This window comes from Micromys minutus (genome assembly GCF_963924665.1).
Source record: "Micromys minutus genome assembly, chromosome: 29".
Taxonomy (NCBI): Eukaryota; Metazoa; Chordata; class Mammalia; order Rodentia; family Muridae; genus Micromys; species Micromys minutus.
Window position 1 is genome coordinate 6,034,374 of NC_137964.1, and position 125,387 is coordinate 6,159,760.

General features: G+C 46.7%; 3 protein-coding genes and 1 pseudogene across 4 annotated transcripts; all 4 read right to left on the reverse strand.

Annotated features, from left to right (window-relative positions):
• Positions 1–19,703: 19,703 nt before the first annotated feature.
• CDX2 (caudal type homeobox 2) lies at positions 19,704–24,878 on the reverse strand (the record flags this gene model as incomplete). Its single annotated transcript, XM_080941322.1, has 3 exons — positions 19,704–19,955; positions 20,974–21,119; positions 24,341–24,878. The coding sequence occupies 3 exons, from the start codon at positions 24,876–24,878 to the stop codon at positions 19,704–19,706; spliced, it is 936 nt and encodes a 311-aa protein (XP_080797448.1).
• A 7,894-nt stretch (positions 24,879–32,772) lies between these two features.
• On the reverse strand, positions 32,773–41,590 carry URAD (ureidoimidazoline (2-oxo-4-hydroxy-4-carboxy-5-) decarboxylase; the record flags this gene model as incomplete). Its single annotated transcript, XM_080941013.1, has 2 exons — positions 32,773–33,149; positions 41,416–41,590. 2 exons carry the CDS (start codon positions 41,588–41,590, stop codon positions 32,773–32,775), a joined length of 552 nt encoding a protein of 183 aa, XP_080797139.1.
• An 8,050-nt stretch (positions 41,591–49,640) lies between these two features.
• Positions 49,641–114,846, reverse strand: FLT3 (fms related receptor tyrosine kinase 3; the record flags this gene model as incomplete). The annotated part of the gene is made up of 24 exons (XM_080940724.1): positions 114,780–114,846; positions 98,381–98,502; positions 88,995–89,197; positions 87,343–87,458; positions 84,872–85,001; positions 82,954–83,081; positions 82,282–82,421; positions 82,045–82,198; positions 79,444–79,612; positions 72,284–72,387; positions 71,344–71,455; positions 70,713–70,891; positions 69,531–69,637; positions 69,321–69,453; positions 69,134–69,238; positions 65,534–65,644; positions 64,525–64,678; positions 62,691–62,773; positions 59,547–59,683; positions 57,387–57,509; positions 52,345–52,456; positions 51,861–51,960; positions 50,732–50,837; positions 49,641–49,775 (listed from the first exon to the last, which is right to left on the reverse strand). Exons 1-24 carry the CDS (start codon positions 114,820–114,822, stop codon positions 49,641–49,643), a joined length of 3,006 nt encoding a protein of 1,001 aa, XP_080796850.1. The 5' UTR covers positions 114,823–114,846.
• Positions 98,561–101,844, reverse strand: LOC308439234 (V-type proton ATPase 21 kDa proteolipid subunit c''-like; annotated as a pseudogene). Its single transcript has 3 exons — positions 101,663–101,844; positions 99,812–100,614; positions 98,561–98,571 (listed from the first exon to the last, which is right to left on the reverse strand). The product of its transcript is annotated as a V-type proton ATPase 21 kDa proteolipid subunit c''-like (transcript).
• Positions 114,847–125,387: the final 10,541 nt, after the last annotated feature.

A 125,387-nucleotide genomic window follows, 5' to 3' on the forward strand; every position in this document is an offset into this window, starting at 1 on the left:
CCGGGAATAAGCTCCGCTCAGGGCAGAATCTACACGCCCCACGATTCCTGTTGATTTCATCAAGTGAGAGGCGGTTCCAGATACAGATGTGTAGATCAGCTCTGAAGCCATACCTGGCTGCGGATAAAGAGGCCTGGACCTGGAGAACGCACCGGGATTCCTCACCACACATTCTCACCTGGAACGCTCTGCAAATGTCAAGCCGACTCCACTAGAACACCGAGCTAAGGGATTCCTATGGGTTTTCCCCAAATCCTGGGAGTTCCCAGCCTACCCTGAAGGCGGCATAGGGACAAAAACTACAACACACAGGGAACAAAGCCTTTGCTTTTCTTTGGCTACACCTCTTCCTGTGGCTTTGCTCCCAGCTGCTTCGATAGCTCCTATCCACAGATCCTCTACCCGGTCACAGGAGCTCAGTGGGGACGGTGCTTGTAACACACAGTAAGGCAGGAGCTGCCACGGGAAGAAATTTATCCGGATCTTTTCATAAGCCAGAATCCCTACTGTGGTGGCCCCAGTGAGGTTTTTTAAATCCTCTTGCTCTTAACACTCATGATTATCGTGAAGTTAACCGAGGGAAGAGGAATTAATCAGGTCCGTCCCTGTCCCCCCCCGCCCCCCCAACAAGGGCAGCTTCAACTTCCCCAGCTATCTTTAGGTTCCTGAAGTGGTTAGACCATCTCTCCACATCTCCTTCAATTAACCAAGTCCAGGCATTGAAATCTGAATGAAATGTAAGCGCTCAAGTCAGTGAAGCCTTCCTAAGACATTTCCTTAAAGACAGTAATGTTCGTTTACTTTCTGTGTAGGGGAGCTTTGCTTGCATGTAGTCATGTACATGTATGTGTATGCCTGGTGCCTGCAGAGGCCAGAGAGGATGTCAGGGTGTCAGCCACCATGTGAGTGCTGAAAGCCAAAGCCAGGGCCACTGGAGGAGCAGCCTGTGTCCTTAAGCCCTGAGTCATCTCCCCAGCCCTATCCAGTTCTAGATAGACACCCTCCACCAATCTCTGTCTCTGAGTTTTTGTCTCTGTGTATCTGTGTTTGTACAGTGTCTAAGGGTGAGTCCAACTCTGTGTGACTGGAGATACCTGCATAGCCCATATGATGCCTTTACGTTCCTATGTTTACTATGTGGCAAGTAGGTTGCCATAGCAACAGTGGTCAGGTAGTGCTAGACACCAGGGGTGCTTTCCTATATGCCTTTTCCTTTTCCCCTCCTTCCTTCTTATGCATATACTTATTTATATATTTATACACGGGGTCTTACTATGTGATCTCAGCTGGGTTGGAATTCCATATGTAGACTAGTCTGGCCTTGAACTAACACTTTTACCTTCCTTTGCCTACCAAGTAGTGGAATTAAAGGTGTGCACCACCATGCCTGCTCTTCCTTCCTTCCTTCCTTCCTTCCTTCCTTCCTTCCTTCCTGCCCTCCCTTCCGGTTCTTTCTCTGTGCCATAACAAAGAACTGCACTCACACTAGGCAAACTTTCCTCCACTGAACACAGCCCCAGCCCACTCTACAATTTACACACAGTACCTTGCCCTGATAAATATTGTCTCTGTTCTTCATATTCTGAACAATATTGAAGGCAGGAAACAATTCATCTGTGTAATCTATCCCTTTCTGCCAAAGCTTCAGCCCCCTGTCACCAGAGTCATTTTTAAATGTTTTCAAGGAAAACTGAGTTCACAGAAATAACCAATCATGACTTCAACGGCTTCACATACAAGTGCTCTTAAAGACTAGATGACTTCGGGGGTCAGAGGACAGCAGAGTTCATCAAACTGTACTCGAGCCTACCTCCAGCTAATGGGAGACTGAGGTAGGACACCAGGAAGCAGAGCCTGTCTCTGTAAGAACTGGCAGTATCTGGAGCCTTCTGGAAGTGCATCTCTGTGGATAGATTGGAAAGCAGAAAAACACAGCCAGCCACAGTGGAAACCAAAGGTTAAGTTCTACAGTGACTCCAAATAGCTCTTTTTGGGGTAAGAGACCCAGATTTGTTCTTTCGGGCTTCCTCTGGATAGCAGGCGTTAACACCATTTCGAAACTGTGTTTGCTTAAGAGTAGGTGGAAAGAGCACGAGAAAACCTTATTCTTTTCTAACTAAAATTATTCTCGTTTTTCATTAATTTACTTATTCACTTTACATCCGACTGCAGTTCCACTGAGGCCATACAAGGCACGCCCCTCCCCCTGCTAAGGGAAGGGGATCTAAAAGCAGGCAACAGAGTCTGAGTCAGAGACAACCCCCCCCCCCCGTTCCAAATGTTAGAGGACCCACATGAAGACCAAGCTGCACATCTGCTACATGTGTGTGGGGGTTAGGTCTGGACCATGCATGCTCTTTGGTTGATGGTTCAGGGCCCATGGGCCTAGGTTAGTTATGTCTGTAGATCTTCTTGTGGGGTCCTTGACCCCTCAGTCCTTTCCCTGACAATGCAGCTTGGGTTCTGCCTAATGTTTGTCTGTGTATCTCAGTATCTGTTTCCGTCAGCTGCTGGGCAGAGCCTGTCAGAGGATGGTTCCTAGTTCCTGTCTATAGTTCCTGTCTGTGCGCCTAGCAAACTAGTTCCTGTCTGTAGTTCCTGTCTGTGCGCATAGCAAAGTTTCACTAACAGTGTCAGGAGCTGGCTGTCGCCTATGGAGCAGTCTCAAGGTGAGCCAGTCATTGGTCGGCCATCCCCTCGATCTCTGCATGTTTTGTAGGCAGAACAAATTTGGGGTTGAAGGATTTGTAGGTGGGTTGGTGTTCCCCTTCATTCACTGGAAGGAAGGCCTGCCGGGCTACAGGTGGTGGCCACAGAGTTTTTACCTGGCATGCACAATGTCCTGGGTTCCATTTGCAAAAATGCATTCATGTTTTGGTCGATAAATGAGTTATTACAGCTTTGAAAACACATATAACTCCAGCTTTAAGCTGTAGTCTACAATTCAACTTTAAGGAACATATATATATGTATATATATATTCAGTATTTGCCCAGCTTGTACCAGACCCTGGTTCAGTGACCATCACTGCAATAAATAAAGTCTGTTTTATAAGCATGCATCCAAGGCTCTTGTCTGCATTTGTGACACACTAAATTCTTCAAATGTTATATATAGCCATATATACCATATATTTTGCTATATCCTATAAATAAACATTGGGTTTTTCCTGAATAAATCTTTTTTTTTTCTTTTTGAATTCTCTACTACTGATCTATAGGGCTACAGAGTTTGAAAGCATCATAGCTCCCATCTGCCCATGCTCCAAATCATTCAGAAGGGTCACACAACTAATTAAGTGTGGGAAGGCTTTCTAGATTACATGGAACCATTTCTACTTCAGAAAAACAAATACACAAAAGGTATCACCAAAAATTGAAAATGCGAAGACCTTATATTTATTGGATTAATTATAATAAATGCACACGTACTTTATTTGGACTTAACGTTGCAAGAGAAAGTTTTTCAAAGGGAAATGCAACAGATGATGATGTCCCCACCCCCAATCAGAGAGCCCCTCCCCCACCCCAGTCAGAGAGCCCCTTCCCCACCCCAGTCAGAGAGCCCATCCCCCATCCCCAGTCAGAGAGCCCCTCCCCCATCCCCAGTCAGTGAGCTCCTCCCCCATCCCCAGTCAGAGAGCCCCTCCACAGGGACACAAGTAAAAGTGAGGCACAGCCATCCTTCAAGATACCAGACTCAGTACAAGAGAAAGGGAAAAATCTTTGGCCAAAAGCAAAACTGCAAAGGTTTTCCTCAGAACCCTGGACAGGGGTTGGCTTCCTGCGCTGCATCCAGTATTTATGACCCTTCTGAAGCAGGGCAAATAACTTGATCCTTTTGACCCTGTCTATGACCCCTGGAATTCGGATTCCTCTCATCTTCTGTGATTGTTGGGAAATAGCTTACGTGACAAGTGTATTCGATGAGGAGCAGGGCTTTCTGGATACATGAGGGTCCCTCCAAAAGCTGGGCCCTCACCTCTCCTACTAGATCGGCGGCGGAGTTTTGTCCAGAGACCCCGGGAGAGGCCATTAACAATGAAATGCAGCCCTTTTAAGGGCCTTGTGCCCCTTCTCTGATGAACACAGCTGATCTTGTCCAGGGCCCTGGCAGGAGTGTAAAGTCTGGTCATGGCCACACACAGGCCAGGAACAGCCACAAACTACAGAGCACTAAGTCACATCCCACGGCACTGGTACCCGTCAGTCCCTGGCTCTGCCACACAGGACATGCGTGAATTATCTCATCAGAAGTGTTTCAATGGGGCTGGAGAGATGGCTCAGGGGTTAAGAGCACTGACTGCTCTACCAGACGTCCTGAGTTCAAATCCCAGCAACCACATGTTGGCTCACAGCCATCTGTAATGAGATCTGATGCCTTCTTCTGGTGTGTCTGAAGACAGTGACAGTGTGCTCATATACATAAAAACAAATAAATAAATCTTAAAAAAAAAAGAAGTGTTTCAATGAAGTAGAATTCGCATAGAAATTCTTAGGACCCCAAGACTAAGAGACTGTCCCCAAACCCCATTGATAAGTCATTTCCTTAGCTGTTACTGTATCCATCAGAGTTGGGTGTGATTAGTTAGAGACCTCAAATAGCAGTGACTTACACATATGCAATTCATTTCTCTGCTACATGGAAATCTGAAAGTCATACAGAGCTCAGATGTTGCAAGGGCTGCCTTGAGCATCCACCCTACTAGCCCTGCGATGTCCGTCTAGTCTCAGGGCGTGTTCCAACCACTGTACCTACTTCTTAAGCAGCAAGAGGTGATGTACACAGGGGAGGGGGTACAATTACAGTTCCTAAAAGTTTGAAAGATGATGATAAAAACCTTCAAATATGTGAACGTGTGACCTTACAGAGTAAAGGGGTTTTCGAGGTACAATTGGGTTAGGGACCTTAAAGAGACTGTCAGCCAGGGGTGTGAGGCACAGTTCTCCAACCAAAAAGTATGAGAGTCTGCTAACAAGCTGAGCAAGTTAGGGGCTACTCTCTGGAAAGAATGCCCTCAACTTGGTCTAAGCCTTGGGGGGGGGGATGTTTTGTTTTGTGTTGTTTTTTTGTGGGATAAAGGCTCCCTGTGTAATATAGGTTAGCGGTGAGCTTGCAAGCATCCTCCTGTCTCAGGCTAGGGTGAGGGCTGTGGATATGGCTCAGCAATAGAGTCTCAGCCTAGCAAACATGAGACTCTAGGTTCAGTCACCAGTACTGTTCAGGAGAGAGAAATTAAAAACAGAATATTGATGGTAAGGAGTTACCAGTACTGATTCTGGGCCCCTAAATGACTTAGCAGACACAGGCCCTTGCCAACTGTAGCACACACACACACACACACACACACACACACACACACACACACAATAAATGAACAAATAAATACCTACAAACATGTAATTTAAAAGTTTATTTTAAAGAAGCGTGAAGTGGCCCCTGGAGACAACAGCAGTCTCTAGGGCTGGGACCTAAGGTCTTTATTAAAAATTTGTCCTGACAGCTCACAACTATTTGTAATTCAGTTGCAGAGGGTCCCACCCTCATACAGACATACCTGCAGCCAAAACAGCAGTGCACATAAAATAAATGGATAAATGATTTTAAAAATCATCAACCAACCAACAAACAAAAATTGTCCTGAAGGGCTGGAGAGGTGGCTCAGTGGTTAGGAACATGTACCACTCTTCAGGTGGACCTGAGTTCTGTTCCCAGCACCCACCCTGAGTGACCTCTATAACTCTATATAACTAGAACTCTAGTTCCAGGGAATCTGATGCCCTCTTCTGGCCTCCCCAGAGACCTGAATTCAAATGCACACACACACACACACACACACACACACACACACACACACACACACACACAGAGAGAGAGAGAGAGAGAGAGAGAGAGAGAGAGAAGCAAATCATTAAAAAAAATGAAACTTGTTCTGACAATTTGGTGCTTTATGAAAAAGCCACTGATGGAAACAATATTCATTATTGTATAATATCCCCTGTGTAGAGAACCAATGTCCTGGAATTTAATGCCAGAAGGAAGTTTATTCCTTTCATCAAACAGTGAGACACTGTAGCCCACTGTTTGTCTTAGCTATCAGAAAGCACAGAACTTAAATTAGTGTTTAGGCAGGACTCAATTCTGTATCCTTTCTAACGCAGGGCATGAAGGAAGGCTGAAATATTTCAATCAGAAGGGAAAAAATCTATTTAGACTCTGTGTTTACCACCCACCTCCCTTCTGAACCCCCAAAAGTCAATGTCTCTGAGCCTTTGTCGTATTAGTCAGTTGAGGGAGAATACCCCAAAGGGTCACTGTGGGCATTAAATAAATCATGTCTATAGGGGCTCAGCAGTTTAGAGCAATGACTACTCTTGTGGAAGACCCGAGTTCGATTTCCAGCAGCTTCATGGTGGCGCACAGCCATCTGTAACTCCAGTCTCAGAGGATCCAGCTTCCTCTTCTGGCCTCCCCAGGCATTGCACACATGGTGCCCAGGGATGCATGGACCCTAAACACCTATCTACACAAATACCTTTTTAAAAAACTTTAAAGACGTATGGGAGATATGGCTCAGTAAGTGTGTAGGCCAAAGAAAACAAAGAGTGCAGAGGAACTGAGGTTACTGACCTTTTATATGCTGAAAATGTCCAAGTACAGGGTTTTTGTTTTGTTTTGTTTTGTTTTTTTAACTGGGCTGGGAGTGATGGGTCAGACTGCTGTTTTCAGGAGGCAGGACTGAGGATAAATGGTAGTGAGCTTCCTCACTATTTCTTTCTTAAGAATTGTATATTTATTTTATGCATACGAGTGCACTGTCTCTATCTTCAGACACACCAGAAGAGGGCATCGGATCCCATCACAGATGGCTGTGAGCCACCATGTGGTTGCCGGGATTTGAACTCAGGACCTCTGGAAGAGCAGTTGGTGCTCTTAACCACTGAGCCATCCCTCCAGCCCTGGTTTTTGTTGTTGTTGTTTGTCTGTCTGTTTTGTTTTTGTGTTTACCACATTTCTTTATTTATTTGAGGGAGGAGTGTGTGCCACATGTGGAGGTCCGAGGACAACTTGCAGAAACTGTTTTTCTCCTTCTACTAATGCGGGGTCCCAGGGATTGAACTCAGGTTGTCCAGCTTCATTGAAAGTCCCTTCACACACTGCGCCATCTCGCTGACCCCCTGATTTTATTTGTAATTTGAGACACTCAAGGATGGAATGAGGAGCCTCACATTTGCCAGACGGGCGCCTCATCAGTAAGCTGTGTTCCCCCACTGCTCCTGTGTTAGAACAAATATAGTTTAGTACCATCCTCTGTCTTATAGCCTTGTGTGTTGGGCTCATTAAAGGGAGACATTTTCTCCCCAAAAAGTTTAACTCTTTATTTGATAATCTTGTTTCATTTGCTTTTGTTTTTTTTTGGGGGGGGGTTGTTTTGTTTGAGACAGGATTTCACTGTGTAGCCCCTGGATGTCCTAGAATTCACCTCTGTAGGCTAGGCTGACCTTGAACTCACAGAGATCTGCCTGCCTCGGCCTTCCGAGTGCTGGGATTTAAAAAAAAAAAAATTAAAAACACCACTGCCCAGCTTATCTGATAAATGTTTTGACTGAAAAAGAACTAAGTCAAGCTTGGCGGCACATACGGGGAAGCTGAGTCAGGAGAATCATGGATTTGAGGCCAGACTGGGCTGTGTAGTAAGGCTCTCTCTCTGAGAAGGGAGGTAGCACTGGGAAAAGGAGGGCGGAAAAGAGAAAGAGACAGACAGACAGACAGACAGACAGAGACAGAGGCCCTACCCAACATGTGAAGCTGGACAATATTAACTATTTGTGTATAAACTTTGGACATGTTGCAGCTTCAGTCAACTAGGAGTTGGGGGTAAAAATTACTTTCCAACTGTTCTGTCCTTCCAGGGTCCAAGAACCAAGCTCAGGGTGTCAGGCCTAGAGGCAAACATCTTTACCTGGTTGGCTCTTGGTGGAGGGGTTTTTGTTTGTTGTTCGTTTATGTTTATGTTGCTGGTTTGTTGGTTTGTTTGTTTTGAGACATGGTCTCACGACTTAACCCTGGCTCTCCTGAGACTCACTCTGTAGATGATACTAGACTGGAACTCACCAAGATCCACCTGCCTCTGCCTCCCCAGTGCTGGGACTAAAGGTGTGCGCCACCACACTAGCCAGTTTTGATGGTTTATTTGCCTTAAGGCAACATTCACAGGTTCTAAGAATTGAGAAATGGATATTTTTCCTTTGTGTCTGTGTCTGCTTATTTATTTATTTGTTTGTTTGTATGCTTGACAGTGCACATGCGCAGGCCCGAAGATGATGTCAGCCTCCTCCTACTCCTTTAAGGCAGGATCTCTCCCTAAACCCAGGCCTTGAATTTCCCTCCACTAGGCTGGAAATTGACAAGCTCCAGCCACCTTTTCTGCTCCCAGACTGGCAAGAACAGATTACAGGCCTGCCTGGGACAATCACGGTCTTGTTACCTAAATTTAGGGATCTAAAATCCCATCCTCATGACTGGAAAACACTTTTAACTGCTAAGCCATCTCTCCAGCCCAGTAGGAGCCAACTGGACATGTTGACACAAGCCTTTATCTCATAACTCAGAAGGCAGAGGAGGGTGGGTCTCTGTGAGTTTGAGACCAGTAACTCCCTGATACATACTGAGTTTAGACCAGCCAAAGCCAAAGTCAGACCCTGTCTGGAGAGATACCAGGCTGGAGAGATGGCTTAACAGTTGAGAACACTGACTGCTCTTCCAGAGTTCAATTCCCAGCAACCACACAGTGGCCCATGAGCATTTGTAATGGGATCTGATGTGATGCATTCTTCTGTCATGTCAGCCCACATGCAAATAGAGTGCTCATATACATAAATAAATAAATCTTAAAGAAACAGGAAGCATGAAAGGATATAGATGATAGACATGCAGATAGATAGATGATAGATAGATAGATAGATAGATAGATAGATAGATGATAGATAGGTAGGTAGGTAGATGGATGATAGATAGATGTTTACCTATTATACCTTTATATAACTTATAATTGTTAAACCCATCAGCCCAAGTGTTCACTGACTCCTACCTTTAAATGGTTAAGTGTCTCACATAGGAATTAAACACTCCCTAGCCCTCAAGTACAAGTTCTCATCTGTGATACTTCCTGATGTTTCCCAGGATCCTGTATATGGTAAGTCTTTAAAAGAAATGACTGGGGCTGGAGAGATGGCTCAGTGGTTTAGAGTACTGACTGCTCTTCCAGAGGTCCTGAGTTCAATTCCCAGCAAACCCAAGGTGGCTCACAACCGTCTGTAATGGGATCTGATGCCCTCTTCTGTTGTGTCTGAAGACAGCTACGGTGTGCTCACATACATTAAATAAATCTAAAAAACAAAAGAAGTTACTGAATTGAAGAGAAAGTAAAAATCTGGTGTTGATATATAAACATTGGGAATGGGAGCTGAAGAGATGATTTGTAAGCTTGAATTTTTCGAAATCTAATTTAGTAAAGGTTTTAAAATGCTTCAACCTCCCTTATAGCCCTACTGACCAAAGATAGGGGAGGAAGATGGCTAATAGGACAAGGGAACGTGGACCTATATAGAAGTAGGTCTTTAGGGTGGTTCCCATCTTTGTTATCAGCCGTCCAGTCCACTTGAATCAGCAGTGGTTTGATCCAGAAGAAACTACGAGGCTCCGCCGATTGGCATGAACTAGGTGAAGCCTTAAGAAGCAGCTGGCATATTCCCAGAAGTTCTTTAGTGTGTTTCTCTCTAGGAAGTCCTGACAAGTGAAAACCAGCGAAGAAAGCAAGGTGAGCTGGTGCCAGAGCATCATCCACTGTCTGCTGGGTTATGGTCTTTCCAAGCATCGGGCATCCTCTCCAGCAAAACATCACATGTTTTTACACCAGGCAGCTTCCAGAAAAACATCATGTGTCTGTTCTCAGCCAAACATCCTCTCTTAACACAGCTTCCAAAAAAGCATCACATGAGAAAACTAAGTCTCCAAAGAATCCAGAAATCCCCACTTCACTGATTCATAAGTTAAGAGCACCTGCTGCTCTTCTAGAGGACCAGAGTCCAGTTCCCAGCACCCACAAGGGCAGCTCACAACCACCTTTAACTCTGGCTCTAGAGGATTCCAAGACCTCTTCTGGTCTCCACGGGCACCCACATGCATTCACCCAGACACATACATATAAATAAAAAAATTTTTAAAAGATCACAATACATATTTTTAAATGGAGTAGACCTCCCAAAATTCTGCTGGGAGGCTGGAGAAGTGGCTCAGCAGTTAAGAGGACTTGTTCCTTCAGAGGACCTGGATTTGGTTCCCAGCACCCACGTGGTAGATCATGACCAAATATAACTTCAGTTCTGAAGGCTTCAATGTCATTTTTGTGACCTCTGTGAACACCAGGCACCACACATATGATGTATATACACACATGCAGATAAAACGCTCGTGTATGTGTGTGTGTGTGTGTGTATGTGTGTGTAAACATAAAATGAATCTTAAAAATATCTGTTGGGCATATGCAAAATGACTTAGGAAATAACCATAGCATTCCATAACATGATTTTTAAAAATAGGTTACAGAGTAAAATTTAATTTTGTTTCCATTTTTATGATTTTTAACACTAGAAAAGGAAGCTTAATTCATGTATAAGTACACACGTACAGTTGTTTTTTACTTAAAATTGATTGATTCACTGAATGATTTAGTGTTGGGTATTTTGTTTGGTTTTGGTTTTGGATTGTGACTTTTCCCATATCTACGTTTGTGCACCATATGAATGACTGAGTCATGATCCTGTGTGGGTGCTAGGAACTGAACCCAGGTCCTCTACAAGAGCAGTCAGTGCTCTTAACAGCGGAGACACCTCTCCAGCTCCCACACATATAAATCTTGGTTGGAATTGCTTAAACCAGAGCATCAATAACCCAACCGGCTAGAACGCACACAATAATAAAAGAATTACTCGCATTTTTTCCTATGTTTCAGCCTTGCACCATTTAAATGTGTTGGTGTTGGCAGGAAATGTCCAAGGGAGCTGTTAATATGCATTAATAGAACCTCAACCCCATCCAGGTTTTGATAGGGGTGTTCTTTGTACGGTATCTCCCCCCTCCCCTTTAAAGTCTTTTCCTAATGTTGAAACTCAGAGAATTTGCCTCTTGGTTTCTGCAGGCTTACTTGCTGGCCCTTTCCTCTCCCCCACTGAGCCTGCCTCTGCTTATTTCTAAGATTGTGTTCCCCAGCCCTGTAAGGGGTCGGGGTGAGGCTAGGAAGAAAGGGGGTGCTGTTGGGGGGGGGCAGCTACTGTGTGCACACCTTTGCCACTTTGGGCTCTGCTGGAAACCAGGAAAGGATGTGGTTTCGGAAGAACGTGGCCCAACTGCTCTTCTTCCTTTAGACTCCTGGTTTTCAGAATGTCCCCTCATGTCCAAGTCCTAGCTCCATTGCTAAAGACCTGACAGAGGAGAGAGGCTTACAGAGAGGAAGCCGGGAGGAGGGAGTTGTTAGGTGTTGGAGAAGCCTGTGTCTCCTCCACTGTAAACATTAACTCCTATTAAAACCTGGCCTTTCTCTTCCCTGGATTTCACAAAGCAGGAAGTCAAAAGCAAGGTGCCCGGAAGGAAACTGCCCAAAGAGAGGACCTTGAGTAAATTATTTAGCTGTGACACAGACTGAGTCATCCATCCTTCTCCATACCCCAAAGTGGGCCCGGGGTGACACCAGTCCTCAGATCCACTAATTTAAGCCAAGAGGAGAAACCTGATTGCCAGAAGTCAGGAAAATGTCTGGAGTTGAAGGGTACGGAGGTGGGGCTGTTGTTACCTCAACTCAGATTGGCTAAATTCCTGGGCACAAAGAAATAGCTGCAAACCACAGCGGGGGGGGGGGGGGGGGAACTTGGTGACAACGAAAGGCAAACCAGAGGCTTCCCTCAGGCTGAGATGTGATTGGACCCAGCCCTGGTACACACAGCCTTCCCACCTCGCCTTCAGTTGCTAAGAGGAATTGGGGGAATGCAACCCGGAAAGGCAGAAATATGCAAGTCCGTTCACGCCTTGTGCCCAGAGACATTCCCTAGGACTGCCCCCAGCCCGGTGTCCTTGGCCACCAAGCCAAGAGGCAGCGGCAAGGGTCCAGAGTGTTGCTGTCCAGCCTTGAGTGTCACCCACTCGTGCGGTGCCCAGACTATACCCTACCTTGCGCCCCTGTAGCAGAGGTCCCTGAGCTCAGAACTGAGCAGCCAGCTCCCCCTACCGGATCCTTGCGTGCGTGCGGTGGCAAAAAGAGTCCCACGCTGGAGACAGCTTTGCAGCAGCTGCCCAAATCAGCTGGGCAGCCTGGGGCCCTCGGAAGGTCCGGTCCGAGGTCACTCCAGCTGCTCCCGGCCCCAGGCACGTCAGCGCGGTGGCCAGTTGCCCGCTGCTCTGAATTTAGAAGCTTGTGCTGTTTAAAATTGGGGGAATCCTGCGGAGCAGTGGCAGCTCAGGCCTTTAATTCCCAGCACTCAAGAGGCAGAAGCGAGAGGATTTCTGTGATTTCCCCAGAGGAAAAAAAGGAATCTGGGACTGCAGAGGACTGAATGCTAGTACCCACAGGCTCACAATAATCTCCAGTTACAGGGGATCTGATGTTCTCTTCAAACCATATTAACTCATGCGAGCAAAAGCATGTACGTATTTATTCTAAAATTAGCATATTTTATAAATAATATAAACAGCTGAAGGTGGTAGCACTCGTATTTAGTTAATCGCAGCATTTGGGAAGCAGAGACAGGCAGATCAGCCTAGACTACTTTTTAATGCTAGGGCTACAGTGAGATCCTGTGAGATAAATATAAACATTAAAAGTCAGGGCATGTTTAGTTAGACAGTTAATAAAATTAGGAAGGGCACCCATCCGACCCAAGTTCCTTCAAAGGAGTGCTCTGAATCTCACAACGGTGCGTGCGTCTATGTGCTGGCATTAGCCAAGGCCATGCAAGGGCTTTGAGGTCCTGTGACCGCTCCTGGGGCACACCAAGGGATTCCCGGGGCTAGAGCGCCGCCTTCTGGCCCCCCTCCAGAGGAAGGCAACTCACCTGTGTGTTTTGGGAGGCGGGCTGCTCCAGTGACCTTGGGAAAGGCACAGGAGCCTGGGCTGTGCTTGCAGGAAGTTTGTGTGACTCCTTCCTGCTGCCTGGAGGAGAGGCGCCTTCGCGCCTTAGCGTTTCGAATTAAAAACAGAGACAGTGTGGCTGGCGAGATGACTGAGCCGGTAGAGGTACTTGCCACTAAGTCTGATGACCTGTGTTTCCGGTAGTGGCTTGGTTGCACACAGGTGTTTTGATGTGCAACCAGTGCTTCCGCATGTATATTTCGGCCAATTAGGAATTCTGTAGGAAAAAAAAATCAGGCTCTTCGGAACTGTTTTCTCCAGGGTAGAGTGAAGAAGGAATATCCCGAGAGTGGTGGGTGAAAGCTGTTGTCCAAACATGCCTGTAACGCCCACTTAGGAGGGGCAGGCAGAAGGGTTAGGAGTTCAAGGCCAGCCTCAGCTACCTACTGAGTTTCAGGCTACTTCTCGTCTGTCTGATGTGACTTTGTTTAGTTATTTAATTCGTTTGAGGGATTTTATTTTGCTTTGTTTCCTTGAGACAGAGTCTCAACGGTGTGACCCTGGAGATATAAGTCAAACTGGTGGCCTTCACATTTACAGAAATCCACCTATCTGTCTCCCCGGTGTTGGGACTCAAGCCATGTGACTGATGTCACTTTTAACAACTCCCCAGTCTGTGGTGAAGGTAATTAATCTTTATTTGGATGTTTCCACTGACCAATAAATTAAGATCATCTAGATGCCACACAACAGACCACTGTATATGGCAGTGTATGTTATACGATACTGAGTGTTATACGACAGTGATCAACTCTTATTTTCTTTCCGGTGTTGGCTTTCCTGAAATTGGAGAGGATTTTTTCCAAGTGGCATTTCTGATTATTTATTTTGGTTTCATGCGAGTTGATGTCTTGCCCTCACGTGTGACCATGCGAGGGCATCAGATCTCGTGGAACTGGAGTTGCAGATAATCGGGAGCTGCCATGTGGGTCCTGGGAATTGAACCAACGTCCCTTGGAAGAGCAGCCAGTGCTCTTAACCACTGAGCCATCTCTCCAGTGCTCAAGTAGTGTTTTTATGAAAGCATATACTGTCCCTGCTGCAGGTAGAGGTACTAAGACAGCAGATGGGCTAGCCTCTCAAGGTTTGTAACAACACACGAGAAAAGAGAAAAGAGGCTAAAACATATGTACAAGAACTGCCTAGGCTTCTACTGCCAACAAAATATTGGACACATCAGCCCGACGAATAAGCCAAACATTATTGTGTCTGTAAGTAAGTGCACGTGCTCGGGGAGATGACTGAGTAGCTACTTCATCTCGGGGAAGGTTTCAAACATCAGCTGTTCTAGAGCTTGCAGGAAATAAAATAAACTGGCCATTTCGCTCCAGGGCTTGGTAACTCCGTTGATAGTATCAATAATATCTGCTGTTGCTAGTCACAAATTCCGATTTGGAGATGCTTAGTTGTTAAGGCAAATGTTCATGTTTGTAGAGACAAAGAAGATAAAAAGGTCATCCGTACGCCAGCTCCCACCCTTTCTGCTAAGATTCCTCCCAAAAGAATGTCTGATATATGCTGGTCTAAGTCTGCCCTTTTTTTTTCCATTTCTCTTCTTCCTCTCTTTCTCTCTTTCCTTGGAAGACAGGGTCTCAGCCAGAGTGTAGAGGCGCACACCCTTAATCCCAGCTCCCAGAAGGCAGCCTGGTCTATGTAGTGAGTTCCAGGACAGCAAGAGCTACACAGTAAGAACCAGTGGAAACAAAGCAACAAAAGTAAAGACAAGTTCTCACTGTGCAGCCCTGGCTGTCCTCAAACTCACTCTGTAGACCAGGCTGACTTCAAATTCACAGAGATCTGCCTGCCTCTGCCTCCTGCATGCCAGGATTAAAAGATGTGAACCACCAAAGTGGGCTTAATTTATTTTTCTTAAGAATTTCAGAACCGGGGGCCTGGAGAGATGGCTTAGCAGTTAAGAGCACTGACTATTTTCCCAAAGGATATGAGTTCAATTCTCAGCACCCACATGGTAGCTCACAGTATATATCCTCACACAGACATACATGGAGGTAAAATACCAATCTACATAAAGTAAACAGTTTCTAAAAAAAAAAAATTAGAATTAGGGTGTGGTGGCACATGCCTTTAATTCCAACACTCCAGAGGCAGGTGGATCTCTGTGGGTTTGAGGCCAGCCTGGTCTACACAGCAAGTTCCAGGACAGGCAAAGCTACCTAGTGAAACCCTATCTCAAAGTAATAGTAATGATAAAATTTTAGGCTGTTTTCTACATCTAACTTCATAACCTTCTTAGAAATCTAAAGTAAGAAGTAGCTTTATTCTCTGGTTTGTAGCTAAGGCAAACAAACAAACACACAAGCATTGAGACACAGTGATTTCTGGCCCTGGGGTCACTCAGCTGTTCCTCCAGCTGCCATTGAGAACATCTGCCTGGTATCCTACAGTCACAACTGGTCTTAAAGACACAGGAGGAATGAACTTAGTTCAGCCACAACCACAGCTGGTCCTTGGGATGACTCCTGGAACTCTATGGGATTTAATAAGGGTTATTTTGATGTTGATAATTTCTAAAGGAAAAGGATCAGTTACACACACGTGCATGTGCAAACACACACACACACACACACACACCTTTTGAGCTAAATAGCAAAACAGAACAATGAAAAGTACTGAGCAATTGTGAGGAGCCTTCAGAGGCACGCCTTCAATTACTCTTTACTCTCCTGGAAACCAGATGTGTTTGGACACTTCTAGGAGGAACCGGGAAGCAATCGGATTTTGCTTGTCTTCATATCTGGAATTCAGGACAGGGCTCTGCCACCCTAGAGGGTATACAGAACTTGTGGGTGGAGAGACACTGGGCAGACTGGAGGCTATTTTGTCAAAGCAAGCTGAGCTCAAGGATTTAGAAGAAGAAGAAAGTCCAGGAAGGGGTGATTATATCAGGATTTGAGAAATTATCCCATCCAAAGGGTCTCTGCAAGGGCCCTGGAGCACTTTGCAGAAGATGCTTCGTGATAAAAAGCACCTTGGTTCCTACGAAGGCTTAATTGCAGTGTGTGCTGTAAAGATCCCTGCACCTACAACCTCATCTGCCTCCCACTATACAGATAGGAGAGATGTGACCTCCCCAAGCTTGACTGGTCCTGAAAGAGCAGCCTGATGGTGCAAATTACAGCCTCCAAAACTTGTCTCTGACCTTTAGCAGCCTCATGTTGCCTTCTTTTCTCCCTTGGTGCTTGTGAATCTCAACAGCAAGGAAATGACTGGCTATATGCCTTAATAGCTATTTAAAATCCATTTTCTCGACTCATGTAAGCATCTGAGTTTTCGTTCACCTTTCAAACTTTATTAGAACGCCACACAGTGTTCACGGGGAAGAAAATAGCTGGGCACAGCCTGTGCCTTTCCATATTATGTCCCACACTGATGTTTTATTCCCATATTTCTTCATGTGTGTTCTGCCAGCATGTATGTCCCTGTGCACCACATGTGGGGAGGCCAGAAAAAGGTGGCAGATCCCCTAGAACTAGTGGAGGGAGTTATAGAAGTGGGTGTGAGTTGCCTTGTGGCTGCTGGGAATTGAACCCTTATCCTCTAGAAGAGCAGCCAATGTTCTTAACCACGGAGCCATCTCTCCAGGCTACTGTGAATTTTAAAAGATACACGGTACAAAGGGGCTCTTTTAGAATGGTGACGTCTCTATTTCAGATTTGTTTTCTTAAAGCCAACAGATCCGAGAATCTCCCAAAGGTGGCTTAGTCTGAACTGGGCATTTGGACTGTTGAGCTCTAGGGACTGAACCTTTTCACACGCTAAGCTGTTAGTGACTTGTGTCCTGTCCCTATCCCTTCAATGCGTTTTCTACAAGCCCAGAATCATTCCGGGAGATCTCGGGTGCCTCGGTGTGACAGTAGCTGAGGTGAGGAGAGGCGTTGGCTGGAATTTTCAGGCTGGGTATGATCTGGAACCCTTTCCAAGTGTCTCCACGCAGAGCGCCAAGCACAGGCCAAGCCCCAGCTCTTCCTAGAGCACTCGCGCCTCCTAGTGGCCTAAACCCCGAGCTGGAGCATTCTGGAGCCTCTCGGTTATTGGCTCTAAAACAGCCCCAAGCTCCAGGCACAAGTCTCTCTAAACTGAGACTGGGCTTACAGTTGGCGCCACATCCCACGTTTCCTCCAGCTGGCTTTAGCGATGACACAGTGTCTCTGGGTCTGAGGCGTCATTGGCGTCACTGGCCCGGGAGGGCTTTTTTTTTTTCTTCTTCTTTCCTCCTTGGCCTGAGAGGCTCAGGCTACAGAAGGCGGTAGAGGGGGAGGGTCTGCTACCGCGAACTCGGTCGCGTTTCAGAGCGCACCCCCCCCATCATCTCTGCGCCAAGAGGGGGACGAACACCCGGGAAGGGTGGAGGGGGGGGAACTTGTAATCGCGTGCAGCGGGACAATGCCGACTTTTGAACCTCTAACCACTAAGCAAACAACCCTTGTGCTCTTGCTCCACTGTCCAAACAGAGTTTATTGACAGGCGTTTCACAGCAACGCATAGCAACCGCGCCGCCGGCGAGGAGCTGGCGAGTGGGCGCGGCCAGCAGCACGCAGGGCTGCGATCCTCGCTGGGGCGGGAAGCACCTGGGGGCAACGAAGATCACCTGGCCCTGAACCTGGGGAGCCCCCGCCCCGCAGATGCCCACGCAGCTTTCCCCGAGTGGCCAACACCCTTCCTTTCCTTACTGAAGACCTTTCCCAATCTTAACAGCAAATTCGCCACCTGGAAGCGTTGGAGAAATTGGGGAGGTGCTGCCGGGTGGTGGGGAGGTGGATGAGTCTCCCTGCCCTGCCTGCCTCCTCCTTCCGTGTGAGTCCTGTACCTTAGGGCACGGCTTAGTCCTGAATGGTGGGGTAAAGTTTTCCTTTCTGGCCTTGCCCGAGGACCCAGACACTCAGGAGACGCAGCAGATCTGCCAGATAAGCAACCACCTCTTGGATCTTATTCTGATCTTGAATTCTTGTGTGAGTGTGTGTGTGTGGTGGGGGTGGGAAGATAATATCATTCCGGGTAGTTAGAAAGGAGTCTAGGCAGAGAGGGCACATGGAAGTGCCCAAGGATTTAGAAAACTATATGTGTCATGAAAATGTTGTCTGGAAAGAACAGAAAAAATAATATTAGTCAATGCTGCGCTCAACTCCATTGGCTAATACCCGAGCTCAAGGGCGGCTGCGTCGGGGGTCGCTAATGGAGAGAGTTGCCTTATGATTATTGCATTGAGAAGGGGGCTAAAGCCCTCACCCCACCCCCACGAATGATTCTGCAGCAGCTGGGAAGCAGCTAGCCATCGTGACGAGCTTTTTGCCCCAAGGGCACCCCAGGAAACCAAGCATTCCAAAGCCCAATGCTGTACTGAGGCATGGGGGGTGGGGAAAGGCTCTGGACTGGCTCCTTCAACCTTCTCTACCTCTTCCTTACCACCATCACCCCTACACTTCTAACCTGCAACCAGAGAAGATATTTTATTTCCTAGGGGGAAAAAAAATTCAGTCAAAATTCAAAGGGAGATAAAATTCAGGATCTGAAATCTGTAATGCTCGTTTATCTTTGTCTTTTTACAAAATGAAAGTCAACTGTGTTCAGATATCTCCCTCCCCACTTCCCTTCACCATACAACGTCTCTACCCATGGATCCAGAAGGCTTTTTAAAAGGTTTGCTTGACTTGTTACACAGATCAGTGACTCCAACAGCAGCAGCAATTCCAGTCTTCTTCAGCCAAAGACAGGGAAGGGACAGGAAGTCTAGGTTGGCTCTGGCATTTACAACACAGACATACATTCAGCCTACAGCAGCTCTGGTGACAGGCTTTCTAAACAAGCCCTTGTCGCAGGGGCCTGGAGTTGGCTAACCCACCCCCTTCTCACCACGGTTCCTGAACCCACCACCCCTTCCTGGTCTGAGGACCAGGAAGAAAGCACAGACCACCTGGGGGAGGTTCTGCAGACTCCGGGTCAATCCAGCTTTCTGTCTTAGCTGCCTCTGGCTCCTGGAGTTTCAACAGTCACTGCCCCTGAGGCAGGATGGCCAGCTGGTTCTCAGAAAGCAGTCAGCAGGAAACAGCCATATTGGCTCAAGTATTGCTTACCTCCCCCCAACTCCAGCTTCTCTCTCTCTCTCTCTCTCTCTCTCTCTCTCTCTCCTCAGCTCCAAAACAGAAATACAATCTATATCGGAGGCAAAGAGCTAGGGCAAAAGAAGCCGAAGACTTGGTGCCGGTAGCCAGTCCTGGCAAGGAGCATGAACGAAGAAGCCCCAGGGATCACTTCGTCATTGTTGGCGGGAAGAGTCAGAAGTTAAAAAGAAAAGAAAACAAACAAACAAACAATCGAAACCACGTCTTCCCCTGAGGTCCACAATTCCATCCATCTCTTCTGTCCTCACTCTCCATCTGTAGGTGTTGTTTGTGGGTAGGAGGAGAGGGGAAATCCTGAGGATTCTCACAGCATCCATCCGTGCTCCTCACGGCTCAGCCTAGGATTGCTGAGCCGTTGCCGCTTCAGACCACCGGAAGGGTCACTGGGTGACAGTGGAATTTAAAACCCCTCCAGCTGGCCCCAGAACCCCAGGGACAGAACCAGGCACCGAGCCTTGCAAAGAGGTCACAGGACTCAAGGGCTCTGGCACGCTCCGCAGTGCACCCGGCTGAGGCTGGGAAGGCTGCGGCTGCGGAGGTGGTGCGGGCTGCTGTTGCTGCTGCTGTTGCTGCAACTTCTTCTTGTTGATTTTCCTTTCCTTGGCTCTGCGGTTCTGAAACCAGATTTTAACCTAGAAATGACAAAATAGAAGGTAGAAGAAGATATGAACCGTGAAGACGTTACCCAGACTGTCCTGCCTCCACCGAGCTTCAACTCAACGCGGAAGTGTTCCCAAACCCAGTCCAGCCTCCTCTTACTTGCCTGCTATCAGAAAGAAAGGAAGGAAGAAAGAAAGGAAAGAAGGAAAAGAAAGAAAAGAAAAAAAAAAAAAAGAAAAAAGTCTTTATTAAAAACAGAACCTCAAAACTAAGGAATGGACCCGTGCCGGAAGTTACTCTCTACACAAATGGCTGGCCAGCTCAGGGTGCCTCATGGGTCACCCATTGGCCCTCATAGCTCATCGGTGTGGCTTCTTCACCTTGGCATAAGACGGCGAAATTTCATCCAAAACTTCCTGGCTATAAAATTGTCCTTTTTTTTTTTCATTTTTATTTATTTTTTCTTTTCCCTAGACTACAGAAAGCGTTCACGTGCTAACCAGGGCCTCTTATATTTCTAAGAAGAGTTAGAGGGTATCTACAAAAGCCAGAGGCACTGGATGCCCCCTGCAACTAGAGTTCTACACCACTGTACCTCTGAGCCACCTGATGTTGGTGCTGGAAACAGAACTCTGAACCTCTGCAAGCGTATTATGTCCTCTTAAGCACTGAGCCGGCTCTCCAGCCTCTGCTTCCCTCGTTTGTACGAGTAGACTGGACCTTGTTTCTCTTTTATGACAGTGCTTCGTGTTGTGGTGTTCCCAAGCCATAAATAATTGTTTTTATTGCTACTTCATAACTATAATTCTGCTACTGGTGAGCTAAGGGGTCGAGACCCACATGTTGAGAACCGCCAGTCTCAGCTCTTCATCCTTCCCGCATCGTCTTGGCTTTTCCCTTGCAACTCTCCGATCCATCGAAATAAAAGGCACAGAGCAGGAAAAGCAACTGAGAACGCAAGGATTCTCAAAAGGCAAAGACTCCCTTGACCAGGCTTCCTAATCCTACCCCAGGCCACAACAGCCCAACCCTGGAAAGGTGATTTCCTACCTGCCTCTCGGAGAGCCCAAGTGTGGCAGCCAGCTCAGCTTTCCTCCTGATGGTGATGTATCGACTATAGTGAAACTCCTTCTCCAGCTCCAGCCGCTGATGGTCTGTGTACACCACCCGGTATTTGTCTTTCGTCCTGGTTTTCACTGTGGAGGAAGGAGAAGTTTGGGCTAAGAACTGCAATCCATCAGTCATAGGTAATGACAAACCTCCCTAACCCAGGAATCATTTCTCATCATCCACTGATAGGGGTGGGGGTGTCTACTACCCAGGCTGACAAAATCCACCCACAGAATGGGGGGGGGGTTGGAGGGATGGTGTCAGCCTGGTGGCACAACTAAACTGAAACAGAAACCTCTCACATGGCCCCCTCCTTTCCATAAACCAAATATAGTATATTTAGGATCAGAAGAAAGGGGGGTGGGAAAACTGGCCAGGGTCCCCAAGAATATCAATATTCACATTTTCAGACTTACTAGAAATGGCAGTCCACTTTAAAAATACCTGGGATGTGTGCCAGGGTAAACTGGTAGTTACCTTTTGATTCCATACAGTGGAAAAGATGGATTTAGGGGCTAGCAGATCCTGAACAGTCATCAGCATTACCCCACCCCCCCCCACACACACAATAAGTCCAGCCCTGGAATTCTGAGCCGGGTTCCACATTGTCAGGAGGAAAACCCTCCTACCAAGAACACGCCACACCTGCCCAACCAGGTTTGACCCAGAGCACATTTTCTTTTTTAATTCCCCATTTATCCCTCAGCGGCAACTATCCTGACCAAGTGACCTGTGATCATTGGATTGAGTCAACATATTAAATCTTGGATTGATTGTTTTACTGAAGGACCTTGACAAATAGCTCGGGACTGCTGGATCAGGCTGGGGTCTGGCTATTCAACCCGGTTAACCGGGGTTGCTTCTGGACAGAATGCTGGCCAGGAACTGTTCCACGTCCCAGGTTGAAGAGATCTCACAGCAGACCAGTTCTGGTGGTGCCCAGTGCCTAGTTGAACAAGAAGATCTAAGGGGTGGGAGTTACCCAGAGGTGTTTAAGGCCCCACAGGCTGACTTTGTTCAGGTAAAAACCTTTGCAAACCACAACAAAAGCGCCCTGGGAAGATACAGGAGGGATCAGAGAGAGCTCCCCCGGCCGCTGAAAGGGGAACACAGCCGCAAACAATGCAAGACAAAGCGATCTTATCAAAGAAGAGCCCTTTCGATGCCTTAATAACAACCGCATTCTGTTTGAATTTCCATTACTGCGCAAATGGCGGCCTCAGCTTTCATCCCCTTCCCCGCCAGGGGCATTAACATAAACACAGCCTCGCAGGCGCATTTGAATGGGCGCTGCGTCCCCGACCCCGCGCCTGCTTTTGGAAGTAAAGGGATCCAACCAATTTCCGAGCGGGTTCACAGGAGCTACTGAGTGCACCCCACTCGCAAGTGCCCTACTCCACGGAAGACGACGACGGAACCAAATTCCGGATGTGCCGACCGAATAGCAAAGAGCTTGTAGTCCTACAGGAGACCATCAGACCTGGGAGGTGAGGCGCTGAACAGTTCCCCACAGCGGTCCTCGCCTTAGGATGGATGCTGCCCCCGAGAACACCACGCGCTGGCTGAGGAACGCAAAGATGGTGCTCCCGTGAGCACTGCGGTCCGCTCCCCAAGGGCCCTGCAGGCGCCCCGCACCCCCTGGGAACCAAAGAGGGGGGCTGGAAGAGGGGAGGGATGAGAAGGAGTTGTCAGAATTCATTATTGACTGCGAAAGTCACCACCCTCTTTCCGGGCCCTAAAAGAGACAATGGCCGGGCTGAAAAGGTGTACATCAAAGCCGGCCGGGCGGCGTACACGCCTCTGCCCCTTGACAGATGACGCTTTGCAGAGGAGTCGGGCTCCGGCACTGCGGGCCACAGCTTCCCTACATTAACATCACAAGGGCGCCCGGCGCCGACAGCGGCCTTGCCACCTCGGCGCGGGACTTCACAGCGACCTCTCATCTGCTGACCCCGCGGCCTGGGCTCCTGAGGTTCTCCTCCCCCTCCCAGGACCCTAGTCTCGGACCACCCACCCCCGAAACGCAAAGTTCTTTCGCTGGTCTAAGACCTCTACCGGCGATCCTCTTCTCGCTATCCTTGAGGCAGGCTTGAAAAAGGAGGGTTTATGGGGAAGCTCGGGTTTAGTTGTAAATCCTCTTGGAAATGACAATGCCAAAGCCCACTGGAGGCTGCTAATCTGTAAGCTTCACTCCGGGAGCATTGCCCACCAAGACGCTAACGGGGTGTGCGCAGTGACGCAGAAGTGTCCAGAGACAGGCCCCCAAGTGCCGCTCTGATTTATACGGCTGTAATTGGCTATAAACCTCCTCAAAGTGGCCATAACCCGGGCATGTGGCCCGGCTGTACCAACAAGAAGCAAACCCAGAGAAGCGGAAGCTCAAAGAGCTGAAGAGAAGACTTCGCGGAACAAAAAGGGGACTCTAAATACCACTCCCTGACACACTTTGCTCACTTCCTTTCCACCCCGATACACATCCGGACATCAGAAAGGGCAAACAGAGCTCAGGAGGCCCACAGACCAGCAAATCTAGGGTCTTTAGTGAAAAAGACCTTACAGACAACATTCAGACACATGAGATCCGAGAAGGGAAGGTCCAGGAAAAATGGCCCCACGTCTTAAGAAGCTGAGTCCGCTCAGAGTTTACTCTCCCGGTCTTTGCTCTCTGTGATGCCAAGAGAGGACTTCCATGGGAGATTCTGCTTGGCAGAAGGGAAGGGTCAGGGACCCTGGAGTTCCCCCCTTCCCCTGAGGCTTCTGGGGGCTCTGCCTTCTCTCCTGGGGTGCACCGCACGTTTCTGCTCTCAGCAGCACCGACCCCTTTAGTTGTCCCTAATGGCCAAACTGATCCTTGGCACAGCCTCCGCACCCCGTGGTTATTTCGCCTTTCGGGGGTAACTCAGATCGAGCAAGAAGAGTGGGTAGCTAAGTTGTTGACTAGGCTCAGCGAAGGGAATCCAACAGCCCCCCCCCCCCCCCCCGCCAGGAATTGTGTAAGGAATGCCGTGGCAAGAACTCAAGGACGGACAGGATTCGGCTCGCGACGGGGCGAGGGGCGACAGTGCTTACGACACTACCGGGAGCTCGGAAGGGGTCCCGAGTTTGCCAACGGGGTACTGTTAAAAAGAAGAAGGAATCATTCCTCTGCCCTAAACAAACCTGGGATGCGAGGCACAAATATACACTCCTGGGATGAGTCCCCCAGAGGTCCACCCCGGTAGTTCTCCCCGAGCCCCTTCTGTCCTGGCTAGGTGCTGGCCAAGTCCCGACGCGCGCGGGACCTGGGGCGCGCCCCAGCACCGCTTACCTTGGCTTCCTAGGGACGGCTGTGCTGGCTTCCGCATCCACTCGCACAGGTTTCGCCGCTGGCCGCTGGGGGACAGCTGTTCGGCGGCGGCGGTGGCGGCGGGCCCCGGAGGGCCGGGGTTGAGCGTCTGAAGCAAGCCGGAGGCGCAGGACGGCGCGGCGGCCGGATGGTGCGGGTGATGATGCGGGTGATGATGTGCGTGGTATTCGGCGGGGCTACTGTAGCCCATAGCGGCGGCCGGGGAGCCACCATTGAGGCCGTGGGCTACCGCGTTGGCTGCGGCAGCGCCCCCGGGTGCGTAGCCATTCCAGTCCTCCCGGAGAGGGGCGCCGTACGCGGTGGGCCAGGATGGTCCTGGGGACTGAGCGCTGTCCAAGTTCGCTGCCGCAGCAGCCGCGGCCGCCACGTGGTAACCACCGTAGTCCGGGTACTGCGGGGGACTGACAAAGTTCTGCGGCGCCAGGTTGAGGCCGCCGGAGTGGCGCACGGAGCTAGGGTACATGCTCACGTCCTTGTCCAGAAGGTAGCTCACGTACATGGTGGCGAGGGACCCAGAGCAGACCTCACCATGCTGCCTGGGGACAAACGTTGAAGGCTGCCAGGGGCGCGGGGCGCAGGGGGCTAGGGATAAAGGTAGCTGCAGCTCAGCACACCGAGCTCCGCTGGCTCCTTGCAGAGCTTCTGCCTCCTGGGCAGTCCCTCCCTCTGCCCTGCCTCCTCCCTCTCTTCCTTCTTTCCTCCCACCTCCTTGCCGGTAGGCTGTAGAGGCGGGGATGACCCGCCACAGGTTGGCTCTCAGAGTCCCAGGCCAGCAGCCTTTCGTGATTAACGAGTGTTTACAAGACTCTATTAGTAATGACACAGACACCAATGGCAGGAGACGTCGAGGCGCAGCGCGCTACGCACACAGCCCCCCAGAAACACGATTTGCATTTTAAGGGGGGGGCTCATGAGAGGGCAGCGACCAGATCACAGCTGAATATCCAATCCTTTATTGTCAAGAGCTTCCTCCTTCCAAACTGGGTGCACTTTAACCTCCAATCACAGGTTCAGAGAATGAAATCAGGGGACTTGCAGAAGCCTTGGGGAGCCCAGAGAGGCAGTCTTGGTGGGAATCTGGGTTTGGAGACGGGCTGGGAGGTGGTCTAGAGGAAGAGAGAGAGAGAGAGAGAGAGAGAGAGAGAGAGAGAGAGAGAGAGAGAGAGAGAGAGAGAGAGAGAGAGAGAGAGAGAGAGAGAGAGAGAGAAGCGTTGCTTTGAGGACCCTTTTGACCAAGCCAGGAGGTGACTTGTGGACTACGGTGAAGGAAGGTTCTTCCCGCTCTGATGAGAGCCAGGATGAGATTGACTGCCCGGGTCTGCTGTCCCCCAACAACCTCAGCTATACGGTTATCTCCTTGAGGAAACCATTCGACCTCCACGAAGATAGATGGTTCTACTCCAGGTTGCGGCCCCCCCCCCCCCGGAATTTATCTACAGTTAGGATTTGAGTTCAGTGAAAGCAATTCATTAAAAAAAAAAAAAAAAAAAAAAAAAACTATTACATTAAACAACCGAAAACCTCTTCAAAGCCAAACAGACCCACGATATGTTTTACTACAGCTTACCTTGGAAGGCAGTCATTGGTAGAGGACTCGGAAGGGACCCCGGTATATTTCTCTCCTTGAGCAAAGTGCTAACCACACGAAGTATTCCGTTTGAAATTTCCACCAATTACACTTGTGTTTTTACTGAGCTCATTTAAGAGTTTATTTTTTTAAAAAAATCAAGGGAAGTATTTGTGCTGACTGCTATCCAGTAATTCCCGTCTTATTTCATTCCCATGGCTTAAAACACTTTCTCCTGAGGCTGGGGAGATGGTTCTGCCCTTCAGAGCACTAGCTGCTCTCACACGTTCAATTCTCAGGACCCATTTGGTGGCTTATAACTGTTCAAAACTCCAGCCCAAGGGGGTCTGACACCCTCTTCCTGTACTTCAACACTCACCGCACATGAGTGGTACAAAGGTGTACCCATAATACATCCTAAAAGAAATAAATTCGTTTAAAATAGCGCTCTGTCCTTTACAAAGTAGAGGCTCTCTCTACAGATACTTGCTGTTTATCCCATTCAGGCTATTAATTACTGCTGGGGGGGGAGGAACTCTGCTGAGCAAATGCTGAAATGGAGAATACCCCCCAGGAGATCCTCTGGGGGTGGGAGAAGGCCTAACCTTGGCCCTTTTCTCCTTATTTAAGGCTTTGGTCTGTCGGGCACTAGGCTGTGTGGTGGTGTTGGAGCTGCCATCTCAGACGTGAGGTCCAGCCTGAGCAATTCTGTGTTACTGTCACTGTTGGTGTTAGGAACCCAAGGATACTGCCAGCACTTCTTCCCGGAGCCCTGCAGTTGTGTGTCCTTCCTGGGGGCACTTTTCACGGATTTCTTACAGCCGTGAGAACCTGACCATGTGTGTCCTGTAAGGAGGGTTAAAACTAGGGATGACTCAATATTCCAGAGCTGTCTCCCCTCAAGGCCAGGGACCCTTGTGGCTCCTCTTTAAAGCCCTCCTGAGTACCTTGCAGGAATAGCAAGAGTGTCATCTTACTTTCAAGAAATAAGCCTGGAAAAAAAAACTTTACAGAAGGAAAGAGCAGGAAGGGTGTCCCCAGTAACCCTTCAGGGGGGGGGGGTGGCCTGAATGTGGGAGGCTGAACGGTAGGCACTGCAGACTTTTGATCTTAGGAGCATCTCCCTCCCCTTCCTGAGACTCAATACCTCCTTCCACCTTTCACATCCCTTCCCAGGCTTAAGCTCTGGAGCCCAGGAGCAGGTCCAGACCCAGCCTGTGTCTTCAGGACACCGGCATTCTGGCATTTCTTTGAAACAGTCACTTTATTAGGGACAGCCATTCCCTCAGCCCTGTGGTAGCCACTTCCTGAGTTTTTATGGCCCGGGCTGCCAGCCGCTGGCTAATTGTCCCTGTTTTCCAGCTGTGCCTCTGTACTCTGCCACAGAGAAAGGACTCCAGCCTGGGCACCCAACTGCTTGGGAGACAGACAGGGCTACTGTGTCTCCCCCAGGTCAAACCAGGTCCTCCGAGCTAACCAAACAACAGGGGAGTTCTAATTAATTGGAATGCTTGAACCCGGGATAGAAAATGGTACTACTAGGGACTGGTTTTCCTCCTTGCAAAACCTGGGCACTCCATCAGTAGCCTGGCATGGTTACAGTGGCAGAGAACCTGGCTGTTTGGAGAAAAGAAAGGAGCTGAGGAGTGGGGTCCTCTGACATGCTCTGCAAGCTCCTCCCCCCCCACCTCCATGGATGGGTTCCCCTCTCAGGCCAGAAAGGGCCCAGCTGGCTCCCCTAAAGGGGCAGGGTTGTAAGAACAATCCTGAGTTCTGTAGAAGGTGGCAAGTGAGAAATAAGTTCCGGTGTCTTTCTGTTGGGACAGTTCTAGCAGGTTGGTGGGCCTTGCATATCTTCTGGAAATCCCCTCTGGGCTGAAGCACGTTCTCTAGACAAAGTGCTGGTCCACACCTCTAACATAGAACAAGAAGCACCAGTTTCCTCTTCAGGCTCCCTCACTCTCAACCTGAAGTGCTTGGCAGTGGTCTTGTGTTGTTGTTGTCTGAAAGAGACTATGAGAGACTGAGGCCACTCTGGATGTCCCAAACTCCACTGTAGGTGGCTGATTTCCACACACTATTCCTGTCACCCACTCTCCGTGTTGAGAAAGCTTGGGCTGCCAGGGCAAAAGAGTAGGAAAGAAAACTGATCCAGTAAATAAAGAGCCACAGGAGGACTGTAGAGACAGCCAAGCTGGTTATCAAAGGCATGGTGGCTCTGTGTGGCTGACAGTGCAGGGGCCATTCTTTGAAGAGGGTGTCTTTTCAGGATCCAGGCTGGTGACTTGGGCAGGCGGAGATGGGTTAGGGACACAGGACACACTGGACAGAACAGGACTGAGGCTACTGGAAGGGGCAGGATTCTCCACAAGGCAGATGTGACACTCCTTAAACCCACAGATCATAGACAGGGCTCCCTCCCTTCCTGCTCAAAGGTCCTGCTGTCCCTTACAGCTACTGTAGCCAAACCTTGCCTCCGCCCCACACTTTTGGTTCCTGCAACTGGGGAGTGGGTTGCCCACCTACCACAGAGTAGGCTGCTTCTGTCCACTTTCTGAGTCCCAATGGAGACAAGATTGATCTCAGTAAGGCAACCCGTTCATAAAACCAAAACCACCAGGAAGAGCTAGAGAAGGTTTCTGGTGAGTTCTCTTAGCTCGATCGGGCAGAGAGAGCATGGTGGGGCACTCACTGTTCAAACTCTACTTAATTGGAAGCTTGGGAATCTGTCATCCACTCTACTCAACTGGCAATCCATTCACACAAAGAAAGACTCAATAATGCACGAATTGACCCCAGCACCGGGCCCTGCTGCAACCCTCAGCTAACATCTCTGGGAAGGAAGTCAATAGCATTGCTCTTTCTGTGGGGTTTCCCCAGGGTCTGCCACCTGTCCAGCTCATCAGGGCTACAATGGAGACCCAAGTGTCCACCCAGAGGAGTAAGGAGGGCCTGCAGCTGCTCACAGCTGCCAGCAGAAGCAGATGTGGTCTCATCTGGCAAAGTAACCTTGCTTTTCTCTTAAGCACACCGAGTTCCTGGTCCTTTCTAGCCAAGGAAAGCTTCCTGAATTTGTGCAAGGCATTTGTGGGCTGAGAAGCTATTACTCTGATGTTTAGATGCCAGAGTTTAGGGACACAGCACTGTATCGTGTCTCTCCTAGACGGACCACCAAGCTTCCAGATTCAATGCAGGGGATATAGCCTGTTCTTCTCTCCTGTCCAGAACATATTCTCACAGCCAGGAGATTTAAGAGGGGGAAAAAAAAGGCTGTTGAGAAAGGGAGACATGTTTGGCTTTGGAAATCTGGTTTTGCCCATTGGGTACAATAAAAATAATAAGAGATATTATTATTTATTTTCTCCTTTTTAATATAGAAAATGAATATATATCATTCATTTTCTCCTTTGTTCTAATAGTGTGTGGACGCTAGAAGTATCAGAGTGTCATATGGTTGTCTGGTTCCTGTGTGGCAGATGAGAACAGAAAAAGCCTAGAAGTTTTAATAGGGAAGGATTTCAAGGGGGAGTCTCACTGGCCGGGAAGCCCTGTGGGGGGAGCTAGTATCTCAGGCTCACTGCAGCTAACATTATCTGTGCCCCGGCCTTCTGCTAGCAGGAGCTCCACTCGGTCTCAGGCCTGGAATGACCTTTGTTTATCATATGAAAATCTCTTCCAAGGAAAGCCTACAGGGTAAATTGTATGTGGCCAGTGCGGGAAGGAGCGCAGACAAACCAATCTCTCTGGATCCGCAGCCATTGGCCTTCACCTGAAGCGCGTGGTGGGACTGGGGTGGGGGGCGGGGCTCCGAGTCTGCATAAAGTGCTGTTTTACAGATACCAGGGAGAACAGGAGATCCTCCCAAGGCCTCCCATCTAAGGCTGTGAGCTGTGGCCGGAGGAGGCATCCAGTGTTAGACGAGCCATTCTATGTCTGATCTTCGCGACATACAGCAATCTGGGCAGACGTTAATTATTACTGTGTCTGTTGGTGCCACCCCGGAAACATAGCCCCAGTACAAAACCAGCTATCACCATTCAGGGTCTCAGAACTCCCACCCTATACACACCATGATGACAGATCAATCAGCCTGTCCAGTTGCTGACCACATTCCATACTGCTTTCTCTCTGAAGCACCTGTTATTTACTAGATACATTTTAAAAAGAAACTCCATTCTAGATTTTTCTCCAACTGACTGTAAAGATCTTCATTTACTGTTTTTTTTTTTTTTTTTTTTTTTTTTTTTTTTTTTTTTTTAAATAGTAAACACCTTCTGGGGGTGTGGGGAAGGAAAGAAAACCTCAATTTAAAAAGTTGGAACTGACATTCTGTGACTCAACTTGGAAAGGTGTCAGTTTAAAACGAGATGCACTGAATGTGTGTCTCCCCCACTCTTTTCTTCTTTAAATACAAACGTCCTTAAATACCGAGGCGCAGAATAAGTTTTTAAAAGCCCCATTCACAGTCTCCGGTTACAAAGGTGCGGGACACAAGCTCAGAGACGGAAGCAGATTTCTGAGCTGAGCCTTGTGCTTCGGCCCTTTTACAGGAGCGTCCCTCTGCGGGGCTCGGATGTTTTAGTAAGGGATAGTGACAATGGGGGAGACCCCCCCAATCCCTCCAGTGTGTGTGTGTGTGTGTGTGTGTGTGTGTGTGTGTGTGTGTGTGTAAGCTTACCCGGGTAAGCTGTCTGGGCTTCCGATTGTAGTCAAAACACCCTATCCTCGAATGAGGCTGTCTGGTTCTTTTTCATTTTCAATCTTTTTTTTTTTTTTTTTTTTCCTTTCTTAACAAATTCCTAAGTAGAATATTTATTTTTCCCACCGAATGCAAAACAACTATCCTTGTGCCCTCCTGGTGTTTTCTGGGCTAATGCGAACGAACACTTTGCAGTGTCTGCGTTGCAGCTCATCTTCCGCATGCTGCGCACCAGAGGGGAAAAAACACGGACTAGCGCGGGTTTGTCATCGCTGGAGATACGGAGGAAGGAAACTGCCCGCTATCCCTCTGCAGCACCGGTCACCTGCAGGTGCGGGGGAAACCGCCTCTGCCACTTGGCTCCTTAGAAAAGGCCCTAAATTGCCAAACCCCTTCCTTCCGGGGTCTCGGATGGAATCCTGCGTCAAGCATCCTGCGCTGGGCTTTGGTCCTATCAGCGCTCCAGCGTCTTTGGAAGAATCCACGAATAGCTTGCTCTTGTCCACCCCCCCATCAAAAGTCGCCAGCAAATGTTAACCGGTGCCCTTTCCAGAAGGGATAAACTCTCAACTGTTGGAATGCAATTGTGTCGCTGGTTTAGACCCGGTTGTTCCAGAGAGGCACAGGTTCCATCTAGAATTCTAAAAATATTCCAGGAACTCTTGTCTCCCTGGATTCTCTGCATCTTTGGCTTAGCGAATTTGCATAAAGAGGGTGGATTCCGATTTTTAGAGACCTTTTATCTAAGGGTTGGGTTTATCCCAAGGCTAGACAGAATGCCTTGAATTATAGTGGGTGGCTTTGAGTGTCTGGCCTGTTCCCGTTCCCACACCCTGTATGTGTGTGGGGGGGTGTGTGTGATAGGGAGAGAGGAAGAGTGCATGAGAGAGAGCCAAAGAGCCAAGCACTGAAGGCCTGCTGACCTCCATAGGCACCTTGTATGCCCCCCCCCCCACACACATACCCTGGGCTCAGGCCTAGGGTGCTAAGGGCTGGTAGCTTTCAAGGTGTCCCCACTTTCTCTTGCTCTCACTGCTCAGGGACACAGGTGAGGTGACAGAAGAGGTGACAGGCAACTCTACTTGGATTCTGGGTGTTCCAGGAAGAGATTATTTCCGTGGCCCTTCAGCCCCAGAGCCCTATGAGCCCTATGAGCTCTTCACGGCAAAGACAGAGAGAGGGCGCTTTGCTTTCTTTTGCCGTTCATTATGGAAACCAACTCTGCTTCTATCTCACCTGTTGGGGAAGCCACGCATGGCTTGTTTCTTCTTTGCCCAGAGAAGCCCTTAACAATGTGTTCTTGGGACTCATTAACTCTCTCCCTCTCCTTCTGCCTCCCCCCCATCTCTCTTGAGGGGGGGGAAGAAGGGGGAATGCGGTCATGGTCCCCCCTGCTGGTGATGTTTCTTCTACATCACAGCAGGTTGACTACAGACACCGGAGTGCCAGGTCCACAAGCTCCCAAGTCTTGTTCTATTGCAAAGATTTTTTATAGGCAGCATCTCTGCCCCCATATTATCAGAACTATGGGATGGGATGTGGTCTCCTTTGCTCTAAAACACCCAGGGCTGTTCAATGAATATCTCTATTTTAACATTGCGTGGTTTGTCAGGGCACTCTGGGCCACCAGCAAGGGCTTGGTGGGACAAGGGAAACACACACACACACACACACACACACACACACACACACCTTTTATAGGAGTCTGAGAAAGTCGCTTCTGCTCGCATGTAAATAACAGGTGAATCTAATGAAGCGAGAGATGAAACACCACCATGGAACAAAAGCCCCCACTCCCGCCTTTCAGCACCGTTTGCAGCCACTGCCAGACCCCCTACTACTAAGCAGAAAAGAGTAGGCTGGTGGGAGCTTTGGAATCTTCCAAGGCACGGAGTGGAGAATTGAAGCAACGAGCTGGATAAATGGGGGGGGGGGGGGGCAAAGCAGCGCTAAACGCTCCCGATTCTGACATAGTTTGCGGACGCGTGCTCACGTGAATGGAGGCACAAAGGATGCGTTACTCGTGCGATTGCTTCAATTCCCCACTTCCTTTGTGTGGGTGTGTGGATTGCCTTTCCAGGCCCGAGCCAGCCGGAGGGCAGGGTGTCCCCGTCCTGAAGCTTCCTGCTAGCAGTCCGACCCCCAGCCTCCCGGGGGTTCCACCCTGGCGGAATGGGCGCCCAGCAAATCTGCCAGGCGCAGGTGGCTGATCTTCTTCACTTCGTCCAGGGCGGTGCGCAGCTCGGACTCCGGCTGGCAGTGTAGCCTGCGGGCTAGCTCCCGGAGCACCGTGGCACGGTCGCTCAGACGCGCTGCCAACACGAACGGGAAGCCGAAGCGCTCACGGTACTGCGCGTTGAGCCGCTGCAGTCGCAGTCGGTCGTCGGTGCCCAGGCTGGTGAGGCCCGCTTGGCTCTGCTCACGCTGTGACTCCGCGGTGAGCCTGCCCTGCTGCAGATCGCGGCCCGCTAGGTCCGGGTGACAACGCAGGATGCCCTCCTGACCTGCGGAGAAGCACAGACACACTTCAGAGGGTTCCCCACTGCAGATCCGAACGCCAAGTCGGGTTCCCAGGTAGTGGTGCCCCTATCCACTAACGGGAGGTGAGCCCCCCCCCGGTCTCAGGCAGGGTGTCAGGTTGGTCTTGCAGGGGGAACGTGAAGAGGAGAGAGAGCAGTCGGGAGGCTGGGAATTTACGACCTGCTCCACCGAGAGCTGGGGAGTGATAAGAGTTCCCAGCTACTCCTATCTTTTCAAAGTCTTTGCTCTCAGGGGGGCTTTGATGTTGAAAGGGGACCGGATGCAAGGGCCCGAAGACTTCCTCCAAAAGTCCTAGAATGGGCTTCGTTCTGCCTCAAAGGAGAGAAGGCAGGGGCGGAGTGGGTCCAGGGGGCTTGACAAATAAATGCCCAGATTTTGTGACTCTGAGTTCTGGGTCTCTGGTATGAAACAGCCAAGGAGCCTCCTGGATCATAGAAACTCTTTTCACTCGAATTCTGCCCTTGCGGCTAGCCCTTTTGTTATTGTTTGGTTTGGGTAATTACATATACTCACTTCTAGGATTGTGTTGTTGTTACCCTTTCTCCAACTGACTTCAGAACCCAATAGAGCCCAAGTGGACAAAAGCTTTTGTCCTTCTAAGGCCTCAAACTTGAAAGTCTAGCTACGGCATGGCGCCCGCCCGGGGTTATAGTCCTATACCAGGAGACTCGGGTGTCCTGGCAGCCGTGTCTTCTTAAGCAGCCTAAAGAACAAAATGGAATTGTGGAGCTCGACAAGATCTCAAATGTGGTGGCACAACACCTAATTTACTACAGAGACCTAAAGAGAAGTATTTCCCCCACACCCTGGCACTAAATGCAGCAGTCAGTTCCTATTAGGAAGTGCAGAAAAAAACAAAACAAAACAAAACAAAAAAAACCCGGAACCACAAGGTGTAACTTGCCTGCCCGCCTTCTCCACTAAGCAGGTGTCTGTCTATCTTTGGCAGTGGGAATAGGTGAGGTTTTGTTGGGAATGGGAAATAATGAAAAAATCCTTTAGTAAATGTATCTCAATACCCACAAAAAGGAAAATCCCTTTTAAGTATGATGCAACCTTCTCATCTTCCTCAAATTCGTAGCCCCTTCCGCCCCCCCATAACAAAATGGGAAAAAAAAAAAAACAAAAAAAAAACAAAAAAAAAACCATGTGCTGAACTTCAAGCCCCATAGAAGAAACTCCAGCTCCAGGGGAACCAATTTCTTATGATAATTTCTTTTGACTTCCTTGGGCACCGCGGGCACACAATCACACTCACATAAATAAACAAAAAGTAAAATACATTTTAAAAATGAATATTCAACAAAGGCTCGGGAAACACATATTAGATCATCGGCCCAAGGTCACACTGTACACCTGTACCCCTTCTCTTTAAACCCACAGCTCTCTTTAATGACTTGCCTGCCCCTGCAATGTAAGGGAGAGTCGGGTCACCAACCCCAGTCTTTCAACGCCATTGTTTTTGACTCCCCTTTCGTGGATACCCGAATTCTAGGCCACCCAGAATCAAGAGTAGTTCCCTCTTCCCCCCGCTGAAGTCACGAGTGGTTCGAAAAATGTGAGTGTTAAATTCTCCACCCTGGAGGCCATGGGCTGGCGGTGCCACGCCACTCTGGACAGGTTTGTCCCCACATCTACCCAATCTCAGCATGGACAGACAACTGTGGCTGCTGCAGGGGAGTCTGGCATCTCTGCAGCTGCTGAAAGACTGCACAGCCCCCAATCTATCCTCTCTTATTCCGAGTTTCAAAGAGCCCCTCCCTCAGGGGCATCCAATTGCTCTACTGGGCTGCGTCCATCCTTCAGCCCAAGCTGTCCAGGAAGTAGTTATGGGTGGGATTCTAGGGAACGGGGAGGTCTTTTCCCTCGCTGTTGCTCACCAGCCTCCCAGAGCATGGGTGGAGCTAGGAGCTGGAGCTCGGCTTCCTAGCAGCCACCCCCCAAACCTTCTTGCCCTTATACCTCACTTCTCACTCTTCCTAGGGTTTATCTTCCCTCTTGAAAGCATCACCTGGGTTAATGTTTGCCCAGCAGTGAGATGTGTTTTCTACATTGCAGAGAGGACAAGAGCGGGGAGAAAAGAGGCCTAGAAAAGGGCAGAGCAAAGGGCAGAGGAAAAAAAACTGCTAAATTAGCAGAATTGAAAATTCTACACACGTGTGTGTGTGTGTGTGTGTGTGTGTGTGTGTGTGTGTATGTGCCTGCATCTTTCAGTTGAACTCTGGGATGGTAGCCTACCCAGAAGAAACAACGCTGGTTTGCTCAGCCAAAGACCCCTCCTTCACCACTCCAAATCACTGCTCCTTGGGTACTGCCAGGGATGGCACCCATCTGCCTATAGGCCGGAAGCAAGGACCTCTCCTAGTTCCCACCAACACGCTATCTCCTTCAAGGTACACCAGCTGCACCCTTTAATCCAAGTGAGAGTCTGGGCACCGTGGAGAATCGGCCTGCATTCCTAAGTCTTCCTACTTGGGTGGCCCAGAGCTTCACTGTCTCCTGCCCCTCATCCACCTCTGAACATCTCCTGGAAATTCTGGTCTTTCCAGCTATGTCACTGGATGTCGAGACTAGAGAGAGAGTAGATACAGGTCGGTATCAATTACTGAGAACACAGGACACGGGCACGTGCACACAGAAGACTTCCACGCCTTACAAATCTATAGGGAGAAGGGTGGGATAGAGAACAGTGACCCCTGAGCAAGAGGTAACTGTCCACAACCCTGTGAGATGCTCCCAGTCTGGCGCAATGTGTGGTCTGTGTCTTCTAGTAAAGACCGGTGTCCTTTACCAGTGTCCTTTTAAAAAATCGACACCGTTATTTTAAAAGGAGCGCTTTTAAAATATTTATTTTATTTAAATTTTTGTGTGTTTGTACAAGGAGTGTGTGCATGTAAGTGTGTGCGCGTGTATGCCCGGCACCCATGATTGACTGGTTGTGAACCCTGGGTGTAGTTGCGGAGAGCTGACGTAACTTTACTTTTCGTACCCTCTGAGCGTTTTTCTTAGTTACAGTGTTCTTTTGGTGACTGGGTCTCATCTAGCCAACTCCCACTCTTCCCCCAAAGTGCTGGAATTGTGTGTAAGCACCTCCACACTGGGTTTCCACTTGTGGTCTCTCTGTTTTAAACTCTGTGTGTGTGTGTGTGTGTGTGTGTGTGTGTGTGGAGGGTGCATGGTAGGCAAGATCCCCTGAACTGAATTTCCAGGTCATTTAGAGCTACAGGGTGGGTGCTGGGAATTGAACTGGGATCTCCTGCAAGAGCAGTAGGTGGCCTTAACCACTGAGCCATCTCTCTAGCTCCTGGTTTTGGTGTTTTGAGTTCACTCGCATTGTTTTCTTCTTAGACTTCTCTTCTGCAACCTCATATATGAATTAATACATACTCATGCACACGCACACTCGCACACACACACAGCCTTTTTAATCCCCCAGCTGATGGGGACTCACTGTAGAATTAAAGCTGTTTCCCCTGCATTTTCCTTGTTTCTCTGCCCTTCTCACTTCCATGTGGCTCAACTCCTCAGTTCTCCTCAATCCCTCATCTCTGACTCCTCCCACAAACCTCTGCCCTCACCATAATCAATTAATGGAGGCCATCTAGTCTGAGTGCCCGTTCTCTTCCTGCCACCGTTACAGAGCGTATCATTTGGCCCTGGATCTCCCTTGCCTGTTTTTGTCTGGCTCAGTCCAGATATAGAGCGGAAGGGGCAGGACTCACATCTCCCCTTTATTTATGTAGTAAGTGTTTTCTTTGGTTTCCTTAAGTCTTTCTTCAGAGACAGGGTCTTATTGGAGTCCAGGTTGATTTCAAACTCCATTATTTGGCTGAGGGTTGGCCTTCTTACCTCTGCCTCCCGAGTGCTTGGAGAACAGGCAGGCACCATTGTCTCTGGATTATGCTATGTGCTGGGAATCAAATCCAGGGTTTCATCCATCCTAGACAAGCAATCTACCAACCAGCTGAATAATATCTCCTACCCTACTGTCCAGTTTATCTTTAAATCTCCCCCCCTTCCCCCCCCCGTGTGTGTGGGGGGTAGTTTTATAGCATTCCTTGCTTTGAGCTCCCTCAGACAATACCCACCTAAACCTTGCTAACTTTAGCTCTCAACTCTACAGCAAGGACCCAGTAGCCTTTCTCTAACCCCCCTACCTACACCACACTCCAAACAACCTTTTCTTTCACGTTTAACTACTGCAGTAGCATCTTGACCCGGTGCCTGATGCAGCCTGTACACAACTTTCTTCCAAAAGTCCACACAATGGTATTGGTATGGCAAAGGTAGACACACACACACACACACACACACACACACACACACACACACACACCTACGGGGGTGTATTTACTAGAGACAAAGACAGAGAGACAGAGGGTTAAAAGAGAGACATAAGCAGAGACAGAGAGACACAGTTGAAGAGATACCGGCAGAGACAGGAAACCAGAAAGAAAGACAGAGAAATTGAAAGGGTGGTGAAGAGGGAGAGGGGAGGGGGGAAGAGGGAGGAGAAAGAGAGGGAGACGTTTTATTGCTGTTGGTTTGGAGGTGGAACCCAGCGTCTTGTACTGTTGGCCTTAGGAGTGTACTTAGTGTTTTATTTCCCCAACCCAGTCTTTGACTTTGGACACAAATCAGTACTGAGTTTCAGCCTCTCTTCCTTTCTCAGTCCTGTTCCCTGGCCTCTGCTTGGGACAGTGAGAATAACCAGCTGGAATTTGAGGCGGAGCTTGGGCCCAATATTAACCCTGCACTGCCATCTACTGGCCACTGTGCATCATAGCTTAACCTAAAAGAAAGGTCAGCTCCCGTTTTACTCCAAAATTTCAGTTTTCCGTTCTGTGAAAGGAAGGCAGTTTTTGTTTCGGTTTTGCAAGACAAGGTTTTCCTGTGTAGCCCAGGCTGTCCTAGAACTCACTCTGTAGACCAGGGTGGCCTCAAGTCACAGAGATCCTCCTGCCTCTGTTTTCCAAGTGCTGTGCTTAAAAGTGTGAGGCATTGCTGTCTGGCTAAAAGTTTTTGTTTGTTCTTTTGTTTGTTTAGATAATCCAAACAAATCCTTTCCCAGGAAGAGTGCCAAGTCACATTCATACCACACACACATGCACACATGCACACCTGTGCTGGTTCCTTTTTTGTCGATTTGACGCAAACCAAAGTCATCTGTGAAAATAAAAACCTTAGTTGAAGAACTGCTTCTATTAGATTAACCTGTGGGCATGTCTTTGGGTCACTTTTTCTTTCTTTTTTCTTTCCTTCTTTGCTTCTTTCTTTCTTCCTTTTCTTTTCTTTTTTTCTCTTTCCTTTCCTTTTTTATTTAGTTTTGTTTTGGAACTCACTCGATAAACTATACTGGCCTTGAACTCAGAGAGATCCGCCTATGTGTGCACCTTACACCTTACTCCCACACATGTGCACACATTCATACATCACACACAACACATGTGCATGCACACACATGCACATCTTTCTAGATTTTGTTTTAGGTTATCTGGAGAAGTCTAGTTTGGTTGCTTTCTTCAGTGGTTAGAGCATTTGCCGTTCTTGCAGAGGACCTGGGTTCGGCTCCCAACACCTACTTCCAGTGGTTCACATCTGCCCATAACTCCAGTCCCAGGGAAATCTGACGCCCTCTTCTGGCTCTTCGGGCATCTGCACGAATGAGGTGCACAGACACAGTCATGTTGAATTTGTTTGTTTGTTTCAGGACAGGGTTTCCCCGTGGAAAGAGCTGTCCTGGAACTCAGTCTGTAAAACAGGTTGGTCTCAAACTCAGAGATCTGCCTGCCTCTGCCTCCCAAGTGTGCACCACCACTGCCCATTAAGGATTCATCATTTTTGGGCTGGAGAGATGGCTCAGGGGTTAAGAGCATGAATTGCTCTTCCGGAGGTCCTGAGTTCAATTCCCAGCAACCACATGGTGGCTCACAACCACTGGGGATATCATGCCCTCTTCTGGTGTGTCTGAAGACAGCGACAGTGTACTCACGTACATAAAATAAATTTAAAATCTTAAAAAAAAAGAGGATTCATTATTTTTAAAATGACCCTTCAAACACACTGAGGTTTCCTCTTCCTCCTCCTCCTCTTCCTCTCTCTGTTATAAACACTGTAAAAGATTGAATACTGGTCAGTGGTAGAATGCCCAGCATAAACAAGACCCTGGGTTGATTAGTTGATTTGCAGACACAGACACAGACACACACACACACACACACACACACACACACACCATATAACCAAACCTCATTAAAGTCTTCTTCCCCTTCGTTGTCAGATGTAGGCATGGGTTCTGGTGGTTTGAAAGAGAACGTTCCCTATATACTTATGCATTGAATACTAGCTCCCTAGCTGCTGGCACTATTGGAGAAGGTTTAGACCAATGGTTCTCAGCCTTCCTAATGCTGCGGCTCTCTAATCGTGGTGACCCCCGGTCACAGCACTATCTTATTGCTGCTTCCTAACTGTAACTTCCTATCATCATGTCACTATGTAATATTCAGGATATCTGACAGGTGACCCCCATGTCATGATCCTCAGGTTGAGAAGTCACCAGTTCAGGAGCCATGGCCCTGGTGGAGGAAGTATGTCACTGGGGGTGGGCGGGCTTTGAGGGTTTAAAGCCTCAGCTTATTTCCAGTGTCCCCTCTGCTTTGTGCTTGTGACTCAGGATGTAAACTCTTAGCTTGCTACCTCCAGAGCCTTGCCTTCTGCTTCCCCCAGGATGGATATTTATCTCCCTGCAGCCATCTGTCCAAATGAACTCATCACCATCGGATGCCTCCATCATGATTTTACCCCAGCAATAGAAAGCAAAAGGACACAGCCTCTCATGGGCCTTTTTCTTTGCTTTTTCCAGCTCACTCGTGGGCCTCCTTGAGTGGGGCCGGGGTGTTTTGTGAGTCACAGGCGAGGGAGACTCTCCATCATCCACCTAGCTTCGGCTCTGCGCTCTGGGGAAAGTCTGGGGAAAGTCTGGGCAGTGAGCGGCTGACACTGTGCCTGACACTTCCATCACTTTGCTGTTGGTTTGCTTCGTTATTTGTTGAGACTGTCTCACTGTAGACTAAGTTGGCTTGAAACAACTCATAATGATCTTTCTACTTTAGCCTCCCAAGTACAGGCTAGGCCACTATGCTGGGCTTCAGTTTCACACACACACACACACACACACACACACACACACACACACAATTTCATATGATCGAGTATTTTGGTTGCATGTATGTCTGTGTACCACACATGTCCTTGGTGTTTACCCGGGTCAGAACAAGACAGCAGAGCTGGAGTTAGACGCCTTTGTGAGCGTCTATGTGGGGGCTTAAACTTGACCTCCAGTCCTCTGGAAGGCAGCCAGTGCTCCTAACTGCTGACCCATCTCTTCCGTCCTCCGTTTGATTTTATAACCTTGTCCCTGTTCTTCCTAGGTAAGTTCTCATAGGAGGCCACAGTGACCATGGCTGTGAGTGCCTGCTGTCATGAGACCACAGGGTCGCCACCCTGCTTGAAGTCTATGAACAGTCTCAAGGACAGGTGACCCCTGCCCCTGTCTTTGTTCCCCAAGGGCATGTCAGGCTTATTCTCAGTATCCAGAGCAACCTATGAGCGGGGACTGTGTACCTTCAAACCTTCGGCCTCAGTGCCCCCCAGTAGAAACTTCTACCTGCCCTTCTCCCCACCCCATGGCCCAATGTGCTTGCCCGTTCTCCCCAGGAAACATCGCTTTGCTTCAAAGGTTCTTCTTTGTGCAAAGAGTCTTGGGATCTGAATGAATGCACTTTCCCAATCTGGTTCAAACCGCACCCCCCCCATTTTTTTGTAAATCGATCAGGGCTCTCTATTTCTCTCTGGGGAGTCTGGGATGTCCTCACTGTCTCCCGGTTCATCCAAAGCATTGCCCAAGAGGACCAAGGCCTTTGCCCTGTCCTCATTCTTAACCTCCAGCAGCCTTGGCTGTCCCGGAACTTGCTCTAAATCAGGCTAGTCTCGAGTTCAGAGACTGGCCTCCCCCTCTACCTCCACTGCCCTTGGCCATGTTATCTTGTTCCCCTGTGTTCTCGTGTCTACCTTCCAGAGCCCAGCAGTTGAAAGGACGTCTACTGAGCCTTTCAAAAAAAAAAAAAAAAAAAATCCAGTCAATAGCCGAGTGAGGAAGCTAACGTAATCTAAAATATTTTTATGTACGGCATTGGAAGTGACTTCATGCGTATGCTCCTGAAGCCTTACCTGATCTTGGGAGGGTATCGACAAAAGCGAAAAACTGATTTTCTAAGTCTTCCAAGCCAGAGAACGGTCGCTGGGACCAGACAGCAGCTGCAATCAGAGGACACTTCTCAACGACGTTCCCAAACACATCCACAAACTCACTGAAATCCATGGAGTTGACCTTCTCCATGTCCATGGCTGATACTGGACTGGAGGCCTCTTTGAGCGAGTGACGCTAACTCCCCCTCACGGGTTGTGTTTGCTGAACACGCAGCTTGCCTTGTGCAATGGCAGCTGACTCTGGTTTAAATACCTCTGGGAGGAGCTTATTCAGAAGGTTCCTGCCATGAGGAAACACAGGTTTAAGTGTTTTGTTGGTCGTAGGGGGTAATACACGTGCTGGAGACAGAACCCAGGGCCTCACGCATGCTAAGGGAACACCCTACCACTGAGCTACACCCCACCTCAGCTTAAGGTTATTATTAAAGGAGCAGAAACTTCTGCAGAAAAAAAAATGTTTCAAGGCATTGCCATAATAAAAACCAGCAGTAGCCATATTTAATGAGACAGTCACTTGGTGTCATTAACATCTTGTCTTCTGTATGTGAGTGGGTTTTTTTTTTTTTTTTCCTGCATGAAATCTGTGTACCACGTACAGACCTGGGGCTGGCAGAGGCTAGAAGGGGGTTTGGGATCAGCTGAAGCCGGAGTTACAGGTGGTTGTGAGTTGCCCTGTGTATGATGGGGATAGAACCAGGGCTGTTCCTGAGGAAGTCTTTCTGATAATTCAGGCAGGTCACGGGGCCACCTATTTGGAAGTTGATGTCTCATCTGTCATTGCTGTTGCTATAGAGCGTAGGTACCTCGTTTTAATGTTTCCTTGAACCCCAAATATTTAACACAACATATACTTAACTAGTGTATGTGAAACAGGGAAAGGTGCCTCTGGTGGAATGTGCTATCTCCTTTCATTAAAAAAATCTTTTTAAATTAGGTGTATTGTGTACGTGTACACACCTGAGTGTGAGTGCCCAAGAAGAGGGGGTCGAATCTGCCTCTAGGTTCCCACCTTGGGTTCTTGGCTTGGATTCTTTCAACAACAGCCTATAAACTGTAAGCTGAAATAAACCTTTCATCGGAAAGAAAAAAAAAAGTCTAGAAAAAATTAGAAAGACCACGGCAAGAGGGTGTGGGGAGGAGAGGGGGCTCTGATCTCAGGAGGACTCAGTGTGGGACTAGGAGCAAGCACGAAAACGCTCGTTGCCGTGAGTGCAGAAACGATTGCACCCTGGGTAAATTACCTCTAAAGAGGGTTTGTTTTCTTTTTGCCCAGTGTTTGCCTTTCCAGGTACCAAGGGGCAGTAACAGGTCAAACCTGGTGTTTGACACTGTTCAGAAATGGTGGTGCTCGGGCGCCACCTGCTGGTGAAATCGCTATACAGCACCGCTAGAAGCGGTCGCCTTACTTAGCCCCCAGGCCACACCCTCCTCCTAAAGGATATTAAAGTTTCCCCCATCCGTTTTGGCATGTCAGCCGGTGATGTCTAGACAACCATGTTGTTGAGATTAGATGGGTGAGGCTTCTCTGTTCCTGTCTAGAAGGCACTATCTAGCAGCAGGCATTCTGGTCCTCTCCCCATTAATGTATTTATTATTTTTTAATAATTTATTCTTCTGTGTGCACTGGTGTTTTGCCTACATGTATGTCTGCTACAGACAGTTTTAATTATTCATTTTATATCCCCATCACAGCCCCTCCCCCCTCCCAGTCCCCCCTCACACGGCCTCCTCCTCCGTCCCCACCTGCCATCCAGCTCTTATAGTCTCTCTACAGTGTCACTCCTGATATTTCCTGGGCCATGAGTATAGGGATTGCATTGTAGACCTACCAGTTGGGGCTGGGCACCCTAGAGTCATCTAGTCTCTGCATTTTGACCATGTGTAAAGGCAATTGGGCTGCTGAGAAAGAATCAGCATTCAGTGGGAAGCCCAGTGATAGGCTATCCAATCCCAAGTGGTCAGCCCTAAACACATGTTCCTAGGACCAACAGTAAATGGGCCAAATAGGGTGAGTGAGTGAGTGTGTGTGTGTGTGTGTGTGTGTAAAACAATAATTATAGGGGGCTGGAGAGATGGCTCAGGGGTTAAGAGCACTGACTGCTCTTCCAGAGGTCCTGAGTTCAATTCCCAGCAACCACATCTGTGGCTCACAACCAACTGTAATGGGATCTGATGCCCTCTTCTGGTGTGTCTGAAGACAGTGACAGTGTACTCATATACATAAAGTAAATAAACAAATCTTTTAAAAGAAAGAGAGAGAAAAAAGAAAGGGAAAGAAAAAGAGATGTTCCCCTAGGGACAGAGCTTGGCCCACACTAAAGTGAACAGGTGTGTGTTTGGTGAGCCTAACTGTAATTTAATTTTTTCAATTCTTATTTTGAATGATGGTTCCTAAATCCTTTAACCTCCCTCATAGCCCACCAGACACCAGAGGTAGTGAGAAAGAAAGGAGATGGGGAAAGTGGACCTGCTTAGAAAGGTTCTTTAGAGCAACTCCCATCTGTGTTGTCTGGAAATGTCCTGTGAGTTCAGTTCACAGGTCAGCAGCTCAATTCACTCAAAACCCCTTCATGGACACACCAGCAATCCAGTTCGGAAGGGCCAGGATGGCAAACACTAATCAGTAATGGTGGTACTGCCAGGCAGAGACAGCAGGAAGGACCTGGAGGGACTCCAGAAGAAGTGCCTGTCTCAGCAAAGTGAAGATCAGCGAAGATGAGAGACCAACACATGTTGCACAGCAAGTTCTGTGAGCAAATTTATGTCAGACTTCATCACTGCCCGTCCTCCAAGCATCGTGTCCTGCACAGGTCTTCCTTCGGCATTGGTCTGGCCTCAGCACATGCATCTGTCTCAGCTGACATCACTCTACCAATCAGCCCTCATCTTCAGAAGCGGCAAGAAGCCACAACACACCAGCACAAGTTTTTTGTGCGTTTCTCTCTCTATAGTCCTGACAAACAGAGCTCAGCTACACAATGCATGCGTGAAAATATTCCAATCACAGGAAATTTAGTGTAGTTCCTGTCACTCTAGCTAAGGGGTCCACTACCTGCTTTACCCTGTGCTGACATTGCCCGTTTTGCTGATGTCCTATAGAAACAGCCTTTCACCACCATGATCTCTCATCATCAAACTAAGGACATTTGGAAATGCTTCTGGGCTGTGATGGGTAGAAGTTCGGAGCGTCTTCTTCATACAACGTGAAGGTGCTGAAGTGGAGACTGAGAGCTCTTTGGAAAGCCAGTGGTGCCGGAAGGTGTTTGGCTAAGGCAGACTCAAAAGGAACGTTTAGCTGAAGCAGACACAGGAGAGAGGATGTCCTGCTAAAGCAAGCACGTGGAAAGACACGTGATAAAGGAGTCTGTGCTAACGTCACGCATGCATTGTGTAGCTGAGCTCTGTTTGTCAGGACTATAGAGAGAGAAACGCACTTCATTCTAACTTCCGTTTCATAGGAAGCCAGGCATGGAGTTTTCCGTGTGTGATGTATTATGCTGGTGTTTAGTGAGTTCAGGTTCTGGGTTTTAGTATCTCAAATTAGGGCTGATTGCTGCATAACATGAATACATCTTTGAAGAACAAATCAATATTATGCTTTTTAAAAGAAGGATTTATGTTTGTTTATGTATGTGTGTATGTGCCTAAGTGTGCATACACCATATGCATGCAGTGCCTATGGAGGCCAGTAGAGGGCAGCAGATCCCTTAGAACTGGAGTTGTGAGGTCCCAGTTGTGGGTGCTGGGAATTAAACTCAGGTCCTCTGCAAGAGCAGTATGGATTATTAACTGTCTTTCTAGCCCTAGTGTTATGCTATTTAAAAGAAGCACTTGGTAGTGTACAAAGGCTATAAGACCATTCTTACAAAACTCACAAGAGAATATCTATTTTTATGGAAATGAAGTCCTTTGGTGACTTCAACGCTGCAGACAAGGAAGTGACTCCAGGTGTAAGCAGAGTGTTTGGCTCCATCCACAGAGATGTCACAGACACAGTGTGCATCTGTCCTGGGCAGAATCACTTTGAAAGAAGGAAGACTGAAGGGTGCACACATCATCCTTCTGCCTTGCTATATCAACACACATCTCAGACAAATAGCTCAAGAGCTTTGCAAATGCCTGTAGCTCTTTTGTCTCCTTTAATTCCACTGAGACAGTGAAGACACAGAAAGCAAGAAAGACCATCGCCAGACTAACAGCGAGAGAAGGACCATCAGCAAACCGCTTGGCTGTGCCTGGAGGCTAAGAGCCAGCCTCAGGTTCCACACTAGGTTCAGAGACAGAGACAGTGTGAAGAAGCAGCACAGGCCCTCAGGAGGCTGAGGCAGGAGGATTGTGAGTTCAAGGCCAGCCTGGGGTATATAACAAAGCTTTGTGGTGGTGGTGGTGGTGGCGCACACCTTTAATGTCAGCATTCAGAAGACAGAGGCAGGGGGATCTCTGTGAATTCAAGGCAAGACTGGTTTACAGAGTGAGCTCCAGGACAGCCAGGGGTGCACAGAAAAACCCTGTCTTGAAAACAAAACAAACAAAAACCTTTTGTCTCAGAATAAAATAAAATCTTTCTCCTCTCTCTCTCTCTCTCTCTCTCTCTCTCTCTCTCTCTGTGTGTGTGTGTGTGTGTGTGTGTGTGTGTGTGTGAGGGGGGTATTTTCATACCCATGTTTTCAGCAGCAATATTAACAGTAAACAAGAGGCTGAAGCGATCCAAGGTCTGTCGATAGATCAATGGTCAAATAGAGCTTGCTGTCTGCACACAGTAGATTGTGTAACCCTAGAGAGGAAGGGAATTCTGGGTCTTGAGGACATTGTGCTGAGTAAGATAAGCCAAATACGAACCAATAAACTCCGAAGGATTCTAACTGTCTCAGGTTCCAGAGGTTGTCAGATTCACACCATCATAAAGAAGGATGGTGGCTTCGAGGGCTTGTGGGTTTGAGGAACTCAATGTGTCTAATAATCCGGAGTTACGGAGGCGCTGAGAAGCATTCTGGAGTCCTCGGGTTTGAACTCCCAACAACACAGAAACACTTACTGCTAACGAGCTTGGGTTTCTCATTTTAATTTTTTTTAAATGAACAATCATATTTAGGTTTATTCACTGATAAAATTTTAATTTTACTTACATTATTTTGTGTGGCTTAGTGTTTCACCTGTGTGTATGTCTGTGTATCATGTGTGCGCCTGGTGCCTGTGGAGGTCAGAAGAGAGCAGTAGGTCCCCTGGAGGTACAGGTGGCTCTGAGCCACCATGCGGGCTCTGGGAACTGAACACAGGTCCTCTGCATGAGCTACAAGTGCTCACAATCACAGAACCATCTCTTCAAAGCTCTGTTTTTAAAAAGGGTAAGATGGTAGATATTGTGACCTGTGCTCTTTTTTCCCCCACAAAGAAAGGTAAGTGAACAGGACCATTGAACAGTGTCAGAGAACAAGAAGCTCTCTCAGAGCGACAGAGGGCTTGGAGCCTTGCAACTCCGACCATCTCAAATCCTCAGAGAAAATCCGAGCAGCCGTTAGTTCTGACTTCTGAGGTGACCGGGAAGAAGCTACAGATTTCTACATCATAACAAGGATTTCCCAGATATGTGGGTTTGGGGAAACTTCCACATACTGTCAAGGACTAAAAACCACATTTGACAACAGGGCTAGTGTGGCTGATTCCATTCATGTTAAAGCAAAGAAGCATGTAGTGGTTTGAATGAGAAATGCTCCTCTTGGGCTGGAGAGATGGCTTTTTTTAAAAAATAAATAATTTTTTAAAAAAAGAAATGTTCCTCTTATGCTCACGTGTTTGTACACTTGGTCCCCAGTTGATGGCGTTCTTTGGGTGGGTGTTTTGGAATCTTTTTGAGGTGCAGCCATGCTGGAGGAAGCACCTCTTGCTCTGGGGTGGGTCTTTGTGTTTTGTTTGTTTGTGACAGGGTCTCACTATGTATTCTGGGCTAGCCTGAAACTCACAATGTAGTCCAGGCTAGACTCAAATTCATAGGGAGCTGCCTGCCTCTGCCTCCAAGTACTCGGATTAAAGGTGTTCACTCCCACACCGGGTGAGCTTTCGAGAGTTCATAGCCTAACCCCACTTCCATTTCTCTCTCTGTTTTGTGCTTCTGGTTGAGCACACGACCTACTGGCTTCCTGCTTTAACTGCCATTCCTGTGTTGTGGTAGACTGTGTGCGTGTGTGTTAGGAATACATTAAGAGAAGGCATGAAAAATACACCCTGTGTTCAGCCGGAGAAGTATTCCAATGCTTGTTACATGACTAAAGGAGTGTACCACTTATCTAAGCAAAAACATTAGCTGAATGTTTATCAGCAAGTATAGCTTATGCTTTTACATGAGTAGGCTACAAAGTAACCAAATGTCTGTCTACACCTATTAATTCCTTGGAATTGAATGTTTGGATTCACCTAAATCACATCTGCCTTCCAACTGCTCAAGCTCCAGCTTAAAAGAGAGGACGTGGGCTGGAGAGACGACTCAGCGGTTAAGAGCACTGGCTGCTCTTCCAGAGGTTCTGAGTTCAAATCCCAGCAACCACATGGTGGCTCACAACCATCTGTAATGGGATTTGAGGCCTTCTTCTGGTGTGTCTGAAGACAGTTACAGTGTACTCACATACATTGGGGGGGGGGGGAGAGATAGGATGTTATCACAGAAGCTGATTCTAGCATCAGATAGGAAGGCTGTCTGTGCAGAGACAACCTAATGAGATAGACAAGAAGCTCTCACAGGTTGCCATGGAAGCAGCTATTCTTGGTGGGCATGGAGACAGAAGAGGGGGCTGGAAAACACCAGGACCATCCAGGCCCATCCAGGCGGTTTTGGCTGGAGAAAAAGCATTATGCAGCTAGTGTGGAGTGGTGAGGCAGAGGGTAGAAGCTGGATCACAGAGAGACCTGGTGCTCAGAAGGCACAGCGCCACACTCAGAAAGTCGGGACTTGCAGCAGCTAAGAGACACATCAGAGCAGTGGTCCTCAACCTGTGGGCTGTGACCCTCACAGTGATTACATATCCGAGGTTTACGTTCCAATTCAGAACAGTAGCAAAATCACAATTAGGAAGTAGCAATGAAGTAATTTTATGGTTGGGGTCACCACAACACGAGGAACTGTATTAAAGGGTCTCCGCATGAGGAAGACTGAAACCCACTGTGTTAGATGAAAAAGAGGCTAGAGAACCAGGCGAAGCTGGTTATGGGAGCACAGCCTGGAATCCCAGAACTCTGGAGGTAGGGGCAGGAGGACCAGAAGTTCAAGGTCATCCTCAGCGACATAGCCAATCTGAGGCCAGCCTGGGACACGTGAGATCCTGTTTTGGGACAAAACAAAGAAATAAAGGACAGAAGTTAGTTGTATCCAGCACGCAAAGGGACAAAGTAAGGCCAGTTTACAAGCCTATGGGCTGGAGGCTGCTCAGTTTCAAAAGATCAACAGGAAATGCGTGAGGAAGGAAGTTACAGGGAGCAGGGCAAATGTGGCAGCCGCTGGCCTTGGCCTGGTGGACTCAGGAGAGTCAGGATGCTTTAACACTCTGGTGAAAGAGCTGGCCTTCTGCCAGCTGTGATGTCGCTTGCTTTTAACCCCAGGACTCGAGGCAGAGGCAGGAGGATGTCAGGTTTGAGGCCAGCCTGAGCAAAACCAAACAACACCAAGCGTCCCCAAGAATGCACCTGCTCAAGAGAAAAACAGGACATCTCACATATGGATGAGACATGAGCTTGTAAGTAAAGCACCAAGAACCAACATTTCCATAGTAGAAAGTTTATTTCCATTCATAAAATATATCACTAAACAGATGAAAAAGTTATGTATTATTTTAAAACATAGATTTTTTTAAAAAAAATCATATTTAGCTTCTCCTTAGCAAAAGAAAAGGGGTTTGTTTTGTTTTATGTATTTACAAGAATATACTATATTTCAGATGCATGGCTCTCCCCCCACCCCCAAGCCAGCCGGGAAAGGTCTCCCAGTGTGGGCAGGCTCACCAATAAATCTCATTATTGGTTCTTCTGCCTGTGTGAGGAACGGTTTGATTTTATAGAAGCCACTTCGGAGTAAGGGCAGACAGCATCTACAGAAAAGTCCAGCGAAGTGACAGCCAGTAGGGTGCTTCCTCTGAGGTGAGGCTAATCTTGGCTCTGCGACCTACAGCCTGTCTAGGGTGGTGGGGTCCAAGGCCTTACTAACTTCTTTCTCTGTGGATCTTCACCTGGGCCTCTGGGGATGGTGGCTCCGAGCCTGCCTCTCTGCTGATAGGCCGCCTGTTTTGGTAGATGGATAGATGTTCTGGAACACCGGCCCCCATGTTCTGATACATCTGGAAGAGAGAAGAGGCAGCAAGACTCATCTGTGTGCCTAGAAAGCACAGTACGTAAATAAGCCTTCTTTTCACACAGACAGGAATGTAGGGGCTAGAGAGATGGCTCAGTGGTTAGGAACGCTTGCTGTTCTTGCAGAGGACCTAAGAGCTCATGGGAAGTGGCTCACAATTGCTTGTAACTCCAGCTTCAGAGGATTCAGCACCCTCTTCTGTTTTCTAAGGGTCCTCATGCACACTCACACACATCACTGAAAAAAATAAAATAATGTTAAAAATATGAAACTGTGGATTTGGGTAGTTTCCATGGCTTGTTTTAAAGATTTTATTTACTTCATGTGTATGTGTTAGTCAGTATGTGAATACAGTGCCCACAAAGGCCAGAAGAGGGCACTGGAGCTCCTGGAATTAGAGTTATAGGGGATCGTGAACCACCATGTTCACTGTGAAATGAGCCCTGGTCCTCTGCAAGAGTAGCCAGTGCTCTAACCACTGAGCCATCTCTCCAGCCCTTTCTGTGTGTTTTGGTTTCTCTGAAGTAACAGCCACTCGTTTTAATGAAAAGTAGGAAAAGGGCAGATGGCAGATGGCTTGTCTTTTACAGAACTATAATCCAACAAGATGTCCACATTAAAGTGGACAGTAGCAAACGCTATGCGAGATGTTAGTGATGGAGACAGGAACTGAACCCAGGCTTTGAGAGTTCAAGGCTCCACCCTTCTTTGGAGCAGCCCTCTCCTATGCTGGGAGTGCTAAGGAGGAGGAGCTAGTGAGGTATTACCGAGATCATTTGGATGGAATCACAGGAAAGCGCCCACTCCCAAACCCACACTAGGACCACACAACTGTGGAAGGGTGAGAAAGACAATCTGCCACAACCGGATCTGAGGACACTGGTGCCGGGGCGAACACTCACCCATCTCCTTGGGGACAGTTATCATCAAGCCTCTACTTACGGCTTCTTCAGCCTCTGCCAGCTGACATCCTAAAAACGAGGTCAGATTTGGGAAGGATGGCCGCTTCCTTGAGTCAAAAGCCCAGCAGGATTGCATTACAAAGTATCTGTGAGAGCAAACATGGAGAGGTGTGAACATGGAGAGGTGTGAATGAACCCGTCTGGCTGGGCGCCACCCACACAGTTCACACTCAGGGCAGCATCTGCTGTGTGGGACGGGTCGGTGCACTGTGCACTGGCTTTGTGGGAAGCGCAGATTCGAATTTGTACCAAATCAGAGAATGAGATGTGAGGTGAAGTCAAACCCCCAGGAACTGGGAGCGGTCCTGGAGCGCTGCCTCAGAGGGCAGCAACTCGCTACCTGAAGCAAAAGATAACTCCCCCCCCCCCTCTGCTTGCTTCTTTCTTTCTTTCTATGCTTGCTTCTTTGTTTCTTTCTTTCTCTAGTCTTGTTAATTAGCACAAACTAGCCTACAGCTTTATCCTTCCTCTCTGGAGTACTGGGATTATAGGCAAGTGCCCCCTTGCCCTTCCTGTCTACCCCCTCCTTAAAAAAATGTATTGATTGGTTGAGTGACTGATTGTTTTTTTTTCAAAATAGGGTCTCACTACACAGCTTTGGCTATCCTCAAATTTACTCTTGTAGACCAGGCTGGCCTCAAACCACAGAGATCTGTCTGCCTCTCTGCTTCCCAAGTGCTGGAATTAAGGCAGGTGCCACTGTCCCAAGATTTCTCTGCCTTTAAAAAGTGACCAAGGGCTGGAGAGGTGGCTCAGTGGTTAAGAGCACTGACTGCTCTTCCAGAGGTCCTGAGTTCAAATCCCATCAACCACGTGGTGGCTCACAACCATCTGTAATGGGGTCCGATGCCCTCTTCTGGTGTGTCTGAAGGTAGTGACAGTGTAGTCACATTCATTAAATAAATACATACATACATAAGCAAGAGCTCAGGAATCCCAGGACAGTCAGGGATACACAGAGAAACCTTGGTTCAAAAAAAAAAAGAAAACAAAACAAAAAGAACAAACAAACAAAAACAGCCAGCAAGGTTTTATTCTTGTCATGCATTTGGAAGACTTACAGCACACGGTCTACGTTTGATATCCAACCCCAGTCTGGTTATACTCACATCTCTTCGGTGGCATAGAACGGCTGCTCCATTTTAAATCCACTCTGAATCAGTTTATAGAAGTTCGCGTCCACGGGAATCCCGGGGTAAGGGTTCACACCTGAGGAACACACTCACTCAGTGGGGCCTCGAAAGCATCGTTCTTCCTGTTTGTTTGCTTAATACACACTCTGTCTGAAAACAAGCAAAGAGAACTCCCAGACCCACCCTGTTCTGAGGGCTGCAAGTGGATCCAGAGGTCCCCAGGCCTCCTAATCAATTCCAGAGGGTGGGAAAGGCAGATCGCAGATGTCAGCAGGTAACAGGCAACAGAAGGCAAGACCAGAAGCCTCGGGAACACATAGATCAGAAGCCGCCACCATGTGGAGGGCGTGGTGTTTCACCTGCCCTCTGGCTTGCAAGGTAAAGGGGTGAAGAAGGGGTGCAGAAGGCGTGGGAGACACAAAGCCGGAGCCCAGGGAGGCCTGCAGAGTGCTGCACCTACCCAGTGAAAATATCTCCCAGAGAAGGATGCCGTAGGACCAGACATCGCTCTTGATTGTATAGATCCCTTCAAATAAGCTCTCGGGTGCCATCCACTTCACCGGCAGGCGCACCTGTGTAAGATGCAAGAGAGGCCGGTGAAGTTCCCACATGCAGACTTGTAGATTTTTTTTTTTTTTTTGATTTTTGATTTTTAATTTTATGTGCACAGATACATTGTCTGCGTGTATGTAAGTGCACCACATGGATGCAGCGCCAGAGGAAGCCAGAAGAGGGCGTCAGAGCACTTGGAACTGACATTCTAGAGAGATGTGAGTCACTACTTGGGTGCTGAGAACTGAACCTGGGGCCTCAGCAAGAGTGGTCAGGGCTCTAACCATTGAGCCATCTTTCCAGCCCTTCTTTGATGTTAGATGATAAAATTTAAAACCTGAGGCCACTTTAAAAAAAAAAAAACTGGGCTAGAGAGATGGCTCAGCAGTTAGGAGCACTGACTGCTTTCCCTGAGGTCCTGAGTTCAAATCCCAGCAACCACATGGTGGCTCCCAACCATCTGTAATGGGATCCGATGCCCTCTTCTGGTGTGTCTGAAGACAGTGGCAGTGTACTCACATACATAAAATAAATACATTTTTTAAAAAGATGTATTTGGTGTTTTGCCTTCCTATATGTCTGTAAAGGCACTGTATCTCCTGGAACTAGAGTTACAAACAGGTGTGACCAGACATGTAGGTGCCAGGAATTGAACCTGGATCAGCTGGAAGAGCCATCTCTCCAGCCTTTGTGAGTTTTTGTTTTGTTTTCCATTAGATGATAAAATTTATTTGATTTAATTAATTAATTAATTAATTTGTTTATTTTTAAAGATTTATTTATTATGCTTATATGAGCACACTGCAGCTGTTTTCACAGACACCAGAAGAGGGCATCAGATCCCATTACAGATGGTTGTGAGCCACCATGTGGTTGCTGGGAATTGAACTCAGGACCTCTGGAAGAGTGGTCAGTGCTTTTAACTGCTGAGCCATCTCTCCAGCCTAATTTTTGTTTTTCGAAAGAGGGTTTCTCCATGTAGCCCTGGCTGTTCTGGAACTGGCTCTGTAGACCAGGCTGGCCTCAAACTCACAGAGATCCACCTGCCTCTGTCTCCCGAGTGCTGGGATTAAAGGCGTGACACCACTTCCCAGCATTAGATGAGAAAATTTAAAACTTAAGAACACTCTTAATGCTTAATACAAAAAAGTTGAAGCTTTTCAGAAACATGTTTCCTTCCTTCCTATCTATCTATCTATCTATCTATCTATCTATCTATCTATCTATATCATCTATCTATCTATCTATCTATCATCTATCTATCATCTATCTATCTATCATCTATCTATCTATCATCTATTTATCTATCATCTATCTATCTATCATCTATCATCCATCCATTATCTAACAACTATTATTTATATTTAACATCTATCTAAATATCTATCATCTATTTACCCCTCTATCTACCTACCTATATCTATCATATATCTATCTATCTATCATCTATTTATCTATCATCTATCTATCTATCTATCATCTATTTATCTATCATCTATCTATCTATCTATCATCCATCCATTATCTAACAACTATTATTTATATTTAACATGTATCTAAATATCTATCATCTATTTACCCCTCTATCTACCTACCTATATCTATCATCTATCTATCTATCTATCATCTATTTATCTATCTATCATCTATCTATCTATCTGTCTGTCTGTCTGTCTATCTATCTATCTATCATCTATCATCTATTTATCTATCATCTATCTATCTATCTATCATCCATCCATTATCTAACAACTATTATTTATATTTAACATCTATCTAAATATCTATCATCTATTTACCCCTCTATCTACCTACCTATATCTATCATCTAACTATATATCATCTATCTATCTATCTATCTATCATCTATCTATCTATCTGTCTGTCTGTCTGTCTATCTATCTATCTATCATCTATCAATCATCTATCTATCTATCATCCATCCATTATCTATCAACTATTATTTATATTTAACATCTATCTAAATATCTATCATCTATTTACCTCTCTATCTACCTACCTATATCTATCATTCATCTATCTATCATCTATCTATCTATCTATCTATCTATCTATCTATCTATCTATCTATCTATCTATTTGTCTGTCTGTTTGTCTGTCTATCTATCTTTCTTTCTTTCCTTTTATCTGTCTGTCTCTTTATCATCTATCTATTTTTCTATTTTGAGACAGGGTCTCACCATGTAGCCCTGGCTACCTAAGGAACACAGTAGGGCCTCGAACACACAAACCCTCCTGAGTATTGGGTTTAAGGGCCTGGGCCACCACTCCTGGCAAAATGCACTTTTTTAAAGCCTGCATTCCTCGGATGCAGGCTTGTGCTTGGAATTGGCAGGTGCAATGGCCGTTCGTGTCATGAGGGAAGAGCTCTGTATTTGCTGGGAGGTCAAGTTCAAGGCGATGCACAGAATCGTTCACCAGAGCTTTTCTCAGGACTGAGGAGACGCATCATCCTCAAGGATGTGGCAAGGGACTGAAGTTACCATGTCTAGAAATAACCGTAGGCTGCCCTCTGGGGCTTGAACGACTTCCAGTGGCCTGAAAGGGGGTTTGCCTCACTTTGCACAGCCTTTGATTTGCATCCGGACACAATGGTTAGTTAGTTCCCGGAGCACGTGGTTTTGTTCTGATTTGGTTCCTAATGGAACCGTATCTGCCAGGCTCAAGCAGAGCCCCAGAAGGAAATCCTCTTTTAAATCCTATGCAAATGGAGTCACTGAATGAATCCAGTCTCGGTCACCTAACAGAAGGTTCTGAATGGAATTCACCTTCCCACAGGAGAGCCCGCTGGTGGGGCAAAGACTGCTTAATCACAAGTCAGCATATTGTAAGTGCAGCGACCCTCACTGGGAACCGGTTTTAAGTCACCTAAGATGAAAATGTGAGTTCTCCCACTTTGGGGTAAAGAGCTTTGTTATTGATTTTATGGTTTGTTTCCAGGAACCTAGGAAATAAGTTCAGAACCCTATAGGAAGTCAGGAAGACGGAACAGTAAGGGACACAGGTGCAGGCTCTGCATGCTTACATCCCTGCACTGAGCACCCATGGGCGAGTTAGCACCCATGGGCGAGTTAGCAACCATGGGCGAGTTAGCACCCATGGGCGAGTTAGCAACCATGGGCGAGTTAGCACCCATGGGCGAGTTAGCAACCATGGGCGAGTTAGCAACCATGGGCGAGTTAGCACCCATGGGCGAAGTTATCAACCATGGGCGAGTTAGCAACCATGGGTAAGTTAGCACCCATGGGCGAGTTAGCAACCATGGGTGAGTTAGCACCCATGGGCGAGTTAGCAACCATGGGTAAGTTAGCACCCATGGGCGAGTTAGCAACCATGGGCGAGTTAGCAACCATGGGTAAGTTAGCAACCATGGCTGAGTTAGCAACCACGGGCGAGTTAGCAACCATGGCTGAGTTAGCAACCATGGCTGAGTTAGCAACCATGGCTGAGTTAGCAACTATGGGTAAGTTAGCAACCATGGGCGAGTTGCTTCTTTACTTTGCCTCAATTTCCTCTTTGCAGAGTGGGTATTTTCAGAACGAAGTGAGTACGTAAACGCCCGAGAGCGCAGAGCTGAGAGGAGGAAGTGGAGCAGCCCGGGCTACTGTTATTTCACAAACAGGGATGACGATACTGAGACTCCCCTTCCCCTCCCCCAGACTCAGTACACACAGCAGAGCGACTTGCACCAAGGTGTCCTAATTCCTTCTTTTTCTTCCTCATTCTGAGACTTGGCCCAAAGCCTCCAGAAGGTCAGGCAAGAGCTCTACGTTTGAGCTCTTTACCTCCTTACTCTTCTTTTCCTTCTTTCTTTCTTTAAAACCTTTTTATGCCTAGAGAGACACAGTGGTGCACACCCACGTGCACGGGAGGCAGAGGCAGACAGATCTCTGAGTTCGAGGCCAGCCTGGTCTACAGGGTGAGTTCTAGGATAGCCAAGGCTACACAAAGAAACCTATCTTAAAAAAACCAAAGGAAGAAAAATTTTGTTTTTATTCGTGTGCATGTGTGTGGGCATTGGGGGAAGGTGCAGGCCACAGCACACAGGCGAAGGTCAGAGGTCAACCTGTAGAAGTCTGGTTTTTTTCCACTATGTGGTTTGGGGGCAACTCAAGTCCTCAGGCTTGGCAGCAAGTGCTTTTTACCTGCTGAGAAATCTCATTGTCTGTCTGTCTATCAATCTGTCTATCTATTTATCATTTTCTGTCTGCCTATCTATCTACCTTTCTTCCCTTTTTAAACATTTATTTAAATTATGTGTAGGTGTGTGCACATGAACACACATGTCTAAAGAAGAGCAGGGGCATTGGATTCCCTGTAGCTGGAGTTAGAGTTGCTTGTGAGCATCCTGCCGTGGGTGCTGGGAATCAAACTTGGGTCCACTGGAAAAGCAGTCTGTGCTCTTAACCACTGACTCCTTTAACAAGCAAATTTCAGTCATGTTTTATTTAGGTCTTCCTGCGTTCTTCCAATAGTAACAGAATGATAAATGCTAATAGGTTAACTACAGGGCCTTTACATTTTATAGTTAATATCTGTGTGCTGCCTGTTCAGAAAAAAAAAAAAAAAGAAGCCTGTGTACATGTTAGTGTCCCCCATGATTGGAAACATAACTCAACAGCCACTTTATAGCTAAGGAAACTGAGACAGGTTCAAGTAGGGGCTTTTTTTTTTTTTTTTTTTTTTTTTTTTTTAAAGTGAAGATCACATGTCAACCCCTAATGGATCTGTTCTGAGTGTCCAGCCTCCAGAGATGTGTGGCTATTTTGCTTAGCTCTTAGTGAGCACAGGATAAATCTTTTTAGCCTAAATAAGGAAAGCACTGGGAGGTTCCCCCCCACCCCCGCCCTTGGTGTCACCATAAATCAGAAACGCATTACAGCGAGTGCAGATGTTTCCTGTGCTCCTGACCAAAAGCAAACGGCTTACATTGCCCCTGACGACATAGCTGGAGTCGCTCAGGATGTCTCGGGCCAGTCCAAAGTCACAGATCTTCACCACCTTCCCGTGGGTGACCAGCACGTTCCTGGCTGCCAGGTCTCTGTGAACACACTGGAAGAGAGAAAGTGGAATGACATTGGCTGTGATTTATGCCTTCAGAGACTAGACTGGCTGGCTTTGTGTCCATTTGACACAAGCCAGCATTATCACACAGAAAGGAGCCTCCCTTGAGGAAATGCTTTCATGAGATCCAGCTGAAAGGCATTTTCTCAGCTAGTGATCAACGGGGGGGGGGGGGGGGGGGCAGCCCATTGTGGGTGGTGCCATCCCTGGGCTGGTAGACCTGGTTCTATAAGAAAGCAGGCTGAGCAAGCCAGGGGAAGCAAGCCAGTAAGCAACATCCCTCCATGGCCTCTGCATCAGCTCCTGCTTCCTGACCTGCTTTGGTTCCAGTCCTGACTTTGGTGATGAACAGCAATGTGGAAGTGTAAGCTGAATAAACCCTTTCCTCCCCAACTTGCTTCTCACTCATGCTGTTTGTGCAGGAATAGAAACCCTGACTAAGACAGAGATTCACAAGAGTGACAGAGGACAGAGGGTGACCCATGACTGTCACACATCCCGAGAACTCTGGCTGATCCCTAAGTTACCCCAGCTGCGGTCATCTGAGGCATCTCTGGAGCCATGAGCAGAGGAAGTGCCAAAGGGGCCTTCTCTGAGAACCTTCTAGTGCTGGCTTCCTGTGCGTGAATGTGAAGGCAGAGTCTCTTCTGGATAAAGAACTGGTCTTACGAAGAAAATTCATCATATCTGACAGGCCTGGTGGTATAGACCCATAATCTCAGCACTGGGGAGGCTGAGGCAGGAAGATTTCCAAATCTGAGGCCAACCTGGACTACACAGAGAGGTCTTGTCTCTAAGTAGATAAATAGATTAATATCGAAGAAGGTATTCAGAAGAAATGAGTTTGGGGGACCAACGAGATGACAGATCAGTGAAGAAAAAGCATTTTCCACATAACCCTGATGTCCTGAGTTCGATTCCTGAATCCCACAGTGGAAGAACTAACTCCCAAAATTTGTCCTTGACTTGTGTACACACACTATGGTCCATGTGCCCCATACTCACACACATATACATCACACACACACACACACATGTCACACACAGGATGCAGGGGGCAGACAGAGAGACAGAAGATGAAAATGAGTTTCAAGGAATCTGAGAGAGAAGAGCCCAGAGTCTTTGAAGGGAATAAACTCTGTACGAAGTTGCTTGAGATAAAATAAAAAATACATTATACATATGTATATATATATATATATATATATATATATATATATATATATATAATATATATAAATTTTATTCTATCAGTTCCGTTCCCTAGGAGACCCCTCTGAAATACAGACATCTGTTCCTGTAGAGAAGCTTAGTAAGATACAACAGTCCTTCTTTGTGGTTCAATAGTTTGTGTAGGGGCACACACAGATAAAGATGTGGCGTCTTTTTCCCCTGCTAATTCGTTTGCTGCCACATGACTTCAGCAGGCAGACATATATCTCTGAGGCTTTGGTGAGTTATAAGGTGGAATGATGGGGAAAAGCAGATGGAGAGGCAGCAGCGACTAATGCATCACAGGGGGTCATGGTTTGGGGCAGGTCCTGCAGCCTTGCTAGCCACTGTGCAGCTTGCTGCTGCAGCGTTTGTGAATACGAGGCTAGCCACTGTGACGAGACAGGTTCCACAGGCTAGCATAGGCTGCATGAGCCCAGGCTGGCCAGCCGGGGAGGCCAGAGCTGGTGAACTTTGGGCCACCATTCATGCCCCTGACTGCAGGGAACAGCCCGAATCCCTGTGTTGGCAGGGATGACTGTGTCTTTAAATATGGCTTTTCGGGGACTTCCCTAGACATTCCATGGGACATTGGCTGTCACCAGCGGCTCTGGGTCTTCATGCTGCAGGACTTCATTGTAAGTATGAAAAGCACTGGGGGCGGGTGGCAGGGGGAAGACATCAGGGGAGGCGTGTTAAAATGACCAAGGTACAAACGCAGACATGTGTTTTGTTCAAAGCTGCCTGTATGCGTTCTTTTCTATGGTTCTGTTTTTACACTTTCTGTCAGTTTTCTCGTTAAAAGGTGCTTACCGACTTGAACTCCAGGAACTCCATGCCTTTGGCCACTTGATATGCAAAACAAAGGAGGTCTTCAAACGTCAGCACGTTCAAGTCTTCTTCTTCTTCTTCTTCTTCCAGCCTCTTCTGGTTTTCATATTTAATCTCATCTGTAAAAATACATTCACTCTTCACTCTCCCCGAACACCAGACAGTGTCCCATCAGCTAAGGTAACATCAGTGTGGAGATATTTGTAAGAGTCACTTGATCTGATCTCCTGCTCTAGGCGCAACAGACCAAATCGAATGGTTTCACCCAGAAAAAGGGTCCGGCCTTTTAAAAAGGAGAGCAGGCCAGGTTCCTGAGCATGGAGTTGCCTCTGTTTTAATCCTTACAGAGGAACTTATCCCGAGGAACCGATATTACTATCAGCTCCCCTTCTCATTTTCTGACTCTGGTCCCAGGAAAATGATCAGAATGGTCAGCCTGTGCTTGTGAGCAACATGTGGCCCTGGATGGCCTGGGATGTACTGTGTAGACTTGGCTGACCTCGAACTCACAGACTACCACCCGGCCGCCTGTGTGCTTGGGTTAAAGTTATGCACCACCGTTCCTGTTCTGCTCTTTGCCTCCTTTTTTTTTTTCTCTCTCTCTCTTTCTATAAACCAGCCTCCTCTTAGTCTACTTGAACACTCATTTTGTTTGCTGGAATGAAACACTGTTCAACTCCCAAGGGGCTGAAGAGATGGCTTTTAGAGCCCTGGATGAAATTGCAGAGAAGCTAGGCTTGGTTCCCAGCGCCGTGTAATGACTTATAACTGTCTGTAACATTTTCTCCAGGGAATGTGACTCTCTTCTGGCCTCCAAAGATACCAGGCACACATGGTACACATGCATGCATGCATGTATACATACATACATACATACATACATACAGGCGAATGAACTCTTAACCACTAGTATCAGGAGTAGGGTGTTTGTGAAGTGTCCAGGTTATAAGAATGGGACCAGAGAGTCGATAAAACAAGAAGAGGACACTGGACAAGATGGCTCATCAGGGAAAGGCACTTCTACAGAGGCTAATGACCGGAGCACAATCCCTGGCACCCACATGTTGAAGGGAGAGACTGGAGACCCATAGGTTGCTCCCCTGCAAGGCACACACTAAATGCAATAATTAAAAAAAAAATCTTTTTAAAGAGAAGAAAGCTTGTACTCTCGCCTCTGTGTGAGGACTGGAGATACAGCGAGATCACCATGTGCATGTAAAGACCAAGTGTCACCTGTACCTTGAGCTTGACGTAGTAGCCTCTAGAACTGTGAGAAATAATGTAGTCTTTAATAATCTGTTAAAGACAATGATTATTAATTATGAATCCTCCTTGGGACTGGAGAAATGACTCAAGAGTACTGGCTGCTCTTCCAGAGGTCCTGGATTTATTTCCCAGAACTCACATCTGTGGCTCACAAGCCCAGTCCCAGGACATCTAGCGCCCTCTTCTGGGTCTCCAAGGGCACTGCACTCAGGTGGTACACAGACATACAAGGTAGGCAAAACACCCAGACACTATTCCTCTTCCCGGCATACTTGGTAAGCCTGTCAGGTTGGAAACAAAGACTAACTGACTGTCTACCACATTTTATGAACTGTATTTTATATTCCACATCTGTCTGTTTATCCCGTCCGACAGTCCCATGAGGAAAGTAGCATTGGACCAATTTTATAATTGAGAAGTGAGGACTCCGGATGTCTAAATAACTGTTCTCAAAGGGAAAGAGCCAGAGCTCAACCGATTTCTGGTTCTAGAACTCACCATATTACCAGACACAAGCTGGCTCCATTAGCTTACAACTTTATAAAAACTATCGTGAACAAACTTGTTAGTTGACCATGGACAAGTAGTTTACTAATAGTAGTTTCCAAGAAAGTGCGCACTGACAAAGCCTGTCTTTGAGCTAAGCAAAGACACGCTGCTCTGCCACGCCAACATGGCTCGGTGAGAAAAGCTGCCATCAGGCCTGACAACATGACATCTAGCCCCAGTACCAACTCTCACTAGTTGTCCTCTGACCTCCATGGGATGCCAGGACATGAGTATGCCCACGCACAATATACACACACAGACAAACACACGACATACCTATAGATATAACATACAAATATATACACATACAAACACACACATATACACATATATATGCCACACATATTACACACACATATACAAACACACACATATACACATACCACACATATACATAAACATATCACATACATACATAAGCATACAAACACACCCATATACATATATACACATATAAACACATTGTATTGGCTGGTTTTGTGTCAACTAGACACAAGCTGGAGTTATCACAGAGAAAGGAGCCTCCCTTGAGGAAATGCCTCCATGAGATCCAGCTGTAAGGCATTTTCTCAACTAGTGATGGGGGGGAGGGCCCAGCCCCTTGTGGGTGGTGCCATCCCTGGCCCAGCCCATTGTGTGTGGTGCCGTCCCTGGGCTGATAGACCTGGATTCTATAAGAAAGCAGGCTGAACAAGCCAGGGGAAGCAAGCCAGTAAGTAACATCCCTCCATGGCCTCTGCATCAGCTCCTGCTTCCTGACCTGCTTGAGTTCCAGTCCTGACTTCCTTTAGTGATTAACAGCAGTGTGGAAGTGTAAGCTGAATAAACCCTTTCCTCCCCAACTTGCTTCTTGGTTTTGTACAGGAATAGAAATCCTGACTAAGACACACATACATACAGATGCACACACCATACACACACATATGTACACATATAAATACACACACATACACACATACACTATAGACAAACACATATACACATAAACACAAACCACACACTGAAACATACACATACATATACATATCACACACACACACACATGCACACCCCACACACACATACAAACATACATTCACAGCACACATACATATACACACAGTATACACACACATACACACAGCACAATAAACATATATACATACAAACACACACATACTATACACATATACATACTACACACCATGCACGTGTGTGTTTGCACACATACACACACACACACACACACACACACACACTTGTAATTTTAAAAAAGCTGGTACGGGGCCCTTGGATGCATTCCAAAGTGTACCAACGAGAGTAAAATATTACCTTCAGAATGCATTGAATTCCCGTTGAACCCGGAGATCTGATCCAAGGGCGGGTGTATCTGAACTTCTTGTGAACCCGGCATACTATTAAAAGGAAATTTGTTTCTTCATTATTTACATTGTTCTTCTGAGCAGACATTTGATTAGAAAAAGCACAATTCAGCAGAGGAACAGATTTCAGTTACAAATGGGCTTTTAAAAGGAAAGCCCACTGCCGGCTTGTCAAAGGTACCTTGTCAACAGCACCCTGTGCGCATTAAAAACGCCTGTGTGTTGGGTTTGCAGAGCCAACCTGGACAAGAGGGTGCATTCAGTCACTGTCACACTGTGAGCTGGGCACACAAAATGAACTGGGGCAGTAAATGATTTGTATGTCCTGAACTTTATAAAGAAAGGGGCAGAGTTACAGGGCACCCTGCTGCTCCCAAACACAAGCATTTCCCCTTCAGAGTTCATACAACACAGAGCTTGTCAATCAAGCGTTTTGCTATCCTTCTTAAGAAATGTGTTTGATCTGTACGTTTCTGCTGTGCTGGGGATGTCCCCAGGGCCGTGTGCATTCATGTGCACTCCAGCCCAGCACCGTCATTCCAAGCCGGCTTCGTGAACCACGTTTCCCTCCTCTGAGGGATAAGCAAATGGTTGTGACAGATTCTGTCTGTCTGTCTTTCTTTCTTTCTTTCTTTCTTTCTTTCTTTCTCTTCCTTCCTTCCTTCCTTCCTTTCTTTCAGTTTGGTTTGTTTTTTTTTTTTTTCAGAGACAAGGTTTCTCTGTGTATCCCTGGCTGTTCTGGAACTTACAGAGATCCCCCTGCCTCTGCCTCCCGAGTGCTCGGATCAAAGGCAGTCATCACCATTACCCTGACAGATTGCCTTTCCCAGTACATCAGAGAGGTGTCTGCTCGAGTACAAACTGGTTTCGACTCAGTATTTCCCACCCCAGGAGTTTATCCCAGTTTATATAACTCCCTTCCCCTTTGGAAAATGGCTTAGTGCTTCTTTCAGTGTATTTAACACCCCGGTGACCAAAAATGAACCAAAGGAGCTAACCACTGGCCATGCACTTCTGTGTTAGGATTGTTCCTCTGGCAGGCCCCTGCTGCTCAGTGGGGGAGGATGTGTTGAATATGCACTAAGCCCCCCAGTACTACAAGTTCACACAATAATAAACAATAAATGAAATATAGTAATAAGTAGAATACAAATAAATCGGGCATAGTAATGCATGAACAGTAATAATCAATGATAAAATAGTATAATGTTAATAAGCTGTTTTGTGAAGTTACTTAAAACTTAAGGATTGCTTATTTCTGGACTTTTCTTTTTGGTATTTTTGAACCATGTTTTCTGGTGGGTAATTGAAACATCATTAAGTAAAAGAAGAAATAATGGGACAGAAGTCCATGGCACAAATAGCTGCCTTAGGTCTCAGGCCATACACAGCATCTCCAGACGCTGATGGGGCAGGGTTGGGGGTGGGCTGTGTAGGCGGGACTGGGGGGGTGGGCTGTGTGGGCGGGGCTGGGGTGGGCTGTGTGGGCGGGACTAGGGTGGGCTGTGTGGGCGGGGCTAGGGTGGGCTGTGTGGGCGGGGCTGGAGTGGGCTGTGTGGGCGGGGCTGGGGGGTGGGATGTGTAGGCAGGGCTGGGGGTGAGCTGTGTGGGCAGGGCTAGGGTGGGCTGTGTGGGCGGGAGTGGGGATGTGTGGGCGGGGCTGGGGTGGGCTGTGTGGGCGGGGCTAGGGGTGGGCTGTGTGGGCAGGGCTGGGGGTGGGCTGTGTAGTAGTCATTCTGTATGTCCCGGGGTGTAAAGCCATAAAGCGCTGATGTGGCTCTTACCTGGAGTTTGAATGTGACTGGAAGGTGGGGTAAAAACTGAAATTATGTTCCTTAAAAATCTCTGTCCATGTCCTGTGAAACTTTTCTCTTTTACTTCTTAGATAGTTGAGGAGGTCGCCATAGCAACAATACTCAAAAATCAAGTACACTGGTCCTGAAACGGTTTACAATTGTAGTTACAGGTTTAGAAAACTTCAGGTCACTCTCAGAATCACATGTAGCGCAACAGGGCCTGAGCCTTTTCTGCTCTTTTTGCCTTGGAAGGTACTGTTTAATGAGCTGGTACCTTAGACTTTACATTCAATCTCAGCGTTGTTTGCAAGCTCTGTCTTCTGGGCTTTCTTTTGAGTTCCGAATGTATGACCTCACCATCACCAACGTGGGTGCGTGTGTGCTGAGTTCTGAAACTGATTTCACTACTGCATTGAGGGCAGCTTCACTGTCTAGGGAGAAGCTCAGACTCCACAACATGAATCAGGGCGGTGGTTTTCTCTCAGGCAGTTTGGACTCCGTGACAGAGTAGGGGAAAAGCAGGATATATGCTCGACAGAGGGGCAATGTCTAATTCCACTCAACTGGTGTAGAGAGAATAGCTTATGTCCATTCGGACATGGCACCTGTCACTAATAAATCTGATGGCCTATGGCTTACGTAGGAAATAGGAGGTAGGACATCTGGGAGGTAGAAAGGATTCTGGGATAGAACCAGGCTCAGGAGATTCACCCGGGAGATGTAACAAGACAAGACAGGCTCATAGCACCTGAGCACAGGCAGCCAGTCACGTGGAGAATGCAGATTAGAATAAATGGGTTATTAGATCTGGCCAGAGGAGAGCTTAGCTCTAAAGCCGAGGTATTTCTAAATACATTTTGAGTCTGAATCTTATTCCTGGGAACATGGGGCTAGAAGGAAGAAGCAGACCTAACTTGAGGAAAGAGTGCAGGATACGAAGGCCTTGCTGCCTCCGGCTGTAGTAGTTTGGAGCAGGGATTCTGTCTGCAGATGTTACCTGACAGCGTGCATGCCCCCAGCAGATTCACGATGTTGTCATGGTGCCCCAGGTGGGTCATCATCTTGAGCTCCGACATGAGCGTCTCTCTTTCGCAGCTGCCGGCTTTCTCTGTTAGTGGAGGAGCAGAAAGAGTGTTGACCTCCAGTAACGGTACTGTTTTAGAAATCAGGATTCTCAACTTACACACATTCAAAGCTTAAGAGAAAACCTGACACAAAAATAATACGTGAATTTAGACAATAATGCCCTGTGTTTTAAGACAAAGTTTTAAAACGTGAGTTTTAAATGTTAACTATATGAATATATCCTTTTCTTCCTTCCTTTAGACAGGGTCTCACTATATAGCCCTGGCTGGCCTGGAACTCACCCCGTAGATCAATTAGGCTGGCCTTGAATTCACTGAGACCTGCCTACTTCTACCTCCAAAGGGCTGGGATCAAAGTATGCACTGCCGTGTCCAGCAAGAATATACATTTCTCTTGACTTTCCCTGACCAAGAAAAATAAAACTCCTTCCACCCCAGTTCTCAAAGCAGGCAGACAACTCGATAAACAGGACATGATTTTTCCTAGTAGAAAAATCAGATTATTCAACTGAAAGGAAGGCCAGAAGAAGGAGCTTTGGCAAGCATAGTTGCCGCCAACATGAAGTTGCTCTTTGGGTCTAGAAGCTTCCATGTGTCAGTATGTCCAGTGTGGGAAGTTAGGGAAGACAGAGCATATAGTCGGTAACAATGTAATCTCTCCCTGGAACGTAACAGTGTAGGAAACTGTATCCACAACCTTACTAGAATGCTAGCACAAGGGTTGTCACGCCCAGTGCTCCTGTCACCAAGACAAGCGAAGCTGCCTGGGGCACCCCTGCCTCTGCGGGGTTTTGGGGACAAGGGTAGCATCTTTCTTTGGAATCTCTCTCTATCCCAGGCACTCCAGGTTCTATGCAAATACTGTGGTGTTATAGAAGGGACCCGATCGTCTGGGATTCTGGTGTCTGCAAAGGGGACTTCTCACAGAAACCAAGGGATGACCACACAAGATGAGGGAGATACGTGGGGTGACACTAGGGGACATCATCGGACAGCCTGAAAAAGCAGGGAGAGGGGTCCACGGGACCCTGGAGCATGCTGAGCCTCTCCCTCAGTGAGACTGGACACAGAAGGCCACCACAGGCAGCGGAATACATAGTATTAAGAAACAACATACAGAAGGTTTAGGACTCATGCAGAAGGTTAGATCCGAAGTGCGTCACTAAACAAACACAGCTGTGCCAGAGTCTAGAATTCTGGGAGAAGTCGACATAGTGTTTGTATGACTTCCTGAAGAAGACTTGACTATCTTTTTAATGTTAGGATTAGACTCGGGGCCTCAAGCACACTATGTGCTGTAGCACTTAGAAAATCCACGGTTCCCAGGGGCTCGATCTTGTCCACGGTGTGAGAGGAGTCCCTGAGGAAATGCTCTCTAAACTGACATCCGAGAGGCCAGTGGCTTCCTACAGTGAAAGGGGAAGGATTCACCTGTGCGAAGCCTGTGGGTGGGGAAGCACAAACACCCTGGGGAACCGAAAGAAGGTGCGTTGAGAATGAGGTGGATTGCTCAAGGTTGTGGGAACTATTTTCAGAGCAGTATAAAGCCATTGCCAAGGCAGTGCCAAGCAAGATGGTGGTGTGATCTGTTGTTCTGCATCGAGGACATGCCCCTTCTTCAGCACATAGTCCCCAGCAGAAGAGGTGGGGTGCTCTTTGAAAGCTACCATTAGTGTCCAGAAGAGACGGAACTAGACTGCCATGGCGGCCATGGAGAGAAGAGGATGGGCCCAGCAGACACTCTGCAGGAAACCTGTTGGGAACGGCTGGGAGAGAACCAGCAACAAGACCTGCTTCCTTGTTTCTATGGTTGTGTGCAATGTGTAGCCGCACTGGAACACCACAGTAATCACCAGGTTGGAGTAGAGATGGGGCCAGGGTTGGGGGACTTCAGCCAGGATGTATGGCGCTGAGATACAAGTATTTGGGCCAAAGCTTAGGGAAACGGTTACAAGGTGCTGAGAATGAAGCTGGCGGCCCTTGGTGAGTGTGTGGAGACACAAGGAACTCCACACAGGAAGTTGGTGGCACTATTACCATCATCATGTCATCTAACCAGCTTAGGAGCCTGCAGCAGATGGATGAACAATGGAACCGTGGCCCACAGGAAGCAGTTTATTCAGCTGCGAAAAAATGGGATGTGCTATGTGCAGGAAGATGGATGGAACCAGACACTGTGATGTGAAGTTAAAAAGCCAAACTCAGGAAGACTGACCGTGTATCATCTCTCATGTGTAGGATGTAGGTGAAAAGAAAAAGGCGCAGAAGTAGAAGGGGAGCTATTTGGGAAGAGGAAATGGACCGATAGGAAGAGAATTGTTGAGAGAGGGCAATGGGGGTGGGAGGTGCTAGTGAGCTGAACCAAAATCTGGTTTAGATATATGTATGAGAGTATCGCAACGACACTCCTTATTCTATGGAACTAAGATGCACCAGTTAAGAAAAACAGTGTAAAAAAGAAAAAAAAACCTTTGTATTTGTTGCCTGGATTTAACAAGTGATAATGTTCTGACATTGCTTCAGGATTTTTGTACCTTGCAGATATCAAGGGTGGGAGTCAATTTCTTTTCACATCCTGAATTAGACCTATAGAAAATGTACGTATTCTACATCCTTGTGGAGACAGAGGAATGGGGAGGTGATATGGGATGGGGAACAGTCAGAAGGTGGACCAGGAGGGGAATAAAATCTGGAGTGTAAAAAATAAAAAGATTAAATAAAATAAAAAAAATGTATGTATCCTAAAGCAATCCTCCAACAATACACGCTTCCATTTTGTCCTGTAACTTGAGATGTACAGAAGCATCATTCACCTGGCTAGTAGGCTCAGACTGTGAGATTTCTGTCCATGGTGTCCTGTGTACCATTTCTCCTATTGGTCTCCATATTGCAATGCTTCAGTGACTGTGTTGTGTGTGTGTGCAGCAAAGAGCTTCTTTTACTCTTACAGAGAGCACCTCAGCAAGAGAATGGGCTGGGCAGTCAGTCACGAGGGGATGACACATCCCAGCATTCTTGAAGTAAAGGCTAGGGAGTTGTGAGTTCAAGACCTGCCTGAGCCATATAGCAAGACGGAGCGTTACAGGATGACGGGCTGGGGGTGTATCTCTGAGGCGGAGGACTTGCCTAGCATGCACAAAGCCTTGGATTCAATCCTTAGCACTGGGTTAAGAATCCGCTGAGGGTGGGTGCCAGATGGGAGAGGATGGGGCAGAGTGGGAAGTGAGAAGTCCCTGGTCTGTTTTCCACCCAGAATCTGTGTCAAACTGGAACACAGAAGCCGAAAGCAAGTGAACAACGAGAAAGAGGAAGAGGCGGGCTTTGCCTTCATGGCTTGCACTCCTTACTCAAGGCTGTCCCTGCCTGCTTTCTCAGTAACCTTCATGCTTAGCAGGCAGAACTGTCAGAATAATGGGAGAGGACAGAAGGGGAGGGCGCTCGGGGGGGGGGGGGGGGGCGGGGCAGCTTTCCTTCTCGAGCAACTTTGCTGAGACAACCCCACCTTTTGGTACCTTTTAGCATCTTCACTGCCACCTGAATTGAGACTCCCGTTTTACTAATTCCATAGGCCGTGGCGTTCATCACTCTCCCAAAAGCGCCGGACCCCAGGACCTTCCCTGCAAAGATGGAGTAAGCGGGTACTAAAAAGCTTGCAAGGGAGAGGAAATGCCACGGAACCTCTGAACAGTCGATCCTTACCAAACTCTAAATTTTCTCTTGGAAACTCCCACTTGAGGTCATATTCATAGTCCCTGAAGTCAACATAGAAGTACTCGTTATCCTGGGGGCCCGTCACCTGGACCATCTGCAGCTGGCTTTCATACCTAAATTGCTAAAGAGATGAACAGGGAGTCAGCAGCAGTCCGCCATGAGGAGTCGGGACAGGGACGAGCCTTCGCTGGCTTTTACCTTTTTGTATTTGTGACAGATCAGCGCGATGAGAACAACGATGAAGGGGACACAAAGCCCGATGGCTGTATAGAAGGAGATCTTGTCTTGGATGGACAGAAAGGAGCCTGCAAGAGAAGCAGTCACTAGGCAGCGAGACAAGACAAGAAGCAGTCACAGGCAGCCCCTCTCTAGTTAGAATCTCTCACATTCTGTTCAATTAACCACCATTTTCAGGCCTTATGGGCATTCTTTGTGTTCCGGGTGCCCCACAGAAAGTTGATTTCTGTTTCTGTAAACAATGAATTCCCTTTCCAGAAAATCAGGAATGATTCTGAACCCATTTTTAAAATGGGCCCATGATGTCACATGATTAATACCTATATAAGCCTTCTACAGAGCCCAAGTCAGATAAAAAGAAGTCTATGTATTTTTACTAAGATTCGTCACACACGTGTAGAGAAGTTATATGTATGACTGTTTGCCTGCATGTATGTCTGTGTACCATGTGCATGCCCTGAGCCCTCAGAGGCCAGAAATAGGCGTCAGATTCCCAGGAGCTGAAGCTACAGATGGTTGTGAGCTGCCATGTGGGTGCTGGGAATCAAACCCAGGTCCTCTGCAAGAGCAGCCAGTGCTCTAACCACTGAGACATTTCTCTTTGGCTTATGTGCTTGCTTTGTTTTGCATTTTTCTGAGATACAGTGTCACCACGGAACCCAGGCTCAACTTGAACGTAGGATCCTCTTGCTTTTGTCCCTGGAAGGTGAGGTGGGCTGTGCCTCTACTCTTGGAATTAACATTATCTGGTGACCCTAAACTATTAGTGTCACTTTAGAAAGACTCTAAACACAACCCTAAAATCTAGACTGCCTGCTAAAAGTAAATAAGGGAATTGTCGACATGGGAAACGGCAGAAATTCCAGATCGTTAAGTGTGAGGCTGCACCTTTGGTAGCTGTCCCTCACACCATGAATTTCCAGGACTCCACAGCACTGTGACTTGTGAGTCATAAAATCTAAGGATAACTGGGTCCTGAAACGTAAAACTGGACAGAGTCTGCCTGGGGATTCTTGCCTGACTCAAAAAGATCTTAGGTGAGCTCATGAAAATTCCCCAGCAAAGGCCAGCCATGGAGCCCAACTTCACGTGGGGGAATTTCTGGGGACAGAGTGTTTATCACAACAGCAAATGGCTGCACACCTGGTGAGTTTAAAAAGATGGTTTCGCAAGACGTGCCCATAGAATTATATGCACAGCATTTGACCAGAAATACTTTCCCGGCCTCACTCCTATTTAGAGTACTGCTCGACACCCACTGTCCCAGCCCTTTTCTCTCGGCCATTTTGTTCCAAACGCCTTCTGGGATTTCCTCGGTGCAGCTGGAAAAAGAAAATGGTGGAAAAGGATGTTAGATGGGCGAGGTCATGATAGGACAGGAAGTTAGATGGGTGGGGTCGTGGTGGGACAGGAAGTCAGGGTTTCTACAGATGTTCCCAGAGAAAACAAGCTGTGGCCGTAAGGTAAGCATTCTCAATGTCATTCTTAAGCTGTATCCATGACAACAGGTGATAGAATCGTATTTTCGGTCTCACTTTTCTTCCTTTCTCTTTCTCCTTTCCCTTGCCTCTCTTGCCCTCCCTCCCTCTGTTCCTCCCTCCTTCCTTCTTATTTTCCTTCTCGTGTTTTGGAATAGGGCCTCGCTTTGTACCCTATGCTAGCCTCAAACTCTAAAATCCTCCTGCCTCAGCCTCCTGAGTGCTGGGATTACGGGCGTGCGCCACCATGTCCAGCTTGGCTCTTCCATTTCAAGGGACGTCAAGGTTCTCATTACTTGGGAGACTTGTCCGAACACTTCCTCCAGGTCCAAGAGGGTAACGGGTAGCCGACAGAGGAACAGGACGCCTGGTTGTCTGAGGCTTTTGTTAGCACTTGGGAAGGTTTCTCTGTAGAAAGTAGCATGAAGTAAGCTCATGGAAGATGGACCCTCCTTTAAAAGATTTATTTATTTATTATATATAAGTCCACTGTAGCTGTCTTCAGACACACCAGAAGAGGGCACCAGATCTCATTACAGATGGTTGTGAGCCACCATGTGGTTGCTGGGAATTGAACTCAGGACCTCTGGAAGAGCAGTCGGTGCTCTTAACCACTGAGCCATCTCTTCAGCCTGTTGGACCCTTCCAGGATCAGTTCAGAGCTGGCTTCAGCTTAGGCTGCCTCTTTACCTCAGGTGCTGTGTGCCCCTGGAACAGCCCCTTATTTAGGATGCCTCAAATGTTTGTTTGGTCCCTTCCTCCTCTGTCACAAAACGTTCTTGATCCATGGTGGAGGCAGTCACCTCCTAGAAGGAGCTGAGGTGTAGACCCTCCATCTCCCTGCACACCTCAACGTAACACTTAGCTTTAAATTCCCAGCATCTACAGGGCAGCTCACAACTGTCTGTGACACTAATATCTGACACACTCACACATACATATACTCAGGCAAACCACCAGTGCACATAAAAAAAAAAAAAAACAATCTGCAAAAAAAATCTAATGAAATATATTGTCTTTTTCTTACTTTTGCCTAGACCAAAACAAAAATCATTAAAAGAAATAAATAGCAGGTGACTGTATGGCCTCTCCTTAGTGTTCCCTTCATAGTGCCAGTAAAGCCATGGCACATCAGAGAGGGAACATGTCTGATAGCATCCCTTCAAAGCTGTGTTTGGCTCTTCTTCATTAAAAACGAATGGAGGAATAAAATAGACAAAATGAGATTCAACTTACTTCTTACATTCAGCGTGAACATTCTGGTGAACTGGGCATCATCATTTTCTGCGTGGAATATGTATTCTCCTGGCTTGTTATTATGATCGCAAAACTTAGATATGCTGTTTGAGAAAGAATTAAAGAGGAACTCAGCCTGGTGCTTCCAGGAGAGGCTACAGTGAAGAGCAGTACATACAAAGTACAAATTATGGCTCAGCAGGTAAGAGCACTGACTGCTCTTCCAGAGGTCCCAAGTTCAATTCCCAGCAACCACCTGGTGGCTCACGACTATCTGTGATGGGATCTGATACCCTCTTCCGGTATGTCTAAAGACAGTAACAGTGTAATGTACTCACATATATAAAATAAATAAATATTTTTAAAGTGTAAATTAATGGGCTTGATTACAGCATTTTCATACATTGTCATTACGTTTGTTGTAATTTGCTTCCCTCCCCTGTTGCCTTTTGTCACCATAACAGAGAGTTGAGATAAGTCAACTTGGAGAGAACAATGTGATTGGGGCACAGAGCTTGGTTATCCCTATTGCTCTGGGGCTCATGTGGGGGTACAACATGGCCAAGAGTGCAAGTTGTAGCCCGGAAGCGGAAGACAGGAAGTGGGGCATCCCAGAATCCCCTTCAAGAGCCTGCACCAGTCATCTGTCCGCTGACTTCCCACAAGGCCTTGCCAGTCAGAGGCTCTCTCTCATTCCCGGCACCGTGCAGCGGGAGCAAGGGGTCAGTGCGTGAGGGTCTAGCTATTCCCCTCGTCTTCAAAAAGACTGTAGCCCACGAGGGCGGTAAAACCCCACAAAAGGAGCAGTTAAAGTTCTAAATCCAAGGCGTTTGGCCGCCGAAAAGAGGCGGGGTCAGCATAGAAAATTCTGTGGATTTCTCAGAGGCAGGGCTGGAATCCCATTTGCTAGGGGTACAAAAAGGAGAGACCCAAGGAGAGGCTACCACAGTCCTGAGGGCGGGAAGTCACAGGGCAAGCAAGAGATCCTCTTGTCTTTTGCCTTCCAGGTGCTGGGATTAAAGGCGCGTGCCAGTATGTCCAGTTTCTGTTTTAAAACAGAGTCACCGGCACTCCAGACTGGCCTTGAATGTGCTAGAAGATGGCCTTGAACACCTGCTTCTACCTTCTGAGTGCTACCACATCTGGTTCTCCGATAGCAGTGTGAACCAGGGCACTGGGAGTGAGGCAACCGTTCTGCCACCTGAGCTACATCCCTACTCCCCATTTTTCTATCCTGTGAACAAGGAAGAAATGTGGGGAAGGCAGTGATGGAAAGTCTGGGAGAACCCCAAAGGCCAGGCAGGGAGCTGGAGAACCAAGCTGCAGGAACACCCGGACTTTAGAAAGCAAGAAGGCCATGAGCCTCCAAAGCAGAAAGTGGGATTTTCTGTGGACAGTGGCCAAAGGCCTTGAAAAGGAAGGGATGAGAGAGTTAAAAACAAAACAAGCAACCCAGCCCGCAGCTGAGGGCTCTGGCACATGTCTACACCTCTAATCTCAGTGCAGAAATGGGAGGGTTAAAGAGTTGAGGTCAAGGGCTGGAGAGAAGGCTCAGTGGTGAAGAGCACTGACTGCTCTTCCAGAGGATCCAGGTTCAGCTCCCAGCAACCGCATGGTGGCTCACAACTGCCTGTAACTCCCCCAGGGCATCCAGTGCCCTCTTCTGGTCTCCATGGACACCATATGTACACACACTATACATAACACATACATTCAGACAAACACTAATACATAGAAAATTAAAATACATAAATTCTTAAAAGAGAGAGTCCAAGGCCAGTGTGGATCACATAAGGAGCCTAACCTGTGTCAAACAGACTGAGAGAAGGAAGAGACTAAGAGGGACTGAGAGGGACTAAGGGACTGACACAGTTGGCCAGGGACCATGCTCAAAGTTCCACTCAATTTGGGGGAGAAACTAATGACCATGCAATGGTGTTTGCACTGTGTAGAACTAAGCACAGGTTTCGAGTTTTCTTTTCTGTGTGGCCTCCACAGGGTGTGGCTCGTCATAGACAGAGCCCCTGAGGTATCTTCTCTTCAACAATATCCAGGTTAGGATATCGATCACATAACTCGGTGGCACACAGAACCAAGTGTCCAGACAGCTTTACCGATTTCTGTTGCCTTTTTGTGGCCTTGACAAGCCTCAGACCTGCAATCATTTTGCTCTCAGCCTCCAGTGTTCTGGGGTGACAGGCCTGTGCCACCGCATCTGGCTTTCCCCCATGCTTATGACCCCAGCAGCGAGGACTGCCAAGTACCAGGAAGCTCAGAGCCTCCTTTCTTCCAAGTTTCTTCCTAACCCTCCTTTTCCCACTCCACCCCCCCTTTCCCACTTGGCATCAGGAAATTTGAGTTGCTAGTGACATGTCTTAGAGACCAAGACAATGCAGTGTCCTTACAGTTAGGAAGAGGTCCACCCTACCATCATGTTACTTTCTCCTTTCTTGTATTCAGCTCCCAGAGGGAGGACTTGAGAAAAGCCAACCTTGGCTCAAGGGCTCTGGAGTCAGCTTATGATTCATAAAGACTGTTATATCTAGGGCCAGGCAGGTGCGTTTCTGTGAGTTTGAGGCCAGTCTGGTCTCCAGTTCCAGGCCAGCCAGTGCTATCCAGTGAGACCCTGTTTCGACTTTTAAAATCTTTAACACTACATAGCCATTAAAATGGTAACTAAGATATAACAATATAACCATCACATCAAATACACTTATTACCTATATTTAAGACAGGGTCTCACTGTGTAGCCCAGGAAAGGAAGAGCCAGGGCCACTGTTACAGTCAGCCTGAATAAAAGGAGGCAAGCCTTAGTTGGGTCTCTTAGTATTGCTCTAGAGACAAACGTCTTCCCCTTCCCCTTTGTATGTGCTCAGACTCACGGATCCCCTACCCCAAGCCCCATTCAGTAAAAAGGAAAATGTCAGCTCTGCCACAGGTCCTGTCCAAAAGCTTCTGTGTAGTCAGTCACTCTTGTCCTGAGCAGGTCTCTAGTGGGTCATCCAGACTGTGCACAAATGAGAGACCCCCTGCTTCACTTTGGAAACACTCAGTGAGAGCCAGTGAGAAGTGAGACTCGTAGAGGACAGGATGAAATATCTCCGGGGAAAGTCATGCTAAGCTCATACTTTCTCTACCATGACACTAACGTAGATTCGGTATTTATGGGTAAATCTAAGATAATTCGCCCCCAAGGAAGGGGCGGATTTCCTTCAGTCTCCTTTTCAGAAGTAAAAGGACACCCGGCAGCTGGAAACCAGACACAGACATGGGAAGGCAAGCCCCAGTGAGCCTCGGGGTGTGATTTGAGGAAGTAAATTGCAGAAATGAAGCTTCCAAGGTGGGGAAGCCAAGAGACTTCTGGCATACACCATGACCACATCGGGGCTTCTGCAGGGGTGCAGCTACTACACAGATAAACAAAACAAAACCCCAACCACCTTCCGGCCGCTCAGGTCAGCTCTAAAATTGATGCTCTCCGTCCTTTACCATCCCAACTCACATCAACAGAACCGCCGCATCTACTAGGGAGCTCAGCGTGCCAGCTCCTTTGGCCTATTAGCAAATTTGAAACTTCACCATCAATGTTGAATCGAGTTAGTGTTACCTCCCACCTCAACCCAGAGCCTACAGCAGAGAGATTGACAGAATGTGGGGAAACACTGTTCAGCACTGACTGTATGGCCTCAGGCTTCCTTGTTGCCAATGTCCATGTTTTTTTATCCTCAGGGAGCCTTCAGAGAATCTCACACCAAGCCCTGGGTGCCATGCGTGATGCACGGAAGACAACACGGGCTCAGCTTTCTCCGAGAACTCATGTCCAGGAGTGTTAATGAGTCCGTTTCCTGGTTCACACACTCACGAAATGAGGCCTGGGGCGGAGCTACAGAGATCACCGCTCCGCCATCTTTATGGAGGTTATAAACTGAGAGCTGAGATGTCCCATGGGAAGCTGCTCCCAGGTGACTGGAGATGAAAGGGACACAGGACAGCTGCCATGCACAGCTGCTGGGGTTCAGGCTTATAGATTGGAGCCCCAGGATGAAATATGGTTACCCAGACTAGTGAGGTGGCAGACACAGCTCCTCCATGATACCCCAAGAGGTTCTGCTGTGTGTCACCAGGTCACACAGTGACAGTATGCATCCTATTGGCGAGAAGGAAAATGGCAGTTTCTTACCCACTCACATGGCCTTTTGCTGTGTAGCCCAGGCTGGATTGGAACTCACTGTGTAGCCTAGGCTGGCCTGGAACTCAACAGAGACCAACCACCTCTGCCCCTAGGCTTCGAGGATTAAGTGTGTTACTGCACCACTACCTAAAGGCACATTTGTTAATTTAACTTCTCCTTTGCCTGAGTCAGGTTCACAATCGCCCTGGAATGCAACAGTAGTTTTTAAGGCTGTGTTATACCTCACAGTGTCACAGAGGGACCAGCAACCAGCTCTCCTGAACATAGACTTTGTGGTCATCAGTTGGCTCCTATCTGCTCCTTCTGGAACTCAAGTTCTGGATAAGAGCTCGTGAGAACCAGGTATGGTAGTACACACCTTGAGGCCCAGCACTCGGGAGGCAGAGGCAGGAAGAACTCAGTGAGTTCAAGGCCAGCCTGGTCTACATAGTAAGTTCCAGCACAGTCAGGGCTACAGAAAGAAACCCTGTCTTAATCCACCCCTTCCTCCCCCTCCCATATCCAAATAGGGAGCTGAGGAAGTGGTTCAGTATATAAAGCTTGCTACTTAATATGAGGATCTGAGTTCAAATCCCCACCATGTGAGATGCAGATCTGGCTTGATGACCAGCCAGCCTAGCCAAAGTGGTAAGATCCAAGTTCAGTGAGAGAATTTGTTAGAGAGATGAGTCAGAAGTTAAGAGCGCTTGTTTTTGCAGGTGACCTAGGTTTGGTTCCTAGTACCCACATGTTGGCTTATAACCATCCATAACTACATTTCCAAGTGATCTGGCACCCCACCAGACGTGTGCACAGAAACACATGCAAGCCAAACACTCATAAGCATTACCTGAGATATGCTTCAAACATAGCGGAGAACAACAGAGAATGCTGATCCGGCCTCTGCACATGTGTGCACACACACAGATACACCCCACCACAAACTCTCACCCCCAGGAAAATTTAGAGGTGGAGAGAGAATTCAGGGGTTTAAAGCGAGCACTGCTCTTCCAGAAGACCTGGGTTCAATTCCTAACACCCACATGAGGTGGCTCACAACTGCCTATAACTCCAGTTCCACTGGATCTATCCAACACACACACACACACACACACACACACACACACACACACACACACACACTATTCTCTCTCAAACAAAGACTAATTACAAATCCCTTATAGGAATTAAAAATATATATATCATGAAAGAAACCAGAAGCAGTATGGAGGGCAGAAAGAGCTCAGCTCTCACTTGTCACAGTGGTCAGAGCGATGACAAGTTCATTATGAGCCACAAACTGCAGCCCCATTCTCCTTTTAAGTCCCCCGCAGATATATACGGAAAGAAGGGGAAATCTAAGCGCACTTGCTGGTTTCTGTAACTCAGTGCACCTCAAACAATCATTTAAACATAGCCTCAGTGTGAAAATTATTATTGAGATATTTTACACTCCTGTTTTGTTTGTTTGTTTGTTTGTTTTGGTTATTTGTTGTTTTCAAGACAGGGTTTCTCTGTGTAGCCCTGGCTGTCCTGGAACTTGCTCTGTAGAGCAGCCTGGCCTTGAACTTGGAGACCTGCTTACCTCTGCTAATCCCATTGGGATCAAAATCGTATGCCACCATGGCTAGGCTTACTTCTTTTTTAAATGCAAAGCCTTCATAACCCTGTGTGTATTTTACATCTCAGTTTGAACTGGTCCGGTGTAAACTCCTCTCTAGTCTAATGCAGATAAGATAAACCAGCAACAACGGTTTGCTTTCAATGCATTGCTGCCAATGCAGGGCATCTATCTATCTAATGCATTGCTGCCTAGCACAGTGGTGGCAGCCACTTAGGAGGCCAAGGTAGATCTCTTGAACTGAAGGATTCAAGTCCATCCCAGGCAATACATCGAGCCCCGACCTTGGGAAAAAATCAGGGCAATTTGTCTCAATTTGGACGCAGTCCGTCTAGCTATGAGGCATGAATTGAAGACAAGGGTCCAGGTGACTCTCACACTTATGGATTGCATGCTGAGAAATGACTGTTCTAGACCACAGGCTTGCTCAGCAGAGGACAGTGGTGCCTTGGCTCTCACAGTCTCCCTGAGTAGGAAAGTCTACCTGGGCTGTGAGACACAGGGGGACTTGTGCTGCAGATGTGGTGCAGCCAATAAGAACAAACCCACACTGCACTTGCAGAGGACCTGAGTCCGGTTCCCAGTACCCACGTCAGACAGCTCACAACCACTTAACTCCAACTCCAGGGGGATCCCATGCCTGGCCTCCATGAACTGCCGTCACATACACACACACACACTGTCACACACAGACACATGACTAAAATCCATAAAGGAGGGAAAGAGAAAAGGCAGAAACTGGGGAAAGCTGGCTGTTTCTTTTCAAAGACAGAATGAGAATTTCTCCTCCAGAACACTCTTGAATATAGTCGAACAATTCCCCAGGAGAAGGAGATTACCTTTGACCACTTATGGTTGGGCTATTTCTGCATTTGTGTTTGAGACCATAAATCAGTACAGCTATGGGAGCTGTTTTCAGTTGCCAAGGAGGCTCCACTCCCCCTTCACTTACAACCACATTTAGCCGCCCGCCCGGTACTGTCAGAATGCAGCACTCAGACAGGAAACCACAGTCTCTTGACAGAAAACTGCCAGGATTCTGTTTTCATGCAGCGGGCTTCACCCCTGCCCTCCCCCGGAAGAGAATGTGAGGGGCTCTCCTCACAGGTGCCGTTTGCTCCCAGTCTTCAGTTTTCTGACTCAACAATAAATCAACTCACAGACTCAGGGCCGAGTCTACAGCTCAGCGACTGAGTGCTTGCGTGGCCAGGCAAGGCCCTGGGTTTGGTGCTGGGAACCGGGCGAGGATGGGGAGGGTGTGTGCATTGCGTGTATGTGTATGTACAGGCTCACAAGGAGAGAATTCACACCCATCGGTCAGGGCTGTCCTTCTCCAGGGCAGTAGGGAGGAGGGCTGTGCTGTCTCACCTGTACCCATCCTCCAGGCCTCTTTGTTCACAAGGAAACGATGCTTCAGAGAAGCTCCACGTGCATCGGATTCGTGGGTACGCTTTAAACCTGATGGAGAAGCAGAACTTTTCGTACGGGTCAATTTCATATTCTTCTTGTGAGCTGGTGGCATTTATGAACCCTTTTTCTGTGAAAAGAAAACTTACAAATTAGATATTGATATTTGTATAAGATATACATACATACATATACATATGTACATACATACATACATACATACATATGTGTGTGTGTGTGTGTGTGTGTGTGTATATATGTTTTCCAGTGTGGCCTCAGCTAACTTGAAACCTGCTTTGTAGACCAGGCTGACCACATAGAGATCTGCAGTACAAGATCTTTTTTTAAAAAATTGGTCAGTTTAATGGAAAAAAAAAAAAAAAACCCATAGACAAAGGTCAGCTATGGTTTGGGCTAGTCCAAAAAGAAACAGAGGAGAAACTCAGACAGAACCCATCATCTTTTTGTAGTCAGGATTTTCATCTGGGATGGGATGTTAGAGCTGGAAAGATGGCTCAGAAACTAAGAGGACATCTCCTCTTGCTGAGGACCCAGGGACAGGCCCCGTATTAAATAATCACCAGGAACAAATGAAAGAGCCACATGGTAAATGATGTGGGCAGGGCCTCCTCTATATGGTTCTGCTTCCTCAGCTTGCTCATGTCACTAAAGCCTGTAGTCTATGTGACATCACCCTCACAGGCATCCCAGTTCCTAGTCACCCAGCATGAGAACAGTTCTCAGTGTCAGGACTCACGAAGTACATTCTCAGAATAAGGATTCATTAGGCAGGATGTACAAGAGGACTTCCCTGTCCATAGGAAGTTACAATCTACGAAGGACAAAGTCAGATACACAGATTGGTTCCCTTGCAATGTGGTCTAAGAAAAGACAGTGGCATCCGAGTGTATGTGGCTGAACAGGAGAGCTGTTGGGGAACCTCATTATGAAGGTACGGCTCACTTAGACTGGATGGCTTTCTGAGCTCAGCACAAAACGGGGGACTCCCTTTCTTAGTGGGGGCTTCCCTATCTGTCTGGAGAGTGTCCCTGAACACAGGTGGCTGGCCTTGTCTGAACAGTCACCTTGTACAGAGCTCTGTGCAAAGCTGTATGACTCAACACACACACACACACACACACACACACACACATATATACACATACACACACATACACACACATACACACACACACATACACACACACACACACATACACACACACACACACACACACACCCCTCTGGCTTTCTGCCTACATAATTAAGTACTGCATTATAACCAATCAGCCCTTCCCACCCAAATGATGTTATGACCAGTTAACCTTTTAACTCATAGCCCTAAAAAATATCCTTATATACCCTACCCCTGAAACAAAAAAGTAGACTTGTTTCACTGCAGTAGTCTCCAGAGGTCATTCTCCCTGTACTCGGGGCCAACTGGACCCTGCTCTCTGCCTCTGCTCTCTTTGTCCTCTCAGGCTGGTGGCCAAGGGCCTCTGAGGAGGAGGGTTGGGGCAGGACACGGAAAGCAAGGCAGAGAGGAGCTTATCCTGACCATACTATTCTTTTTTTTTCTTTAAGATTTATTTATATATAAGTACCCTGCATGGGATCCCATTACAGATGGTTATGAGCCACCATGTGGCTGCTGGGATTTGAACTCAGAACCTCTGGAAGAGCAGCCAGTGCTATTAACCGCTGAGCCATCTCTCCAGCCCCCTGACCATGTTATTCTAATTCTGCTTCTTTTACAATTTTTAGCTGGACAGATAGCTCAGCAGTTAAAGCACTGGCTGCTCTTCCAGAGGACTTTGGTTAATTCCCAGCAGCCTATGGCAGCTCACAGTCACTTCTAACCCCCATCCCAAAGGATCGGACACTCCTTTCTGGCCTCTGCAGGTACTACATACACGCACTTGGGCACAACCATAGGCACAGGCAGAACACCCATGCACATAAAAATAAAAATAAGGGTCTGGTGGTAAGAGCCCTGACTGCTCTTCCAGAGGTCCTGAGTTCAATTCCCAGCAACCACTTGGTGGCTCACAACCCTCTTCTGGTGTGTCTGAAGATAGCAACAATGTACTCACATATATTAAATAAACTCATCTTTAGAAAAAATAAAAGTTGAGTTTTAAAAACTACACTCATGTATTGTGTTTTGGGTGGGATGGTTGGTAAGGGCCCACGTAGAGGTCAGAGGACCACCCATAGCAGTCAGTCCTTTCCTACCAGGGGTCCCAGGGTTGGGACTTGGGCCACCAGGTTTGGCAGCTATTGTCTTTTCTGACTGAGCTATCTCGCCAGCCTTCCCGCTCATTTTCTTGATGGGAAATTATACTGAAACCCGATCAAGATTGCCTAGTCCATATTTCACATTAAAAGCAACTAAAGACACAAGTAGAACCAACCTTGGTGGCCCATGCCTTTAATCCCAGCACGGGGGAGGCAGACGCAGGTAGATTTCTATGAGTTCAAGGCTAACCAATCTACACACTGAGTTCCCCAACAGCATTAAACAAACAAACAAAGCCCAGATTTTTATGAGCGGCCTGTTACCTAGGATGGTCACCGACGCTGACTGGCTGGGGTGCTTTGAGGAAGAACAGGTGTAATATCCAGTGTTGTTCATTCCCACAGACGACACAAAAGCCAAGAGAACCCGGATCATGGTTCTGTTGGTGGAGTAGGTACTCATCTCAAAGTAGCTGCCCTGGGTGTTAATGAAACAAGAGTGTGTTTTCCAGGCTTCCGGCCTGCCTGGTAGCTCCCTGGAGACACAAAAGGCGCCATTACCTCCTCCAGGGCTTTGTTTTCCAGCTCCCATCTGAGCCCGAAATCAAAGTTCACATGGATGGCCTTGCACCTTATCCACAAGGGTTCCCCCACTTTCAGGAATAACTGGGGCAGTGTGCTCTGAGGAGCCTGATTTAGATCTAGAAGATAAAAATATCCCAGATAAGACCGAAAAGAGCATAGCATGTTTATAACTTTTGCCTCAGCTCCGAAGTGTCATGAACATTTTGAGAAGCAAATGTTGTCACCATCCCCAACAATAGACACCCAAGAGTAGACCTCCAACCTCCACATGCATACTGTAGCATGTGTGTGTGTGTGTGTGTGTGTGTGTGTGTGTGTGTGTGTGTGTGTGTGTGTGAAAGTGGTTTGAAAGATCTGGAGTGGAACTCTGTGGCAGAGCAGATGCTCTGAATCCCTGGGTTTGAGCCTAGCACCTAAGTCATCAAATCAAAAAGTCCTATGAAAGACGGAATAAAGGCATGGGCCACCAAGTTTGGCCATGCCTGTGTGTCTAATTGCTTTTCAGTTAGAATGTGGAGTATGTAATCTAGATTCTGATTTTGGTATGACTTTCCATCAACTTTATGAAGTGGAATAATTACCCACGCAGATGCTATCAGTCCCGTAGGAACCGTCACTAAGGACACATAGCTGGCAGGCCCACGTTACCTATGGTGAACAGCTTGGTGCATTCACGGCCCAGGGCATTTCTCGCACAACATCTGATGTCTGTTTCGAATAACTCGGAAAGTGCCTTTTCCTCCTTTTTGACAACAGCAGGGCCTTCTTCTTTACAGCTGCAATTATAAGGTAGGTTTCCTTCAGGAAATGCTTCAAAATGACAGCTAACAGTCCGGCTCATTGCAGACTCTTTATGAGGCATATGAGAGGCCCTGTGTCCAAGGTCACCTGCCCTGGGGTGGGAATACCCAGCATGTTCAGGGGATAAAGTGACAAAGCACATTTTAAAGGATAGAAGAAAAGAGCAGAAGAAAAAGTAAACTCAACTGTCCCCAGCCTGGGATGTGCAGGGCACTCTGTATCTAACTAGAACAATGTTACATTATTACTTTATTATTTGATAGTTTTATTATCCTTGGTGACTTTTTTTCCATAGACAGGCTATCTCCATGTAAGTCAGGTTGGCTTTGACCTCACTATGTAGCCCAGGCTATTTCAGACTTGCAGCAATCCTCCTGCCTCAGCTTCCCCAGTGCTTAGTGACTACTCCTCCTTCTTGTTCTTGTTCTCCTTCTTTGCCTTCTTCTTCCTCTCCTTCCTCTCCTCCTCCTCCTTTTCTCTTTCTTCTTCTGGTTCTCATTTAAAGACAGGCCAAAAAGAAAATATGGAAGGCCTCAGAAACGGAGACCAGAAGCACAGCCGGTCTTTGACGCAGCTTGACATGACCGGCGTGTTTTCTTCTGAGTATAGAGGAGGTCGGGAGAGCGCAGCAGCAGAATGAGCTCCCAAAGCAAACTGGAGAGGAAAGCGGACATGTGACTCACGAAGATCACCAGACCACAGCAGTGTGCACAGAGTGACACTCTTCTGCCTTGCCTGGGTAGAAAACACCCCACATGGCTTTCCCAGGAGTCGAGTGCACTTTCCTTTTAAATCCAAAGTCGCCGACTTCCTATTCACCTCCAGGACAACTGCTGTTACACTCCTGTTCCCCTCCAACCTACTCAGTGGATATGCACTTCATATACACGTACAGATGCACGGGCACACACACACACACACACACACACACACACAGGGCATGGCACACACGGTCGAGGTCACTGGTCTTTTCTCATGAAATTCAAGGCCACATTAACAATATTAAGGAGACAGATTTGGTTTGGACGTTCCCTCTCTCTTGCTTTATCCCTCTTGGTTCTCGGCAAATATGTAGTGTAGTTGATTTGCCAGTTCAGACAGCTGGGCTGCTCAGCCCCTGGGAACTCAACTGCAGCTCAGGCAGAGGCAGAAGGTGCCTTGAACTCTGTGTCCAGCCCGGCTGGCTCTGTGGCCTCACATCTCAGTTTGGTCTCTCATCCAGACCACCCCATTCTTCTTCTGTTAAAAACCTGTCTCTTTTTGTTTGCGTTTCTTCCATCCTCACTCTTGCGATGAAGTAACAGAGAGCTTAACTCACTTGTCTGAGGCCACACAGCTCGGTACACAGACAAGGGTTTAAAGGGAAGGGCTTAGGCCGGGATTCCAGCTCCTTAACAATTCTATAAGTGGCTCTCGAGAGGAAACAGAACAATCACAATGAAACATTTAGTCATAAGAAACTTATTATAAGGATTTTATGGTGTCCCCCCCCCCCCACCGCCAGGCTCTGGAATCCAATAGCCACACAGTTCAGTCATTTTGGCGAACAATGGCTGTGAGAGTCCTTCAGTTACCCCAAGGGCTCTCAATGGCCCTCTTGCCAAAACCCACCCATTTTCCACCATGAAATCCAATCAGTGATTTTGTTAAAACGAAGGGGAAAACAAAGATCAGATTTCACACACAGTATAAAGTCAACGGCAGTAGAAAACAGCCAGCATTCTGACAGGAACGGTGGTCACGGTCACTGTGAGGCATGTCTTACCTGTCCCTTTGGGAGCTGCAGACCACCCACTCCACAGTGGGCTCTGGAACACTCTCGGAGATACAGAGCAGCGCATCCTGGTTTTCTATCTTTCTAAAGTACGGTCTTCTTAGCACGTACAGCCGTGGATCTAAGGCACCACAAACCGTGACATTTTAACGCCTCACAGGGTCTCCACAGCCCCTCAAAAATCCCACAGCATTTCTAAACAGCCAATCTACCTCACCACAGCAGTCTGGCTCCTCCCCAGCCTCAGGTGATGTCAGGTTTTTGTTTTGTTTGGAGACAGAGTCTCTGGAATTGGCTCTGTAGACCAGGCTGCTGTCAAACTCACAGAGATTGCCTGCCTCTGCCTCCCAAGCACTGGGATTAAAGGCGTGCATAAGCATGCAGGGTAAGATGTTGGTTTTATATAGGATCTCTCATCAGTTTCTTAGGGTTCACGAGTCCATAGACAAATTAGTAAGGTGATGTCACAAGATGGGGTATAAAAGGAGAGGAAAGGCGTAAGAACACAGAGGTCAGCTCCTATGCACAGTTTAAAATTTACTTTGTTTTCATAATTTTATCTACAACTAGGTGCAAATTAATACAACAGAGAAAGGCAGAAATAGTTGGATGGAGTTAAAACTGGAGCAGAATTTAGAAGTTGAATTTAGCCTGCCATTCACACACACACACACACACACACACACACACATTAAATACACATACAAAAATGACTATTTTATTCAACTACTGAGAAGATAGTTTGCTTTAGCTTTGCTCCTTGTTTATTTATAGATGCTCTTTATATATTATTACTATTAATCTGTAGTTCATAGTACAGATAGTCTTATAGACTGCAAGTTTCTTTTCGAATTCTGTGGTAGTTTTCATCTTTTATCCCAGTGAATTTGTAAACTTGGTTCTGATTCTACACTTTATTAAGGACATCAAAGTTTGTCCAACCTGCCAACACCCTTAAATGCCATGTTTCCAGAATGGTTCTGAATGGGGACAAGACATTTGCAGGCCACAATAGCATGTTGAGGTTTTTCAAAGATTGGACACCACAATTTCAAGTACTTTTTTTCCTCCCCTTTTAAATGGGGCACTGAAGTCAGGTGTCGTGGTGTATGCTTGCAATCTCCAAATGTAGGTAGTCAAATGTAGGTAGTGAGGAGTTTTTTTTAAAGATTTATTCATTTACTATATATAAGTACACTGTAGCTGTCTTCAGACACACCAGAAGAGGGCATCAGATCTCATTACAGATGGTTGTGAGCCACCATGTGGTTGCTGGGATTTGAACTCAGGACCTCTGGAAGAGCAGTCAGTGTTCTTAACCACTGAGCCATCTCTCCAGTCCCCGAGACCTTATGTTAAAGAAAGAAAACCCTTGCTGTTTGCTTCCATGTGTCAACCCTTTCAGCATCTTCAGAACTGAGAGCCTATGCTAGGGGCACCTGTGTGACCCATACAGCTGCCAGCTATGAACCGATATACACTCACCCTGACAGCCTGCGTCTGAGCAAACCAGCATTGTCCTCGGCACTGGCCACTGGCTGTACGTGGTTATCTAATTTCAGATTTTAATTCATTCGAGTGAGATAAAAATTTTTAAAAAAATTGTTCCTCACCCACACTAGCCAAAGCTCGAGGGTTGAACAGTGTCAAGTGTCAAGGTCTACGCTGACTGGTTTAGGATATGGAGACCAGTGTCACTAATTTGGAAAGTCCTTGTTAGGTCCCACTGAGGATGAAAGTCTGTGAGGCATGCAGCTTTTTCTTTCTTTTCTTTTCTCTTCTTTTCTTTTCTTTTCTCTTCTCTTCTTTTCTTTTCTTTTCTTTTCTTTTCTTTTCTTTTCTTTCTTTCTTTCTTTCTTTCTTTCTTTTTTTAGATAAATTAATTGCATTTCATTTTTTCTGTGTACGTGTGTGTTGTGTGCATCTGTCTCCGTATCATGTACACCCTAAAGGTCAGGAAGGTGTTGTACCCTAAGACTGAAGTTACCTACGGTTGTGAGCGACCATGAGCACGCTAGGAACCCAACCCAGGTCCTCTGCGAGAGCTGAGCCTTCGCCCCAGCTCTGAGGGATGGATTTTCATCCCCCTCCTGTCATGGATAAAGGCGCTGAGTCTCAGAAAGACTCAGCCCTCAGAAGCCGATAGAATTAGAACCGGAAATAGAACCCAGGGCATTTCGTCAGCATGGTGCAATGTGCTTGACTTGGGAGGATGAGGCAGGAGGATTGTGAGTTCAAGGCTTGAATACTGAGTTTAAGGTTAGCCTGGGAAAAATTTGAAAACACAGGATTTTTTTTTTTTTTTTAAATTCCCGAGTCAAAATACTCTTTCCAGTTCTAGGTCTGTGTTAAAAAGTTCCCGAGTACCTGACTCTGGTGAGCCCAGAAATGAGTGAGAGTACACTGGGGCCTGAGGCACTGCCCGGGGATGCAGGAAGTGCCCAGGAATGAGCCACACTTACCTCTCACATTCACTGTGAACAGTACTGTGTAGTTGGTGGCTTCACTCTGAATATAAAGTAGGTATTCTCCTGCCTGGGTCTCTGTAGCGTTCAAGATGGCCGTGGATAGGATTCCTCTGCGGAATGAGAAAGAGGACCGGAAACTCTGGGGAACACTCAGGAGCAACAGCATCAGCTTCACCCTGAGTCAGACAGCTGCTCTGTGCAGAGCCCGCTCTGGCCCAACATTCAGTCTGAGCAGTGACTTGTGCCCAACACCCACCCTCAAAGTGAGAACTGGCTCAGTAGGGTAAGAGGGTTACAGCAGTGGGAAAAGCTACAATTTTAGGTTGCTTACAGGTTATGGTATACTATTAGTTATTATAAATATTTTGTATAAATATATCTTATATCCAATAACAAAATACTTATTTTCTCAGGGCAAATCAAGGTTTCAGACTACATATGTAATGTATATATGTATATAAGCTTTTAAAGTTAAATTATTTTAAATATTTATAATATTTATTTTCGTGTACTCCTTTATTCTTATTGTGTGCATGAGTGTTTTGTCCGCACATAGTCATGTGTACCAGTCTCATGCCATGCCCATGAAGGGCCATCAGGTCCCCTGGGACTGAAGTCATAGATGGTTGTTACTGGTTGTGTGGGTGCTAGGAACCCAACCTGAATCCTTTGGAAGAGCAGCCCAGGTGTTTAACCACTGAGCCATCTCCCCAACATCCTGTGTTGGGATTCTGTAAACCCCACCCCTCAATTACGGGGCAGTAGCCAGGTATGCTCCGCCCCAGTGACATGGCACTATAAAAGGGGCTGCTTGCCCCCTCCTCTCTCTCTTGCTCTTGCTCTCTTGCAGCCTTGCTCTCCCACCCCTACCCCTCCTCTTCCCCTTCCCTTCCCCCCTCTCCCTCCAAGTGCTCATGGCTGGCCTCTACTCCCCTGCCCCCTCTGCCTCTACCACCCTCTTAACTCTCCCATGACCTGAATAAACTCTATTCTGTACTATACCGTTGTGTGGCTGGTCCCTCAGGGGGAAGGGATTCCCAACATGGGCCCCCCAGAGGCATCTCCCTTGCCTCCAGGCCTCGCTGCACCTCCATGAGCCATATGCCCCCCACTCTCTTCATCCTTCCCCTAACATTGGTGCCGAAACCCGGGACGTTATCTTCTAACAACATTGGTGCCCCGTGACTTTTCCTTTCACCCTGGGTTTTATTTTTCAGAGCAGCATTGGATTTGCCCCTCCCACCACGCATCCTCGACATCATCACTATCTTGTGCACGGCTAGTTTGTGGTACCAGAAAAATGAGATGTGGGTTCATCACCATCAGCTGACATCCACAGATACCATCATTGTCCCTTTTCGGGCAGCACCCCCCCCCATGACTGACAGATACAGAGTGTCACGTGTCCATATCCTAATCCTACGTGAGTTATTTCACCAGAGATAGTTAAAAGCACATGAGGATGGATTCTCAGTCAGGCCTGTAAATCATCTCAGCATCCGTTAGACAGAAACAGGAAGAATCGTGAATTGTGGGAAAAACAAAAGCAAAAACAAAAACAAACCCCAAACAACTAGCAAACAAACAAGGGCAGGGGTCCAAAGGAACAGAAACCAGAAACCGGCTTGGTCTGTGCCCACCCTCACCTGTTTTGTAAATCAAAGTGTGGCTGGCAGCCCAGCGAGCTGTGCTTAAAAACCCAGAGGCAGGAAGCGTTCCCTGGGATGGTGAGCTGTACTTGCAGTGTGGCGGACGCAGACTCGGCCACTTCCACAGGGGCGGCTTCATAAACCACCCCTTCACTCCGATGCCTCGGGGTACACCGGAGGTCTTCTGGGGATTCTGGCACCTGGGATGTAGAGAAAACGACGTGAATTTGGTTTTCTTAGCACTGAACCTGTTTGCATATTTGTTGACATTCTGCATATGTGGCACTTTGAATGAAGGTGGCCCTCAAAGGCTCAGAGAGAGTGGCACTATTAGGAGGTAGGGCCTTGTTGGAGTAAGTGTGCCCTGGTTGTATGTCACCAGGGGTGGGCTTTGAGGTTTCAGAAGCCCAAGCCAGGTCCATTGTTACTCTGTCTTTCTGCTGCCTACAGATCTGGATGTAGTAGTCTCAGCACCATGTCTGCCTGTGTGTTGCCATCTTTCCCACCAGGCTGTAGGAGGACTGAACCTCTGAAACTGTAAGCCAACCCATTTAAATGTTTTCCTTTATAAGAGTTGCAGTGGTCATGGTGTCTCTTCACAACAATAAAACCCTAACTTGGACAGCTGTTCGACTGTGCTGGTACCTACTAAGAAGATATCACGGTGCTAGAGAGATGGCTCAGTGGTTAAGACCACTGGATGCTTTCCCAGGAGAGCCTGCTTCAACTCCCAACAACTGTAGCTAACAACTGTCTGTACCTCTGGTTTCAAAGTATCTGATGCCCTCTTCTGGCCTCTGCGGGAATTGCATACATATGGTACACATAAATATAGGCAAAACACATATATAAAATAAAATTTAAAAAATACTTTTAAAAGTTGAGGACACAGTAGAGAAAAGGGGGAAACAACTGAATAGCCAGTTCACATAAGCAAAAGATGTATGGAGGTGGCCCTGTCTGGTTTCAGACCACATGAGTCGGCTTCCTTGTCTTTGAGACCCCAGAATGAAGCACTTCTTTGAACCCTGGGAATGCCCACCACAGGAGTACACTTGATTTCAATATCATCACAATGGATGTTGTTTATATAACCACGAGGAAAAGACAAAAAGAACAAAGGGTCGTGACTAGGCAGTGACTGGTCTGAAGGCTCCTTAATTTGAAACCCTGTCTTGTTGAGAAGATGAGACCATGCAAAGAGAAAAGCTATGGGTTCTGAGCACTGTAGCTCAGTGGGCAGGGTGGTAGAGTTCTGTGTGGCTGAGCAAGGCCCCCTGGTTCCAAACCCAGTGCTGGAACAAAGGACGCATGAACAGAAAACCCAAAGGGCTGGGCACACACAGAATCAAAGAGTCGGTGGGTAAGCTCAGCAACACAACACACATTGATCCCTGAAGAAATGCAAAACACAGAAGGGTTGAACAGGCCCAGAACAGGGAAGGGCAGTCCAAGTGAAAGTGATTAAGCAGAAACAAAAGAGAAGGCTAGAGAGTAGAAGTCCCTCTGGTGTGGCTAAGAGTCCATGCCCAGGGAGGACTGTAAGCATTCGATAGGAAGGCAGTGGGTGTAGAAAAGCCTGCTTCCCGTGCCTTCTCTGCTAAATACAGTGACCCATCAGTCCAAGGGGCTTATGTTGCAGGATTTTGATCACACTGTGAACCTTGAGATTGTGCTGTTTACTGGAAAATGTGGTTCCTAGTTGTGGTGTGGCACAACCTTAACACACACCTGTAATCCTTCTGGCTGGAATACAGACACACCCTTAGCACACAGTTTTAGTCCCAAACAATGAAGTTAAAGTTAGTTTGTAGAAGGAAGCACCCATGGTTGAAAGTGATGTCTAATTGAGAGGCAGACAGAGATGAGTCAGAGAAAGAGTTGAGAGACTAGGATATGCCCAGCTCATGTGAAGAGAGAGGGAAGGAGAGCAGCTTAAGAGAAAGCAGGGCAGAGAGAGAAGAGAGAGGGCAGTTTTACCAGGACAGTTGTATGGAAACAGATTGCAAAGAGAACAAGCTAGACACACGGAAAGACAGAAGGAGCCAGAGAATGAAATGGAGCCAGATTAGAACAGATTGCCAAAGTTAGTATGACGCCAACCAGGGCAGAAAGAAGCTAGTTTGAGTCAGTCTTCTAGAAGAGGAGTTTTAAACCAGAACAGCTGAGTTGAACCAGCCAGCCAGAGTTCAGAAAGAGATCGAAAGGGTGAGCTTATTCAGTAGTAAGTCTCAGAGACTGAAAACGTTCTAAAGCCTAGTTAAGATTGTAGGAAGGCTAGACGCTTTCAGGACTAGGTTTAGGTTAGCAGATAGAGGCAGTGAGCCTCTGAGACAAGAATGGTATCAGGTGAATGAAAGTTACTCTTATAGGCATATGTCTCCAGGAGGCTAGGATCATACACTGAACTCAGCTCCTTTTGGAAACCAAAAGATTCCTGCCACCCCACTATATTATGGCTAAGGACAATGTCTCTGAGGTGAACTTGATGAGTGGGGACCTAGGACACGAGGCATGATGAAGGACAATTTACCACCAACACTTGGGATCATGAGTAAGTCTTTCATGGCCAACAGTTTCCTGCAAGGCAGTTGTACTGGCTGGTTTTGTGTCAACTTGACACAAGCTGGAGTTAGCACAGAGAAAGGACCTCAGTTGAGGAAATGCCTCCATGAGATCCAGCTGTAAGGCATTTTCTCAACTAGTGATCAAGGGGGGAGGGCCCAGCCCATTGTGGGTGGTGCCATCTCTGGGCTGGTAGTCCTGGGTTTTATAAGAAAGCAGGCTGAGCAAGCCAGGGGGAGCAAGCCAGTAAGTGACATCCCTCCATGGCCTCTGCATCAGCTCCTGCTTCCTGACCTGCTCGGGTTCCAGTCCTGACTTCCTTTGGTGATAAACATCAATGTGGAAGTGTAAGCTGAATAAACCCTTTCCTCCCCAACTTGCTTCTTGGTCATGATGTTTTGTGCAGGAATAGAAACCCTGACTAAGACAAATGTGTAACCCTGGCTAGCCTAGGGCTCTATGTCAGTGATTTTCAACCTTCCTGTTGCTGCGACCCTTTAATACAGTTCTTCATATTGTGGAGAAATCCCTCCCCATGACCACCACCATAAAATTACTTCATTGTTACTTTATCACTAAAGTTTTGCTACTGTTATGAATCGTAAATACCTGATATGCAGGATATCTGAAATGGGACCCCAAAGGGGTCACGACTCACATGTTGAGAACTGGTGTTCTATGTAGACTGTGCTGGCTGCAACACTAAGAAAGAGACCTGCCAGCCTCTGCCTTTGCTGGGATTAAAGTCAGGCACCACCATACCCAGCTTCCATTGGCTTTGAGACAAGGCCTCTCTGTGTAACCGAGGCTGCGTGCATACCACAGCCAAGTTATAGGATCTTTGTTGAGGTTTGGTCAGTTGCTATGTATTGTAATGAGTGAAATCTTAGGTTTACCAGCCTTTGTTGTGCAAACCTCACTCCTTAATTTGAAATTGTTGAGGTTTGGTCAGTTGCTATGTATTGTAATGCTACACACTGGCCCTGGTTGCTTCGGGAACTAGGAGATCCCCAGTTAGATCAAGTGACACTATGTAACCTTGGTCCAAGTCATCCCTGATTGGCCAATAAAAGTGCCTACAGTCTATAGCTGGGCAGAAGAGAGGTAGGTGGAGTTTCAGATGCTAGGCTTGGGGTCTGAGGCAGGAGATCAGGAAGGGAGGAGAAGCTGGAGAGGGAAGACACCATGGGGTAGGTGAATCAAGAAAACGTGGCCATGAGGGCCGGCTGATTGGAGTTAAGAGCGGCCCAGGCAGAACAGGGTAAATTGTAACTTGAGGTTGTGGATGGGGAAATAGATTCTAATGGCATAGAGGGTACATGTCTGCCCAGTTCTAGTGCTTTAAAGGCTTGTCGTAATATAAAGTTGTGTCTTTTATCTGGGAAATGAATAATCAAAGGCGGGGAAGAGATCCCACCATGATTAAATATTTTCTACATCAGATCTTTTTCTTTTTTCTCTTTCTGTAAAGCTGGGGATCGAAGGTGGCCTCGTCCATGTTACCTGGGAGGCATTTTGTCATCAAACCTTTCCTCATGTAAGGACACATTCTGGACACTACAAAACAGCCCAACATACCTGTAGTCATCAAAAGAGCCAGAACGTCATAAAAAATTAAAACGATCCAATTTTAATCGGAAAAGAAAGGAAAAGAGACTAGAAAGACAGACAGCTCAGTGTTAAGAGCACCAGCAGCTCTTACCAAGGACCCAGGTTTGATTTCCAGCACATACCTGGTGGCTCACAACCATCTGTGACTCCAGTTCCCAGGGATCCAACACCCTCTTTTAAGGTCCACGAATACCAGGAAGACACATGGTGCACAGACAAACACATAGGCAAACATTAATATGCACAAAATAAATCTTAAAAAAAAATCTAATGGTCCACCTTTTTTCAAAAACAGAGAGAGTTACTCTTAAACGTGCCTGAAGATGTTGAATCCCACACAAGTTAAAACACTTCTCATCGCCGAGACTGAGACTGGCAAACTCGGAGAAGTCCGACAACACATTCTGTTTGTGTACAAGAAACGTGCTAACTACGAGAGAGGCAGGACTCAGCAGTCCAGATGCAAAAGAGTTATTTCCCTAGTATCTATTCCTAAAATAAAATACAAGAATGTGTGTGTGTGCCTATGTGAGTTTATGTACATCAAACAAGTACAGGAACCTGCAGAGCCCAAAAGGCATTCCCAAGAGGCCACCAGCTCCCCTGAAGTGAAGTTGCATGTGGCTGTGAGCCACCATGTGGTTGCTGGGAATGGAACCCAGGTCCTCTGCAAAAGCAACCAGTGTTCTAACCACTGAGCCATCTCTCCCTCTCCAAGTGTATTTTTTTTTCAGTGTTGGGATTGGACCCAGGCCTCACATATGCTAGGCTGCTGTTCTACCACTGAGCTAAACTCACAGCCCTAAATAGATCTTGTTTTTTATTTTTATCCAAAATAAAATTTAAAAGCAAAACAACCCGCTAGCAGCCAGCCGTAGCAACCTCTAATCCAAGACTTGGGAGGATTGTCTGAGTCTGAGGCCAGCCTGAGCTCCTTAGCTTCAGGCCAACTCGGGCTATAAATTAAAACCTCATGTCAAAAAAGTGAAGGGTGAGCACGTGGGGAAGGAGCTAAGCAAGGGAGATGCCATGGGAAGGCACCAAAGTAGAATAGAAGCCAAAGTGGCCCTACTGTGTGGGAAGCAAATCATATAACTGTAGGGAAAAGGGCAGAAAACACCAGCTGTATGTCACTGGTAACTATGTACAACAAACATTGGCTACTACCCAGCAAAGGACAAAATCACTGCACACAGATCCTACGCACATCTCCACTAGTGCCCACTCGGTACTGGCCAGTCCTTTGGAGACTCAGTAATAAACCAAGATGGAATAAACAGATAAATAGGCGTGTCACAGGTACGAGCAGGTCTTCCACTTTCAGAGAGAAGAATAAGAGCAGGAAAGGGAAGGCTAGAATGAGCCCCCACGGCTAATCAGCATCGACTTAGGGGGAGACGAAGACACATGATGGAAAGTCATGAGGTGGTGGTGAGTGTCACCCTGAGTAGGCTCAAGATCTACTCAAACAATGTCATGGGTCTGTGAGAAACGAAACAGATAATAAATAGATACAGTGGGGGAGAAGACATAGCTCTTCTTCATAATTATAATTCCTGTGAATAAATATAGGAGACAGCCATCTACAGGAGAGTGCTTGGTCATCCGAAACACCACTGGCCTATAGATTTCCACAACAATGTCTCAAGAACTAACAGTCCCTTCCATCCTCAAGTCATGGCCTTTGTCACAGTGGAGCAGACTCACTCCCACGAGAGGCTGAGGGTGACAGCTCATCTTTTCTGCTGTCCACACTTGCAGGGCTATTTGTTAGTAGGTTTTAAGAACTACTGGGTCTTCATGTGATTTTCAATATTGCCTAAGTATATTATATCAGAATACATGATTCATTAGAAGGGGCCAAGACTAATAGTCATTCGTTTGCTTTAAAGATTGACTTTAGCCAAGAGCGGTAGCGCACATCTTTAATCCCAGCACTGGGGAGGCAGAGGCAGGTGAATCTCTGTAAATTCAAGGCCAGTCTGGTCTACAGAGTGAGTTTCAGGACAGTCAGGGCTACACAGAGAAACCCTGCCTCAAAACAACAGAATGGAATAGTCTTTATAAGAAAGTACATAGGGTTCATGAGATGGCTCAGTGGTAAAGACACTTGCCACTGAACTTTGGGACCTGAGTTCAATCCCAGGGACCCATGAGGTGGAAGGTGAGAAGTGTGGACTTCTAATCTCTACATGTGCAAGATGGCACTTGAATGAACTACACACAAATGCACATAACCCCCCCCCCCCATACACACACACAAAATCAGTGTTTGAGCTGGGTGTGGTGGGGTACGCCTTTAATCCTAATAGCACTCAGGAGACAGAGGCAAATGAATCTCTTTGAGTTCAAGGTCAGCCTGGTCTACAGAGCGAGTTCTACAACTGCCAGGGCCACACAGACAAACCCTGTCTCAAAACAACAACAACAACAAAATGACAATAAATCAATATCTGGGGCTGGGGAGATGGATGGCGCAGAAGTTTAAGTAGCTAAGTTTAAGTTGCCAAGCTTGACGGGCTGCATTTGATCCCTAGTATCCAAAGCTTGGAAATTACAAACCCACTTCAAGAGTTGTCTTCTGATCTGTGGAAATCACCCTGGGTTATCTGTATACCTACCCACCCACACACATACACAATGAATAAATATATGTGATAAAAACCACATACATGTGCATATCTATTTTCTTACACTGGAGAGACACTAAATGTTGAAACTACAGTACCACACAACACTCTTCCATTCACACTGAAATGCTGCTCTGCTGTGATCTGCAAACTTCAGACTCAACCTGTCCTGGGGCAACCAGAAAATGAATACATAGCAAACAGGCAGACGTGCGTGAGGAAGAGCTGGGGTCGGGTGGGACATGCGGCCTGGTGGAGACGCACCAGCTGTTGTTTATTATATACAGGGTGTTTATTATATACAGCTCAACAAGGAGGCAGGTTAGCTGATTTGGGTAGGGTCAGCAGAGGGGAAGGGTTTCAGCTGCGGTCACCCAAGAGGAAGAAGCTATGGAGGCACTTTCTGTGGACTCTGTGGACCTTGCCCTTCCCCAGAGGCTGACCTGGGGAAGGGATTACCATTCCCGAGAGTCCCTGACATGGCAGTGCTCCTGTCAACCACACACGTAGGACTTCATCTGTTTTCCATACTATTATATGCTGTAATGCCTTAATTATTGATAAGCCAGATCATTACATGGTCATTACCTATTTTAAACAAATTAAAACCAATAATGTTTCTGGCAGGAGAGTGTGGTGGCACACATCTTTAATTATAGCACTTGGGAGGCAGAGGCAGGCAGATCTCTGAGTTTGAGGCCAGTCTGGTCTGCAAAGTTCTGGGACAGCCATGGTGACACAGAGAAACCTTGTGTCAAAAAAAAAAAGTTTCTTCTATGAAAAAATGTTTTAAATTGAGATATTATGTATGTATGCATATACATATCACACACACATATACATATATATACGTGTATATATAAAATATTGCTATTGCAACCCACCTCATATTGCTTTTAAAACTCAATATTATTTCTAATCTCTGATAGTTAGGGGTGAGCAAACCATAACATTATCTATTTTTCTATCTCTGCGAAAGAAAACAGCTAATGAATCCTAAACTGGAAGTGTCTGTAGAGTTGGCTGATATATTCTAATTTGCTGTATAGAGATGTCTAATGTTTTCTGTTCTGCATCACGTAAACTTCCTTCACTTGAGTACATTCACTAAACATATATTTGAAGAAGCAGACAGGTGGGAATAGCCATGCTAGATGACCAGTATCAAAGAGAGGTGGGTGGAAAGGCTGCTCAGGGGCTGTTCTTCCAGAGGACCCGGGTTCAGTCCCCAGCACCTTCGTGGCAGCTCATAGCCTTCTGGAATTCAAGTTACAGGGGATTAATATCCTCTTCTGGCCAGTATGGGCACCATGTGTATACAGAGATACATGCAGTCAAAAAATACCCATACATATAAAGTATATGATGATGATGATGATGACAAGTATATTTTTAGACAAAGCAGTAGAGGGAAGAGAAATGGCTCAGTGGTCAGAGCACTGGCTGCTCTTTCAGAGGACCCAGGTTCAGTTCCCAGCACCCACATGATGGCTCACAACCATCTGTAAGTCCAGGGGATGTGATACCCTCTTCTGACCTTCGTGGGCACGGGGATGCACAAGATACACGTACATACATTCAGACAAAACACTCGTATCAAATAAAAATAAACAAATCTTTAGGAAAGGAAGGTGTTGAGGTTTTGTCTTTTACTATTTATTGTAATGCTAAGCGCGGGCCTACAAGATTTGGAGTCTGAAAATAGCCTGAGGGTCCCTGCCCTCAGTTAATTCTGATTGGTAAATAAAGAGGCCAGCAGCCAATAGCTGGGGAGAAGAGACATCGGTGGAGGGGGCTTGGGAAAGAGGATAAGACAGAAGAAGCCATCATGGGATAGAGAAGACCGTGCAGGAGGGAGAATGAGAACCACCATTGGAGAGAGAGCAAGAAGAACTGCCATTCACTAGGGGCCAAGAGAACATGTCCCTGAGGGCTGCCTGGCTGTGGCTTAGAGCATCCCAGACACAACATAGTAAGTAGTAACTTGGGTTAGGGATAGGAGGTGAATTCTAACAGCACAGAGGGTAGGCAGCTGCCCAGCTATTTTATAGTCATCTGGGAACATAAATGGCTTAAGACGGGAAGGAACCCTGAGCTGTGACATTTTAAAAAAATATTTATTACAACGGGAAAGGGAAATATTGGCAGTGTAATGGCTCAGGGGGCAAAGAAAGAGGACCAGCACTCACGAGTGGTCCTCTAACCATCACACCGGCATGCCTATGCAACCCACACATAAACACACACACAAGTAAACGTAAAGGGGTGTGAGGGGGAAGGGAAAGGAAAGAGAAGGACTCACCACTTCCTCACACTGGGTATGGGTGCCCTTTCAAAGAGACCATGACACAGATCTTCCCCTGTGCACACGCGTATACAAACACACTAACCCTCAGTGCTGGAGTTCGGTCCATGACCCCTTACCCTCCAGGATACAGCTGATGTCATGGCAGCAAGGTAGCTGAGCGTGTAGTGTGTAGTACACGCAGAGGATGGAAGTGCCCACTTAGCCATGGCAGATCCCATTAACCTATGAGGCCAAGGCAGAACAGAAGCTTTGCGTTCATATTACTTTACCATGACGTACGGCGATGACTTTCCCACTGCTGAGCCATTGTTCTTGTGACTGATTAAAACACACTTGATCACAGGCAGATCTTGGTTTGTAATGGTCTCAAGAATCATGACTGACAAAACAACTGTAAAACAAAACAAACAAAACAATGACGTTGGTACAGGCATGCCGTAGTAAGAAAATCAGCCCATGCCTTACCGCAGAACAAGGAAACAGAATGCCACCAGGGGAAAATGGTGGACAAGAGCACAGGAAGTCAAGTCTCATGAAAGCTGGTCTAGCTCTGACTAGAGCAGGGCATCCCATGCTATCTATTGAGATGGTGATGTTCTACTTCTGTGCGTCCAACATGGTGGCCACTGGCCACATGTGGCTGGCTGTTAAGCTTTTGAAGTGAGGCTGAGGATACTAAGAAACTTATGTGCTAACTCTGGGGTCCTGTAATAGAGGGTACTCTCTTTCTTTCTTTGTTGCTCTCTGTCTCTGTAATAAATAAACAAATAAATTTGTTTATTTATTTATTTATATGAGGACACTGTCACTGTCTTCAGACACACACCAGGAGAGGGCGTTGCATCCCATGACAGATGGTTGTGAGCCACCATGTGGTTGCTAGAAACTGAACTCAGGACCTCTGGAAGAACAGTCAGTGCTCTTAACTGCTGAGCTGACGCATGTCTTTAATCCCAGCACTCCAGGAGGCAGAGACAAGCGGATTTCTGTGAATTTGAACCCAGTCTGGTCTATATAGCATGATGTAGGCCAGCCAAAGTTATATAGTGAGACCCTGTCTCAAAAAAAAACAAACCACCATGATGTTTATGGTCTAATTTACTTAAATTGAATACATTAGAATATTTAACTTTGGAAATGGGTATAATGTATTTAGTTAAAGCTATACCTATACAAACACCCCGACACACACACTCAAATTGATTGTGAGCTTTTCTTTTCTCCTCCAAAGTTTCCTGTTTCAAACAGGTGCTACCCTTTGGTAGCTGAGCCACATATGGGGTTCCAGCTGTGTCACATCCTCAACAACATTTGCTACAGTAAAACCATCGGTTTTTCTATTATTTAAAATTGTATTGTTATTTCGTGTGTGCTGGCACATGCATGTGTGTGTGGGTCACAAGTCAGGTAGCTGAGTTTTTGTGATACACTTTTACCTGCTGGGTCATCTTCTGCCTACAAGACTTTCCCGCTTCCTAGGGCACACTGCGTGTTTTTTGTCTATTTGAGCTGGAGTGACGGGGTAAGTGACATACTATAGCTTTAATCGCCCAGTTAAATGTCTTTGATCTTTGTTTTCCCGTTGGTCTTGCTGAGGCTCATTGGTTTTCCTTGTCTTTCATCCACACTGGCTTGTCGTCATTACTTTGCTTCTCTTGTTCATTGGTTTTTTTTTTTTTTTGGGGGGGGGGTGCAAATACCAAGTTTATGGAAGATGGGCTGGATGGGGGCTGCGGGGCCACAGGTGCACAGCTGTACACGGTCACCATTGGCAGACCACTCCCCACACTGGGGTTCGGTCTGGACCGCAATGCCTCCAAAGTCAACAGGCAGCGAGAGGTGAGCGCGGGAGGGCCCTGAACACCAAGCCCCAGAAAGGCTAAGGGACACAGCTCCAGGAAAAACCAGCAATAAATAACAGTAGGGCACAGCCCCACCCACACAGGTCATCTGGTCACCCATCTTCACTCTGGAGGTCTGAAGGGTTGCAACGATGACCGCAAAGAGGCCAGTGGCACTGCCAAAAATCTCCACGATGAGAAGTTTTACAAAGAGGTAGGTTGGAGTTCTGCGCATCGGCTACGGCAGCCCCACTGCCCACGATGCCCACGCAGACTCTGCAAAACAGATTGGACAGACCGACCATGAGGCCAGCTCCAAACATGGAGTAGCCTGCACGGTAGTTTCGATGGCCAATGGCCTTGGGGTCAGTAGCACTGAAAGGCTCAGCCATGTTGCTGATGGCAATTGCCATGATGGCGCCATAGATGGCCACCGCTTTCACCCCACCCCCAATGATGGAAGAGCTGGTAATATAGATTCCCTGGGCTGCTCCAACCACAGACAGACAGATTGCTAGGCCAATGCCCAGATTCGGCCATATGAAGGGGGAAGTTTCCATCAGGAGCCGTACCCATCAAAGCGAAAGCCCAGTTCAAAGATGATATAGCAGATTCCCACGATGATCATACAGGCCCAGGAGGCCACAGAGATCCCGAGGCAACTCCAGCCCCATCATGGCTGCAGTGGGGGTAGGGGGCAGATCGGTGGGACCTTAGCCTAACCACGTCCACCGTCCGCCCCACAGCCAGTCTGTCCACCCGCCCTGTTCATTGGGTTTTAACTCTGGTCATGATTATTTTCTTTATTTTGCTTATATGGAGCTGAATTTGCTATTTTCCTTTTGTTTTTTCTTTGTTTTTTGTTTTGTTTGTTTATTTGTTTTCTTTATGTGTGTGCTTTTGTTTGTTTTGTTTGCTTGAGACAGGGTTTCTCTGTGCAGTCCTGGCTGTCCTGAAACTCACTCTGTAGACCAGGCTGGACTTGAACTCGGAGATCTGCCTGCCTCTGCCTCTCCAGTGCTGGGATTAAAGGCCTGGGCCGCTATGGCAAACTTCCTTTTGTTTCTTTTGTTTGACTGTGAAGCCATTGACTTGAGATCTTTATTCTTTTAGAGTGGCTCACACCTATAATCCTGGCATAGAAGATGCTGAGCAGGCAGATAATTTCCATGAATTTAAGACTACACAGCAAGCCTCTGTCTCAAAACAATCTGTAGCTAAAAGCTGTAATTAACAATTAAAAAGTAAATGTCTAATAAAAATCTAATGTTCAAAATGTGGGGCTTGAGGCATGACTCAGTAAAAGAGGGCTTGCCTTGGATGTGTAAGGTGTTTGGTTCAATCCCTAACACCAAAACAAAACAAAAAACAAACCAACCAAACAAACAAACAAAAAAAATCAGAAAGCAGCTTGGGCTAGAATGATGGCTCAGTGGTAATTTCTGCTTCAGAGGCACCTCACGTGGTACCATATTCACCTCATTTTCCTTGTCATTCAGTTCAAACTACATTTGATTTCCTGGTTTCTTCTTGACCCATGGAGTCTTCGTAACAGTGCTTTGATTTTTTTCAGATACGTTTTTCTGCTAGCAACTCCTAATTCAGTACCATTTCTGCCAAATGATTCATCTTTTACATCTGGAATCTTTCAAAGTGCGTTCCATAGCTCAGAGCAGACACTGTCTTCATAGGCATATAAGCTGTGTATGCCTGCGGGGACGTGGGGTAGGGGAGGGGCTGTCAACTGCTGTTGGTCGACGGAGTTGATCAAGACTTCTCTTTCCCTCACTGATGGCTTTCCTCATGGTGCCAATTACTGACAGAGTGCTGAACCCTGTGAAGATGACGGTCGATTTGCCGGAGTTTCCTTGCACCTCAGCCAGAGTTCTCATGCACACGTCTGAGCTTTTCCTAGACATACGGTGGTTAGGGTTCTTCCATTCTTTTAACAAAACAAGCCTTACATTACAAGTGACTCTGCCCTGAAATACACTCTGATGCTGTTAAAGCCCCAGTACATGTTTAGATTAGTGTTAACAGGAAACTTTCCCTACATTTAGTTAGGTCATTAAGTAAGTAAGCAATTTTTTGAGATGGAGCCTTACTGTGTAGCTCTAATAGGCCTGAACTCACTATGTAAACCAGGTTGGCCTTGAACTCACAGAGATTCTCCGGCCTTTCCTTCCCAGCCCTAACATTAAAGATGTGTGCCACCATGCCTGGCCGTTCATTCTTTTCTGTTTAGTCTATTACAATCTCGTATGCAGAAGACTTTGCTTATGTGGCACGAAGTTTAAACTTGTCTTTTGAAATGAAATCTGACTAACTTTGTCTTTTTAAATACTGACCTTTGTTTTTATGTTTTAATTAAAACCTTATTATAAAGAACTTGAAAATAAAATCATCACATGGCAGAATTACTCTTTCTGTTGTGATATTGGTGGTGAGTTTGTGAGATTATTGGTGTAATTAAGTCTATCATCCTGTCCTTTGATTTCTATGTATTCTGTGTGCTCTTAATTCCTTGTCTTTTTCTGCCTCCTTTGGGAATAGCTGGTTGTGTGTGTGTGTGTGTGTGTGTGTGTGTGTGTGTGTGTGTGTGTGTGTGTAGGTGCATACAGAGGCCAGAGATTGACACTGTGTATATTACTCTTATAGTTACTGTTCCAGTGCTGTGAACAGACACCATGACCAAGGCAACTCTTATAAAGAACATTTATTTGGGGCTGGCTTACAGGTTCAGAGCTTTAGTATCATCATAGAAACATGGCAGCATGCAGGCAGACATATTGCTGGAGAAGGAGCTGAAGGTTCTACAACTTGATCTGAGGCAGAAAGAGAACTGACATAGTAGACATAGCTTGAGCATAGGAGACCTCAAAGCCCACCTCCATATGACACACTTCTTCCAACAAGGTCATACCTCCTAGTAGTACCCATAAGTCTATGGGGGCTATTCCTGTTCAAACCACCACATACTCCATCACTTTCTATCTAATTTTCTGAGACAGGCTCTCTCACTGAACCTGGGTTTCTGTTTCAGCAAGACTGGCCATCAAGCCACTGGAATTAACTTGTCACTATGTCCCCAGCACCAGGGTTATAGAGGCATGGTCGTTACGTGGATTCATCAGATCCAAATTCTCAGAATGGAGGTGTTTTCCAATCACTCCTCCTGTAGGACAACATTTTTATTGGAGGGATGCAATAAGCCGAGATGGGGAGCCCACAATAAAACAAAATGCAGATGCCTCCAAAGTCCAGCTTGCTGAACCAGTGAGTTTTATTGGAGTTACAGAAATATGGGTGAGGGGTTACTTAAAGGAGCAGAAATGACTCAAAGACAGATGCATCACCAAGGCCCTTCCCCATGGGTGGTAGCTCACCAAACTGGGAACCTGGAACCCACTGCACAGCCTACAGATAGCTCAACAGGTTGGTGAGTGTCCTTTCCAAGTGACTCCATTGATGTAAACCTTTGTCAGGCAGCTCTGCTACCTTTTGTATCTTCCAAGCAGCTACCTGGCCATGACCATGTCAAGAGTCATCTTGGCAGCTTTTATGGCTTACTCTGGTAGGGACCTAGTGAATGAATTTGGTCACTTTGAGGGGCTTCTTGAAGCTGTTTTGAAGTTCTTTTATCTCCCTTCTTCAAAAGCTTCCCTGTAGGATGAAGTGTTTCAATTTCAGGGGAAACTATTACACAACACAACTCTGACAAATCATTTGTATCCATAATATACAAATAACTCTTCAAACCCAACAATAAGAAAGTAACAAAGCAAGGAAATGAGTAAGTGTGTGGCAATTGCTTCACATCATCAGCCACTTAGGGAAACACAAATCAAAACCACAACCTGTTGCTACATCTTTATTCCAATTGGGAGGGGCGAGAGGGGATGGGGGAAGCTAGAAGGATCCAGACTGAGAAGGGAAACAGAGACAAAAACAGAAAACTTGACTACAGCCCATGCAGACAATAGAGTTGAGCAACTGCAATTCTCATGTGCCCTTGGGGCAGATGAAGATGGCACAGCTCAGTTAAGACAACAGTTAAGCAGTTATGCAGCCTAAAATTCATTGATACAATACCATGCTTACATATTTACCTAGAGAAATTAACACTGTGCTCATGTGAACCGCCTGTACTTGAACTTTTCCGAAACCACTCATAATCGACAGAAACCAGGAGAAAAACCAAAGTCTAAAAGACAGCTTAATAGGTAAATAAACTATGACATATGACATTAGAATACTACTCAGCAACAGAAAGGAAAAATAGTGATATGTAACAGCATGAGGTAACCTCAAAGAATTTATTATAGTCCAGACATGGTGGTACGCAGCTTTAACCCTAGCTCAGAAGGCGAGGGTCGGTGGATCTCATGAGTTCTAGGACAGCCCTACCTAAACAATATAATTCTAGGTCCGCAAACGAAGTCAAAAGACCACATATTATACACTTCCACACACAAATTTTGAAAAGAGGGAAATAATAGCAAGAGAAAAGCAATTATTGACTGCCAGGGGTTGGGTGTAGAAAACCGGGGTTTACAATGATCACAGGGGAATTGGTGCTGGGAGTGAATAGTGATGTTTGTGTTCTGTTTTGTTTCTAATGAACTCTGGGAAGCAGACATTTTAAAAGGTAAAATTCCTATAGCAGCATGACTCATCACATCTGCACGTTAAAGGCTGATGAATAACTTGAAGTCATCAGTGGGAAGCTTCTTACCCAAGAATCCATTCCAAAGCCATAGTGAAAATTCCCAGATCATTGTTGTAAATCCATGTGGGAACATTGGAATTAAAAATGGTGAAGAGGATTGCAAAATTATATGCTTTGAAAGGAAAAAAAAAAAATGGCCCTGCGGAGGGTACTTTCAGGGGATGACATCAGTCTAAAATCAAAGTCTAGGCTAAAGCAGTTCTCTCTTGAGAAGCCCACACTTCCTCCTCATGTTCACACCCTCCATCCCACTGAACTCATGCTAAAGCCTCTATTAAAATCTTTTCTTGCGCTGTAGAGATAGCTCAGCAATTGAGAGCACTGACTGCTCCTCCAGAGGTCCTGAGTTCAAATCCCAGCAACCACATGGTGGCTCACAACCATCTGTAATGAGATCTGATGTCCTCTTCTGGTGTGTCTGAAGACAGCTACGGTGTACTCATATAAATAAAATAAATAAATCTTTTAAAAAAGAAAAAAATATTTTTTAATAAACCACAACATTGCTTCACGCCAGAACTAAGTAAATTCAAGTGTGGTAGTGCATGCCTGTAAAACAGGCCTATAGAGGCAGAGGCAGGAGAGTTGCCTCAACTCTCAGGCAAGTGTAGTCTATATAAATTCAAAACCAGTGAGTTACAGAGTGAGGCTGGCTCATCTCCTTTTCTTTCTTTCTTTTTAAATAATACTAAGAAAAGGTTTAGAATTGTTATATGTATATGAGCTTGCCTGAATATGCTACATGATGCTGGTCATGAGCTGCCATGAGGGAGTTGGGAACAGAACTGAGTCCCCCCTCATTTCCCATCCAACCTTTAGCCACGCCCTAGCATTTCACCGTCTTGATTATCCTCAAATCTCCCCTCAGTTTGGCCCTGGTGACTGTTTCTGATGTGGTCCACTGCCAACATCCCTTTAGCGGGTCCCTGTATGACAGCTCAGCTCGCCCACTCTCCATCCTCCACACTGACACCACACATCCTCCACTCAAACCCCTCGGCAGGGTCCTTACCGGTTTTGGACTCGCAGGTCCCTTGAAGAATCATGAAAGTAATGAATACTTTCTCTTAAAAGTAAATAAATCAAACAATGCACTTGGGGGACAGAGAGGGGGAGAGAGAGGGAAAACGATTTAACAGATTTCCTGAAACCAGTCAGAGGTTCCTGGTCTCCATGATAAAGGCCAAGCTCCAGGCTAGCAAGATGGTCTGTCGGTGATTCTCACCAAGCATGAGAACCCAAGTTTGGATCTCTGGGACCTACCTGGTAGAAGAAAGTGACCAACATCTTCAAGTTGTGCTCTGACCTCTAAACACATGCTTTGGTGCTCCTGGGCACGTGGGTACGTGGGTGCCTGTATCTCTGTCTGTCTGTCTGTCTCTCATACACACACACAAACACACACACACACACACACACACACACACACACACACACTAAATAAGTATAAAGATTAATTTTCTGAGTTAGAACATTATGAAGAATAGCCACTGTAATCCTAGAGACCTCAGTTACCATGCCCCAGCAACCAAGACAGGAATTATGGTTTTCCTCAGGTATGTTATCCTGAATCTTGTTCCTTTCTGGGACTCCTTCCTACTTGCTGGGACTGTCCTCACCCTCTCCTTTCCCCATCACACATCCTCCCAGCATTGTTGGAATGGTCTCTCCTCTCAGAAGCTCGGCCTCACTTTCTGTGGGTATTAGAGGCTTCAATTCTGTAGATGCTTCTAAAGTTGTATCACAATTCCAGCTCTGTGTCTGAGCTGGCACCTCAGCTGCCAGCAACCTCAGCATTAGCCAGTGAATCCTTTGAGGGGGGCAGTGCTGTGAGGCAATTTGGAGGTGCTGGTACCTGGGAGGTGCTAGGGACAGGAGCGGACTCGAATGCATCCTAGGCAAGGGATGTAATACGGAGGCACAGTACAGCCCTGGGGAGCACTTAACATGGGGTTCTAGAAGTACACCTCACTCAAAAGCACTTAGAAGAAGTGAGGGAGGGGTGGGGGGAGAAGGGAAGGACTAAGGGAGGGAGGCCATACACACAGGATTGACTCCAAACCCTAAGGGTATTGTCTGCAAAGCACACACCTGAAAGTGCTGCAGACTCATCACTCGAAGGGGCTGTCTCCTGTTCCAAACGAGGAACTTCAGTGCAAAGCCATTCCCACCACCAGGTTTCCTATTTGCATTCTGAGTCCTGAGATGTCTACGTGCATTTCCACCAAGAACAGAATAGCATTGGGAAACCTGACTCTGATCACAGAGGATTTTGTTTTACAGACAAGGCTTCTCTGTATAGCCCTGGCTGTCCTGGAACTGACTCCGTGGATTTGGTTGGTCTTGAACTCATGGAGATCCGCCTGCCCCTGCCACTTCCTGAATGCTGGGACTAAAGGCATGCACTACCACTCACTGCCTAGTGATCACAGAAGATTTTTAAGATGGAATTTGGTGGGTACCTTAGAATTAAAAACTCAGTATTTAAGAGAAAAAATTTTCAATATACTGCTATATATGCAAATATATAGTTTTAATATATACAAATATAGTATAGACAATAACTCTCTGAAGGATTCTTGGCTCCCAATCAACATAATAACAGTAGTGAAAACACACACTTACATGCACATGCATACGTACATGCACTCTTTCGCATGCACACACACACACACACACACACACACACACACACATTTTACTGTTTAAACAACCCCCCAGAAATACCAATAGTTCCTCTTTTAGAATATTATGCAATTCCTCTAGCCGCAAAAGAACATTGTGTGTGTGTTTTACATTATTTTTATATTTCCTTCACATGTGCTGGTATCTAAAGTACAAAGTGCTATGAGTCAACTCAACAACGTTCGTGACTTCTACAACAGCTTTCGTCGTTATTTGCGTACGGCTGAGGAGACAGCCACTGGAGAAACCAACCAAACCACCCAGGCACAGGGTTCACAAGAGACCCTATCTCTCAGAGGAAGAAAAACTTTTGACCTTGTATCCATGGCTAAAGCTTCCTTAGAAGCCACAGTGAGGAGAAACATCTAAAGATAGACAAAGTTAGACAGGTATGGTAACCCCAACACTTGGAAGGCTGAGGTAGAAGGAACTCAGTCAGGCCAGCCTTGTTGGTGAGACTCTTTGTCTTAGAAAAAAACAAAAAACAAAACAAAAAAAAAAAAAAAAAAAAAAAAAAAACAACCGACTACCACCACCAGCAAGAGTAACTCAGACCCTCAATACTCTTCTCGGGTTAACCCCTTGAGTCCTGAGCTCAGCTGAGTGAATTTCAGAGCAGCAGGTCCAAGCTATGCAGTATGATAAACCACATTAGTATTCCCATTATCTGCAAGACACCTTTGTAAACCCTGAGGACTGGGTGTGGCAGCACACATTTCTATAATTCCAGGACTGAGGAGGCAGAGGAAGGAGTTGGGGCCAGCTTGGAATACCACCTGGAAAAAAAAAAAAAAAACTTCCTCAAAAAGTACCAAAGAACCCAGGCGGTGGTGCGTGCCTGTGATCCCAGTGTTTAGGGGGCAAAGACAAGACAGTTCTCTGTGAGTTTCAGACCAGCCTAGTCAACGATGCAAGTTCTGGGATAACCAGGGATACATAGAGAAGCCCTGTCTTGAAGAAAAGAAAAAGAAGGGGGTGGGGAGACAATAAACTCAATATTTTATTTTGTATGCTAATTGATTTTTTAATTTATAAATAAAAGTTTGCTATGATTTTGTCAAATAAAAATCTCACCCAGAGCTAGGAGTGGTAGCACATGCCTTCATTCCCAGCACTCAGACGCAGAAAGAGGCAGGCGGATGACTGTGAGTTTGAGGCCAGCCTGATATTACAGAGTGAGCTCCGGGTCAGCCAGAACTGCATAGTGAGACCCTGACTCAAAACCAAACAAAACAATACATGCCAGGTAATACTTAAAAACTATTTTGAATCAGTCAGAAAGCAACCTATCTTCTTCCTTCCTTTCTTCCTTCCTTCCTTCCTTTCTTCCTTCCTTCCTTCCTTCCTTCCTTGTCTCTATCTTTTGATGGCAATCTCTGACATCGAATGTGTGTTTCATTGTCAGGGGCTCCTACCACACTGATTTCTAAGTATCATCAGTGAGTGAGGACAGGAGTGGCCCAGTCATTCTCGGTGGAGCACAAACACTCCCTGGTGATAAAATGTAGTCAACACATTTTCTCAAAGAACCATTTAATAAACTGCTCTTGCTAGGTACCATGGCCTGAGCTATAGAAGCTCAGGACCAGCCATAGTGGAAAGACCAAATCCAAACAGCCTCCCTGCCAGGCTTTAGAATGTACCTTTACAGTCTTAGCACTTAAGAAGCTGGGCCAGGAGGATCAAGAGTTCAAAGTCATCCTTGGCTACATATTAAGTTGGAGGTAAGCTTGGGCAACATAAGATTGTCTCTCTCTTTCACATATGCACATACCCTATTCAAACCCAACTGCACCCAACTGCTTCTTTCCCACATGCAAAAGATCCTTATTTGGCTTTGCAACAGATCATTCCTTTTACCTCTCAACTGCAAGAACATTGCTTTTTCCACAGGCATATAATACACTCTATCTATATTTAAGAAGTTTTACAAGGTAATGCCCTTGGGGGTCCTATTCTTCTCATGGAAGCCAGAGAAGAATAGGTCAGCATGCACTTCTGGAGGTCAGAGAACAATCAGGTATTTTCATCCCCCCACCTTGTCTGAGGTAAGGTTTCCCTGTTATTCGCTGCTGCATAGTCAACCTAGCTGATCCATGGCTTCTCCTGTCTCCCTTCCCATCTCCCTGTTTCCCTGATATTACACACCAGGCTCAGCTTTAATGGGTTCTGAGGATTCAAAGTCATGCTATGTTTAATCTACAAGTATTTAGTGATCAAAATATCTGTTGGTAGTACTTCCTCTCTTCCCTCATTGTCAAAAAAAAAAAAAAAAAAGGAAAAAAAAAGAAAAGAAAAAGAAAGAAAGAAAGAGAACAACTGCTGTAAAGTTGAACTAACCAAAACAAAAATCTCATGGGATTAGAGAGAGGGCTCAGTGGTTAAGAGCTCTTCCAATGTATTGGGGTTTGGTTTCCAGCACCCACATGGAGTCTTATAACCACTCCAATTCTAGGAGATTTGATGCCTTTTACTGGCTTTTGTGTGCACTGCACACACATGGTACATATACATACAAGCAGACATACTTGACTACCTGAGTTTGAACCCTGTGACCCAATAGTGAAAGGACAGAACTGACTTCTACAGATTTCCACCTGCTCACTGTCACACACACAAACACACACACACACACACACATACATACACACACACACACACACACACACACACACACACACACACACACACGGGGAGGGGGTGGAACAAAAGTAGCTGGACAGGGCAGTGGTGGCACACACCTTTAATCCCAGCACTCAGGTGACAGAGGCAGCCAGATTTCTTAGTTTAAGGCCAGGCTGGTCTACAGAGCAAGTTCTAGGACAGCCAGGGCCACACAGAGAAACCCTGTCTCAAACCCCACAACCACACACAAAAAAGAATTATGAAATGCTTTTCTTGGGAAAGGCAAAGACTGTTAAATACAATAAAACCAGCTATTCATACACAAGGTGAGACACCATTATTCCTTTTCTTTTTGTCCACATTGTCCAAAAAATGCTCTGTGCTTGGCATAGAAATAAGCATTCAATAACATGGATTACATTTAAAGAAAAAAAAATTGGGCTGGAGACTCAGCAGTTAAGAGCACTGACTGCTCTTCCAGAGGTCCTGAGTTCAATTCCCAGCAACCACATGGTGGCTCACAACCATCTGTAACAGGATCCAACGCCCTTTTCTAGTGTGTCTGAAGACAGCAACAATGTACTCATATACATAAAACAAAGAAATCTTTAAAAAAAATTTAAAATCCCCCTCATTTATGCTTCTGTTCATTTTTCTCATCTGAAGTTTTCCTAGGAAGTGTAAATTCCATCTTTAAAATATATATATATTCATTTTATTACGTGGGTGTGTGCTTGTATGTGTCTGTACATTGGTGTGTGCATGCGGGTGCTGGTGTATGCATATGCTCAGAGGCATCAGATCCCCTGAAGCTAGATTAGAGTGGTTGTGAGCTACCTGACATGGGCACTGGGAAGTGAACTCTGGTCCTCTGCAAGAGCAGCCTGCATTCTTCTCCACTGAGCCATTTCTCATGCCTTCCCAATCATTACTACCTCCTTACCCTACTATTTTCAGCTAAGCAGGCACTTTCCAAAGCAATGAAAACATCTTAACTGACAACTAAAAGTTACTGCAAGTGCTGTTTCTGTTTCATTTATAAGATGTAGATCATGCTTTAACAGCAGGCAGGAGTTCCCCCATTAACCTTTGGAAAATTTACTGCAGGCTGTTAAGAAGTCCCTATGAAGACATGAATAGCTAATGTAAACTCAGATGAGACAGGAATTAAAGCTAAAGCATTAGAGTCAGGGGCCATCAGAGGTGTGGTATCCAAAGGGCCCATATATTTGAGTGACTGGTTCCAGTTGGAACTGTTTGGAAAGGATTAGAAGGTGTGGCCTTGGGGGAGGTATGTCACTGGTAGTAGGGCTTTTAGGTTTCAAAAGTCTACTCCATTTCCAGTTAGCTCTGCCTGCTGGTGAATCAAGCTATGAACAGTCAGCTGATGCTCCGGCGCCATGTCTGTCTGCCTATTGCTATGTCCCCACCATGATGGTCAAGGACTCTCTTCCTCTGAAACTGTAAGCTCCACACCTCTTGTTTTCTAAAAGTTGCCTCGGTCATGGTATCCCTTTACAGCAAAAGAAACGTAACTAAGATGGGTTGGCTCTAGGGGTGGGTTATGGAGGACTTTGGACCTTTAATCACTGTAAAGAGATCATATAATGAGCTGCTCTACTAGACACTTGGAAGACAGTAAGTAGTATTGAGAGCATGGTGGACTAGGGAAGCCCAGCTCAGGAAGTCTTACAGGGGAAAAACACTAGCAACTGGGCTTGAGACCATCTTTATGATATTTTGGCAAAGAATGTGGCTGCTTTTTACCCTTGTCCTAAGAATATGCCTGGGGTCGAATTGTTTGGCACAGGTTATTCCAGGACAGCCTAATACTGACTGTGTTGTGTGGTTAGGAGTGATCATTCTCATGCAGATCTACAGTGAAAAAGGGCACGGGCGAGGCAAAAAGAAATAAATAAAAAAAATGTTTGAGTAGAAAAAGAGCACCAGGAAATTTAATGTTGAAGCCAAGTCTTATGCTCAAAGAGATAAGAAGCTTAAAGAAAGGCTTTTGGTGAAATGGAATCCAGGAAGTCTGCCCTTGGGGCAAGACCCCATTTACTTAAGCTTTCACCTTGCAAAAATGAAATGCATAAGGATTCTTCTACTCCTAAAACACAAGAAAAGGTGTTTAACAAAGGAAATAAACAGATCAAAGTGTATGCACATGTAACTCCTGCCTGAGTAGGCGGCATCTGCCACCAGGTTTTGGCTTTAGTTTGAAGAGAATAGGAGGAAAGGGTTTGTGGAACTTTCCTCCACAGTTAAGGAGAGCCTCTGAGACCAGGCATATGTCAGGGAACTCCCTGCATGAAGACCAGCAGAGGCCAATGCTAAAAACGGTGAAAGTGAAGTCTGGACTGTGTTGGAGACCCTAGGATGTTGGGAATGCCAAAGCTAAAGGAGACCAGCCAAGGACAGCTAGCTACAGACCAGGAATGGAACCAGCTCATCGAAGAGAAGTGTGTTGCAGTCAGCAAGGCTGGAAGGGCAGAGCTGTCTAAGCCTTTGAAATCAGACAGAGCATACAGGATTTTGAGTTTGCCCTGCTGGGCTTCAGTCTTAGTTTGGCCCAGTATTTCCTCACTATGGCCCCATTTTCACATTCCAAATGGAAATTCACTTTCTGTACCACTGTTGGGAGTGTGTGATTTGCTTTTTGGCTTTTGCTTTTACAGGGGTTACAATTAAGAGGCTGCCTTGAGCCGCAGAAGAGCCCTTGAACTTTTAAACTGTTCCCCGGACTGTGATAGGCTACAGGGACTTCCAAAGTTGAATTAAATGCATTTTGCATTATGATAGGGCTAAAAGCCATCGAGTGGGAGGAGGGCAGGGAGTGTACTGTCCTGTTCTAAATGATAATGGCCCCCGTAGACTCATATATTTGAATGCTTGTGCCACAGATATCAAATAGTTTGGGAAGGATTAGATGTGGCCTTGATAGGAGAGGTATGTCATTAGGGGAGGACTTGGAGGTTTCAAAAGCCCAAGCCATTCCCAATTAGCTTGCTCTGTCTCATGCTTGTGGGTCTAAATGTGAGCTCTCAGCTACTGCTCCAGCGCAGTGCCTGCCTGTCATGTTTGTGTCAGCCCCACCCCCATAAGAGTCATAGACTCACCCTCTGAGATGCTAAGCAAGTCCCCAATAAAGTCTTTCTTTTATAAAGGTTGCCTTGGTCGTGGTGTCTCTGCACAGCAAAAGAAAAGTAGCCAAGGCAAACAAGAAGGAAGGCAGCAAGAAGAATGTGCCTCGCTGCTCCGACTATGAACTCTTCTGCAACAATAAAAGAGACAGTATCTCAGTTATTGCAATATCGAAATCCTCTCTTTGAAGTTCCAGTGTCCAACACAGATAAAGCCACATGTGTGTGAGCAGTGAAGAGAGAAAGGAGAGGGGCGGAGCATAACAGCCATTTGCTATTTGGAAATCTCACAAACTAGCAAAGGTGATTTCGAGTTTGAGGGGTTGGGGTGACTTTGAAGCTGAACCGCTCTGTCTTGATCCCCAGAGGTTATGTAGGCACGAGACATATAACGACTGGGGGTGGGGTGGACTCAGAAGACTTTGCATATTTGTTGTTTATGTGTTGCACTTAGAATCTGGAGAGGGATTAAGGCATTTCCTAAGACGTTCTGAGCGTGGTTGCAAGTCCTGCTCTGATACTGACTTACTTCCCTAGACCCCTTTAACCCTTTAGAAAAAAAAATCTCTGCTATGGGAAAGTCGTGAATACCATACACAGCAAAGCTAACTATTTTTGCATTAATAGAACCCCGAAAAGAAAAGCCCGTTATACTGTGCGTTTGAGAAGTCTCTATTTATCAACTAGTTTAAGAAAGGTAAAACGTTTTTTCCCCATCCTTTTCCTTTATAGCCTACGTGTTTTACTTTCTGATGCTTATTTTTTTAAATAATTGAAAACTATTTCTGCTCATTTATGTTGCAAATATTTTCTGTATTTGTCACCGAGGGTTCAAGCCAGAACCCTAAATCTTGGAGATGAAGGGGAAGTAGGTTACTGGGCAGACCGAGACCATGAGTACCTCAGAAGGCCGCAAAACTAGGTCAGGGCCTGATCTTTCCCTGACTCCTAGAACTCTGTCTCCAACTCCAACTCAATCCAACCCCTTTGTCTTCCCAAATACAAAGCTGACAGAACCGATCCGAACTGGGTCAGGTGGGGACGTTTTTTCCTATGGTTAGTTACCATTTCAAACACAACTATGCTGCCACCCAATCAGGTAATTTGGGACAGCAGTCCTCGGAGTCCTTGAAAATGTCACTAGGCTTTAATCCTAAAAATAAGACAAGAACGGAGAGGGGAAGGGTAGCTAGTATTTTCATTTGTAAATTTGTTTTGCATAGTATTTCCAAAGTAACTAACCACTGAGCTAACTGAAAATTGGGACAGGTGGGGGTCGCCAGGAGGGATGACCAACTCTAGCAGAGGATCCAATTAGAGTTTGCTCGGTCAACCTCCGCTTCAAAGTGGTGAGAACGCACCTACAGTAACCAGGGCTCCGGTCAGGGAGTCCTGGGCCACCTGCGCTGCTGCAGACTCTGAGGCTGGCCGAGCATCCAAGCCCAAGCCCAGGCACGGCGGCCGGGGACTGCGGAGGAGCGCTGCAGAGGTGGATAAGGGCGGGGGTGGGCGAACCGAAGCCAAGTTCACCGCTGGTGCGGGAGGGCGCGAAAGAGAGTGACGGCGGCGGCGAGGGGAGCTCGCGGTGGGTATGGGGGAGTGATGCGCGCTCAGCTGGGGCGGAGAGGGGGGTGAGGGGCCTTACCAAGCAGCCTCAGCCGGTCGCTGCGCCGCGCCAACGCCCGCATGGCCTCCGGTGCGCGCGGTACCCAGGCCGCCGGCCCAGCCTGTGATGCGGTCCCAGTGGCGCGCCCCGGGCTGCAGGTGGCTCGCTGAAGGATGCGCGTCACCGACCACAGATTCCCTCGGACTGGAGCAGAAGAGAGGGGGGAGGAACCTTTCCCCAGAGGCTGTGGCCGCGAGAACCCCGGGGCTGCCAGGCGGGCTGAATTGGCGCAGCGCTGCGGCCGAGCCCACGTGCCCGCCGTGGTCCCCAGCCTGCGCTCCTGGCACCCGGACTGCGGCAGGGGAGACTGGGTGCGGTCCCGCTGGGGAAGTTGCCTGGACTCGGTGGCTGAGTCCCCGGACCTCTGCTTTAAATTCCGAAGCGTGAGAAGAACGGGTAACACACAGACCTCTTCACGCGCGGGGATCTTTGATGCCCCATGATGGGTACCGAATCGGTGCTATACACTGATGACTCAGTGAGTTTTATTCCACATCTGGTAGATCTGCATTGTAGACTGATTGCCTTTATCTACCCTGTCCTTTCTCACAGGATGTCCAAGACTCCTATCTACCTCTGACCCAGAAAAGCAGACGGGGTTTCAAGGTCAATAAATTAGGGAGGTTAAACAGACACCCAAACAAATTAGGCAGTGCATCTCAAAGGATGTTTGGAATTGTCATCTCCTAGTTCTGGTTTTTAGTCTCAGAGTGTTTCTAGGTGACAACTATTTCCCCGTGCATCAAACTGCAGCCCCTGGCTTCCCCGTTGAGGAACCCTTCTGAGCCATTTGTCCTCTGCGTCCTAGTTCTCTCTCCACAATGGCAGATGTGGATCAAAAGGTCAATAATGTCGCTCCAGCACCGCAGTCATGTGCTTCTCATTCTTTCCGTCGTTTTCTCTTCAGGCATGACCCCCGGGAGTGTACCAGCACGGTAATAACACTGTTTCTCAGTCCACACACTATCAGTCTTCCCTCTAGGGGAAACTTTAAAGTGACGTCCATGAAGCAGCCACTGTGGAAAATGACATGGGCTTGGTGCTTTAGGTTATTTTAAGGTCTTGTGACTGACCCATGGATTCCACTTCTGGAATTGCAACGGGGGCATGAAGGAATTCCAACATTCCTGCACACCACAGAGAGACTGCCCACTGATAGGTGGTTAGTGGAGAAATGCACATATATGAAACAGTGCATTGCATCTTTAATGGGGTGGGCAATTCCCACGCAGCCATCTCTCCAGCCTATTCATGGATTTTTAGCATGTAAAATCTTTGTGGGGCGAGAGGTGTAGCTCAAAGGTAGATTGCTAGCTTAGCTCTTGCAAGGCACTTGGTTATATCATCAGCAAGAAAAAAAGAACAAAATGGAAAAACACAGACCAAGAAACTTGCAGGTGTAGTAAGCTCACTGTCCGAGCTGTGTGGTCCTCAGGCTGCTGAGATGTGTATCTGTGGTTATTCGCTATTTATCTGGAACCCGAAGACAAAAGCTTAGGGCTCATCCAAGGACAGTTCACAGCCAGTCTTCATTTGGGAGGTCACTTCTTCAAACCGTGTTTTTGTTTGTTTGTTTATTTTGCTTTTTAAAGTTTTCCCCTTTGATAACATGGAAAAACACCAACACCAAGATTTTCCAGTCCTAGTACATCTACAATTACAATAATTGACAACATTTTTTTTTTTTTTTTTAAATTCTGGGGCTGGAGAGATGGCTCAGTGGTTAAGAGCACTGACTGCTCTTCCAGAGTTCCTGAGTTCAATTCCCAGCAACCACATGGTGACTCACAACCATCTGTAATGGAATCTGATGCCCTCTTCTGGTGTGTCTGAAGACAGCTACAGTGTACTTACATATAATAAATAAATAAATAAATAAATAAATAAATAAATCTTAAAAAAAAAAAAGCTGGAGCTGAATTTGTTGGCATGCACCTGTAATCCCATGAAGCTGAGGCAGGTAGAACATTAGTCAGCCTGGGCTACATAGCAAGAGGTCAGGATTAGTCGGTGAAGAGCTTACCATAGAAGCACGAGGATCCCAGAACCCAGAGCACTCTTAACCTACTGAGCTACACCCCAGCTCCTGTAGAGAGAATCTCTTATAAGCATCACCTATGAATAAAGAAGCCTATGACCAATGAGTGGAAGCAGGAAGTAGGAGGTAGAAAATCTGGGAGAAGGAGAGAATTGTGGGAAAGAATCAGCTACAGGCGATTTGCCCAGAAAGGAGCCATGTAGCTGAACTCGGGTTAGAATAAGAGAGATAAGCTTGGTGTACAAGCCTGAGAATCTGAGTTCAAACCCTCAGCACCCACATGTAAAGTTAAGCATGGCAGTAGTGTGCAAGAGTGTTTATAACCTCAGTGCTGTATAGGAACAGGAGTTATAGAGACAGTAGGGTTGCTGGTGCTTGCCAGTTAACCATCCTAGCTCTGGGCTCAGTGAGAGACCTTCTCAATGGAATAAGGAGGAGATAGAGCAGGACACATGTCATCATCCTCTGACCTTCAAGCACAGGAGTATGTACCCACACAAACTTATACATGATATATATATATTATATCACATACCAAATGAATGTTTTTTGTTTTTTTTTTTTAAAAAAAAGACAATCCACAAGATGGGAGAAAAAAATGTTGAGCTGGGGATATAACTCAATTGGTACAGTTGGGCTTAAGCCACATAAACAAGGGTGCTGGTACATGCTTGTCCCTAGGAGGCAGAGGCAAGGAGATCAGAAATTCAAGGTCATTCTCAGCTACACAGCAAGTTGGAAGCCAGGTTGGGTTACATTTGATCATATTTTAATAAACAGACAGCTAGACAGACAGAGTGCTGGCTAGTTTTATGTCAACTTGACCACAAACTAGAATCATCAGAGAAGAAGGGACCGCTATTGAGAAAATGTCTCCATAAGATCTGGCTGTAAGGCATCTTCTTAATTAGTGATCAATGCGGAAAGGCTCAGCCGTTGTGGGCGGTGCCATCCCTTGGGTGGTGGTCTTGGGTTCTATAAGAAAGCAGGTTGACCAGCCATGGGGAGCAAGTCAGTAAACAGCACCCCTCCATAGCTTCTGCATCAGTTCCTGCCTCTGGGTTCCTGCCCTGCTTGAGTTCCTGCCTTTCCTGCTTCTGATGATGAACTGTTTTCTATGGCACTGTGAGAGGACCGGAACCTTTCCTGCCCAGGTTGCTTCTGGTCACAGTGTTTCATCACAGCAATAGTAATCCTGGCTAAAGACAGTTGAGAGTTTGGTTCCTAGGGGATATCTAGGGGATCTGATGCCCACTTCTGACCTCCAGTGGCACCATCACATGTGAGTGCCAGTTTCTGAGGAGACCATAAGAGAGCCCTGGATCCCATGGAGTTACAGGTAGTGTGGGACCCAAACTCGAGTCTTAAGCAAGAGTAGTTCTCCCTCTTAACCACAAGGCCTCCTCCCCAGTTTGTATGTTAGATTGTTGTTTTTATTTTATTATTATTTAAAATCCGGGATATGGTATAATTTTATGGCCAAACTACCCCCCTTTAAACTGTATCATCTTATACAGCTTTTCCTTTTCCTGACTTGGTTGCTCCCCAACACAGTCGCTCCATTTCTCAGCACCTCTCAGCTCCAGATCCTACCACAATGCTGTGCGGCACACAGTCCCCCCCCCCCCTCCAAGAACCCAGCTGCCCTCACCACAGACAGCTCCTCCACCACAGCTGCTCATCCCTTTCCACCCTGTGCCTGGCGAACATCCTCTCTGAAATGCTCTGTGTGTCCCCTGTACCTTAGCTCAAGTTCAATTAGATCGGCGGGATTAGTCCGGAAGGTGAGCTCTGGGAGATGTTTGCAGGAAGGAGAGGGGAGGATGTGATTGGACACAGGGAGATTTGAAGGAGCTAACATCAGTCAGGGTGAGTACTATGGGATGGCCCCACGGGGACTCATCAGATGAGTCAGGCTCACAGTGAGAGAGGAAGTAAGTTAAGTGAAGCAGGGCAGATTGATTTCACGTGGTGCTTTGATTTGGAAGGGGAATTGGGAGAAACTAAGACAGCATACATTTCATGCCATAAAAAAGAAGAAAGAATACTTAAGCTTTTTCCATACATGGCAAAGATTTTACTGTTGTGCAGAGACTTGCTCACGTTTGAACAAACCCAGGCTGCAGCAAGCTTTAGGGACTGTCTTTTTCACCATTGCTCTTAGCTTCCCCTCCTTCCTGATCCTAAAAATTGCAGCATTTACAGCAAACATAACAAAATGACCTCAGTCATTCAGAAATCATATGTGTATGTGCAGATAAACATTTATAATACTATATTTAATGTTTTTATATATTAACCCTCAATACATAGTGTATATGACACCAGATCACATCCCTGAATTTATGACTGATAACAAAAAACATTTTTATCACTTAAGACTTTCTCTGCTTGAATCAATGCTAATGAACTCAAGTGACCACAAGGTAAAATTGTTTTAATTTTACCTAAGGGTCTCTGCCTGCTAGTTGGCACACCCTTGTGTGATACTGTCCTCAGAACGCAGGCTGGACCTAAGGATTCACTCCTAACACAGAGGACATGGCAAAGCAGTGGGGTGCCATTTCCAAGATTACAAAAGACACAGTCGGCCCCACACTGCTCTCCCCCAGACTGTAAACTTCCCATGGAGACATCTGGACTTGAAGAGGCACACGTTTGAGTTTCGGTGGTCCTGCAGGCTAAGTTTAAGATGGCCGTAGTCTTAGTTTTGAAGGTCGTCTGCAGGAGACCCTGAATGGAGGGTCCTAGGACAATGCTCAGACTCTAAGACATAGAAACCAGGAGATTTAAAAAAAAGTGGGGGGGGGGGTGTTTGTTGCAGGCTAGTAACGTTCAGAGTCAGCTGCTAAGCAGCAACTGGTAACTCCACAGCTTCCTTCATCAATCCATATAGCTGTAATTCCGGCATTCCAGTGGCTGAGACAGGAGGGTTGCTGCAAGTTCAAAGTCAGCTTGGGCTATGTAGCAAAACCTTGTCTCAAAACAAAACAAACAAACAAAAAAACCCAAAACAACGCACTAAAACAAAAGGAAAAACCAGAAATGCTCTGAAGGCTTTGAAAGAGTAGCAATGTTCGTTTACTAGTGCACATTATAAATAGACAAATATTTCCACCTGTAATGTTGCAGTTTGGCTCATGCACTGCGGAGGCCTGGTGCCAGGTAATGATGCTATTGGGAGGTGGCAGGGCCTTTAGAAGGTGGAGTCTGGTAGAAGAAAGTCACTGGGCATGTACCCTGGAAGGCCATATTGGAAGCCAGTTCCTTTTGACTTTTTTTACTTCCTGACTGTCCTAAGTGTTACTAAGCAACCACAGAGTGAAACATTTGAAACCGCGAATCAAATAAATCTTTCCTTTTTAAATGTGATTTATGTATTGTTTAAAAAAGAACAGAGATCTAACATTTCAGTCTGGATGCTACATATTTTACTGTAAATATCCGAAGCCTATTTGCGTTTCGTAAAACTTAAGAGTTGAAAATGTAAATGCTTGGGGTTGGAAGTGATGACACACACCTTTAACCCTAGCAGTCCGGAGGCAGAGGCAGGTAGGTGACTGTCTACCGGCCAGTTTGGCCTACACAGTGAGTTTCAGACCAGCCAGCGATAAATGTTCTTGTCTCAAGAACTCAAGAGAAAGTAAATATTTGTAGCCAAATTGTTCCAAACATTCTTTAAAGTCTAGCAACTGAGCAGAGTATTAACTTCAAAGTTCATCTCTCTTGTTGCAAAACAAAACAAAACTAGTAAGATGAAGTGAAAATACTACTAAGGGAGTAGAAAGAGAAAATGGGAAGTAATGGAGGCAGAAAAGAAAAGAAACTGCCCATGGGGGAGGGGTGGAGAGATTGCTCAGTGGTTAGGAGCACTTGCTGCTCTGCGTAGGATGAGTTTGATTCCCAGGACCCACACTGTAGGTAAGCACGCAGTGCACATAAATACATACAGGAAGCAAAGCATCTGCACAAAAGTACATTTATGAAAGGACTGCCTGAGAATAAGGAAATGTGTGATCAAAGTTAGATGAACATGTATAAGGAAATAAAAACAACATGAAACTATTTCAAAAGTAGAAATACAAAGAAAAGGTTGGAGCCAGGTGGTGGTGGCACACGCCCTTAATCTCAGCACTTGGGAGGCAGAGGCAGAATCTCTGTGAGTTCGAGGCTGGCTTGGTCTACAGAGTGAGTTTCAGGGCGGCCAGGGCAACACAGATAAACCCTGTCATGAAAAAAAAGGGGGCGGGGGAGGGAGGCTTGATGCTTCAAAATGGAGAGGGAGCCATTTCTGAGTGACAGTGAACAAGGACGCAGTGCCGTGACGGCGTCGGGCACGCTTCGGGAGTACAAGGTGGCCGGGCGCTGCTCACCAATCCCAAAATGCCACACACCGCCACTGTGCCGAACGTGAATCTCTGCACCCAACCATGTGGTGGCCAAGTCCTGCTTCTGGATTCTTAGTGTCACAGCTGAAGGAGATGGAGAAGTCATCTGGGGAGATTGTGTACTGCGAGCAGGTGTTTGACAAGTCACCCCTGCGTGTGAAGAACTTTGGCATTTGGTTGTGCTATGACTCCCGCAGTGGCACACGAGACATGTGCCAAGAGCACCGGGGCCTGACCATTGCTGGCGTGGTCACAGTGCTAACGCGACACGGTGACCAACACCATGCCCTGCACACTCCAGACCATGACGGTGGAAGAGATTGCAGGCAGCTGTCAAACAGTCCCATGGCCCCAAGATCAAATTCCCATCGCCCCACCAAGCAACGCTTCAACCAAGAGGCCCAACACCTTCTAGACACAGAGACCCACTGGAAAAAAAATTCAGACTGTCCAAAAAAAAAAAAAAAAATGGAGGAGGGGTTGCTGAATTGGCTCAGTATGCCAAGGCACATACTGTCAAATCTAAGAAACTGAGTTTAATTTCTGACAGTGGGCAGGCTCTCTCTGTCTTAGGGTTTCCATTGCTGTGAAGAGAAACCGCAACCCATGAAACTTTTATAAAGGCAAACATTTAATTGGGGCTGGCTTAAAGGTTCAGAGGTGCAGTCCATTATTGTCAAAGCAGAAAGCATGGCAGCATCCAGGCACACATGGTGCTGAGAGAAGGAACTGAGAGTTCTACATCTCGATCCAAAAGCAACCAGAAGGAGGCTCTCTTCCCCTGGTAGCATAGGATCTCAAAGCCTGCCTGACAGTGATTTACTTCCTCCAACCATGCTACACCCACTCCAATAAGGACACACCTCCTAATAGTCCCACTTTCCATGGGCCAAGCATATTCACCACAACCTCTATCCCTGGGTAGGTAGTGTCCTAGCTGGGTGTGCCCTGGGAATTGAGGAAGCAACCACAGTACTGAGATCTCTACAGTTGCGGGGGTCTGTCTTCATTTTTTTTTAACTCCCCTCTTGCTGGTGGGCTATAACTAAGGAGGTGAAGGATTCCTCAGTCCCAGGAACAATGAACCGCAGACCAAGGCCTCCAGAGGCTGATGCAATGACCTCAGGCTTAGAGCTCTCAGGCTCTGGGATAATCAGTTGACAAGGTTTGTTCCCAGCCCTTAAGTGTGGGTCTAATATCCCCGTTTAAGGTCTGAGCTGAGACTCTTGTGGTCTGGTTCTTTCACAGCTGGCTAGCACCCCATCTTCTCACCCTCTCCAGTGTCTCCCCGGGCTGTTTCTTGCTCTGAGGCTCTGGAAGGTTACATTTAGATTGCCAGAATTGTGGCTGTTTTCTATTTTCAGGCTGATTTTGTGGTGTTTGTTTTCTCATTTTTCCCTTGTTTAGTTATTATTAAAGAGTGGTTTGTTTTTAACCTGTGGCCGCATGGTTTTGTTTATATTTCTTAAATCCAAAGAATCCTTTCAAGTATTGTTTAACCAGGTGACAAGCAGAGCTGAGGTTTGGCCAGGGTGCCGACCCTGTCAGCCATGTTTCCTTCAGGTATGTTCGTCACAGTAATGGAAATGAACTAACATTAAGACATGGTGGAAGATAATCCAGAAGAGAAGAATGTTTTGGCGGCACGTTTTTTACTCCTGTTTGGCTTCTTTAGCCAGCTCTTCTGCTTTTTGTTTATTTTTGTTTGAGACAGAGTCTTACTCTGTAGTCCAGGTTATCTGGAACTCACTATGTTGCCCAGGCTGGCCACAAGCTCCTGACAATCCTCTTGGTGAGATTATGGGCACGAGGTGCTGGGAGACCTGAGGGACTTGGTGCACATGTTCCACCACTGAAATATACCTCCAGGCTTGATAACCAACTCATTATTCACCCCACCGCCATCATTTAGACAGGATTTTGCTGTGTGTGGCCTAGGTTGGCTTCAAAGTCAAGAAAATTCTTTGTCTTAGCCCCCTGAGGACTGGAATTACAGGGGTGTATTGGCATAGACAGTACCACTAGGTCTTTAAGATTCACTATCTGGGGCCGGAGAGATGGCTCAGCAATTAAGAGCACTGACTGCTCTTCCAGAGGTCCTGGGTTCAAATCCCAGCAATCACACGGTGGCTCAGAGCATCTGTAATGCGATCTGATGCCCTCTTCTGGTGTGTCTGAGGACAGCAACTGTGTACTTGTACATAAAATAAATAAAACTTATTTAAAGAAATCCTAACTAAGACAGCCATCATTCCTAGCTTGCTGTTTAAAAAAAAAAAGATTCAGTATCTGTGTCACATAGTACATAATTTGAACCAAATTGGACATTAAATACTACATTTCAAGTGCTAGACAGCTGCACATTGCTAGCAGTGACCATACAGTACTGCCCGTTTGTGTGTGTGTGTGTGTGTGTGTGTGTGTATGTGCAATCCAGGAAATATTATCTATACATATTACAGATAAGTCATATTATCTGTAAGCATAGTTTTGTTCTGGAGAAACAAACTCCCGTTTCTCTATTATCAGCTGAAACTCTTCTATTAAAAACAACTAACAAATAAAGATGACAGCAAGTGCCTGAGTCTACCGAGTCTCCAATCCTGGCCTAGGGGGGTTCTTTCCTTTTTTTCCCTTATGTTTTATTCTATAACGTTTCTGCCATTGTTATTAATGTTGTGGATTGCCCTAGTTAGGGTTTCTATTGTTGTGACGAAACACCATGACCAAAAGCAAGCTGAGGAAGAAAGGGTTTATTTGGCTTACACTTCCAGATCTCAGTCTATCATTAGAGGACGTTAGGGTAGGAACTCAAACGGCAGCGACTAGGGGGCTAGAGCCAATGCAGAGGCCATTGAGAAATACTGCTCACTGGCTTGATCCTCATGGCTAGCTAGCCATATTTCTTATAGAACTCAGGACTGTCAGCCCAGGGATGGCACCAACCACAATGGGCTGGGCCCTCCCCTCCCTCATCAATCATTAAGAAAATGTCTTACAGCTGGATCTTATGGAAGCATTTTTCTCAACTGAGATTTCTCTCTTTTCAGATAACTCTATATATTTAGATATATAGCATGTTACAAGTTAATATAGAACTAGCCAGCACAGGCATGTTCTGTATTGAATTGGTTGTTGATGAGTTTTAATTTTGTTTTGTAAAATGCTGTGACTGTTACTTGGTTTCTTTTTTCTGAGTGATGCTGGGGATAGACCCTAGCACCTCAAACATACTGGGTAGCCGCTTTCCTGCCCAGGAACACCCACCACCCAGTTGAAAGAAGCTGCACCTTACTTCAGCCATGACCTAGACATCCTCTAATCTTGGTGGATACTTCCATTTATAAAACAAAGAAATCAAGGCTAGTATGGTTGATGGTGACATGCGTTTGTAATCCCTGTTCTTGAGAGCTACGGTCCCAGGAGCACTGGGATATTTGCAGGCATAATGTTATTGTGCACTATGTAAGATTATTCTTGTGATGTTCAAATGCTGGTTTCTCAACCCCCTTATCTGGTTGCAATCAAGGCATTGTGATGTTTATTCCAAGTATCACCAGTTTCAAGCTTATGTAAACATTGCTCCCTATTTATTTTATGACTTGTCAATAAAAGCTGACCAGCCAGTGGCTGGGCAGAAGAGAGATCGGGGCAGGACTTGCACCAGAAGAGGTTCACCTCAAGGAAGGGGTCCTGGAGGTTTCATGGGAGAACTTCCCTGAAGCCTAGAGAGCCAGACCAAAACTAAATAAAATTCAGGTGTCTTGGCTGGAAGGTAACTTAGAGGATTAGAAATGGATCAATGACTGCCTAGGTCTTGTGTGGTAAAGCTTGATTAAATAAATCTAGTAGTCTCTGGCTCATTCATTTGGGAGCTAGCTGGGATAGAGAAATACTGCCACTTTAAAAAACACACTTTTAAATCTCAAGGCTATCTTAGTCTACATATTAATTTTAAGGGCAACCTGTGCTAAATGACAACTCCTCCCTTTTTAAAAGATTTATTTATGTATATGAATGTTCTGTTTTCCTGTACACCAGAAGAGGGCACCAGATCCCATTACAGATGGTTGTGAGCCACCGTGTGGTTGCTCGGAACTGAAGTGAGGACCTCTGGAAGAAAAGCCAGTGATCTTAACTGTTGAGACATCTCTCCAGCCC